Here is a 137859-nt window from a genome sequence, read left to right on the forward strand (position 1 = left end):
AATTCCAAGGTAAGCTATATATATAAACGATAGATTGCAACATATTTGTCTCTGGCTGTGGCATGTTTATAGCTTATACCCCTCTGAAACATTTCATTGTCGAACAAAAAAAAAAAAATGAAAGGATGAGAACATCACCACCATATACACTCATAGATCACTTTCCCACACTGAAATCTGAATATTTCAAACGGTAATAAGAACATTATGTAATGTGAAGTGCAAGGCCGTTTTCAAGGACTAATATGCTACTCAAAAGTGTCAAAATTTTTTGTATGCAGGGTATTAAATTGAGATTTCTAAATGTAGTAACACTAGATGTTTCTATATCCGACCAATGGCTCTGTTTAGAAGGTGAGTTTTTTGAGTGTACGTATAAAACTTTACTGTAGATCACTGTAGAAGTTGTAGAAAAATTTTTGTGAGATGAAAAAACTTTTTTTCCTTTTCCTTTTTTTTCTTTTCTTTTCCTTCCTCCCTTCCCGCTTCTTCTCCATTCCCCTTCCCTCTCCCCTGTTCGGCTGTTCCCCCTCCAACGTTCTGCCAATGAAGAAAGAACTTTTTTTTTTTTTTGCTTTTTTTCTCTCCCCCTCGCCTGCCCGCCACCCCTATCCTCCCATCTCCCCCGCCACCCCGGCGTCACGTGGCATTTGAACTTGCTCCTTCCAATGGACCCAACAGGGCTCGTTTTCAAGTTATCGGAAAGAATCCCGTTTGGCGGCGAACACAGTAAAGTCAGCACCTTTAGGACTCGTGAGCGCGGTGAAATGGAAATTGGGGACAAGTTTTGCGTTTCTACCAAGACTCCCGGTGGATGTGGTGGTTGGCGATGGAGGATCTGGTGGGTTGGGTGAGGGAGGAAAAAGAAGAAAAGTTGAAGGGAAATTTTTTGTGTATTAGAAAAGTTGAAGGGAAAATTTTTTTAAGTGTGTAGGTTAAAAACTTTGATAAATTTTTTGAGATTCCTGTAGCAAAAGTTATTAAAAAACTAGTAGCATACAGACTTGTAAAAAACTTGGGGTTCCAAACAGGCCCATTATAGTTCCCTTAGACACTTTATTGTACCTGAATATCATCCACCTCTAATTCAATAATTTATCTTAAATTTTGATTACAAAAACAATTACTTTAGTGCTGGTTTTTTTATCCAAATAAAAATCCCCTAATAGAGCTCTAAAGGTTAAACTCTCCAAAAGGCCGAAACTTTTTCTTTTTCCATTTTTTTTTTTTTGTATCTCTTTTGGTCCTATACCTGTCAGCCTACATGTCCAACCACAATCTCCTCATTAAACTACTTAAACCACCCCAACGAACACAAACTTCCGACCCGGATTATGAGGACCCGACAAATTCCTCTGCACGCAAGAATTACGTTTCTTGCTGACATGTGTCGACACCTCATTGGCCTCCACTCCCGCCTTCAAGACCTTTTATTCATTTATTTATTTTAATTCATCCCCTACAAAGTCTCCCTCCCATTCCTTCCTCCTCTTCATTCTCCAATCTCCATTGCCTCTATCCCTTGTCTAGTCTCTCATCAGTTTTCCCTTCCCTTTGATCATTTTCATATCTGGCCTTCTCTCCCGATTTTTGTTAAACCATTCGTCATTTTTTTTGGTTTAGTTTTCATGGTTGAAATACACAACATCTTTTTTGAATGATATAAGAAAAGGAAGGAGGAAGGCCAAGAATGTTTTCTGACACCTCAAGTTTGCCTCCAAAAATAGGCAACATGACCCATTCGGACCCCAACATTTGCTCCGCAGCCACAGATGATGAAATGGCCGCCCGGCACAGCAGCTTCTCAGGCTATGATGTTAGCCGGTTGAGCGGCGAGATGTCCCCCATGACGATGTCTCCCTGGAACCAAAATTCACCTTTTACCCAGTCCCCATGGTCCAAATTTGATGAAAATGTGCCACAAAATGTCCCTCAGAATGGCCTCATCGGTTCGCTTGTTCGCGAAGAAGGCCACATATATTCATTGGCCGCGAAAGAGGACCTTCTTTACACGGGTTCGGACAGCAAGAACATCCGTGTTTGGAAGAATATGAAGGAATTTACAGCATTCAAATCCAACAGCGGCCTTGTTAAAGCCATTATCATCTCCGGGGACAAGATCTTTACGGGTCATCAGGATGGAAAGGTCCGTGTGTGGAAGATTAATCCTAAGAACCCGAGTGTCCACAAGCGTTCAGGGACATTACCAACTTTCTTTGATATCTTCAAAGCCTCAATGAAACCTAGTAACTATATCGAGGTCAAACGTAAACGGACTGCCCTCTGGATCAAGCATGTTGATGCCATTTCTTGCTTGAGCATGAACCAAGAACAAGGGCTTCTTTATTCTGCCTCGTGGGACAGGACGTTTAAGGTTTGGAGGGTCGAAAACTCGAAGTGCCTGGAATCTGTTAAAGCCCATGATGATGCGGTTAATTCCGTTGTGGCCAGTGTGGAAGGATTGGTGTATACAGGATCCGCCGATGGGACTGTTAAGGTTTGGAGAAGAGAATCCAGTGGTAAAACAGTAAAGCATCATTTTATTCAAACCCTCTTGACTCAAGAATGTGCAGTGACTGCTTTAGCTGTGAATAAATCAGGATCGGTGGTTTATTGCGGCTCATCAGATGGGCTAGTCAACTTTTGGGAACGTGAGAAGGAATTGACCCATGGTGGTGTCTTAAAGGGTCACAAATTGGCCGTCCTCTGCCTGACTGCAGCAGGGAACTTGGTTTTCAGTGGATCGGCAGACAAAACCATATGCGTCTGGAGGAGGGAAGGAAATGTTCATACCTGTCTCTCTGTCTTGACTGGTCATACTGGACCAGTCAAGTGCCTGGCGGCTGAGGAGGACAAAGACTCCTCCACCGGTGATCAGCGGTGGGTGGTTTATAGTGGAAGTCTTGATAAATCAGTTAAGGTCTGGAGCGTTTCTGAGACAGCACCAGATTTGCGCCATATGGGTAACATGCAACCAGGCCAGGGTGATTCTCCTTGGGACTCGATACCTTCAGCAAAGTATTGATTACAACAGACCTGGAGGAGTCAGTCATTCATCAAAGTTTGGTCGACGATCCCGGTAATTAATTGCTAATCCATGATATTGCGATAGTCTTTTGTTGGATAAAATCGTGAAACAGGTGCGAGAGAGATCTTGATTCTGGACTTGGAAGTACCAATGCTAATGTGATATTCATGAGCGGATGGATGATTATGGACGACTGAAACAGTGTGTGGAGAGTTTACAATTCGCGAATAAAACTTGCTTGTAATTTAAGAACTACTTTAGCCTAGGATCCTTTATTTATAGAAAGTTCTTGATACATATTTATCTGTTATCTCCATGTTTAAGCTGTGTTTGGTGGTTCCACTAACAATGGATCGATAAGACGAAATTTGAAATCTTATTTTTTGAGTTTCCTGCACTGGTTGTCCTGAAGCTGGAAGAGTGACGATCAAAAGGTTGGCCGAATCTGTCCAGCCAAAAAGACTGGGGAGCCAACCCCCCCCCAAAAAAAACCCATTGCTAAATTATTCAGATCTTAAGTTTGACCCATTCCAACAATAATAATGATCATCCAGCAAGCATTTGGTAAAAGCACGGATCCCGTATTGATGTGTATGATTGGATTAGTACCTGCAAGCATGTTTACCGAATCCTCTACCACTCGTACCCCTCCTAAAGTTTGTTTCTCTCTAAATTGGAAATTCTTGTTTCTTCTTTCCAAGAATGGACTTTTAGGAACAAATTGAACGGACATTTGCTCGAGAGAGGGTGACCATAATATTTCTTCCCAGCAATATTATTTTCTATGATTGAGTTCAGACACTCCAATTTTATTGCTCACTATAACACTAGAGAAATCAAATTATGAGAAGTACCACAAAACACGACCAGAATGGCTACCCAGTTAATTGCAATTTTAATGCTTGGACCTCAATTATTAAATCAGCATCCTCACTTCTTAGTTGTTCTTAGCATTAACTACATGCAGAGGAGTAGGAAATATAATGGATATGTTAGTCCGTAAGACAGCAACTTTCTAGAGTATACTAGATTATTGACGGATCTTCAAGATTTTCCAGTTGTAAGGTCAAATTAACTATCCATTGTTGAAAGATAATCTGGGATTAGTTGCGGACAAGTTGCTGCCATTCCTTTGGACTTGACGTTTTATAATTACGAATTCCTGGAAAAACGATGGCTTTAATCCTTGGATATTCATTACCCAACATGACAAACAAGAGGGACAGAAATTGTAATTCAGATTCTTCGTAAAATGCTCTTTGGAGTGTGTTTGATATATCAACTACACCACGTAAATCAGGGGAAAAGTCCAGAAGATACAATTAGAGAACACAACCCATCAAATTTAGACAGGTTGATAATGTTCTGCTTGTGATCTGTACCTCCAACATCTCAGCCTCTTGTAATTGAGAAATTTAGAGGGCACTGCTGTTTTTCCAAGGAAAGAGAGAAATTTCCAAGTAAAACAGAAGTAGAGTCAAATTTACAAGGAAACACCAGAGCCTCATTCAGCTTTTCTGAGTGCCAAAATATTAATTTTTCTTTTCTTTGGGGTGCCCAAAGGTTTATATACTTCCCTTGCCCTTTCACATTACAAATCAAATAGGTTTCGTTTCTAAAAGGGCATAGAATCTTTTCCTCATTATTCACCTGACCGTCTATGATAAGTGCTGAGAAACTTGATGATGAAATGAAACTGAACACGAAGCATATTGGATTGCCATCTATTTGAACATTTTGAAGCAACTGATCCTGTGCTATAGAGTTCAAGTCTTGGGCAAGAGAACAAAGTGTCACTTTCACTGATCAACGCTACAGGTTACTTTTTCACTGAAAGGTTGATGACCAAGGTCTAAAGGACAAAATGATGAAGAAAATTGAAACTAACTCGTGTTTTTCTTTATAGCCATGAAATTTGGCTCTAGAAGTGAGCAAGAAGCATATACAGACAATGTTACACAGAAGTACACTCGTAACCGTAAGAATTTACTACACACTCACCAGTCAAAGATAAGGGACTACTCTAGGTGGACTTCTTAGTGAGAAAGCCTCCGAGAATGCTTTCTTCTTGATGTAGTACTTATACCTGGATTCAATCCATTGATGTGCCCGCTTCTACTACCGATTGAGTTTGAATCCAATACCAGAGGAACAACTTTACCCCCTCCTTCTAGTATTCTGAGAACCTAATATAATTTGAAAAAGTTATCAGTGCATAAATTTCCACCTTTCTTAAACGAATTAGAAAAAATAGCTAGACAGAAAGGCAAGACTAGTTCTGTCAACATTAGTGCAGAGGAGAGAATGCTACGGGTGATAACCATATTAAATTAACACAGGGAGGGGAAACCTTTGACATTGGGGGCCGTAGATCAGGATCTTTCTGTAGGCACAAGGATGCAGCATGGCTCATTGCCCGTAGTTCATATGGGAAACTTTGGAGCTCATAACTAACCAAGCAGGGATCCAGAAACCTCTGTTTATCTGCTAAAGAATGGCTTTCTTCCAGAGTACCCAAAGGGTGAAAGTTCTTGAACAGAAATTGCTGTCCACTGTAATTTGGCAAGGCGCCAGTTTTTTCACCCGTAATTAGCTCTAATAACACTAGGCCAAAAGCATATATGTCAACTTTCTCTGTAACTTTGGCATCAGTGAAGTACTCTGGTGCAAGATACCTACAGATATCAAAGCAGTTCAGCCAAATTAAGTTTGATTCACAAAACAAGTTCAGAAACATGTCAAGATATATAACTGAGGAAAATTCAACACACGGATTAAAATGAACGCTTCTACTACATTATTCTTTTAGAATTTAAGGTAGTCATAAATGAATAATATATAGTGACAAAACAAAGTATTAAATTACCCATATGTCCCAATAACTTGCTCCTCATCACAAAGTTCCCATTCACGATGTAGTCTAGCAAGACCAAAATCTGCAACCTGAAAAGAATGCACTATATAATTGGGATGAAAATGATTATTTGACAGAGAAAATACACAAACTGTCAATAAAAAGCCAGAGTTGAGAGGTGGGTGCATGCTATTCAAAGATCTCAAATGGAATAGATTTTACTAATTCAGAAAATACTTGTAAACAGATTACTCCGATTTAATCACAGTTGCATGCTAAATTATGCAAACTAAATGCTTCTAGCAACCATTTACCAGAGGTTCAAAATCATGGGTCAGGAGGATGTTGTGAGGCCTCAAATCTCTATGTATTATACATCCCACCCTGCAATCTTCATGGAGATATCGTAAGCCTCTTGCTGTTCCAATAGCTATTTTGAGTCGCATGTCCCAATCAAGAATTGTATCCAAGTTTCCTATCAATTTTAAAAACATCATCCAAGTCAGAGTGCCGCAGTTTGCTATAGTTGAGTAACTGAAATGGGGACTCCACTCTTTTATGTATCAACATGAAAGGGAACAGAAAATACCATGTAAGTGTAGATCCAAGGAGCTGTTGCATATGTACTCATATACTAATAATCTCCTCTTCTGCTCAACGCAAAATCCAATCAATAGCACAACATTTCTATGTTGCGCACAGCTTAAAACTCGCACTTCCCTACAGAAATCAGCGTCCCTTTGAGATCCAGAAAACTTCAGCTGTTTAATTGCGACAACTAGTCCATCCCTCAAAATACCTCTGTAAACCAAACCAAACCCTCCTTCAGCTAGGAAATTCATATCTGAGAAACCGTCTGTAGCCTCCTCTAGCTCTTCATAAAGGAATTGCCTAGGGGGCTTTCCAAAAGCTGGTGCCTTCTGTTGACATTGTGAACATAAAGGAGGGGGTGTTGACAAAGTTCTGCACAAAGAAACTGCATCTCTGATGTTCGAGTTAAATTCAACATCTTTACCATAGGTTAGATTGTGTTTATGCCCTTCTGTCAACATACATGGCACAAGGTGGTGATGGTCATCTCTCATAGGTAGTGCTGTCTTTTGCAATCCATTTTGGCAGTCTCCAATTTCTTGGGCTTTCTCGCTTATCTTGTGGTTCTGAGGAATCCAAAAGATTCTTTTATCATCCAAATTTAAATTTTCTGAGCTCATAGAAAGGGTTACAGTCCTTTCCTCAACTGAATCTGGCAAAGCAAGTGGATGACCAAAGCCATTAGGTTTATGGCTAGGAGTGTGCTTGCCCGTAGTTAGTTTTTCATAAAGGGGATTTTGTTGATACACAAGGAATTTAGAAGTGGCAGTGTCAGGACTGGATAATGAAGTTTCTCCGGAGGTTTTTGTGTAGGATGTGCTTGGCTCCTCAGGGCTACTCACAGGAGTCGAATGCTTCACCCTCTGTCCATGCAACTTCTGCACATCCAAAACAGGTGAAGCAGCAGCAGAATAAAAAGGGGTTTGAATTTCGTCTGAGCATTCAAGATTGAGCCTAAGGACTTTTGGCTGTGAACCCTTCATAACTACAATGTTGCAGTGAAGCTGATCCGTGCAATGCCGAAGTTCTAGCTTCAGTTTTCTGGCTAAGGAGAACAAAACTTTTGAGTGAGTGTTGTATTTCTGAGCAGACAGTCACATGAACTAGGTGATTAAATGTTATTTTCCATTAAGGTGATGAGAGAACAAGATGGCTAAGAAATAAAATTTGATTAACAACCCTTAGAAACTCATGTAACAGCTTAGGCAGACATGCAAGGTTGAAGGTTGATAGCAACATAAAAATACATGTAATTCAAATAAAAAAATAACTAATGGTATCCATCTTGATGACAATATGAGCAAGCATTGATCAAGTCATGTCCGACAAATGCAACTCCAAAACAATGGCTCCGATGCTTCTAGTCAGGTCTAAGTGACATAAGTGGTCTAAAATGCAGGTAGTTAGCCAAACAAGGTTAACAACTAAAGAAATCTGCCACAGCAGAACTCTGAATTGCATTGAAGGGAAAGACATTAAGATAATGACTCGAACAGACCAGCAAGTAAACTAGAACCAACTCAACCAATTATTAACACACAGGAGATCCTTGATTAGAATTTATTCAGATTCTAGTCTAAAGTAAAATCAACTTTAATTCTCTTCACGAATAAAGACCAACGAAATGGAGTGATGATCCATAAACATCGTTGACGTGTTTAGAACTCATCGTTTCAGGGAATACTTTATAGATATTGCATTCCAATTATTATAAGCAGCAATTTGCTTATAATTATTGGGATTTGGAGCAGGACCAGTAATTGGTTTAAGGTATTAACACTTAGGATTGGATATAGCACCAATTCTTTGATATATTTGAAGTGTTAGTGAAGTTTAACTACTTACTGATCCAAATTACTATTAAGCATATAACAAATCGAGAACTACAACCCTTTCCAGACCTTTATATGCACAACTAAATCGCTGGATGAGTTTTCTCACATGCCCTTCAATCAGAAGAGATATAGAGGCAAAAGCTATCATATCTTGGGGAACAGTTTATTAGAAGCTAACAAGACCAAGAAAAGAAGACATCGTAAACACAGAAAACCAAGACTTAGAAAATAAGAAATAATACATTTATGTTAAATTACTTGTCCAATACGACCCATTTGGCTGCATTATCCTTTGCTTCAGCTGCCACAGTGCCAGCAGGTGTAGCAGAAACGACTTTGATACGCACTCTGACCTACAAACAACACCAAGCATAACTCCGATTTGTTTCTCATTTTTAGTCAAATGTCTTGCTCTCATAAGCAAACAACAAATTATGTCTGATAACATTCGATTTTAAGCAATATAGCAAACTACCGTAGTCATTAATAACACTTCCCTCAGTAAACATATCAGGAATTGACTCCTTATCCCTACATTCACCGCTATTGGCATCACAGCCCATTGTCCTCCAAACCCCAACTCCAATTCAAAAAGACCCATCATAATTCTTCTAAAACTCAAAAGTAGTGCGACAAAAGGGATCTTTCATCTATTTAATACAAGTAATGATTTTTGTTTCCTTCGTTAATGCTCTAAACTTTAGATTTTACCACGTGTGACAAAAACAACACTATCAAAATTACCTAATTACCCATAAAAGTAAAAAAAAAATAAAGTTTAAAAGGTCTTGAAAGATGAAATCAGCATGGAATCTAGGAGAAGACAAAGAGGCCAATCATCATCCCTTGAAAGTTACACTACAAAGTAAAAAGTAGAAATGCAGCAAAATTTTACTACTAGTCACTAAAACGTACATCAATTCGATCTTGAAATTGAAGAACCATTTGAGAACACGACTCAGAGATCTGGCCAATCCGGTCAGGCAACTTGTTCGTCGACGTAAGGTCAGCACCGCCAGCAGCAGCACGGCAGTCTCCTTTCAACCTCGGAAATCCCCAAAATCTCCTCCTCCCTGCATATATTACACGCACTAATCACACCTTCCCAAAAAAAAAAAGTCGAAGTACTACTAGCAGTAGCTTGAGAATTACGGATATGCTTAAGAGTGCAGAAATTCTAACCGGTTTTCTCCTCGGGAAACACGGCGAGCAAGGTAATGCAGTCGCCGGGATGGACGACGTGAGTCAATGCCCAAGCCATTGCCGTCTTCGTGATCACCTTCTCTGCCTTCACGGCCACGATGACTTGCTCCGACGACATTTTTCCGGCAGCACTCCTAGGTGTCAAAGTCGCGTTGCTAATTTGCATTTAACAGCTCCGGTGATCGTAAAATTTAGTGCCGGAGAAAAAGATTTTTGGTGAGAGAGAAGAATATGAAGCTGGTTAGCTGTGTAGGCTTCCCCCCAGCTTTTTTTTTCCCCAAGTGCTCCAGTCGAGTTTGTAATGCACTAGTTGCAATGCTTGTTTCAGTAGGCCAACGACTCCTTTGGTAAACAAACGTGACCTGTTAAGAAATTTTTTTTTTTTTTTTTTGACGATTTTTTAATTCCTCAATTTGGGATTTTACATAAAGAGTAACATATAGTAATTCTTGATCCCAAAAAAAAAATTTCTGAACACATTTAGATATTGGCAAAAAATTAGATACTTAATGCTATTTTCTAGAAAATTATTCCTGGCTTCTAAATTTCAAAATTCATTACGACCGACACTGACCATCGACACGGCAAAAAAAAAAGGAAATACAAAGATATGTAAGAAAAAGGAGAAAATAAAAGTTGATTATGGACAATAACTATCTTTCAATTGAACTTTGGTTTAGTTTTATGCTGAAAATGAACAGATTAATTGGTTTCAACAAAATAATTAAAGACACCTGATTAATCAATTGTGCCATGCAAAAGGGTCGGTACAACTTTTAGATATTGTTCAAAATATTTATTACATATATCTACAAAAACATTTATGTAACGTAGGTTCCGTAATAGCATTACATATATATATATATATATATATATATATATATATATATATATATATATATATATATATATATTTTGGTCTTCTTAACAATATAAACAATGTCGATTTGCATATAAATGAAAAAAGCTCAAAATCCAGTCAAGGCCATTGAATAATGACAGAAGGAATGAATGGACAACTTGAGATTACAGGTTGGAGTAGCTACCAGTTCATTTTCTTTAGAAGAAGAGAAAGGTTGAGAAAATTCAACACAACTAACGTATGCATGTCATGTATACAGCAAACAATGATAAGCGTTGTTTCTATCACTTTACTTGAATCGGGCCTAGAGTTGGGAGTCTTGCTGGCACCCGATTTCCCACAATTATAATATGAGTTTTGACCCACAAATAATAATAATAATGATTATTCTCATTAACTGAACCGGATTTCAGCTCATGTTATCTGGGAAGGTCGCTGTTGCCTGTTGGCTTAAGAAATTAGACCTCCATTATTGATTTGTATTTTTCTTTTTTTTGCCCTTTTACGTGTCTCTTATGCCAACCCGGTTGGACATTTGCCTAATCTGCTCAAGTTGCGTATTTCTGGTTTGGTTTTACGATGAGGACCACATTGGGGTCTGTCCAATTGAATTTAAATTCTTGGTTGAGACCTTGAAGTTTGAGCAGTGGAAAGAAAAGAATGGTACTAATAATTTAAGGTGGCGTGACCATCTTGAGTTGGGGAGAGCTGCAATGATGGATCTTCATCATCATAGGCAGCCACCCAGACACGGTCATGGAATTAATACAAAGGTCGTGAAAGTGATTTGAGGGGGATGAATGGACGGTTGCCATTTCAAGACGATGAGAACTGTTGATTGAGAAATGAAAAATGTGTATGTAGATAGTGCAGAAGGCGCTTGCGACAGCGCCTCTCATCAGTGAATCTTGAGGTCACAAGTTCGAGTCTCCATTCCACTGGATTCCTCCGTGCACTTAACGTGTTCGGGCCGGGTTGGGGCTCCGGGTCCAGGCCGCAAGGGATTAGTCGGGCCTGATAAGGATTGATCCGGACACCTCTGTGAACGCATCTCTCCGAAATTATAGATCGCATGCAAGAATTTTTATATGGATCAAAATATGTTTCCGAGATTTTATAGATTATTCGTCCATCAATATAGCTCTCGCACCACAAACAAAAACAAGATTCGAACACACGATTTATGTTGTCGCAGAGGATGACCTTAAAAAAGGGAGAGTGGAAAACGGATGGGCATGTTGTTGTCAAGGAGGGATCAGGGCAGCCCACACAAGAACCGAATCATGTGATTACAATTATGATGCAATTAATGCAACCAAATCATTAGTTCTCATCATTCAAAGAATAAGCGCAGTTTGTGAGATACTTGGCCAATTATTCAGCTAAGTGGGCCTTTATTTGTCTGCAAATCGTGATTGTCTTGCGATATTTCTTGCTGGAGTTGAAAACGCATTATCATCCTTTGTCCTCTTATTAACACAGTCCTCGTTTATGAGTGATTAAAAAAAAAAGAAAAAAAAGGAAAAATGAACTTCTTCTCAAATATCGCAATCTATCAGCACACTATTGTTAATTTCGGTTTGGCAAACTTAAAACTCTCCCCTTACCCTTTTTTGCCTTGTGGCTATGATCTCAACTGCAAAGCTCCTCAAACGCACAGTTGTATTTTCAACCTTTTCGAATGGTCATTCCAACTTTGTTAGTGAGAATGTACACTCAAACCACAAATATATTATGCCTTGTTCTCAAACCGTACAAGGGGATAGCACACTTCGTCGTCAAAATAATGCAAAAGTAAAATAAATTATTATCTCTTTGTTGTCTAATCTGAGGCCGTTCATTTGGATGGAAGTAATCGATGAGCAAAGAAATGATTCAGAAACATATTATTTGGAATAATTATTATAACAATTTTATAATGTGATGTATATGAGATCAAAAAAATTATTAAAAAATATATATATATTAAAAAATATATTTATGATACAAACAAATAATTTTTGTGCAAATAATGTCTATTCAAACACGCCTTAAACTTATTATTTTTCTCCATTTGAAAGTTTAAGCCGGGAAGAAAAGTAACGAAATAGAATAAACATAATATGTCTCGCTAAATCTTTTTTTTTTTTGGTAATGTCATTTTTACCAGTTAAACAAACATCTAGTTATTTGATTAAATGGACATATTTCTAAGTTCAACATGTTACTTATCTTGTCTCTTGTTTTCTCTCCTAAGGCCCCAAACTACAGAAAATATATAGTCGTAATATTTTGTTCTCTTTCTTTTCTTCTCTCATCTAAACTCTCAAACTAGGCATAAATCTTGCACGGGGATGAAAAAGCGAAAATGGCTTGAGCGCCAATCCTTTGTTATATGCTTCTCAACTGGACTGGGATTCGGCTTTTATTTATTGATTTATTTGGGTTCTGAGCACCAGCGGAGGTGGCGGTCAGGTTGTTGATCATTTGCCTAGGATGTTCATGAAAGTAGAGGTCCGGGAGGACAGAGTACTCGGCCCAACCTATCATGGCTTGGGTCCTCACTTTACGGACAGCCTGGCCACACAAAAATGTTGGCGTACGATTGGTAAAACAAACCATAACACGAACCATCTTGAGTCTACAAACCATTACACAAACCATTATCCCCAAATAAATGGATTTTGTGGATCAATTTTAAAAAATTCCGTAAGCTCTTGAAATCCTAAAGAGCTAGTCTGATACCGTAGGAATTTGACCTGGCCATTAGCTAATTACTAGTAATTTGGAAGCAAGGCAAAGAGCAATGGTACTTTTAGAATTTGATTACTAGCAATTTTAGAATTTGATTAGCAAATCCGACCCCCGGCCACATATTAATTGATTGCCTATTTCTGATCCCATGACTTGTTTAGTACTTTTTTTTTTTTTTTTTTGTCATTCATTACTTAACGACTTTACTTCTACTTTTATTCCTACTCTAACATAATCTAGGAGGAGAGGAGGATTGAACCGCCGTTAGACCAAATGAGTATAATATGCATCCGCATGGATTTAAGAAAATCACATAATGTAACAAATCTTTGGCGGTGACCAACAGGGCAAAAGGCTGTTGGTTCCATGACCCGTTTAGTACTATTTTTTTTTTTTTGTCAACAACGATATATTATATAACCTACTCTATCCTAATGTAGGGAGAGGGAGAGCTTAAGGAGGCTTGTGTATTAGGGGCTAGTGGGTATACAGACCCGTTTAGTACTTCCAATGTGATTTACTAACTCATTTTGCAACTTCCTCAAAACCGGGGGACTGGGACTGCAAGGCTCTTAAAAGAGGCAGTAGCATTTTGGCTGAGGAGTTAGATAGATTTTTTTTTCCTTTTGACTTAACTCCATTTTGCAATCTCAAACTTGCAGCACTTTTTTACTTTACATTCTAAATTTTAATTTTGAACGCTTTACAATCTAAACTCTCAATTTTGGACACTTTGCATCCTTAATTCTCAAATTTATTCGATTTAAATCTAATAAACGACAAAATTAGCAAAATTAACGAGATAAAGAGTGATGTGAATTAATGAGAATGTATAGTTTTGTTCTAATTGCAATTGACAAAAAGTCTTTTGTTGATTGATGTGGATCACGACTTTCGTGGTTACGATTAATTATGTGATAATTGACAAAAAAATCTTTCCTTGATTGATTTGGATCACGACTTTCGTGATTACCATTAATTACCGAGAGAAGTTTTGGATCAACAAGTCGCACCCGAGTACACGGTGACAATTGACAACCCTTATTAATTTGGTGCTCACGATCAATTATTGAGAGAGACTACGATAGTCTAGAGAAGTTTTGGATCAACAATCATTATCCCCCAGCGTTGTCATTTCTAGCTTTATTTGTCATTTCCAACCTTTTTATTAGTCTTTTTTTAGCCCTTTTATCACTACTCAATTTGAGCATATATCATTGATGTATTGAACAGGCACCTGATGATACTATTGATTGACAGTGTTGAATTTGGTTCGCAGTTCAGTTGAGGCTTCCTGAACTTTTTTTGTCTCCCGGCTAATTACTCTTTTCATGTTCTGCAAGTGCATATAATCCTGTGGTCCGACGGATAAGGCCCTAGTAAATATATTTGCAACTTAAAGTCTTGGTAAGGTTTGTGCATGAAATGAAGCATAAACTACTACATATTTAAAACGCAACATATACTCCTGAAAAATAGGTATAGATGCTACATATTCTTCACACCATCCTTGGATGAGGCATCTTCAAATACAATATACATAGATTATTTGGATAAGACTTAGATTTATTAATAAAGATTAGGAGACAGGCGGGGTGCAATTAGCACATCAAGAGGCGTGGCTTTGGCATTTGTCAATCCAGCGCTCTCAGTCATATCAACCGGTTCATCGCTCGGCTTTGAGATGTCAAATGCATGAAGCAAATCTGCTAAAACCAGGTGTATCATTTGAATGCCAAAATGCAATCCAGGGCAAATTCTTCTGCCTGCGCCAAAGGGGACCAGTTCGAATTGCTTTCCATTGATTTCAACATCTTTATGAGTCGAAAGGAACCTCTCAGGCCTATATTCGGATGGATCATCAGGCCATATGTTTGGATCCCGCTGGAGTTTCCACAGGTTAAATATCAGCCTCGTGCCTTTGGGGACATGATAATTACCACCACCGAAAGTGCAGTCTTCATTGAAGTCCCTAGTAACGCCCAGTGGAGAAGCTGGGTACAGCCGAAATGTCTCTTTGACAATGGCTTGAAGGTAGACCAGATTGTTGATGTCTGATTCTGTTACTCGTCTATCCTTGCCAATGTGGAGATCTAGTTCTTCTCGAGCCTTTCTCAGGACTTGAGGATTGTTCAACAAGAGAGATAGTGCCCATGTTAGCATAACTGCTGTGGTGTCACTCCCACCAGACATCAAATTCTGTTAAGTCCGAATAAGTCAGTATAGCATTAGTAGAAACAATAGTATTAACTATTTTCTTTGCCACATAAATAAAGGGAAAAGGGGAGAAAAAGAAGAAGAAGAAAAGTCTCGTGCTACCAGTAGGATTATAAACTCCAATTTTCATGGAAGTCTATTTCATGTTATATTCTTTAAGAAAAGCCTAGGATGGTTTGAGCTAGCGGAGCAAATCATATGTACATTGCTAGGGATGGCAACGGGACGGGGTTGGGGCGGGGGACCCCTCCCCCGTCCCCCGCCCCGTTGCCTATTAGTTCCCCCCGTCCCCCATCCCGTCCCCCACCTCCCGCTCCCCCGCCCCGCCTTGTCCCCGCCCTGCCTTGCCCCGCTTCCCCCGCGGGGTTAATAAAATTTTATTATACAATTTTATTATAATTAAATTTTAATAAATAATCAAGTATTAAAATATCAACACATCATCAAATTATTATTCATTGTAATTTTACAATTGAAACTCATAAAAATAATCAAACAGAAGTTATTTGAATACAATCCAATATGATGAAATAAATATAACTAAAATAGTCAAATTTTCACTTTTTGTACAAATGCAATCACTAATTTTTCATTGTGTTTGTGCTTTTTTTTTAGAAAAAAGTGTTATTCTATTAAGTGTAATTAGAAATTTAGTATAAATGTATTAGTAAATTTAGTATAACTATTTAATAAATTCTATTAGTAGACATGTATAATTATTCATATAATTGATAATATCAATTATATTACATAAACTAATATACATTATATAATACATCTAACTAATAATATCATTATCATAAGTTTATAACTAATTAACTTACATATAATATATAGTCATTTATATATATATATTTATATATATATATATTTTTTGCGGGTGGCGGGGCGAGGGTATACTCCCCCGCCCCCAGTCCCATTTCTAAGCGGGGGGAAATTCCCCCCGCCCCAACCCCCACCCCATGAGCCCCCGCGCGGGCACCCGCCTCCATTGCCATCCCTATACATTGCAGAGCAGTAGATGAAAGAAAATGTAAGCCAAAAGGAAAAAAAAAAAAAAAACGACGATATTTCGCTTAAAATAGTGCATACTAGGCACGTGGCCTTGACAATGGTGTCAGCATCATAGCCTCCAGCAAGGTTCATTATTTCTCCTTGGCCACCTTGGGTGACCGAGAGCATTACGTCCATGAAGTCTTGTTGGCCATCACCCTTGCCGGACTCTTTTCTTCGTTTATGCTCCTTCAGCCATCCCTCAACAATCTGATCCATTTCTTTAGCAGTTTCCTTCAGTTTCTTCTCGTGTCCTTCTAAGTCTAACCAACCCAAGAAAGGAACGAAGTCGGCCACCACATATATCCCAACTAAATGAAAGAAATCCCTCGCCGCCTTCTGGCACTGCCTGGCTTCTTTCTCCTCACTGACATCTATTGCTCCCCCAAAGTATCTTTTTCCGGCAATCATTCTTATAATCACGTTTAAAGTCAAGTCCCCAAACCACCGCTTCATATCAACCAAAGCACGACCCTTTGATGACTCCCTGTAAAGCTCTTTCACGGAAATCCCAGTTTCAGAAACTCTCACATGCTTGAGGAGCTCGAGCCGGCGAGCAGAGAGCAATTTTTGGGAAATTATTTTGCGGATCTCGCTCCAAAATGGGCCGTAAGGAACGAAGCCAAACATGGCATAGTTGTAGCCGAGGAGTTTAGCTGCTAAACTAGTTGGTCGTTGTGATACAACCGTATCCTGGGAGGTGAAAAGCTCCTTCGCCATTTCCAGGCTACTGACTACCACGGCCCTGTGAACTCCGAGTCTTAGGGTGAAGGATGGCCCGTATTTGTCAGCCATGCCTCCCAATATTATGTGGGCGAGCTGTGAGCCTCCAGCTAAGAGGTGGAGGTGACCAATTATGGGCCATGCGCCGCCTGCTTCAACCGGTAAACGGCTTTTGATTGGTCTAACTTCAGCCTGCTTAGAGTTAGCAGTCCTCCAAAGTAAAAAGGAGAGAACAAAAGCCAATACAAGTAGCCCAACAGCTGCAGCCCTAGGGTATAAGAGAAGCAATTCCATAGCTAAGTTTTGGGTAGAAACACGGTGGTATGCATATGCCACTCTTATCTTATTGTTATCTCTACCTTGTATATAAAAGAAAGAGAGGTTATGTGCCAGCCGCTCCTAGGCAGTTCAATTGGTTATGGCACCCTCCGTAGGAGCTGTTGTCCAGCCCCGTCAGGATTCGAGTCTCATGATTATCATGTTTGGGGATGAATCTCTCCTTCTAGATCGATGGAGAATTAATCGGGTTCGATTTATCGGATAGTCCGAATATTTCCTCCTTCAGAAAAAAAAAAGAAAAAGTATAGTCTCTTATTTTGATAAGTGTTAGTTTCTACCTGTAGTTGAATTTTTACTTCATTATTTTTTTTGATTAGTCAAAAGTCATAAATATCTCTCCTCTAAATTCTTTTTTCTTTCTCTTTTTGCTTCTGCTTTTAACTTTCATCTCTCTTTTTTTTCTTCATCTTTCTTTTTCCCCTTCAAATTTTTTATTTATAATTAATTATACTAAGATTATTTTTTTACTATTTTTTTAGATGATTATTGTTGACCATGGAGAGGTATCGTAATAATCAACTGATTTAAACTGTCACTTCCTATTCCATCAATTTTAACTCTTTAATCCAGTATTTTGCTTTTTTTTTTCTTTGTTCCTTCATCTCAATTTTTTTCTGCCTTTCTTCATTTTGCTCAGTCAATCCATTTTTTTTCCTTTTTCCTCTATAATTAATTGAATGTATGCTTTTCTTGCACGGGAATGGATATTTCTTTTATTCCATTGTTCAAAAATCATGATTCATGAATCATGATATCTTTTTTTTAGGAGAAACATTAATAATAGATTTTTTACCTCCATTACTCCTACTGTCCGGTATATTCCATTTTCTTTTTATTCCTATTCTTCCCTTGTTTCACGTTGCCAAATATGGATTTAACTTTTTTTAACAGTATTTTTTTAACTTTTTTATATTAACTGTATTTTTTTAGCCTTTATCATTTTTCTTTTTTTGCCTCTTTGTTCTGTTACCTCAGTGTATTTATTTATTTATTTATTTTGGCTTGATCTCTTTGATTTCATTAAGTTCTCTATTATTTTGGTTCTGCAAATCGATTTTCCTTTCGTGCGATTTGTCTTAAATCGATTTTCCATTCGTGCGGTTTGAAAAGCCTTCCATTCAACTTTTTTGAAAGTTTTATTATGAATTTGTAGGATAGAAGTTTTTACATGATGATGTCTTGTTTGAAAAAGAAACAGTGGTGAAATTTTATGCATTTGTAATTATAATAACATGATATTTGAATTTTATGAAGCATATATCATTTATGTTAATATTGAACTGGTTTTGCATTTCTCATGTGTTTAGTTTTTGAATCTGTGCTATTGTTTGTCCATACAATACAGTATATATCTCTATTAAATCACAATAAATAAGTTGTAGCAAACTTTTGAAACATTCCACTAAAGATAAACTTTTATAGGCTCATTTTTTGATAATTATAATTTCTTTTTATTTGAAAGCAAATTATAGTGTCATGAATTTTAGCAATAATTTTATAGATAGGTCTACACTGTGCTTGCACGGTCTGTTTCCTTATAGTGCCTATTATATATATATATATATAATAGTCGTATCATCATTCTTATCCTTTCATGTTTTTTCTTTCTTACGTGGCTTAACGAGACGGTAAGTAGTTTCCTACGTGACTTGCTCCTATTTTGTTTAGATATATATCAATTATTATTTCCTATAAGAATTCTTAATATTATATGATTCTTATTTCCTACTCAAAAAGGAACTGGAAAGTAATGCGATATAAATAAAAAAGACATAAATATCTCTATTAGATATATCTCCAAATTCATGTCAATAATTTGTGTACTGCATAGCGAACCGAAGTAAATAAAAATTGTTATCATTGCAAGAAATAGAAAAGTAATCAATTTAAAAAAGAATCATTAGTAACAGAAGTCAATATGTGATGTTGGAAACATGATTCTTAATAAATTTTATTAGTAAGTGCGAGATCAAGTTTTTAAAGTGGGGGGAAAAAGCAAACATGTGAGCCTAAACGTTTTGCCTCGAGAGACAATGATACAGCCTTGACACAGCCTTGATCCTCGAGAGACGGTAATACATGTGTTGTTACCTTTGCAGCCTTGTCTCCATGTTGATAACATCTCAATGAATTTTCTTAACTTGGGTGGCACCGTATATTTGTCCCTGGTGACAAGTCACATGAAGATCTGTTCAGCCATATGTCAAGAATCAGATGTGAAGATCTAGAAGAAAACTTAAACTACCAGGACTTTGATGGATATCACCTCTTATTTGATGTACGATGTACCTTATCTAGACAATTAGAGGTTGCTGAGTATTTTTTTTCATAGATTAGAAGATGAAGTTGGCAGTCAGCCGTGTCCTTCAGGACCAAACTGATGGATCAAGGCTGTGTCAGGAAATGCATGGGAATTGAGGCGAGTGGTGGGCAGCTGTGGCCTGTGAGAGGACCCCTTTCTTCTGCCATAGTTTTGGTACTAATACTAGAGGACTAACCTTCACAAAAAGAACCGTTTAAAAATACTGGCGCTGCTGTTTACTTTGACTGTCATCTTTTTTCACTAATCTAAAACAACTCAAGAAATGGATCAAAATGATGTAGTTTTGATTCATACTATATCACTGTTAAGCATGTATATTCTGTTTTAAGTACTCTTCCCTGCCATTTAGGACAAGTAAGAAATATCTCAATGCAAAACATCTCATAGACAGAATATATTTTGTTGCAATTCATTTGTATTATTCAGGTCCTCAATAAACATTTCTACGATTGCTTTTGCTATTAAATACTAGATCCTTTCCAAACTGAGTTACGAGTAAAGGTGAGGAGGCAGGCGTGGAGCAACAAGGAGTTGGAGCGGAGTGGCTTTGATGTTTGTCAATCCGGCGCTCTCAGTCATATCAACCGGTTCATTAGAAGGAGTTGAGAGGTCAAAAGCATGGAGCAAATTGGCCAAGACTAGGTGTAACATCTGAAGCCCCAAATTAATCCCAGGGCAAATTCTTCTACCAGCCCCAAATGGGATCAATTCGAAATGATAACCTTTCACATCAATATGCTTATGTGTGGTGAGGAACCTCTCCGGCCTGAACTCCAACGGACCATCATGCCATACGTTAGGATCCCTCTGGATTTTCCACATGTTCAGGATTACTCTTGTGCCTTTTGGAATATGATAGCCACCTATAATACAGTCTTCACTCAATTCTCTGGTGCCCCCCAGTGGCCCGGGTGGATATAGTCGTAGCGTTTCTTTGATGATCGCTTGGAGGTAGACCAAATTACTAATATCTGATTCTGTAACCCGCCTCTCCTTGCCGACGTGCAGGTCTAGTTCTTCTTGAGCCTTCTTCAAGACTCGAGGGTTGTTCATTATCAAAGACAGCGTCCATGTTAGCATCACTACAGTGGTATCACTCCCACCAGAAATCAAACCCTGTCAAGTCCAAAAGACAGCAAAATTTTGAACTTACTTGCAGTTTTCTTTAAACTAACGTATTCTAGATATTGATCAGCTGTAAAGAAACAAATTGAGAATAAGAAAAATTAAAAGTATATATACTGGACTTACTACGCAAGTAGCTTTGGTGATAGTATCAGCATCGTAACCAGCAGAAAAATCTGCACCTTCTGTGAGTGAGAGCATGACGTCCATGAAGTCCTGATGATCACTAGTGGCCTCGCCCGAATGTTTCTTTCGACGATGTTCTTTCAACCATCCGTCGGCTAGTCGGTCCACCTCTTGAGCATTTACTTTCATTTTCCTCTCGTACCCTCCCCAGTCCAACCATCTTAGATAAGGAACAGAGTCCGCCAGTACAAACAGCCCAGTTAAATAAAAGAATTCCCTCATCACCTTTTGGCACACCTTTGCTTCTTTCTCCTCGCTAACGTCTGCTGCCCCAAAGAACCTTTTCCCCACAACCATCCTAAGGATCACGTTTAGAGTCAAGTCCGCAAACCACTGCTTCATTTCCACCAGAACAGGGCCTGAAGAAGAATTCCAGAGATTGTAAAGATCTTTGGTGGAAAGGTCAGTCTCAGAAATCCTGACGTGCTTGAGGAGCTCAAGGCGTTTAGTGGAGAGTAGTTCGATGGAGATTACCTTACGCATCTCACGCCAATAATCACCGTAAGGAGCGAATCCAAAACTGGCATAGTCATAACTTAGGAGTTCGCTTGCCAAAGAATTCGGACGTGATGCTGTAGCCAAGTCATGGGTGGTGAATATCTCCTTTGCTAGTTCCCAGCTGCTTACAACCAGGTTTTTATGCACTCCTAGCCTGATAGTGAAGGCTGGTCCATATTTCTCGGCCAGGGCTGCCAAGGTTATGTGGGGAAGCCTTTCTGGACCTCTTCCTAAGAGGTGAAGGTGGCCAATAATAGGCCATGCACCGCCTGCTTCTGGTGGCACTGAACCATGTTTTTTGGCATCTTTGTTGAAGAAAAAGTAGACAAGGAAGAAGGAGAAAGCAAGCAGTCCAACTGCAGCAGCATTGAGGTGCTGGAAAGACCATTCCATCATGCCTCCTAGCACAAGATTCAGAAACAGCTTTCTGGGGACGTAGGATTAATTTGTTGGGCCGATTAGGCGCTTAATTCATTTATAAATGTTGAATTAGCAGAGTGTATGGAAAGATTTCTTTTATCAAGACAATTCCCACGTTGTCCCTTTACTGTGATGTAGTATTTTATAGTGGAGTCATTTCGTCAAAAGTTTAAGGAATTTAGTCTGAGCAGAGTTAGCCTGGGAGAGTGATGAGATGTCACGAGGCACTTATTTATTTATTCATTTATCTTGGGTAACAATTTATCTGTTGGAATCAAAAGGCAGTGGAAAATAGATAATATTATTGAAAACCAAGTGTAAGATTGCATGCTGCTAGCTAGTAGTCAAGGTTGGAATTCGGATGCATCTGTATTTGGTCTAATCTTGTCTTGCGGCTTTAATTATGCCTCAATTTTTACAACCTTGACGGGAAGCAAATTACTACTGCCTCTGTCCCAACACTGACAGTTTTGATTTTTTTTTTTTCAAATAATTTAAAAAAGATTAGTTAGCTTTATTGAGAACATAAAGCTAGATTACTGGAGTGGAACATGACTAATTAATTTTACATTAAATAAATTAAATTATACCCTATAATAATTTATATGAAATAAGAAATTTTTGAAAAATTACAAGCTAATTATAATTTTTAATTAAAAAATAGACTATAATTTGAAATAAATAAAAACAACTCTATTAAAGCGGGACAAAGGGAATAGTTTAGAGCTAAGAGGCCATAATTACTCATCATCATAAAAATCGCGCGTAGAGTCCTTAAACCTTCTCGTATTTTCGTTTCTTGATTAATCAATTACAAGGCAGGCCCATCGCCATACTTGATGACAGCTAAAAATCCTCGTATTTTCTTTGAATTAATTTTTTCTACATTGACAATGTATACACTATCAATATTGGATGACATGTAATTATGTAAAATTTAAATTTAAAATTCAAGTTCTGCATACATATCATGAATCTAACGATGATAGTGTATACGGCGTCAGAGTTTACGTTCTTTAACAGGTAAAGAAGGGTTTAACAAATCGGGATGCTCTCAATAAGTAGAACTTTTTTCCCCTTGTTTTTTCAACGCAAAACAAGACAGAACTTGCAGAGGCATCATCATTGACTCGCTGTCACTCTTGATTTTGGTCTACAATTTACAAACGAAACGAAACCAGACCATAATGCCTGATTAGTTAATTGTAACTTTTACACGGGTCATCTATCTAGTAGGTGGAATTCGGAGTAACCCCAAATCGGTGCTAATGGTGGTGTTTCACTTCCCCTCATTTTCAGCTGGCCATGGAATTGATATTCAAAACTGATGGCTTGACTTCTGAGTTCGGACTTGCAATCAGCAACAGAGTATGTGTGGACTGCTGAGTTCTCTTGTGTCGTGTAGTAGCAGCAGCAGCATCGTGTCAAGAGAGCCCTCACAATCTTAGACTAGGACTACTTGATGCTACTGTCGTATTACGGTCATAGGATAGCCCCATGGCGAAGTCCAGAAGTACATGGGAGGTTGTGTCATTGTGTGTGGAATTTTGTCACGGAATGGGCCAAACTACGCTTTTAAGGAACCTTGAGACCGCAAAAACTGGGCTTTCTTCTGTCAACTTAACAAGTTTGAAGGGATGACAAAGTCAAGAGCCTAGCATGGGAATATGAACTGCTACAGAAAGATTATAGTGAAAATTGTAAGCCTGGAGCTTATCCAGAGAACCCAGCACCAGCAGAGAGCTCTCATTGTCACCTCGTTTGGGCAAATTAGGAAGAAACAGTGGGATTCCAAGCTGCAACACCAGCGCAGGGAAGGAAGTCCGTGCGCCGACCGCCACCTAGCGAAGATGAGTGTTCACCAACAGTTGGGGGAGACTGGTCTTCTTAGGTTATAGCGGTCAAAGATTACATTGGAAAAAAATTTGTCCGAAGGGTCAAATATAATTTCACCATGGACTAAAGTTCGGAGCCCAAAATTATGCAAATAATGTACCAAATCTGCAGCACCATGGACTTACAAAAACTCTATCCAAAACTATACTATCCCTTCCAAACAATGTCATTCATTCTTTCTTTTTTAAGCGCTATGCATCTTTATTGTTGTTCATTTCATAATAATATAATTCGACTTGAATTCAACTTCATATGAGTCAATTCAATCGTGGAACGCGAAGTTTATAGTACATTTTAATAACCTCAAAAACCGAAAACTTTTGTAGGCAGATTTTGGAAATATATTTTTTTGAACACATTTTTTAATCACTTTTTTTTATTCCATATATATTGAATCGCTGAACTTTTCATTTCTATCTAGACTTTAGAACTTCTATTTCTATCTCTGAACTTTTATTTCTGAAGGAAAGTTGACACTATCTGTTGACCATTTTATTTTACTTGATGAAAATGTAGAAGAAATATGTTAGGTCAAATGCGATGAGGCTACTGTTTTCCGGATCAATGTAACAAGGTTTACGCTCACTAATGCAATTGTAGCATCACACTCTTCCTTCACCTTTGGGTCTGAAAAAAACCAAAATTAAAAATCCTGTTATGCACCTTAAACTTTCAAATTAAGAAATTTAGGCAAGTGGGCAAGGAAATTTCGACCGTAAATTCCCAAGGGCATGGAATTTATTTTGTGGTGGTGGGAGAAATTTTTCCAACATAAGAGATAAACTACCTATATATTTGTCTATCTGATCAATACTGCAAAAAACGTTCATCTACTAGTTTTCTCATTGCTTTTTTTTTGCCCCCTAGGAATTACCTGTTGCTTCCAGACAAAATCGAAAGATCGGCACATAAAAATGCCTTTCGTCCTAGAAGATATTGATGATGATACTTCCAGATTAATAAATGTTTCCAGTTGTAGCTTTCAGGTTTCAACATTTGAGATTAATGGTCAAGTCAGTAGTATTATTTGCGTCGTGGTCCAGTTGCCAGCTTGACCTCCCGAGGGTGAACTCAAGATTGAGCAGCATGTCGGAAGATGCCAACATTGACCTATTTGTACTATTACTATCTAACTTCTTCTCCATCTTCCCGGACATATGGTGGAGTGAATCAATTCCGGCACCCTAAGACAAGTCCAATCAAAGAGGAGGAACAATGTGTTAGAATTAATACTACTTATATAACTCTTAAAGAATTAGAAAAAAAAAATATGTGAGCCTAAACTTTTTGCCTCGAGAGACGGTAATGCATGTGTAGTTACCTTTGTGTCCTTGTCTCCATGTTGATAACATCTCAATGAATTTTCTTGACTTGGGTGGCACCATATATTTGTCCTTGGTGGTAACTCACATGAAGGTCTGTTCAGCCATATGTCAAGAATCAGATGTGAAGATCTTGAAGAAAACTTAAAATAGCAGGAATTTGATGGATGGTTGAACACAACTCATGATCTTTTACCACTAGGCATGTCCATTTTCCAATATCGGACAACAGTAGAAATAAAACTTTTAGGATAACTTTTTTATATTCTATCCTGTCATACTATCAGTGTACATTTTTTTTTATAGACGTAGATTTAGATCATGTCACATAATATAAATTTAAATTTGAAATTCAAATCATGCACATATGTTATATATCCAAAACTGTTTAGTGGAAAAAAAAAAATTCACTACACTGTCATTATATAAAAAGTTAATCCAAACTTTTAATCCATGTAAAATGCTATTTTCTTCATTTCTGCAGTACAATTCTTTGCTGGCAAATTTCCTGATAGTAAATAATTACTTTGAATGATCATATCTGCGATTCTTTCATAATTAGTCTGTATGAAAGAGTCCAACTAATCAAGTCGAGCCAATAGCGAAAGACTTCAACACTAGAAGCTAATAAGTAAACTAGTTTGCTAATGACTCGATTTCAAACTTCCTGCCGCATGCACGGTACGCTAATTGGCACCGGAGTCTTGAACTGAAATGTTGTATTTTGGAATCCTTTTCCTACACAAATAGCATCGAGGTTTGAACCGACTACCTGACCTTTTAGAGTGCCTTGAAATCCGTACGTGGACCATCTAAATCCTTAAAGTCTAAAGGTACGGTACAATACAATTGTAGTAGCATCAGATAATAATGCAACGGAGGATTCCAATATCCTGTAGGATATGGCTAGCATAATAACTCAGAACCCTGCTCCATTTGTTTGTTTATTGAATTTTCTCTTTTGGAAAGGACCGATGAATTGCTACCTTGCTCATTTGAAACTATTATTCCTACCAAAAAGAGAAGAAAAAAAAGTTGATTCCTTGCATTGCTAAATACAGCATCAGAAGAAACAAACACAGGAGTATGTTGGACCCGAAAAAGCCCCAAAGGCAAGGCATCTGTTTTAGTGTGTGACTCTGTGTAAAAGAGTGCCTGCATTCTAGCCCTGATGATTAGATTCCTTTCATGTGTGACCAAAAATCTTTCAAATGTTAATCATTTGTTTGAGGAATATGCTTTATGTAGCTTGTCAATTGAAAAAGTTGGAGGAGTACTATAAAAAACAAAAATGGAAAGACAGAATTGCTGCAGATTCTTCAGATGCACTAACTCACTGCTCACTCACCTCTGAGCATTGTGTAGTGTTGTTGGTAGTGATGGTGATGATGATGGTAGTGAAATATTGATTGAATTTGCAGAAGGGTTGGAACCGGCCTTCTCACAAGACAGTTCCACGCCTGCTTCAAGGCTCTCAACTTCAGCCATCCCTGTCCTTTGGCTCAAAACCACGTCTGTCTGCCCTGCAAAACACACAATCATAGAGCCATTGCGTTAGCTTTATCAGACAAATAGCAAATAATTCACATGTACTCCAACTCTATTAATTGGTCCATACCAAACTAGACTCATATTGTATTCTAAGTTTAAAAAATAAAAAGAAAAATCCTCAAGTTCGATCAAAAACAAAAATCAAGATGGAAATGAAGAAAAACTGGGGTCCTTGAGGCAAAAAATCCAATTACCTATTGGTCCTGCTGCGCCTTTGTCAGTGCTCTTTACTGTTCTATACATCTGCATGAACATCCACAGAAAAAAAGATAAAAAAAAAAGAAAAAGAAAATCACATTGGTAAGATTACTCTCGATTCTCAAGATGCTTTTTTGTCCTAACCGTGTGTACTAGTCCACCACAACCCACTCACACACATTCATATCGCTAATACTAAGACATCAGAAGAGTACAGAAGCAAACAATAAAATCAAAAGGAAGAATAAATGTTCCTCTTGCTTTCAAACAATACAAGATTGAGCACAGTAATCCCACCTGCAAATGACTCTTGACATGAGCTAGGGTTAGATCCTTGACGTTCATCAACTCCAGCACTGATTTTGGTGTAGCTCCTGGCGAAAAAATTATTGTCAGTACATCTAATTAGAACAAAAAAAAGAAAAAAACTTCTCTTGAACACAGAGGTTATTGCAAATCAACGGCCTTTAATTCTCGTATTAGCATGAGAGGTCGATCAGTACTGTTACTATTTGTCTCGCGACTTCTTCCTTCCTAGCCTTCCTCTTTAAGAAAATTTAAACTAAAGCAAAAGGGCAGTAGCAAGAAATCTGTCAGTATAGTATTTTGTTGCAAAACGTACTTTCATGGCCACCGAGGAGCTGAACTGCGTGAACAAAATGAGCATGAAGAGTTGAAGTCCATCGCATTCGAGGAGCTCTAACGCTTCTTTTAAGCCCATTTATCATTCTTGAATTTCTCTTGAAGTCACGTCCGTATATTTGAGGTTGATAATGGTGGTACGCTTGGAAATTTCTCGGAGGTTGGAGGGGAAGAGGATTGGAAACAGCCATGTCGAACCCTAGACTCAAAGTTGGATCGACAGAAGGATAACTTAAACTCCTTTCTGGATCAAACCCACCATTTTCATGGCTTAAATCGCTTCCGCAGCTTCCGGAATCAGTGGTCGAGCTACGGTCACTAGGATAAGAACTTTTCACCATCAATCCAATCTCGTATCCTACTTCTTTGATATCATAATTCCTCAAGGATGGTGGACTGATTTGTAAAGAAAGATCAGGGAAACTAGAGCCTGTATTCCTCATGGAGTCCGTGCTAGTAAGCAGATTTGAAGTGTAAAAATTAAGAAGACGATGGGGCAGGACAAGCTTGGAACTTGGAGAAAGATCAAAAAGCAGGCGAATGAGAGTTGTGATTATATCATGATGAGTGGCTCATGATTATCTTGACTGTCTAGGGAGTCGAAGGAAAGGAGAAAGGAGAAACTACTCAAACTAGCTAGGCTTTTTTAGGAAGTGACTTAAGAGTGTTCGATACTTGTGAATAATAAAAGAAAATGCGTAGAGAATTGAAGGGATTGCTAGGACTACTGTCTATCTACTACCTCTAGACTCTAGTCAGAAAATTGGGATCTTTTTATGTATTTCGGGAGCATGTGTGGATGAAAGGAAGGTACCAAGGAAAAGTTGTTGGAAAGGGTAAGAATGTGCATTTAAGGATGCAGTGGCACCGGATAAACCTCAAGGGACGGGTAGCTTTTACCTTATCACTTGCTAACGAGGATGGGAAAAGGGGTTACCGAGAAATGTAATTATAACGGTGGGTTCAGGGTTCTGAACAGGGAATGCTTGGAAGTCGAGAAAACAAAAGGGCTGGTCAGTTGGGAGAAGGAAATGGAGGGCTTAAGGAGAATGGGGTGGAGGATTGGACTGTCCAATGGAATATTAGAACGGGATTGAATACCCGCCTGTCTCACTGATGATGGATTGTGACTCATTTAATTCCAATCTCTTTTTGTTTTTTTATGGGACTATGCTGTTTTGTTTTAGGGTTCTTACGTTTTCCCCTGACCTTAGAATATTCCTAATCCTAAGTGTTTTTTCACGAAAGAGGCTTCCGGGGGAGCAGCAGGGCGAAATATCCATATTTAAAGCTTCTTTTTACTTTCCACTCCTACACTTATTAATTAGTCCCCAGTCCTGACGCCCCTCCATAATGCATATATATCTTGCACTCCTGTCGGCTAGCTTCACTTGTGTAGCCTCAAACATGGTGTTTTACATGTTCATCTAACCTTTATTTTTTGCCTAGCCATAGTCCAAAAAATTGTTGCCAGCCTAGCTATTTGTTGACCATATTGGTAGTTGTGGAAACCCTTGGGTCATTTCATTGAAATCGTATAGATCAAGTTAACACTATTCTGGTTTTGTCTCTCTATTTCTTTGGATAGGAAAAAAGTTTCGATGGATTTGTTCTCAATCAATAATGCATGCTTTCAGGGTCACAGGTTACTTAAAGGAGTTTTTTCCGATCCTATATCAAATACAGTCCTCATATCAACAATAAAATTCGAACAAACGACCCTTTTATTCTTTGGAGACATTTTACTTTTCTTTTAATCAGAGAGATACATAATTAGCTAGTTATGAGGGTTGGAGTACTATTTTAATCTTGGAGCCGGAGATTTTGGATCCGTTCACTTAGACATAAGTTGCAAAAACTCCAAAGACCAATTATTTCCATGGCAATATTATGGACGTGGAAATCTAGAATCACCAAAAGTGTACCACCTTTTTGGCTTTCTCTCGCGCATATTATCTCCTTTTTTAAGGTCAAAAGGCTCCGCTTAACATATATACTATTTCAATCTCAGAGACAATATCAGCTCCAAAATTCAACCTTTTGGCCTTTGGGATTTTGCTCTCTTTCCAAAAGAAAACTGTTGAAAATGTACAAGTACAGATTAAAGAGTCTAGACAATAGATGAGATGAGAATGGATCGATGTCAGAGAGCATGGCTTGAACCTTCGGCGACACGAGGCCACAGACTCACATGTTGCTGAATCTGGCCCAGCTCCTTCAAGTTCCAGACCACCATGCAGCGCGCTAGCTGGCTTCTTAATTTCCTGTTCTATTCCTAATGCAATTTATGACACTTTTTTTAGTTGCATGTATTTGATCCACAGTTTGTTATACGGATAATGGATTAATCTAATGCAGCACACTAGCAACAAGCAGATCGTTTCGAACCCTAGATACAGTGATATAGTGACGGAGCCACACGCAATTGCATGCCTCTCAACCTTTGACGAGAGAAAAAAAAAAAAAAAAAATCAGTCGATCCCTAAGCTCGGAAAGTTTAGCAATTTCTAACGTCAACAACTAAAAAATTGATAATCATTGCCAGAATTTTAGGTTGACTACTTAAAGTTAATTCTGGAAGACATTTCAAAAATAAATTCTTTAGATATTTCTATTTCACGCACATTAGTATCAACTTGAAAGCACATTAGACTTAGAAAAGAGGCATGATTAACGTAGACATTCTTTGGTTAATTTTAACTATGCTATATATCACTACATTTTTGTATGTTGTCGGATGATTGATCCCTTTAACTCTCGAGTTTTGGCTCCGCTGCTAAATATACTCCCAGCAATCTATATATTTCTGGTGTGTAAACCAGATATTTTCATTGGTCAAAGTGCAATCATAAATCTAATGCCGTGGGGTGGACCAGTGGCAAACATCAAGCTTATTAGTAATTCTTTAAGAGGACTATAATTTAAGTTCTTCATTTTTTTTTTCTTCGAATCCTACAATCTCAAATGAACTAAAAGAATGTGTTTATAACCATGATCACAAAAAATGAACAAATGATCTAATTCCCAAGCCAAAATTAGCTAGTTTGCATAAATATACAAGTCGATGTGGTCAAATTTAGTGCATATGTATAGTTCTTTTTGTCTGCCAAAAGGGAAAAAAATGGTGATATAAACAAGCTTTTTTATTCACTATTCATGTCTATCTACTATTAACTTGAAGTACATAAATTGATCACCCGGTAGCATAGTATTAAATAACAGGCTCAAACAAAGAAAAAGAAAAGGTACTAGTAACTAGCAAGTAAGTGGGAGATTCTCGAAGATTGAAGGAGTGGAGTGGGAGTAGTTGTGATTTTTGGTCCACGCTCAGAAAGAGAAAATACTCTAAAACCAACTGCTAGTATTTGTCTATTCCAGCAATTTGTCCCAACACCAATATTCCCGCTCCGTGTCCAAATATTCCCGGGTCAGGTCCACCTCCACCACCCTGTCGAGCCCGGGCCAAATTCCTCGGCGTCAACATGGTTCCTGTCACGTGAGCGACCTTGTCCAGGCGATCGATATAGGTTCATTCTTTATCCTCTTCGCTTGTTATATTATTTTTTACCATGTTCCTACATACATTCATTAATTCACCACTAAATTAATTAATACTAGTACTAATTCTTGCATCTAATCTACTCTTAGCACCTCCCTATTTAATAATTTTTCATTCCCTAGATGGGTATTTAATAATTTTTTGTTAATACTTTCCAAAGCCACGGTCAGCGCCAGATCCGCTCTAGATTCTCCGGGAAGTGCAAAATATTCAGCCTCATTCTACTTCAAAATTTAATTCGTTATATAATAATAAATAAATAAATATCCACTTTGCTCTTTAATTTCCTCTTTTGCGATCGTGTGTGTGTGTGTGTGTGTTGGATTGTGGAATGTTAAGATCTCGATCGGCTGACGATGATGATAATAATAATCACAGTATCTGGTCAACATGTCTCTCCATGCATGGCTGGCTTTTCGCTGTTTTCAAATGTTTGTGATGTGCTTTTGCTTAATATTCCATCTATGTGATATTCCTTGTGCTTGTCCTTATCGTCCCATCTCAATTCTCATCTCCCCTGACCGTCCAACCATTTCCCTTTATTTTATGGTAAATATGCCCGTCCACAACTTTTGTTTTATTCTTGGTTCTGCTCCTTTAGGACAACAAGTTGTTGTCAAAATTTTTAACGAGGTCAATCGGTTAGTACGATTGAATTTGAAACATGGAACTTGAGCAAGCTCCAGTCAATGTAAAAATTGACAGTAAAAAATGGTCAAAACTGGGTCATGAAGAATGAGCAAGAATCGACCGAATTCCAGATGAACGAAATATGTTTTCCTTCTCTCCTTTTCTTTTGATTTGGAGAAAGTTGCAACCTGCATCGATCATCTTTTGTTGCATTTCCTTTCCTTTTGTTAATTGTATGCCTTTTCCATCAATGCATTAGCTTCTCCAATATACGTTTTTGAGTTGGTATTGATATGAAAATATCCATTATCTAATGGTGGTAAATAAACCGAATTTCTCAAAGAAGTTGCTAATCATGGTCATAGCTACATGTCTCTAGTCTACCAATGTATTACACCTGGCCTTTATGTTGCTCTACTCAATTGAGAATCGAGGAAACCAATTTCAAATTCAAATAATGGTGTGAATTCTTCATACAATTTCTTCATCTTTGGACACTTTTTTCGTGGCAACTGTTGACAGTTTTCAAGAATTAATGCGAAAGATGTAACGATTACAAAAAAAAGCGTAAATTAATTTTTAACCGGATGATTAGTTAATGTAGAGAGATGATGGTTAATTTTTGTTGTCATGGTTGAAGAAGTAAAGTCTATATGTGTGTGTGTGTGTGTGTGTGTGTGTGTACAAGTAAAATCTATGGACGTTCGATTTACTCTCCAGTTGACTGGATTTAGTGTTGGTTCGAAGCGTTGACATCATGGCTCAAAGATGAAACAGCTAACAAATGACTACAAGAAGATGAAGATGATTTCATGCATGCTGGAACTCTTTTTGAAGAACTGCATCTTGTATTATTGCTTAACGTTTCTGGGTGATCAAACCTTTGTTAGACATGCCAAAAAGAAAGTTACTATATATATATATATAGACTAGTTTTTCAATGTAGTATTCACTTCCAAGATTACATTTGTTTATTTTAGCCTCACTGGCTACTCTCCATCTAGTGCTAAGACGGTTATGGGGTTCAAGTAGTACTCCAGGGACCGGATCCAGCCATGCATTAGTCTTCTTCGGCAGTGGCCAGAGCGGATAAGCATTGACAAAAAAAAAACTGCCAAATTAAGGAAATTGAGAAGAAGTTAAACCGTGGAGTCGTTCAAATTTGTTCTTGTTTTCTTTTTAAATAACAGTAATATATGGAACCCAATTTTTTATAGCTCGTGAACGGAAGCATTTTTGTGTGCATATGGGAACTAACAGAATTTTTTTTTTTTTAAAAATTACTCCTATACATATTTTTTTGACAAAAATTGTGAAAGGGCAAAACTTTTTGTTTTTTTTTTTTTCCTTTTTGTGAGCTTTGTTTGAATTGCAATTTTTGGATTTTTTTGTAGAAAAATTACTGTAGCGATTTGATATATATGAGATAAAAAGATGATTGAAAAATATGTTCACGAAGAAAAACGTAGCAATTTCTCAATCGCGCAATTTTTAAAATACCTCACAAGGAGTAAAAGCAACTTTCTTTCAATCTTGAAGGTGCTCTCATACATGATAGTACCTAATTTTCTTGGCCGTCATTTCCTAGTTTACAAGAATCAATCTACCACCTACCTCCTCCTAGGTGCTTTGTATATTTCTTTCTTTAAGCTTAAGCAAGACTTCAAAATGAAGAGATTTTTACAGCCTAACCATGATCTATCACTAATGAAAGTAGCAGTGAATTAATAAAGGTGGACTTCACAACTAGCGGGACGGTCATAAGTCGATGATGCATTAACGGATTTAATACTCAAATCTTGCCTTAGACAGGTGTGCAATTACAGCTATAATGGTCAGAAGAATATTAGTTTGTTCTTAGGAATTCGCAATAGGAAGGATACAGACATATATGTTGCTTTGAAGTTTGAATTAATGTAAGCTTCTTCTTTCTTCTCCTTGAGTACGGTACACAAGAGAATTGAAGACAAAAAAGAAAGAAAGGAATCACCGGAATCAACGCCGTTTCGACTGACGAGAGCCATGAGCCGCGACATTACATCACACATTTACATGGGAGACTAAACAAATTACTATTAGGGCTGGGCGCGGGCGCGGGCGCGACGTCGTTCTTCCCATGCAGCATTCTGGGTACTAATCTTTCAGTCTTATCTTCTTAATTAGCCCCAACACTGCCGTTTGTCTTTACATATATGTTTCCAAGTGCAACTAAACCCCCGGCTGAAAATAATATACTATGATTCTTGGGTGCAAAAACATGGTGGTCAAAAACACATTGTAAGTAACATGGTAAAATGCTTTCATTGCAATAATTGAGAACCTAAAATTGGGGGGACTTCATTGATATCGATGGGAGACATCGTGATAGCTGCATCTTCCCACTAACTAAAGCCAGCCAGGGCTAGCTAACTTCTTCATCTTAAAAACTTGGAAGAGTCTCAATACTATTGACTATTCAAAAGTTAATTAATGTTACCATTTTTCTCCAACCTCATGAATCAATAAATTTAGATCCATGTAGCTTAATGATCATCTCAATATTTTGATCCATTATCTAACACCAAGTTTTTCTTTTTGGGTTATTATTCGGACAAATGTCATTTAATTTGGCCGATTAGCTGAACAAAGCCCTCGACTTGATCTTTACCTTACCCTTTTGTCGTGTTTTTGTATAAGAAAATGTCTAAAGTTCTTTAAAATAAAGCGAAACTCAAAATCCCACTCCTATATATCCTGTTAGAGAAATTTTTTTTTTTTAAAAAAAAAAAAAAGGAGAGAGAAGGTGTAATTCAAAGAAAAGAAAAAAAAGAGCAACGAGCTTGACCATTAGACTACTTCCAATTTCTGAGAAAAATAATTTTAACCCTTTAACTAATCTTCTTGTCGGTCGGGGAAAGAGTACAATATGATATTTTCTCTCTGATTCTGATTGGACTAACCGGAACTGTAAAACATGAATATTTCATCGCTCGGCTGTAAGTGCTAAACAACACCGGCTCAATGGCCAAATTGTTAAGACTAGTACAGAATTGAGATGCTGGGGAACAGATCTAGAACATTGTCATTTTCAGCGACTAGAGCTGTGGTTTTCCAATTAGAAGCATCGTACGTGTTAAAAATCTCATCCAAACAACCGAAATGCGAAAAGTGGTGTCTAAGTTATCCTGGTTTTGGTGCAAAGAAGTTGCGATATATATCACCCATCATTCCAGATAAACCCGGCATCCTGTGGCCTGCGCTAATGACAAGAGAAGCAGAAGAAACCATATATAGGGATTCTTGTAGGGCTGCAAACGAATCGGACCGCTCGCGAACGGCTCGAGTCGAGCTCAAAATATTAAGCTCGTTAGCTCGCAAGCCGAGTATATATATATAATATTTTTTATTTTTTTTATTTTAAGTCTATATATATTTTTATTTTAAGTCTATATATATTTTAATAGTAAAATTACATATATATTCTTAATATTTTATTATTTATTAAGAAAAAAATTATTTTATTTATTTTTTTAAAAATAAAATAATTATTTTTTATTTTTTTCAAGCTCGAGTTCGAACTTGGTAAAATTTAATCGAGACTCGGCTCGATTAGTCTAAATCTCGACTCGTTTGCAGCCCTAGATTCTTGGCAGGTTTAGTTGTCACTTATCTCATTTTCTAGAAGTCGAAGAAACAACAGTAATCCTCGTGTGCTACGCAAGATTTGAAGCCATACTTGTCCATAAACCCCACCAACCAGCCCATCAAATCAAGAGGAAAACACAAAGGAATGTCGAGTTAGCACTCGAAGTCCAAATCACAGAAATAATGATGCACTCGTTGAAAGCGGAAATTTGTGGCTAAGGAATAATATTTGATGCTTGGTGTAGGATTTGCCTGTCTTCCACCTGTGCCATATTGTCCTGACATCCAAGTAACTCGAACTGAAGGTGGACTATATCTATATGGTTGAGCTTGATCTCGAGAAGGAAAAAGAAAAAAGAGAGAATAAAGTAGGGGACCTCCGTATCTCCAACATGGTTTCCCTGTGCGTAAACCTATCTACAAATATAAACGATATATTCTCATAATGATGAGAGATGGTATTATTTTTTAATCCTAATAAGAACTCTTATTTTCTCATCAATCGCCTGAGTGCTTTTTTGAAAATTACGTACTATTTTTAATAATTAATTACTTTTCTAAATCTATTGTACGTTGTTATTCTATCTCCCCCTGTTCCTGAAATCTCCATATTCCTACATTTTTGGTATCTCCACCCATTTTGCTCGGAGAAAAAAAATAAAGCTTTCGAACCAAACAAAATAGTCAGTCTACTGTAGTACTTTCTTATCTCAGTTAATAAAATAAATATTTGGTCTGAAGAAACAAATAGTCTGCTACTTTCGACCTCCCAATCTCTGCCGCGCCATAAGTGCGTGTGATCTTCTTGAAAGTAAACAAACCGTGGAAGGTTCTTTATTCTTTTCTTTTTTCAAGTACTGAAGTCTAAAAGTCGAATCAGGTACAACGTAGACAAGATAAGAAGGGTGGAAGGTGCCTTTTGCTGCAGCAGCGCATTAGTTTCCCTTGCATGCCCTGCCCTGCCATGCTAGTATATATATATATACATATGAGCTAGCTCAATCAATAGGGAGTTCTTTGACGTAGATTGACACTCATGACTAACAACCTCACCAAAAGGTTGGGACCAACTCCTGCACATTTTAATGCACACCATGTGCTTCAATAGTTTCTGTTGAACTGGAAATTACTAGTAGATTCAAGTAAGGTCATACGTACTAAAACAGAAATTGCCAGAACTATTTACTGAAAAACTTCTTGACGACCACATTTTAACCAACCAAATTACTGCATCAGTATTTTTTTTTGGATTTGTTCTCTTTTCACTGCTATTCCTAATTGTTAAGTATGTATGACCTTTCGTCTCTTTCTATTTAATTTTTGGACCGTCTCAGTCCTAAGGACCAACCAACCAACCAAAAAAAAAACCCCCCCCTCCCATTAATTAATATGCATGATCAGTTTTTTTAGTCGGTCACAAAAGATTATCTGCTAAAATTGTACAAGAGTAAAAGGTTAATTAAGCAGGAATAATTGTGCGCTAGGGCAGCAGGAGGAGACCAGAAGAGAACTCGGGATTATCTGAAACAGAAGATTCTTGGGCGGAATGTCGTCCAATTCTACTTGTAATATATTCCACTGAAGTCATTTTCTAAATCAATATATAGCGTGGTATGGTCATGTGTTGATGGACATTTTATGCCTTCTGCCGCACCAAAAACCTATTGTACTCTTTGTGTCTTTTTATCTTTGTCATCATTACTCATAGAAAAATCAAGAATCCTACCATCTAAATATCCATGACTGTTCAACATCCTATCTGCTATAGGATGTATGAAATCTATTTGTGTCACTTTCTTCGCCCACTAAACTTGGAATATATGATGCTAGACATCCAAATCTATTTTAAGCCTGATATAATCATTGAAATGGTAATTATTGGAATTAATTATATTACTCATCACTATCCATAAAGTTGAATTTTGAACCGGTTAGCGCTTCTTTCTCCCTGTTCTTTTTTTTTGGGCGTTTAGTTTTCGACATCCTTGTCGCTCTGGCAATGAGTTGGTTTTTCAAATGAAATGTTCCATTTTCTCCCGCGTAAAGTAAGCCAAATTCAAGGATTTGGATAAAAACATGCATGCAAAATGCGAATGTCTTAAATTTTAGCCTTGAGGGAGACAAGAGTTTTAGCTTATCCTAATTACTTTGACAGATATTAATTAGTCAACAATTAAGTCAATCCGAGCAGAATATTGTTCAAGTGGCATTTCTTTTATCGACCATAAAGAACAAAAATGCATCTACTAAGACAATAATATCTATATAAATATATGATGCCACTTTCAAGAAAACAAAGGCAATGAAAACAGTAATATAAGCTTAATTATGGCATCCAAGCGTTGCTTGGGAATGAAAGAATAACTAATCTTAAAAGCACGTAAAACCATCAGGAAGATGTAAATCATTAGCGATAAACTGGTTCCTAAGATAATTTAATTTTGAGGTAAACACCTGAGATTCAGAGTTAGTAATTTAATTCTGATTTCTTCGTTGAAAGATAAACTGGTTCCTAAGTCCAGCATATGCTATGGATAGGGTAACTGGTTTAGGAATCTTTAAGTTGCCAAACGTATGTAAGATGGTCCTTAATTTCCCTTTCAATTATTTATCAAAACCTTTTTTTTTTCCTTTCAAACAATGACAAAACATTCTTCAAAAAAAAAAAAGTAAGAAAAATACCATTGACACATCAGCTCCGACTATATCTATTAACCGAAAAACTATTCTCTCTAGGAGTTAATAATCATATCCCCGTAATTTCTTTTATTATTATTCCATTTCCTAATGGTCAAGTTTGAGGAGGATAAAGGATCTAACCTCCTTTTACGTAAAAGGTCAAATTAAGAATGATCAGTCGTCTGCGAAATAAATGCGTCTTTCATTATTTCTGACATCTTGTCTTCCCCCACATTTCCGTGCAGGTAAGTAATTCCAACAGAGAAGAAGTTGACTTCAACTCCTTGTCAAACGATCTAGAGATAATACATTATTCCCTATTATTCCTAACTTAGTGGTAATACTTCTCCAAATTTTACATGATTGAAGTTAATAAAATTTCAGGATCCAAAACGGCCACGTATTTCATCCTCCAGCGGTAAATTTAACTTGAGAATATGATACTCAAAGGCTTAAAACTTTACAAACTTTATAACTATCGTCACCTTTTTTATTAATAATTTAATGTTAGTCTCTTTGTTACCGACAAATTTTTTTTTTTTTTTAAATATTTTTTCGAAAATCTCCCGTCCATTATGCATGGACTCGATTAGCCCATTATCTCAAGTTAGGTTCGCCTAGGAATTAAAGTAGAAGCATGATGGGCTTGGAGGCTTCCTCTGTCAAATCTACAAGTATCAAAACTTACAACAATCCAGAAGCCGAGTTGTAGCCTGTTGGACTTGAAACACCAGACAGTCCAATCTTGAAACAATACCCAACCCAAAAGGACTGCAAGAAACAACAATCACCGTTAGTCTGAACTTCCAACCTCCGATCACCAAAACAGCAAAACGAAATTCCAAAGCACCGTCTCGATTCCAACTCCACTCTTATCTGGTTTTCTTGAGGGAACATGACGGTGTTTCACTTCTTCAATTGTGCAATTTTAACGTTCGGCCCTCACGCCGTTTACTACTCCGCTACTCCCTTGTGAGTTTTCTTCTCCAATCTCCCTTTACTGTTATCACAATTTCCCTGTTGTTTAGAGTATCCCTTTGATCTGTTTTAACGAACCCATGTTTTATATTTTCAATTAAAATGTTGTATTAATTGTACAACATAGCTGTTATTAGCTTAAATTGTCATTATGCATCTGGGATTTTTTTTTATAAAAAATTAGAGGTTGTGATTTAGTTTGATTATTAGTTCAAGTGGGATACGTGTACTCAACGAGACATCCATAATTGTGTAGCTTACAGTAATTAGTTGGAGTCTATAATTATATCAATAATCGGGCTTTTTTTTTTTAATTTGACATTAATTGTGTTTGAACCAGGGGAATGAGAATAGGTTAGTGCCATAGCATTGAAGGAAACCTAGTCTTTAGATGCAATTTGTTCTATATTTTACCTTTTTGCTATGCTTAGTTGCTGTATGAGTAATATCTTTTGTTTAAGCCAACAATCCAAATTAAATGACTCGTTGTTCAATTGTATTTGGCCAGATGAATTTTCTTTGTATATCTAGTTGCTTAGCAGTATGGGAAAAAGTTGGAGGAGTTATAAAATGATGAGTCAGTACTAGTATGTGGATTTTGGATTCTACCCCAAGGACTTGCAAGTTTTTTGATAGGACATGCGAGATGTGGATACTTATTCGAGATTTATGGTTTTATGTGTTTTCTTAAGCTTTTTGTGTTAAGGCCCATTAGGGATATTGTATATGTAGCAAATTGAAACACTCTCCTGTAAAATGGTGAAGGTCCGAGTATGATACGCTTGGGACTTCCATCAAAGCTGCTGTCGTTTATCTTGGAACAACTCTCGTAAAGGTCAGTACTTGTGCACTCGTATCCTTAACGTGAATTTGAAGTTCCACCTGTCAAATAAATGTGAACTTTGAAGATAACATTTCATTCTTTTCCAACATTTTCTTCGCAGCTTGTTTGTCTGGCTACATTTCTTAAAGTATCGGAGAGTGATAGTTTTGATCCATATCAGGTAGTTTTCGCCGCATTTCTCTTCCTTTTTGTCTTATATGCTATCATATATTCTCTTATTGGTGGAGCTTAGGTTGTGGATGGAGGATCATTTGATGATTGTGTCTTTGTTTGGATTATCTTTTGCCAAATTCATTGTATTCTTTCATAACGTTTGGCGATTTACTGTGTTAAGAACTGGTTGACATTCTGTTTTAATGCATACTGCAGGATCTTGTAGCTTAATTTTACAGATTACAAGCTCTAAAACGCAGGCGGATAATTTTTCTTCCATTTTTGGTGAAAAAACCCCTAAGTTCATTTTTAGCTGATTCAGAATAAGTCTCATATGTATACTAATTACGTGCAAAACTGAGTGTATTTTATGCCTCATTACTTTTTGTCTGATTCACGTACTATATATGTCAAAGGATGACTTGTATGATGACATATGTAATTCTTGGTTCATATTCCCATTCTGATGCTTTTTACATGTGTTTCATCTGTACTGTATTCTGAAAGTGAAAACGATATTAATGTGTTTTATCTATTTTTTTAAATAAAAGGGGGATAGACCATTTGTATTCCTTCTTAGGAACATTCATTGCTGTAACAAATCGCATCCTTGCTCTTATACTGATTATTCTAAAAAAAATTGACGGACAGTTTTTTGTTTATTCTAACAACAATGAATTTCTTTTGGACCAGGAATTATTGAAAGCTTTAATCGGGTTTATAGATGTTGCTGGGCTTTATTTTGCCTTGACGCAACTGACCCACAGGAACATATCTCAAAATCACAAGTTTCAGGCTGTTGGACTGGGTGAGTAACTTTAATTTCTCCATGTGAGAAGCTCTTATCTTCTCTCTTTCTTCTTCTCACCTAGGAAATTGGACTTACAAGACACTGATGTATTTGCTCTATCACTGGATATGTTAACTCAAGTTGAAAAGAGTGGTAGTGCTTTTACAATTCATCCTGGACCAATTTGATTGAGCATTGGGTTTGATGTTGGCCATGACTGGATTGTTATTGATCTTGCTTTTCTTCAATAGTATATGTTGTTACATATTCCAAATAGTCACAAAATTCTCTCTGTTCCAAACTCAATAGATTACCATAACACAATGGGAAAAAAAAGGAAATTCTTAAGGTTCACTATGATAGGCTGAGAACAAGCTAGCTTGTCTAAAATGGGTGTGATGATTGTACACTTAGTATAACTTCCTTATGAATAAAGAGATTTAGATTTTTATAATCCAGTGTTTACAAACTACCATAATCCTAATTTATGTAGCATTAGCATTTGAGCATCTTTGTCGTTAGAAATCATGATATCATAGAAGGATATATTACTCCATGTTTAGACTGATTATTTATCGGACACTCATGTACCCCTTGATATGTTTATTAGGATCACTTCCTCAGTTACCTACAATATCTGTATATTATGCGCTTTTGCAGCTGTTTGTTCTTGATGAAAGCAACCATGTTTAAGCATGTCTTCTTTTTCTTCCAAACTTTAAACATGACTCATGAAATAGGATGAAATCTAGTGGTGGATAGATGACCCTGATTTTGTGCTAAATAGTTCATTGTATTTCTGGATAAATGTTCTTGATTTTGCACTAATAGTTCATTTTTTGCATGTCTTAATACGATAAACAATTTATATGGTGTGCAAAATTATTTGTGTCAGTCTTGGGATTGGTATGTGTAAATGTCATGTATGGCATATTTTAGTTTATGTATTGTATTAATTCTTGTAATTGCATATGATGACTTAGCTGAAGAAAGTAAAGCTGCTAATCTTGCTACACGTTTTCTTAACATCGAGGTTTATTTTTCTGTTGACAGGGTGGGCTTTTGCTGATTCTGTTCTTCATAGGTTGGCACCCCTTTGGGTAGGTGCTAGAGGTTTAGAGTTCACATGGGACTACATTTTGCAAGGACTAGAAGCAAATGCAAATTTGGTAATCAGTTTCTGTACTTGATAATTTAATTGTTAAAAGTTCAGTCGCGATATAGGATTACATGTTGGAGTGCATGATATTTTGCAGACAATGAAAAGTTGTGTACTTGAGACTTTTCTAGTCCTTGAACTAAATCCTTTTCCTGCCGTGTTGTTCTCTGTTTATTCAGGTTTTGAGTATATCACTTGCAGCTTTGGGGTCTTTGATGTGGCTTCGGAAGAACAAGCCCAAGACATTGATCCCTATCATATACACGTGTGCAGGGATTGTTGCGACAATGCCATCAATAACGAGGTTCGCTTTTTCCTCACTTATTTCCTCCTCCACTTTTAAATCAATGGATGTTAATTTTTCAGTGTTGGTGGGCGTGAATTGAATTCCCACATTGACATGGTTCTACATAACAAATGCGAGTGCATGAATGAATATTTAAACTACTCTTCAATCCCCAAGTGAAGATAAGTCCTAGAGAATTGCAGTAGTACAATTCCGTAAAGATTGGGCTTTCTTCTGCATCATCTGTTGCATAATTTAATTTTGAAGTTGGCCTCATGGAACTATGTTATTGCTGCAGCTACTTGAGGCGAGGTTTGGGATGGCAGTTACCGAAAGTAGTAGGCTTTGAACTTTTCACCTCTTTGGTGATGGCTTTTATCAGCTGGCAGCTCTTTGCTGCATGTCAGAGGCCATCCAGCTAAGCAACAGCGAATTTACAGATGAGGAAATGGGCTAGTTCTCTGTGGTACAAGCATTCTTAATGATTGCCTTTTTCTTTCGAGGCTGGTTTAGGAATATAAAGGCGTTGTATCTTTCTCTCGTGGAATTTCATGTCCCAAGGGATTTTGGATTATGCATTTGCAAAATTTTGCAGCGATATGCAGTTTAGGGGGTCCTTTTCCAACAATCACTTCGCAGTTTACATGTGCGGTTGATGGATCTTTCATTCCAAAATGACTTGAATGCTCCATCGCTTTTTTAGGCACTTGAAAAAAGGTTGTTGTTACCTCATATCTCTTTCACTCAATCCACAAAACCATGAAACTAAAACCTACTCCTCGTCTTAAAACCCACTTAACAAACATAGATAAGAGTGCATATTCTGAAGGTGAAAAAAGAAACAAGAAAACTTGGCGAGCTGATCAGCGTCCCCAAATCTGACTGACAATATAGTGCTAATGTCGCCATTTACTGTCACCCATAAAATGTAGAACTAATGGAGAATTAACCTGGGAGTCCATTTGATCCAACCATACAAGCTGCTAGGAAAGGATAAGAAAAGGATGACTACACGCATGAAGAGTAAAGTTCTAGAGAATATACAGCATATTTTGTTTCAAAATGGATTAAAAAGCACACACAAGAAAAAGGATGGAAGAGTTTTACCCTCTCTCTTACAGAAGTCACTGCAAAAGCAAAAACCATTAAACGGATCTGAAAATACTTCAAAATAAAGGCCTGCATTACATCCAGGTGCATTAAACACATCTAAGCATAGCCAAACCCAACTTCCAAGCTCAAAACGTTAATGCCCTTCTTAATTCTTGCCCTCATATCTTCATGGGCTTCCTACCCTTCAGATTGATCGGAGGCAGCCGAGTAACCGGAATCACACCCTCTACCACTTTGAAGATGCTGACGTCCATTACTATGTCATCTGTTGCTGCTCCGGTCACAAGGTTGAACAGACACACATCGAATTCTTCAAGGAAATTTTCATGTACAAATCTTTTCCAACCGCCCGCCAGTCCACCTGTACGATAATCCCTCTTATAGAACCTCACCTTCCAAGTTTTGTCTTTCACTTGGAGTGTAAGATCTTGGCTTCTGTTCGGCATATATTTCGTTGCCCATTCAGAAGGAATTTGCTGCCATTACAATATAAACAATTAAAATCTTCAATTCTAATCATATTTCAAAGATAGGAATACACAAACACGTACATTCAAAAGAAAGTATATAACCAGAAAGAAAGGTTATCAGCAAAAGTTTACCAGATAAAATCCCCTGTAAACATGTGTCGGCCGCATGACAACTATAAAGGAGTTTTCAGATGCTGATGCACATGCCATCTTTAGGGCCTCATCTTTATCTTCCTCAGTCACTTGCCTCCTGTGCGACGCCGGGCCAGAAAAAACACTCCGATTGATGGAACCTTTTTTTTTTTTTTTTTTTGAAGTCAGAGTAAGTCAAAAAGCATCACATTGAAATGTTGGATTCTTCCCAACAACTGAGTGAAGAGTTTTTTACTGCATTTGACATTATAACAATCTAAAACCAACGATGTGCTACAGGAATTGAAACCATTATAGACTTTTTCTTTTAAGCTATGTATCCGGCACCACAAGGCTCTTAACTAAATTTGGATTTCTCTTAAGATACTTACTACATGTTCCCCGTTGCCGTCCTCGAGACCTTGGCGGCAAAGCACCATGCTTTCTAGGTCTTTTTGATGGGGTAGACTCAGAAACGTCGTGTGAAGCTTCATTAGTAACCTCAATAGTTTCTGTAGGATTATCCTTTCTTTTGCATCCACCATCGGTCCCTCCATTCTCGCATCTTTTTATGAAATAAGAACTCTCTTTCTCGCATAAGCTTTGATAGTCAAACATCAAAACATCAAATCGCGAAGCCCCAACGTACTTAAAAATTAAGACATCATTTTCCTTCAGAGAGTGATCTACAACAAACTTTTTCCATCCTTCTTTCAAATACAGTGTATCATCAATCATTGTTAATCCAGCCTTCCATTCAAGGCCACTAGGACCTTTGAGTGAAACGGCTCCTACTAGCTTCTCTTTCAAATTGTTGGCAAATTTTTGGGGAATAGCCTGCATGTTTGGTTCAAATCACAAATTTTAGAGCACTGAATTTGATTGTGGGAGAGTGAATCAGATGAACAGAAATAAATAAATAAACATATGTGTGTGTGTATCTTGTTTTCGTTCCTGCTAATGGTGACGGTTCACAAGTACAACTTTCTTGAGAACAGATAATACTACCTATGTAGTGTATTTAAATTGAAAATTTTCTCTCATGTTGTTCTCAAGTTTATTTTCTTCTCCATTGTTCATCCCAACTGGTATGTGAATATACTGCTTCCTTTTTCCAATGTACTGCTAAAATGTACAAACGGGTGAGGATTTAAAGCCTATTTTTTGTAGATGAACAACCAAAAATTTTTTTTTTTAAATAATTACAATGATAAATTGAAAAAAAAAATTAAAATCATTACAAGTCAATTTCTATCTTGGATGATGAAAACGGGTTAAATTATCCAAATCCGGAGGTGCCAGCAGTCCCCTCCTTATGCATGGCAAGTAGCAGCAGGCATCTTTTTTCTATGTTTCTTTAGCCCTTGAAAGAATGCAGCTAAACTACGCAGGGGGAGGGGTGGGGGCGACTAAAAACTTACAAGTTGGTTTCGATAATTACGGCCAGAGAGAGTTTGAAAGAACTGAGCTGACTGAAAATGGGACCAGTAAATTTCTTCCTCCCACTTCCTACAGGCCCTGCCATCATCTCCCATTTTTCTTCCACTAATCAGCTTTATTCTTCCTCCTGAAATCGAACCAGACAAAAACAAGAAAAACCCTCAACCAGAAGCCAAAAATACAAAAAAAAAAAAAATGGAAGATCATTACAGATAGAATTGAGATGACGAGAAGGTAGAAACAGATGAGAGAAAATCTCAACCATAAAGCCAGAAGGTTACCTTGCCTAACTATTTACTTACTGGTTAAAGTACGATCACTTACCATCCGATGACTTATTAAGTAAAATGATCGTCCAACTTGTAGACGTGGGACTGTGGGAGCGGAATTCTCAACTGATGGGGACACATGGCGGGTTGTCGTACTCTCTCTTTAACACATTATTGCATTTGCAATTTTGCTTTTTTGCCTGCACCGAGGCCCAAGCGTAACCCCCGATGCACCCATCATTCAATGGTCATTTTTGTTCCTCCCTCCATTAATTTGCACTCTTCCGTTACATTGCAACATCAGCATAGTGTGAGACCGAGGGCACTTTCATCTCGTACGCTTGGTACTCTTACACCAGTTTAGCAGCCACTTGTTAACACACAAAAATTGAAGAGATGTTTCTTGAGAGGCAACATGAAATTTTCCTCTATTCTCTAAGTTTGTAATGTGAATAGGACATTGGAGTAATCAGTAGTATAACTTCGACAGTGCATCTTCAAGCAATCACAATTAATTAATGAGAAACAAAAAATGTCCATTTGCAATGTGCCACTTGATTCCCAATTTTTTTTCCCGACTGCTAAATTGACTTCTTGATTTCTGGGGAGCCTGGATTGGAAGAGTTCGACATATAATCAGACGAAATTGAAGGTGCATTACACTATTTATCTGAGGGGTTGCATGGAACTGGAACAGTCTCTATAGCTCCCCACCGGCCATGTAACATTTCACTCTGGACTGGAGCCGTGTCCTGCAGAGGCCGGAAAGGAATGAAGCAAATTCCCGGAGAAGGGTTTTTTCTCTTTACAGCACCTTGACCCCAAGATCCAACCCGGCTAACAGAGGCATCATCCAACTCAGAGTAGAGTTATTACTTACTCGCCATGCAATAAAGAGGACTCTCAAGCTCTACCAATTTTCCTTCCTTTCCAATCTACCTTGAACGCCTTTCTTTTACCCCTTGGATAATCATCCGACTAACTTAAAATCGTAAAAAGATGATGTTAATAAAATCATGGTTAGTCGCTACATCTATAACTACCACCATTTCCCAACCAGTATATTAGGAAATATGTACAAATTTAGACCCAATCTCCGGAATTCTTCTCGTGTTCTATATACAAAAACATCGTGTCAGGAGCACAAGTTATCACCAAACTAGTGTTGCTCACATGTCCGAGAAAATTTAACAGAATTAACTACACTGCTGATAGAAGAAACTGCATTTTCAGTCAAAACACAAAGATAGAGGGCACATCCACCTTCCATGAAAACATTAGTTTTTGCCACTCTGATTCTATTAGCATCCCAGAATGCCAGTGCATAACAATATGTTCTGGGACTAGCACTTCCAATTAGACCATAAAGCAACCTCTCATCTGCATAAACGTCTCATTACAATGTATCTACATTTTCTGATCTCACAACAAGATTGTCAGCAATTTAAGCAGATTGCAGGATATCTACAATTTACAGCAGCAACGGAATATCCACACGTGAGGAGCAATTTCTTGAGCCTGATACAAGAATCAATCATAGTTCGCAAATTCCTGGGGTGCGCAAATTCCTGGGGTACATGGGCAAGAAAAACCCCAAAAGGATACAGGTGCATGTAAAACCAGATTGAGGTTCCAGCATATTTCCCTCAGCTACTAAAACAAAAATTATGCACAGAAACTCCTGCTATCTCACTGAGCAGTCAGCATGAAAATTGGCAAATATTGCCTTCTCTACGTGAACCTGGTCCTTAGCCTGCAGACAAGAATCACAAATCACACCATAAATTCAACTGCAAAGAGGTGTAGATGCCAATGCAGACTGGGTGGGGAGGCCAAAGACCAACATTAGTTATATATTAAACATCATCTTAGTACAAATCCTCGATCATATGTTCAATGCTCATTATTCATAAATATTCTGAACAACAGGCACCAAACAATCCACTTGACTACTAAACCACAACCTAATATATTTGGTCCTCTGTTTGCATATCTTATAAAGGTACACTAAAAATAAGCACTTAAACTGAAGAACAACCTTTCTTGAAAATCCACCCCTCTTCAATAAAAGATACAAACATGAAGCCAGCCAGTATTCTTAGACCCATTTGCACTGGATACTGGGAAAGTTTAACACGTCACCCCAAAAAATGTTCTACAAAATGACACCCACACCACAATTGAATTTAGAAGATTATTACACAGCACATACCAGAATACTGGAGGAAAAAGTTTCTCATTCCTTGAACCAGCAAACGGTTACTTGTCAAGGAACAACAGCATTTGACCCTACTCCGCCACTTTGATAGTCAGACCCCTGTTGACCAACTCCAGATATGTGCACGCGCAATTCATTCTTGCCTATTAGCTCAAAGATACAGATATCTCCCATTTGAATGTCATTATCACGAACAAAGGCCATCCAACCACCACAGAAAGTATGCAAAGTTTGCACCTTAATAGTTGGGATAGAATTTACAGTCCAGCATTTGCCTTTCAAATTACGTAAAATTACCTCAGTTCTGCAGCTTGGTAGGTGTTGCATTGAGAACTGATACGGGATTTTCTGCAAGGATGGCAGTCAATTAGTCGATATTGATGACTGAGTATCAAATTTTTGAGCTGCAAGTGGATGTTTGAATAAGGAAAATACAGCTAATTACTCCTCAAGTTTCTCAAAGATTATCCGAAATTCTTGAAATTGAACTATATACCATATTTCTCAACTATCACGCGCCAATGACGAATAATACAGGCAAAGGAATAATGAATGGATTGCTTTATTCATAAGCAGTTTGCTAAATTATTAGCTAAGCATAAAAAACACCAATATACCGAAAGCAACAGAGAAAATGCACCCACCAGAGTGTATGATCCACTGACGTTGAACTTTTTCATTACTCTGACAAAATGAGGAAAACTGGAAAGAAATGATTCTGCTGCTAATTTTTCTTCAGGTGCAGACTTCATTGATATGCAACCCTTTGTATGAGAACTCGATCTGCCTTGTGAGCTCGTTTCATAGATCACTGTTAAACTTTCAACTGAATAAACTTCACCAGAAAAGAATGCAGTTTGCTCAAGAGAAAAAGCAAAAATCATGAACCTGGTTTCAGCTATAGCAGAAAATTAATAAATTACCTAATTCGCCACTTATGGACTCATTGCCACATTTCACTTTGATTGGATCATGTCCCTTCTTATCAAATTTTTTTAACTGCTGTAAAGATAGATTACAAGGCTTTGTACTAATTTTCATTGCCTTGCGTCTCGAAATTTTCAATGGCGTGGCACAAGAGCTGTTAACGATCATTTTATGAGCTTCATTCTCACTACGATCATTGACACCCTCCCTTCTGACCCGTACGATGTGTACTCGCAGCTCACACTTGTGCACAAGTTCAAAGATACATATGTCTCCCTCATTTATATTGTTATCACGAACAAAGCCCAACCACCCTCCACAGAAAGTATGTGATGTTTGCACTCTTGTCGTGGGGATCGAATTAATAGTCCAACTCTCTCCTTTTAGATTGTGAAGCACAATCTTGACTTTGCATTTGGGAAGGTGTGCCATGGCAAACTGATATGGAACATTCTGCAAGATGAAACCAATTAGCAACTAAACTTTGATACTTTCTAAAAGTTGAAGGAAAATAGAGGGGAAGAAAGGATGCTTGGCATTATAGCTGCATCACTTCTTTCAGATGAAGGTAAGTTATGCACATGAAATGAATGAAGTTCCACATGGAAGAGACACGACATAATAACCTAGGCATGTACTGCTGACCCCCTTAGTAAAGGCTTGGAAAGTCATTGAAGACATATATACTGCTTTATCATGTTCAAACTAGACATTCAAGTACTACTGTATGTCCTCACTCATAGATACCACAACTAGGAAAGATGCAAACTGTCATCAATGCAGGTCTATCAATTAAATGGCAAAGAAAGGAATGGATAACTGGTAATACAACTCAAATGATACAACTTTTTCCCTTTTACAAACTCATAATTGCGGAATGATTTTATCCTTTCACAAAGACACGCTACACACAATAACAAAGCCACAGTCATTTCACAGACACAAGCATTGAGAGAGAGAGAGAGGGAGATAGAGAACCACTCACCAGAGTATATGAACCACTTATATTGAATCTTTTCATGACTTTCATGAAACAAGGTAAAGATGAAGTAAATGCTCGGGCCACTCTCTCAGCTTCTGCTGCTGACAACAGCAAATCTTCCTTGCCTGTCCTCTCACCTGTTGTTGCTTCTGTTACAAATGCGTCATGGATTAAAGGAACTTAACATTAACCTTTGTTATGAATTATGGAAAGAACAGTAACAAGGTGATGATCAATTGAACTTTTCTTTTTTGAGTGTACTGACTGAGACTCAAGGTTTTTTTATTTTCTTTTCTTTTTTTTTTAGCCCCTATCTCAAGAAACAACCATAGCTTTGTTGCTCCGATGCAAGCGTATTACTCAGCATAGGTGATGATAAATTGGTATCCTACACAACTAATAGGTTGACTGTGTTATGAAGCAAACAGCTACAGCAAAATCTCATGCAACAGTTAGAAGTACCTGAATTTCTTACAGATGGCACAGCAATGGTGACAGAGTTCTTTAAAGTGCAGCTACCATTCTCTATTTGATTGAGAAAGTTTGGCTCTTGACACCTTTCACTAAAGTAACCGGCCTCTTCTTCTGAGCATTCGTTCTTATCAGTTAAATCTCTATTAAGTTCGTGAATTGTGGTTATGCATTGAGTATTAACTTGAGATGTCCTCACTCTCTTTGGAATCCCTTCAATAATGCAATCTAATAAAGCTGAATTCTCTCTGTCTCTTTTCTTCATTAAACGGCAATTATAGTTGCTTGGAGATTGACTGCATTCACAACTGAAGGTGCTTTCTTTCTCACATGAACTTTTGTCAAAAACTTGCACAGTGAAGTGCAAATTGCCATCATATCTGAATACCAAAGAGTCACCAGATTCCAAGGAGTGATCCCTAACAAATGCTACCCATCCATCTTGGAGGAATAAATCATCGTTTTGCTGGGTTAAGTTAGCATACCAGGTATTCCCACTAGGACCCAATAAGAATGCTGTTCCTGGTGTTGTTCCATCAATGTGCTTTTTGAATTTAAATGGAAGTTTCTGCAACAGAGATAAACCAGAAACTTTCACTTGCGCACTACCAATTACAAGGGGGAACAAAGTCTCAACTCATCTAAAAGATAGCCAAGACGAAGTATAATGAAAATTCTCTTATTTAAAGCATTTCCTCTCCATGTCTACAGGAGTCTGCTTTTCAGCAAACCTTTTTAATTGTTCATACAAAGGTCTTAAGAAAACTATCAAAGCATCTAAGAGTATCAGTAGAGACTCATCAACCTCTAAAGATCGAATTGATAGAAACCTAATACAAAGGTTTGAGAATGCTTGGATCAGCATGAGAGCCATTTTCTAGCAAATCGCTGTTGAAACAACTGTATTATGAAATTCTTGCCTTTAAAATCATGCTGTCCCAAATAACCAGCCAAACTTTTTCTTAAATCAAAATAAACAAAGGTATTGGGCACGTTTATATCATTAGTCTGACACATGACAAATATTCATGCAGTATCATTACTGCATTTAAAAAAGCGAACCAAAAAGTCATATACTTCTTTTCGTCTTCTTTTCTAAAAGAAGTAATGAAATGCATAAAACAACTTCAGCAAGCCAAAATCCCATCAAATTTAACTCCACAAACACTCAACACAATTCAATGGTTTTGCTTTAACTTTATCAATCGTCTAATCTGCTTTTGGTTTGCACTTTATTTACACCTTATATACACACACTGACTTACTTACATTGTCAACAAATTTTTCAATTATCTTTTTATCTTACATACATCACATCAAAAAAATGCTGTAGCATTTTTTTAAAAAAATTATCCCAAATAATCTCCTATCCAAACACACTTCACTCTGGACCTCCAATTGAGCAACCAAATGGCAAACCCAAGTTTTGTTTATTCTTGGTCCTTACCACATTGAGCTGTAGAAGTCATTAAACACTCGGACTAACAGATAGCAAGGCAAATTACAAATGAAAGCACCTCAAAAACCAACTATAGAAACCAATTATAACAATGAAAAATCTCTAAGCCAGTTCCATTTTCAAATCTCAAATTAAAAACTATTATTTACCACATTATGGACAACCAGAAAGCTTTTGTACATAGAGACAACGGTTATATAACATGCAGTTCCCATTTTTGCATTAGCAATGTAACAACCAAAAAAAAAAAGGAAAATAAAGAACAAAGAAATGAGAGAAATTTTTCGTACCAGTGCTTCAGAACTGGAAGAAGGATTGAAGCCCACAAGAAAGTGAGGTTTCTTATCATCCCACATCTTCTCCACAATTTCCTCTATCCAATTTCAAACGGGTTTTAAATGCAAATAAAACCCTATGGGGAAAGCCAAGAACTTGGTCTTTTTTCCCAGTGCAATTCTGTTACGGATCACTCTTAAAGATTTGGGTGTTTCCCAAATCACAATTTATGATTATTGATAGCAGCACTACATTTAAGTGCAAAAATATTTCTGTACAAAAGGTCGGGGAGAGAGAGAGAGAGAGAGAGGTAGAGATAGTACTGTGTTGTAAGAGAGATAGAGAGAGAGAGAGAGAGAGAGAGGTAGAGATAGTACAGTGTTGTCAGAGAGAGAGAGAGAGAGCGCGCGCGCGTGGGGAGAGAATTGCTGATAATGTAAAAAAACTCACATATCAAATGTTTTACCCATATAATAGAGGGGGGCATCAAAGTCCTTTCGACCAAATTCGCTCCGAAAAATAAAAATCTTTGTACTAGAGATTAGTTACAAATTCTAAGGTAAATTCCAGTTTTTAATCAGTCCATTCTGCCTGCGGCTGCAATGTAAATATGCAATTGCTGAAGTTTCTGCTATGCCTTCCCTGAAGCACTTGGATTTTACCTTTACTCTCTTCAAGATTTTCTACTCTGATCTGTGATGTTGTTAATCAATGATAATCTTGCACAGTTGGGTAAACTTGTAATCTTGGCGGTTGGAACCTCAAATCTTGCATCGCATTCTTACCTAAAAATCACATTAGCATATTTTGCTGCCTTGCTAGTTCTAACACTCTCTTGCTTTAGGGGAACATTCTTCACTTTATCAGCCATCTTCGGCATTGGTTAATTCTGTTAATTAGCTATGTGCATTTTCTCGAACTCCATATTTATGGTTTGACAAATTATGTAGTGATGATCCACAGCAAGACTGTTCATCTGGAACCGGGCAAAAACATGTGAAAAAATATATATATATATATATATTCAAGAATAGAAACCAAATTCAACAAGAAGAAAAACTTCCTTTGCTTGGATTAGATTAGAATCATTTTGTGTCTAGTAGAATTCCAGTACCGACGCGAATGTCTAAATATACATTCCAATGTTTGATTACAGAATTGAGGGAATGCCACGTCCAAAAAGTCAGGAAGTGGATGGAATATTGTTTGACAGGACTCGAACATTCATGACGGCATTACTGGGACTTCCAAGAGTAGTGGAACGATCAAGTTCAAATAAACAAACATCGTCTATCTTGAGCTGATTCGACATATGAAAGTCGCCCCAGCCTTTTGCCATGACAACTTGTGTATAAGCAGCTTTATAGCCAGTTCTATAAGCTGTAAGTTTCACTTGCCATTCACCTCCCGAAGCATTCCTGAGGGTCACGCTAGTTTTCTGATTCAGATACTTGGAGTTCACAAATTCTGAAGGGATGGTCTATTATTCATCAAAGAAATTAATCAACACAGACTAGGATGATGGAGAAAATGATAAATTCCAAGATGATAAATCAATCAAGAACAAATTGTGCTCACCAAGATGTTGCAGCGGAGATTACGTCGATTTATTGTTATACGGAAGTGGGGATTGTCAGGGTAATAAGACCCTACTGCTTCCTCCGCTTCCTCCTCTGCATCTGAATAACCACATTTTACATCAGCTATCACAGTGGAAATTCTTTTAACCCCAAACATTCTATTGTTGTTTACGTGAAGAGTATTAGTAGAGAGTGTAATATAATTTAACTCACCCTTGATGCCTGCTACATTTGGAAGGGTACGAGGTTGAGCACAAGGTACTTTGTTTGTTGTCAAGTTCTCAGAACCCGCAGAAGAGTAGTCCTTCTCACAAGCACTAGGGTCAAATACGTATGTTTTGAACACCATCCCACCAGTATGTTCAAAAACCATAAAATCTCCAAATTTTAGTTCATGATCATGGATGAAACTCTTCCAACCCTTTCCACCGAGGGTTAGTAGCCCGTCGCTGCGTTTGCCTATCGTAACTTCCCAAAACCCTTTGCGGCTTCCTAGAAACGCCTGCTCTGGAATCTTTTCAGACAGCTTCCTACAGAAACGTGGAGGAAGCCTCTGTATACCATGGAAAATGATGAGAGGATGTAATGAAGCATAAATTAAATTTAAGATTCTAGACAAGTTGATTGGTGAATACACACCAGTTCTGCTTCAAAGTCAGGTGCTATGAATTTGAAGAAGCGACTGACAACCCGAGATTCTCCCTGATGTAGTTATTTTAAACTGTGTAAGTGGAACATTTCGTGTCTAGAAATAATGGATCTAGCTGTTTTTAACTATAGATGTCTATCATCTTGTAACATTAAACCAAATTAAATTGTGCTGTTGACTGTACCTGCTGATTATTTGTTGCGCAACCACTTCTCATTTTTCCGCCGGAGACACCTGTGTGGTCTCTGCCTCTGCACTCAATTGAAGGGTCTTGCAGCGTCAAGCCAGTGATAGCTATCCTCCCACCTTTTCTTGCATCTTTCTCCTGGACTGTTGTATCCTTCTTGCTTCTCGAAAGATGATTTCGCATGCTGTTTGATGATTCTACGTGGTAGGTATTGGTATTGCACTTTAGAAGCAGGGCTCTCTTTTCCTTTACAGCTTTATCCTTCCTTTTGGCCCTGCCAGTTTCCTAGCAAGGTAAGAAAAACCTTCCTTTTGGCCCTGCCAGGTCTCCACAAGGGAAGAAAAACCTTTATCTAATATTTCCTAGCAAAAAAATGGCGAAGTCAAACTGTAATTGGTTCTGTGAATTCTAAACAGTTTCTCTGGTTTTTCTATACTTGCTGTGCTTTTCAATGTCCTACAAATGAAACAAGTACCTGTGGCACCCCTATTAACTCATCCCACAAAAATAAATGGCCATCAAATGCTCTTAAGGTTGCTTTCTGATGGACGCAGACGTAGTAAACAAAATGTAAAACTAACCATACAAACCAAAAGAAAAATATGCTCACATGAAATATGCGCCTAGTGTTGCAGACTTGTAGTGGAGTTGAAAGTTAACCTCCGCTTGCGGTGTTAGTAATGTCTCACTTCTTCCGATCTCCCCTTTGCTGAATCTGAAGAATACTTCTAACTTTGTTTCGCCTTAGCTCTTGGGGTATATTGCTGGCTGAGTATCCTTTGTGGTGTTTTCTGTCTTGAGAAGAGAACCAAAAGCTTTCAAACTTCAGAGTTGTCAAATACTACATTGGGTTTCTTAATCCTTAATGCATTCCTCTGGGTTGTCCACCTCTCATTGGTTGCTTAGTTCCCTCTTTAACATTTGGAGAAGTACAATTTCCATCTTTTTGTTTGGTCAGAAAAGCAAGCCCCGCCAGCTGCTTCTGTAGTTAGTCGTCCTGATTTACACCGAAAGCCAGAGATGTCGGATCAGCTCACCTTAAAATGAAAGTTGAAAGAGTGATGCAGCAATGCTATTACTCTTTTAAGCAGAGTCATTAACTGCACAGGCCTGTTTCCCAGTACTCAAAGCTTTCCATATATATGCAATGGAAGCAGGGTTTCAACTTTCAAGGCAGCAGAATGGAAGAGAATGCTGAATGCTTTCCAGGGATGCATCAGCTAAGATGGGATTTAAAGTTGATTCTCCGTCTCCTGTTTTTAGTTCTAATTTCTAAACCCTCCGGATATTTGTGTGCTCTTCCAGTTTTCCTTCCTAAACCAGAGACATTAGCGAGCTCTAAGGAGAGCTTGAGGTGAATTTATCTGCCCGAATTTGTACGTGAACTAACTACTAATGCTATTTTCTATTGCTTACCAACCAAAACAAAACAAAAAAGGGGTTGCTACAGAAATAGGCTTCCAAGTGTATCAGGTCCTTAATTGCATAATTGGGCTTTTCCTTCAGTGCAAATGTACAATTAATTGCCAATGAGACCGTAATTGTTGGGTTGGTACTTTACCAGGTTTATCTGTTAATTAAGCTCTTTTAATTCAAAAGAAAGTGAAAAATTCCGTGTGTTCGAGACCTCTCACTCACACTAAAAAATAAATGCTCGTTGTACCGTCAAAATGAACTTTTAAGAACGTATGGTCCATTCCTGATGGCTGATCAGGAAAAGAGGTATGCGAAGAATGCGAAGGAAGCATGCGAAGGAGATCCCAAGTTAGATGCATGAAAGGTCATCCATTTGAAACTGAAAGAAATCTTTCATTGAGAGGAGCAAGCAGCAACAATAATAATAGTCAATATAGCACGCAGGTTGAAAAATAAATACCTTCCCCACATTTACCAAAAGAGAGAGAGAGAGAGAGCAAAAAGAAAGAAGTTTCAACAATGGATTGCATACCCAGTTGGAAAAACAGGGCCTTCAGCCGGCCCTTGTTGATACTTGACGCGTGCATACAGCTCCGGGAAAGAAACTGTCAATCGGTAAGTATGAAATTAATCGGTAAAATATTTAATTACAAGTATGAAATTCGATAGTTTAATCGGTAATTGAGAATTTGGATATGTATTTCCACACTGTTTTACCAAATTTTAAAATTAGATCTTACTCGATTTTCCTGAAATCCGTTTTACCGATTTCCGATCTAAATTGAATCAGCTGATTGTTTGATTTCTCCTGAAGTGCGTAGACTTGATTGCCGCTTCTGCTCTGAATAAACCTTCGTAATGTAATGCTTCCTCATGGTATGGCTGGATGAATACATGTACAAGTATTAATTAGCACGATTCCCCCAGATTAAAAAGCGATAATGTTCAAAGACACATATGCTAGCATTTTCCAAGGCTGGGCAGCGCCGCGCCATTGAGTTGCCTTCAGGTAATTATGTAGTTCTACTTTTACGGTCAAAAGTTTCCTCAACTGGTACGTTTACAAAGCAAAATCTATACCCCTAAGCTACAAATCGAATTTAAAGAATAGAGAATTGAAGCAAACAAGAAGAATCAACAAATCCATTTGCTCGCAGGCTTAGGGCCTGGAGCAAGAGGATATGCAACAGGCTACGAGCTTTGTTCCGCACCTTCCATAATCCCCGAGAAATTAAACATCAACTTGGGCAAGAATGAGCATACAAGCATGCTCTGACATTGAAATTTCATTTTCTTGCCAGCTAACCAAAAAGGAAAAATGCAAAGTCTCAGTTTAATGCCTCTTCCAAATCCTCATGCACTGTGGATAATCTGTCTTCTTCAACAAAAGATGGATCCAAAAACTTAGCCAAAAATGCCCACACTCTGTAGACATCTTCAAAGTTGGTCAAGAAACCGAGTGACACCGTAACAGCCTCAATCCGAAGGAGCGCATTTTCGTTGCGGCAATGGCTGTTGGACATTGGCTTACAAAAGGCTGCATCTTCAATCCATAATGCCCCATTCTGCTGCTTTGCACCGTTCGCTAAGCGTATGTGGCTAAGGATACCAACGCCAAGAGATATCCCGTGTCTGTCGGCCAATTTTTGAACAACTTCAGGATGAATAATCCCTCCTTTGCTGCTTGCTCTAACATTAAAAGCTATACTTGCGCCTCTTTCATACTTTATCTTGGGACCGTATATTTGCACGAGGGATGTTTTAACACCTTTGTCAAAACTGGGAAACTGAAGCTGAAGTAACGAGATAACCAACCAGTTAACCAGATACCTCAGTCTGAGAGTTGTTCTGTTAAGACCTAACATGTTAACATGGTCAAGATGGCGGCAGAAAATCTCAGGCTCCCTTCCATTCCATTGCTCATCACCATATTCACCTTCATGGATGGATTCAGCATCAACCAAACTGTTCACAGAAGGTTCCCCTGGTTCAAAAGAGGACTTTGGATTTACAATCTGGCTATCATCCAAGCTAAACGATACCCTACTGCCCATGCCAGCAACTCTGTCACCATCTTCCAGTCCGAAAAATCTGCCTCCAGTGTATCCATTCCTTTCTCTCCTCCCCAAAAGCCTAAATTCACCCTCTGTCTCTCTTCTTATGGCACTTTCTTTTCTTTCTGGGCAAAGCTCAGATGTGGACGAAATCTCAAGTTTGCTATGCTGTAAGCCTGAATTTCTGTGCTTTGACCCAAATCCATTTGAAGCACAGCTCCATCTAGAACATGCTATCCTCGATTCCAGAGAACTTTCATTTTCTTCCTGAATCTCTCTGATATTTGTGCCATTGGCATAGTTTCCAAGCTTTTTCAAATTTGGCTCTGTTTCTGAAAGGGATTCTTCTTCAGGGATTCCCTTAACATGGTCCAGGTCCTGTGATACCGACTTCACAGCAGCATCAAAAGATAAGACATGATCTTCGTGCTTTCTGAAACTTAACCTCTTGTCATCATGTATCGGACTTTCCGTATATTTAGACGTAGCCTTCAGAGAAAGTTGCTCATTGTTTCTCCTGGCAGGAAACAATGAGGGCCGCAGAGGTGAGTCTGATTTCTGTTTGGTTAATTGACTAGATTTATCAGACCCAATTGGACTTTGACCTAAATCAATCCAATACGAGTTCTCAGATGACTCGTCTTCACTGAAAATTGGACTCCTCATAACTTCCCCAACTGAAATGATATCGGCTTCCTCAAATGCTGTGCTTGCCCCATCCCTGTCTGAACTGTTATCTTGATCAATCTCTGTCTCAAAAACATCCCTGACCTGTGAGGCCGTATAAACACCAGAAAATGCTGGCAATTGCGGCCCTCCAGGCTTTTCTGGTTCAGTGTTTTCATTTTTGTCGTCTGCCTTTTCTTCCAAGCCCATTAATCCATCAAAGCCATCCAGAGAGTCACTAAGGTACTGAGGAAAATCAGGGACAATTCTCACAATCCCAGACCCCGTACGACCAGCTTGGTTTTGAAGGGTTGCCATCACAGATTTTTTTATCAAAAGGCATCCAAACCCTGTTGGATCATAACCAAATACCTTGTAGAATGATGTAATAATAAAATCTGGCCGGAAAAGGGACAAACCAAGTGAATCCATATCTTTAGGACCTAGTGAACCAGCATCCAGCAATACATGCCAGTTGTTTTGCTGTGCCATTGCCATCCACTGGTATGTATACTTGGAACCTGTAACTCTTGACTGAACAGGGAAAACAAAAAGCCCAACTGCAGAATCTTTCCTCCTTTTCTTCTTGTTTGAAATTTGTTTTCTCAACTCTCTAGAGCAGAGTTTCAAGGATGGCCATTTAAACCAGGCCCTGTACACCTTTGCACCCTTCTCTTTAGCACATTGAGCCATCCAACTCACAGACTGGCTCTCATGGTCAAACATAGTCAACAGCCTCTTGTTCGAATGGAAAGGATAAGATTCAGCCAGCAATTTAAATGCAGATCCTCGACTAACAGTAAAAACAAGTACATACTCATTCTCAGGAATGTTCAAGTAATCCATAATTTTGGTTTTAATATCATGCTCCACAGTACCTTCCTCTGCACCCCCATGAAGTGCATGATTGCTCAAATTTGCAGTAATTTCCTTTAAGCTAAATGCAGATGAATCCCAATACTGTAGCGTTTGAAAATAAGAAAACAACCCGTAACCACAGTAATCAAGGCATACCTTTGCACCTGGATCACATAGGTGACTGTACTCATCTGATCTCAATTGGTCAATTCTTTCTGAACATTGGAACTTTGGGTACAAAGTCAAGAACTTATTGAAGGCTTCATTAAAGTCAGGAATGGATTCTTCAGTGCAAAATGTCCTATCAGCCAAAAGAGCAGTTGCCCTCAAGAATTCCTTCTGGGCATTAAGCCTTGCAAGAGATCTTGACCTTCCCAAGTAGCCATCTTGATTCAAAGACTCAGAATCAATTTCATGTGATTTTGCCAATGACCCATCTTCAGAAGCCTCCTCAAGAGCCTCCCTTAGTTTGTTCTCCGGCAAATTCTTGAGAGTTGATGGCTTTGCCTTACCCCACTCCTCCTCCTCCTCCTCCACCCAAGAACCTTTTCGTCTCCTGCTCTTCTTGTCCATCATCAAGGCTGCACAGAATGATATAGGTTTCCATAGTGAAAGATGCATTAACACGAATCTTTCTTGGTTTCTCCAAAACCAATCTGACGACTTTCCACAACGCAGAACAAATTCAAGAAATGAAAATGTTTTTCTTTTTTTTTTTTCCCAATATCAGTAATTTATTCTTTGGCCGAAATTCTGCTCTGGAAACCTGAAATATTCAAGAACAAGAATAGAATAATCTATATGAGTTTAGACTTGGTCTAAAAGAGGAGAAAGGGCAAAAGAAAAGAAAGGCAAAGAGAAGAAGCATGTTTATGGGATCAAACCTTTTAACTGCATTAAAGGAAGGAAAAACCCTAGCTTTAGCATCCTCCAACAAGAGCAGTTTTGTGTTCAAAATATTCAACACCTACCCATTTTTAAGCATTAGTAGTAGTTCAACAACAGAAACCAGGTGCTAACCCCACCAAAGATTCCACGCCCAGATTCAAAGCCATCCCAATTGAATTACCCAGCTAAATCATTGTTTGTAACTGCTACATATGCCCAACTCAGAAATGTAAAAGAAACAACAGGACCAAAAATCAAGCGCTGCCCAGAGACAAAAATGGAATTCCAACTGAAAGAGGTGGACAAAAACAAAAACTAGTAAAATCTATGGGAGGGAGCAATAGCAGTTAGAACAACCACTGTAATCCTAGTTATTGCTAGTAAGAAGGTGCTAATAAAGAAAAACTACTACTACAAGTAGGAGTAGATCAATTCCCACCAACTTCTTTCCTCCCTGTCCCTCTCGGTCGTTGGAAGAGCTTGGCCGTATAGCCTGTAAGAGCAGTGGTAGAAACTGTGAAGGAGGCACGCGAAAGGGAATCCCAATTCAATGCAACCCCATTTGCATTAAATTCCTCTCATTTACTGCACTGGTCTATTCATACGTGTCTGCGTTGAATGCTTCTCCGTCCCCATTTTTGCTTTGTTTTTCTTTTTTTCGTTTCGGTGAATTACGGCTGGTCCATACATTACTTTGGTTGAACAAATTGTAGGAGGAGAGGGGCAAAGAAAGTTACTTGTTAGCTTTAAGCCCATTTTGAACTCGTTTTTCCCCCTTTTTGCCAGTTTTTTTTTTTTTTTATTCTTTTCGTGAAGTATGGCTGATACATTTATCTTGGTGAAACAAGTAAATTTTAGGAGAAGAGTAGTAACAAAAGTTAAGATTTAGTCTTAACGGTAAATTTTTTTACTAGTTTATAGACCATGTGTAAATTATATTAGTGTAAACCAACACATTATTTCGCTTAAAAATAAATTTCAGGAGAAGAGTAGTAACAAAAGCTAGTAGTTATTTTTAAAGATTAATTCTTGGTGGTTTGTAGACTATATATAGAATTTCAAACTCAAATCCAAATTGATATGAAAACATCTTGCATTTAAACACGTTGATATATATTGAAACGATGTGGGATCTGCTCATACACGTTGGTGTATAAATTAGAATTAATAATTATCAGTGTATCAAAGATTAATGCTAATTTTAATTCCTTTTTGGACGAAAAATTTTGTGCTCATTTTTACTCGTTGCCTTGTTACATTTGGGCAGAGAGGCAAAAACACGGGAATATAAGCCTTGGCTTAGATAGTCAATCATACTTACTGGCAGTCTGGTACAGCCCCGGTACAGCTCGGTGGGGACATAGATGATAGGAGCTGCACCACTAGCATATGGACAAAGCAGCAAAACTGGGTCCCAGAATCCTTGAGGTCAAATTTTTCTGGTTTTACTTTTGCAGGATAGTTTTAGAATTTCTTGACGCTGATGGGTCAGGCAGATTTTGCATTTTGGACTTTGGTGCGCTAATAGCGCCTCGCTTCAATTTTATCTTTAGTTTTCGAGACTTCCGGTTACGTGAGCAAAATGAATTACAAAACCCTTTTGACTTCAGACTTTTCTTAATCTTATCCTTCTTAGTGGGTTGGCCTTGAATTTCTAATACACCATATATATAATGTATCTTCAAGGAAATAAAAAAAAATCCGTTGATTTGACCCTTAGTAAATCCGATGATTGTTGTTTGATACGACTATATATTCATATGAGTTTAATATTTTTAAGGTCGAGTTCGACTTGATTAGTTCGAACTCGAGTCGAGTTCGATACTGACCGACCTCGAATCGAACTCATATTCGAGCCGTTTGTAGCCCTAGTCTCGTTTGGATAGATTCCATGTTTAAAGATCTAGTAGCTCAAATCGTACTACACCATCTCGTTAAAATGACGTGGTAAAATCTAATCAATTAAATTTTTTAAAAATCATGCCTATCCAAATTTTGATCCATATTCACAAAGAGTATCATCACAAGTTAAAAGCGTGGTTCGCATAGGATTAATGAAAATCACCATAAACCGCCTATTATACAGGTGCCATATTTCAAGCTTTTATCTTCTTCTTCTTCTTCTTTATTTAAAAGCAAGAGGGAAAAAAAGACGGTTGATTTGAGATAAAGCAGTAGCAGTAAAGCAAAAGGAAGCAGAGGGGACGATTATAAGTGAAGTGACGGAGAGTGGAAATGGCGGACGAGTGCGGTGGCCTCGTGCATGTCTGCCTCCGCTGAGCTGTGTCGCCAATATTTCTTCAAAGCGGGTCAAGTCAACCCCACCACGTACTTCTTTTGAATACTTAATTATTTTTTTATAAAATAAAGTCAATATTATTATTACATAAGTTAGTTTAAAATCGTTTCAACACAAATTTGCTTGATAAAGAAATCTATACTAAGATTACACCGTAAATCACAAATCAACGATCTAACCAATTATACAAGTTGTTTCAAATTTAAGCAATCATACCGTAAATCACAGACTATCAAATTTAAGCAATTGTACAAGTTATCTTCACAAATATTTGTGCATGTATGTTATCTCAAATCCGACCTTTTCATGAGTACTTAATTACTCGTACTAATATTTATTTATTTAATTGTGTTACGATTACGTGAAGAGCAATGGACCGTTCATAAATGTCGTCTAATTTTTTTTAAAGTACTATTACGACTTCATTACTATAAAAACACTTAAAGACTTCTCCCTCATGTGATTGACCTGACCTTTTGATTGCTTAAATTACAAATGCCGTTCCCTGCTCGATCGACGTTGACCTAACTCATGAATAGAGGTATAAAAATAGGTGATTTGGATGGGTTAAAATGGGTAATAAATATAAGTGAGTCAACTCATTTATACTCATTTAATTAGATGGATATAAATGAGTAAGTCAAAAAAAAAGTTGGATAACCCAATTATCCATTTACAACCCATTTATTCCAACCCTTTACAAACTTGTCTAAATTTATTTTGTAAACTAAATTATATATTTAGATCTCCCATTGCAGTTTGCACCCATCATTAGTTTTAAATATTTACTTGTAATGCTCAAAAGTCTAATTATCGTTTTCCCCATTTGTGTTTTATGTCATAAAATTATATACTATTTAATAATTGAACAATAAGAATATTTTTGTTGTGTAATATGGAAAGGATTTGGAACCATGAAAAAGAGAGATTAAATAGTGATTGACCAGCTTATGAACTTGGAACTGGATACCAAGAAAATACAAATGAAAATAGGACAGAAAAATTTCCAAGTGTATAGTTATTCTTTAACTTTAAATTAAAAAAACTGGCCAACAGATTCTCCCATCTTTCGGTTAGGTCATCCCCTTTTTTATGCTAACTTTGGTCAAAGGTGATGAAGAAATCAGGACACTATTGCTAAAGATAATTCTAAATGGATGTAATTGCAAAGACAATTCTAAATGGATTTGATGGATTATCCACTTTTTAATTGAAAAATGCAGTTATCTTTTAATTTCTCTAAAATACCCTTATTCAATGTAAGTTGTTATTACTATAAATTACAATATTTAATATAGATTGTTATTGAATAGAACTTGCCTCATTTAATGTAAAATGGGGATTGACTCTTTCTTATCTATCAATTCAAATTTCTATAAAAACCATCAATTCAAGTTTTCATGAATAATTAATGTAGAGTTGTATTCTATTTAATGTAAGGATATTTTAGAAAAATAGCAATCTAAATTTATTTTTCCAACAAAATTAATTATTTTTTCTTAAATTGTGTGAAAAAAAAAACTAAAACTATCAAAATGGGAGAGAGAGAGAGAGAGAGAGAGTAATTAATGGTTTCTTTGTCTGTAAAGTCTTTGTTTCAATGGGTTAGGTTGCTGTAACGTTCTGTCCACTTAAACAATGGAAGCCACTAGCAATTTTTTGCCGGTTAAGCTGGCTTTTAAAAAGCAAATTTGGCCCATTTGGCACTTCCTCCAAAAGTATGTTTAATTAGGCCATATACGGCTGCTCAATTAATATACTTCTTGCTCGAAGGGGATGCACTAAGTATTGTTCAAAGGATTAATATCAAGGAACCCGACTTGTCTTTGATAGGCAACTTAATTCATGGCATCAGGTCCATGCTGCATTCTTTTGATTTCGTTAAGATTAGTCATGTGAGGAGGACCAATAATTTCCCCGCCCACATTATGTCCAAGTCATCGTTATCCTTTGAGGTCCCAAGCCAGCTACTGATGCTGCTCTTGTTGATTTGCAATGAATGGGATTTCCATTATCAAAAAAAAAAAAAAAAAAAAATTATTAATATGCTAAGCCCGTCGTATCCAGTACTCTAGTCTAGCTACCTACGTACAAAAAAGATTCGACCACCGTTTAGAATGTCATGTTATAATAACAACCAGACTCTTTAAGGAAATCGAGCCATTTCATGCTTAGTCTCAATAATCTGTCATCGGTCGATTCTGCCCAATAATTCTTTATAATGGCCATTTCGTGGATGGTGTCTCATCCCATCCTTTCTTTTACAACACAATGTTGGCTTCTCGCTGCACATTATTATGGCTTCAAAGTGCGATTTGAAGCATAAAAGGAGAGTTATACTTATAGAGAGAGTGTTTCATGCACGGCCTACGAGATTGTAGAGTTCATGCATGATTAACAATAATGCAATCTCCTTTAAAGGTTGCTTTTGGGGTGGTCATATTTTTTTTTATAGAATATATTTGTCAATTTCACCTACCAAAAAGTAGCATTGTAATGATGTAAAATTCATCCATTTGACTAATCTTTCTCTTGCCTCTATGTTAACCATTTCGTTATGTATGCCATTTCGTTAACCATGGCTTTCTTGAAGGTAATGAAACGAAATATACATCAACCCCTGAAAAGATTTCCTATGCATGAACTTGAAACTGAGCGCTTTTATGCTCCACACCACCTCACAGATTACTGCCCAGGCCCCTTTATCTCTTTTATCTCTTTATGTCCATGGAGATGGAACTCTCAAAAAGGCCACTCTTTGTCCTTTTCTTAAGGACTCTGTCGCTCTTTTTTTTTTTTATTGTTAATTAATTTTATTTTTCAGTTCTATCCGACCCAGAAAATAGTGGGCCGGGTTGGCCAGTTAACAGAGTCCACCACAACATGCAGGCGGGTTAAGGGCTACTTCATCTGACATTGGAAGCCCAAGTTACGCAACAAATCCAACGGCCTTTTACTGCGTAGGCTGTCTCTGGCGGTTATTCTGCGTCCAAGTTCTCTCTTTTTTCGCGGTCTTCTTTGAACGCAAGCTGTTTTTCGATCAACTAAATAATCACCTGCCAACTTCCATTACAAAAAATTTTCCTCAAATTAGATACCTTACCAACTTCTCCCCCAATACATGCGCAAATGCCTAGCTTGTCGGAACCAATATCAGATTCAAGTTCTCATGACGAAATTTGTGCGGTCAAAATCTAATATATATCCTAGACAATACTGCAGAGCCTCTCAGATGATGGTTTAGTCTCGAATCATTTTCTAACCTCACATTGTAACACCCTGAATTCATCTTCTATAGAGACTCTTGGGGGCTACCCCTGGCAGCTTGGCATTGCGTTCTCATAAAAAATGCAGGGTTCCAGCTGCTTCATCCTTTCTCTCCTCCTATTTTCTCCCATAGTATCTTCACTTTCTTCTGCACTTTCGGACGAAGAAGCATCAGTAATTGCTGAGGGCCAATTCTCAACCCTTCCTGAAAATGGCGACTTACCTGATGATTTTGAGTTTAAGGTAGACGTTCAAGTTGAATGTCCAAATCCAAGGCTTCGACGTGCCTACATTGCGCTCCAAGCTTGGAAAAATTCCATACATTCTGATCCTTCAAATTTTACAGGCAATTGGGAAGGACCTGATGTTTGCAGCTACAATGGTGTATTTTGCGCAACTGCCCTTGATGATCCAAATACAACAGTTGTAGCCGGCGTCGATCTCAACCATGCTGATATTGCAGGCTACCTTCCTGTTGAATTGGGATTGTTGAAAGATGCAGCTCTTCTTCATCTGAATTCCAATCGTTTTTGTGGGATTGTTCCCAAAAGTCTGTCCAAGCTCGCATTATTGCATGAGTTGGACATAAGCAACAACAGATTTGTCGGCCCTTTCCCTAAATCAGTCCTTTCGATGCCTAGGCTTAAGTACCTCGACATCAGGTTCAACAATTTTGAGGGAGAGTTGCCTCCTCGACTTTTTGACAAAGATCTTGATGCATTATTCCTGAATAATAATTGGTTCAATTCATATATTCCCGAGAATCTCGGGAAATCTCCAGTTTCTGTGGTGGTATTTGCAAATAACAAGTTCAAAGGCTGCATTCCGTCTAGCGTTGGTAACATGACAAACACCTTGGATGAAATTATATTCTTGAAGAATGAACTTTCAGGGTGTTTGCCAACAGAAATCGGACAGCTGAGGAATACAACTGTCGTCGATGTTTCATTCAATTCATTCTCTGGCATCCTGCCGAGGACATTCAGTGGCCTTGAAAGGGTCGAGTTCTTGGATCTTTCTCACAATATGTTGACAGGCTTTGTTTCTGATGCCGTTTGCCAGTTGCCAAGTTTGTCAAACTTCTCATTTGCATACAACTACTTCAACGGAGAGGGAAAAGCCTGCGTCCCAAATTCTAGGAAAGATATTGCAGTGGCTGATACAAGCAACTGTTTGCCAGACAGACCGAAACAAAAGTCCCAGAAAGAATGCAATCCTGTGGTGAGCAAGCCGGTAGATTGTAGCAAGGCCAAATGTGGTGCGTCAAAGCCTTCGCATAAAGAAAGCCCTGCTGGGAGGTCTAAGCCGCCAAAACCACAGCCTAAACCATCACCAAATCCACCAAAATCGCCTCAACCAAAGCCTAATCCTCCGCCAGTTGTAAAGCCACAACCTCCAAAATCAGCCCCTCATCCTCCACCGGTTGCAAAACCACAGCCTCCAAAATTATCCCCTCATCCTCCACCAGTTGCAAAGCCACAACCTCCAAATACTCCGCCAGTTACAATGCCATCACCCGTCGTCCATTCTCCTCCACCACCAGTAGTAGTCCACTCCCCACCTCCTCCAATCTATTCCCCGCCACCACCCGTCTTACATTCCCCACCCCTGGTAGTCCACTCCCCACCACCTGTGGTCCACTCTTTACCCCCTCCAACTTATTTCCCACCACAACCCGTTGTTCACTCTCCTCCCCCACCACCTCGTGACTACTCTCCACCACTACCCGTTTCCTCTCCTCCTCCTCCGCCACCTCCATATCAAGATGTCGTACTTCCGCCAACTATTGGTGCGGTCTATGCATCACCACCTCCACCAATATTTCCGGGATATTAGCTGATACTAATAAACTGATGGGTTTTACTTAAATTACCAGTAACACCACCAGTTTTGCTAACCAATAGCACTAGTAGTTATTAGAAGAAACAGAGGGATTAATTTTACCAATTCAAAGTGGTATTTTGGTCGCGTTCCTATGATTCAGGATACGAAATGTAAATTGTATACTACCTATTACAACTGTAAATAGACAAATCAATTAAACCCAGGATGGCCTGGTGTTGTGGTATGAACCAGATGATTCACTACTGTTTCACGGAGTCAACAGATTTGCTTACTTTTAGATTATCATATTTTGTCTTATAACTAGTTAAAGAATGTCAGTTATCCACTTATCCTGCCCAGAATGTCCGGTTGTATTGCATCTATCAGGTTTTGGCAGTTCTCTAAAAACGGTGCAAACAAATGCAGAGCATTTTGGAAGTGGAAGACTGATTGATTCTTTCTTGTATTGTTGTTTTGGGACAGTGATACAGTGCCTATAGTTATGATAACGATATTAGAGAAACTGTTATTATAGATTTCTATTACCTTTAGTGACAGATCAAATCTTTTAGTGACTTTTTAAATATTATATTAAAATAATTAATATTAACTTTAGTAAGTTTTTAATTAAAACTAGTAAGTATATGCCTGAAAGATAAGATTTAGTCAGAAATAGAAATTTACACTTTGAGTAATTTAATTTACTTATTATTTGACAAAATTTACTTATGTTTAAATTAAACTTACCAATACTAAAAGTAAAAAATGTACATATTTAAGTAAAAAAAACAGTTTTGGATTCCTGAAAACGGTTTTGGGTACCACATTTCTCTTTAAAGTTATCTACCTTTTTCTTATTCAGTTCTTAGTTCCAATGATACGATTGAATTCCCAGGCAAAGGTTTCCACTTTGATCCACACTTTCCCTTTGTTATAATTGAATAAATCTTCTCACTTCAAAATTTTCATCTTTAGTTCACACTTTGCTTCTATCCTTTCTCATCGTTCGGTTGGGTTTGAGTGCTGCCATATGCAAACACAACAAAAGGGTTAGCGACGGTGGTAGCCAGCCAAAGAGCATATGAAAAATAGCAGTGACGAGGTTAGATCATCATGTTCTCTTGAAATCGTTTGATTATCTTGCTGTAATTTATTTATATTTCATTTGTTTTGTTTGTCAAGGTTTTATTGGGAAATCAAGGCTGAGAATTTGAAGATTTTATTGCAATTTTGGGGCCGAAAATGTCTGTTGAAACATCTAGGAAATGGTTGTAGTTTTAATTGTCTACGGGTAAAATATGTTTAATAGCCATGTGAAACATTTAGGAAAGGACTTGAGACCAGGCGTTTAAGTTAAATGTGATTAATTTGTAAATGCATATAAGATGTTTGGTGAAATGTCAAAGAGAAATTTGTATGTTGTGATTGCTACTTTGTGCGGGTGAGAATTACTAATATATTAGTAACTCAACATGAGCTTTATAACTTGAATTCTTCAGGCAAGAGAGGTTTCTCCCGTTTTGGAATTCTAAGTTGATACGCTTGATGGAGCAGATGTTATTGAACTGAACTGATCTAGAATCATTGTTGCGAATCTGTTGTTTCTATGAAAATTTATTATCAGCCTCTTGAATTTTTTAGTCCATGTTAACGCCTGCAATGCCACGGAAATTTGGTCATCTATGGAAATTTATTATCAGTGTCTTGAATTTTTTACTCCATTGTAACGTCTACAATGCCACGAAAATTTGGCCATTATTACTCTTGTAAATCTGTGTTGCAGAAGCAATTCTTATTACCATCCTATGATACATGTAGATTTTGTAGAATCACATCTTCCCTCTTCTTCAGTCAGGAAAGGAGAGAAAATTCATAGAACAGTTTCCGACCATCAATCAATTATGGTGTTATACATACTTCATATTTTTGCATTTTTTTTGTTTATTTTTCTTTTGAGTGGTGTTGCATGGGGCAAACCTGCGGAATCCAGTGGTCTTTGAGCAAAGGATTGTCAAATGCTGGTTGTTGATACGTATAGACACAATCAATTATATCACCGTCTTTGCTCTGTCATGAGAAAAAATTTTGAATTTCATTGTAAAGAGCCAAAGGCATTCAACATAATCTAATCTACCTACCCGCAAATTTGTGACTTTCATTGAACTAAGGATTAGATTATGCTGGTTGTTTCGATATTTTGGACATGTGAATAACTCATCTTCCTCCTAAAAAATTACTAATACGTAAACCCTTATCGGGAGAGTCAAAATAGCTTGTTAATGCCATTGCTATATCATAACGATTAGACTGGAATATAAATCTGTTGAATGGGTTGATTGGAACAAAATTCAGATGAATGGTTTATATGAGAATTGAGGTTTTCAATTAGTTTGATGATGGTTTGTAATATAGGGGGAATGGAGTTCTAATCATAAAATACCTAGAAAAGAAACGGGTTACCAAGTCGAGAAGATAAGTAAGTTCTTAATTAAAACTAGTAAGTATATGCCTGAAAGATAAGTTTTAGTCAGAAATAGAAATTTACACTTTGAGTAATTTAATTTACTTATTATTTGACAAAATTTACTTATGTTTAAACTAAACTTACTAATACTAAAAGTAAAAAATGTACATATTTAAGTGAAAAAATCACTGGGTTTCTGAAAATGATTTTGGGTTGCTGAAAACGGTTTTGGGTTCCTGAAACACTTTCGGGTATCACCTATCTCTTTAAAGTCATCTGTCTTCTTCTTATTTAGTTCTCAATTCCAACGATACGATTGAATTCCCAGGCAAAGGTTTCCGCTTTGGTCCATGTTTTCTATTGGTCCAATTGTTGTTGCTACAAAGGGACAAAAGGCAAAATAGTCCACTCACAAGCGAAAACGAAGACGATGCAAAAATTGCAAGTAATCACATACTCTTAAAATTGACTTATTCTACGGTTAGAATAGCTTTGCAAAACCAGATATGAATGAGCAATGCTAAATTTCATCCACTCATTGGCTTTATGTTAGAAGGCCAAAAATGTTAGTTATACATGTACACTTCATATACGCCTTTATAAATTCAATCTTTTTGTTTATGGATTGTGCTTGGCAATTTTTTTCCCGCAGGTCATTTGGACATGATAGACGAAAATGTACTAAGGTGTGCACAGATGCATATGAAACTCACAATTATGATCATGTTGGGGCACCCAATTATGTTGAGAATGTAAATTTGAATCTGATAGGATCATCCGATGGCCTATTGCAATCAGATTCACAGCATGGATGCAATAAGGAATTAATGGATAGTAATTGGTTTCAGATCATTCCTCCTGGTCAAGTAATGTATAGCTTGCTTTTATTTATTTTTGTGTGAAGGCGTGAAATATAATGGTGCTCTATTTGCATTTGTATAGGCATTAATGTGGGCATGCAATCCTTCATTAATCCAAAGTCATGTACAAAACACTAGCTTGTCAGGAGACGAAATGTATTCAGGTACATTTTTCCTTCTTCACGCCTAAGTTTTATGTTATTTATTTGCTATGATTATGTGTTGTTGTGGCCTTTTTTTAATACAAATCTTGTGATGGTTTTGTAGTGAATGAACCAGATTTCAGCCAAGACCATTAAGGAATTTTATTCTTGAGAGAGTACAAATGTTTTTGCACGTCTTTGCTCAAAGCTTTTAGGATGATTTAAGTTTCTTCGAAGGTAGTTTAATGCGTTTTGATTGTAAATCTGAACATAATCTCCTTAGTTTGCAATTTCTGGTGTTTACTTGTTTTAATGTGAATAATTTCAGCTTGCTTGGAAAAAAATTTGGTGATCAAATTTCAGATATTGTTAGCATCCAAGTGCTCTTGGGTTTGTAAACCAGAAATGTCAATCCAAACTGAAGCTTTTGATAGTGATATCAGAGCCCTTGATGCTGGTGATCAAATTCTCAAATCAAGTTACTAGCCTTTTGATTGCTTCAGATTTCTGAAGCCAAAGTCTTTGTGCTCTAAATTCAGTTCTTGGCCATGTAATATTGTCATGCTTAGATAGCTATATCTAGTGTCCTACCAGCTTAATTTTGATGCGTAAGTATCAATTATTAAAAGTTAGATTCATTCTGATGCTCAAAATGAGCCGTTTTCTCCTATTTTGAAATACCAATTTCATATCAAATGTCTTATGCATGTAGATTTTGTTGTTTACTTCAAATTGGACTGGCTTACTTGATGAGCAGAACTCGAAAAGCAACTCAAATACTCATATTATACAATACTCAGCACACGGTTTTTTAGGCTTTAAAACGTCATTAATGAAAGTTACCCATTCGGTTGTTTAGGAATGTTAGGAGATTCGTCAAATTCAAATGACGATGCCTGAAACTTGTACTTATCCCCAAATTTGTGTTGTAGTACAGTATCAAGATCTTGCACCTATTCCATTCACCTATAAAAATTATTATTATCATAAAATGACATTTTATAATAATTTACATACTATTTGCCAATTAAAAGCAAGTTTCATAAAAAATATGCATGTAAATCCATATTGTGAATGATACGAAATATATTTGAAACTCACGAAACTTAATATATGGGTAAATTTACTATAATTTTAAAAGATTACGCTACGTTAGATACGATCACTTTACCTTTTATACTTGTGACCTAGAAAATAAATTTATTAAAACACATAACATTTATAAATGATGCATACTGACAGGTCGTCAGCCTGTGCAATAATAAAATTAAACCTAATTGCCAGTTAAAATGACCAAAATCCAATTTCAAGTACTGGAGCAGGGACTCTAGGTGTGCAATGGGTTACTTGATTCACCCTGTTCCCGAAGAGTTTGCTTGATCCGATATACCCGAATGGAATGGTTATTCCTTTTCACAAATGATTAGGAATTTGTAGACATGGCAAGTAGGGTCGTATCCACAGAGATTGGGTATATTTGTTTCTTAAGAAATCCAAAGTAACACAGGGGGTGATTTTGTAGGAATGACGATAATTAAATAAATTCAAATGAGAAAGTAAAAATAAATAATTAACTAGAAATTAAACCACAATTTACTGAACTCAGGATAACAATAATTAAAGGCCTAAATTAATTAAAATAAGGAAACAATCAAAAATAAAATAAAGTAGGCAATTAAAAGTCAAATGACAATCCACTACAATCAAGGAAATATTAACTAAAGATCTAGCCAAGAAATAACTTCAGCAATGGTTCACCTAATCGATCATTGATGCAAAGCAATCCCAATTATTTACCAATAAATAGGTTATAACTGCCAAACAAGCGATGACAGTCAACCCCTCCTTACTGTGTCGGTGATCAAGGTACGCCCGTTAATCACTACTCTAATTGAGAAATAATCCTAGGTACGCCCGTAGAATTTAATTCCCCAATTGCCTTACGTATTAGAGGAGCCCTATTCTAACCAAATAACACACTACCAGGGTTATTTTAGATTAGCCCGCGTATCCCCCTGACACGAATCTAATCATGCCAGTTGTCACTATTTTGAAACAATTAAACAATTACGGATTTAACGTCCCAATTGACAATAGATTATCAAATTAACTAATTATCCGGATCCAAGACAATCAATTAATTAAACAATCATAAGCACTGCAACCAAGGAATATGCGAATACCAATAAATAAGAGAAAAAGATAAAATTAAAGCGATCTCACAATTTTAGGCGATCCAAAGCATCCGTTGTCTCTTGACTAGAGTGAGGAAATTAGTTCATAGTTGATGAACAAAATCTACGCAGAAGTGAAACAAGAGCTGCGGCCATCAAGCGGAAAATAGGCAAACTCAATTCGTTCAAAGGAATAAAGAAAAGCACATCTACAGAAGGTAATTCAATGTCCTCTTAAATGTTCCTGCCATCCAAGGAGCAAAGAAGTACTAAAAGACAAAAACAAGAAAAGTCAAAGAAAGCAATTCCAAATTGCTCCTGACAAGCACCGCAGGAGTCTTCCTAAAAGCATTCCAAACCAAATATCAAAACCTAAGCTATTGCTCCTATTCTAATGGCTACTGTGCGGCGTCCGCCGCCCAGCCGAGCGAGAGCAAAGAAGACTTCGGCCTCCCCTTTTTAATGTTGTCTTCGGGCCAATTCCCAAGAAGGGTTGTGGTTTGATATTCCAAAAATGTCCCTAGATGCTTGCTACTTGAACTCTTTCTTGATAACTGTCAAATCGGCACTTATTATGGTATTTTCGTTCTACTCCCTGAAATATGTGCAAAATACTAAAAGTGAGTAGAATCTAACAATTAATCCAGATTGGGTCAGGTAATAGGAGAAATTAATAATAAAATAAATGATAAAATCGCAACCTATCACATACATTTATTAAAATGCTTAAAACGCAAAACATTTATGAATGAAACATACAATCATTATTATACATTTATGTTGCCAACAACTACTAACTATAATATTAAGTTTCAACCATTAATAAAAAAATCTTAGCACTAGTTTAAATAAACTTCTTAATACTTGTTTCATATAAGTTTCTTTAAGTAATATAGTAAATTTATGCCACAAACTAGTAAGTTTTGATGATTAACCAAATTATTATTCTTTCAACAAGATTTACTATTAATTTATAAAAACTTACTATTACTTGAACTAAACTTACTCCCCACAAACTAAACTTACTCCCCACAAAACTAAGTTTTGAATGTAGAGTAGTAATTTAATTTTTAAAAAAAGTAACTTTCATTTTTATTTCGATTTACTTTTTGAAACATGAATAGGATAACACTTATATGACCATTTTCGATTTATTTTTTATTTATTTTTAGCGGCCATTTGATTATTTGATAGGCCTATCCACCTAAATAGGATAACACTTAAAAATAAAAAAGTAAGTTTTCCATCTAAAATAGTAAGTTAACAGTAATAAATTAGTAACTTTTATACTTCAAAATGTAATTTGAAATAAATATTAAACTTACTTTTTAAATAAATAAATTACTACTTTATATCCCAAACTTACTTTTTATAGTGTAAGTTTAATTCATGTAATAGTAAGTTTTAATACATAAATAGTAATTCTTACTGATAACATGGTAAAATTGAGTAATAATCAAAATTTACTGATTTATGAGACACATGTAATATTTTACTTTAAAACATATTTCAAACTAGTGTTAGGGAATTTATTTGAAATAATGATAAGATGTTTTATTAATGATTAATTTTTAGTACCTTAGTTAGTAAGTACTCATAATATACCTGTATAATACAAGATTATAGTTATCATTTAAAAAAATTTATTTACATATTTTAAAATACTATGGAAAAAAGTTTGACTTTTCACATAATCTTGTAAAATATGTAATAAAATTTTGTCGTATTATAAGTTTTTAGTTATTTTCAATTTTTGAAAAGTTTGAAAGTTTGGATAATAATAACAACAAATCTTCCTAGTTATATATAGAATATTACTTGTTTATATATCAAAATTTTTATAAATTTACATCTAAGATGATAAAGTTTTAATAAATTTACATCTGAGACACAAGAAATAATAAGAGTAAAAGCCTAAACAAAATGAGAAATAATATAATAACAAAAATTATAAATTTAGTATAACAATTAATATAAGAAAATTAAATTAAATTTAGAAAGTAAATTAAATAACAACGATGTCAAGGTTAGAGGTCATGGTAAATGTTACAAATTTTAGGAGAAATTATGTATTGTAAAAATGGTTTAATAATTTTCTATTAAGCATAACTATTGCATACAAAAGGAAAAGATATTTGATTTTATTTTGATTTGATTAGAAGAACTTGTACTAGTAATAAAAGAAATTTCAATTCAACAATCAACGTGTACATGATTACAGTAATTTTTTAGTCATTTAGACTAATATATGTGCCATAAAGTAGTCAGATTTAGTCGTTTGTGAATTCATAATTTTAACAGTTTACATAAAATTCATCTATTAAAAATTATGATTATTATAAAATGCCCTTTTAAAATAATTTACTTACCATTTGCCAATAAAAAAAGAGTTTGATAGAAAACATATGGATACAAATCCATAATGTAAATGATACAAAGTATGTTTGAAAGTCACAAAACTTAACATATGGGTGATTTTACTATAATTTTCAAAGATTATGCTATGTTAATACAACTTTAATTTTTATACTTGTGACCCAGAAAATAAATTTATTAAGATTTTACCATTTTATTAAATTCATAGGCATTAATATATGAAAATTGCGTACCATTTTATTATATTCATCAGTGTCCATATATGGAAATTGTGATGTATAGATAAGTGCAATTCTATATATAACTCGAAAGAATTTTTTTTACTGTCATCCAAACTTTTTAACCTTTCACAAATTCAAAAATAATTCAAAAGTTATAATATGACAAATTATTCTTACATATATTTATAAGGTCATATGCAAAAAAAAAGTTTTCATAGTTTATTTAAAATGCTTAAAACATATAACATTTATAAATGATACGTACAATTGTGTATCATACATTTATATTACGAGTAATTACTAACTATAATACTAAGTTTCAATTATTAATAAAAAAATCTTAGCATTATTTCAAATAAACTTCCTAATACTTGTTCCATATAAGTTTCTTTAAGTAAAATAGTAAATTTATGCCATAAACTAGTAAGTTTTGATGATTAACCCAAATTTACTATTCTATCAACAATATTTACTATTAGTCTATAAAAACTTACTATTATTTGAACTAAACTTACTCTCCAAAAAGTAAGTTTTAGATATAGAGTAGTTATGTACTTCAAAAAAAAAGTAAGTTCCATATTTCTTCAAATTTACTTTTTGAGACATAGAAGTTAATAATTTCTTGAGTTAACTTACTATTTTTAATGTAAAACTTACTAACCATATTTTTAGGTACTATTTTATTTAGATGACCAGTATAACAGGTAATCAAATGGTCGTTAAAAGTGTTTTTACCTGTTATATCAGGTAAAAACAATTTCGTTATCATAACGCTCGTTACTTCAGACTTTTCCTGTTGTTTTGGTGGTCCAGTTTATTGTCTGCAGTTCAGAACTGGGCATAATGTAGACATAAGTACATGACAATAAGACTTTGATACTTCAACTTCAACAAACCGGGCAAAAGGATCCTCAATAATTCCATTTTTTGCAAAAGGAAGTAAATGGAGCGAGCTGCCAGTAACGAGGGGTTGGGCCCAACAAAATGAAGACTGAAAGCAAAAGCATGTCAGTCCTAGGCCCCAAATGACTTGAACTAGAGAAGGCGCAATTAATTAAAATGAACTCATTTAAAGCGCAAAACTTTAATGTAATAACTGGATTAAAAGCTAATGAGTGGTAAAATTAACTTTAGACGTGCAATTCATTTTAACTTGAGAAGTGCAAAACTTATTCTAACAAGCAGATTAGAAGCTCCTGCAGTATATTCTATGGACCGTATGAGTAATGTTGCTAAATCTGGTTATAATTGATACATTGGTTAATTTAGTAATATTGTTAGAAGCACAATATTTATTCATGATAAATTGCCTTTTGCGCCTTTTGTGTTTATCTGAAAGTAAATACATGTTTTTTTTAGCATTCGGTGTTTAATAATTTACCTGTTGATATTTTGTATGCAAAGCAATATTTGATGAATTTAATTATGTACTTATATCATAACCCATTGATAAGCAAAATCTTTCAACGTTTTAAAATACAAATAACTTTCTTGCAAAGTAATACATATAAATAGTACTATTATTGAGATTTCTTTATTGAATTATTTAATACTAGCAAACACACCGTTTCACAACTAGAAACCATAAAGCAAACCAAGAGATGCAATTCCAGATTGAAGAGATGACTGACCTACAATCTATATCTATATAAATTTGATAAGGGATTTTCAGCAACAAGCCTCCACACATTTTTCCACTCCCAATTCTATGTTTCTAGTATTTCACATTTAATTTAATTTATAAGATATATTTCTCATAACTTCCACATGTACTCTTCACATTTGAAATTGTTAGTTGTGTTTTTAAAATGATTTCATTTCAAATTGTTAGTTAATGTGCATGTACATGTTGTCATATTTGAACTTCAACTCATCTCATTTCCTAATTGCTATGTGTTATTTACGATTATACTCCAACTAAGACTTCTATAAGACCATAATAGGAGATAACAAATATAACATCTTTTCATGCCTTTTTAATTTAAATAAGTAAGGGAGAATGTTATTTACACTCCCATTTTTGTTATTCACACTCCCATAATCATTTTGATCATATATTTTTCATTAATTAGACTATATGATAAAAAAAATGGTGAGCATGCAAAGAATAAAAAAAGAAGTGCAAGTAACATTTTCCTAAGTAAGAAGTGTCTTTCATACCTTTTTAATTTAAATAAATAAGAAGTAATTCCACTTATATAAGAATTTGGTTTGAAATTTATTAATGGGAGGGTAACTAAAGAGAAAATATTGCCAAACTTAGTAAAAATAAAAAAAAAAGTAAATGACAATATTTTATCTTTTAACTTAGTAATCATAAGTAAAAGGGCAAAATTAAATAGAAAACAAAAAGAAAATAATATTCAGTACTTGTGGTTTTGAAAATTCAAGGATTATACTATTCGTGAAATCTAAATTATGAAATCATTAAATAAAAAAACAAAGTACTACTGGTCTTTTAACGTAGAAATTTTTATTTGAAATATTCATTTTTGATAAAAATAATGATAATAACAACACCAATTCTACCAAAAATTTAAAAACAAAATTAATATTACATTTTAAGAGAAAGCCATAGAACATTCGACCCTAAAATACTACTTAATTTGTATATACTTGATCCATATTTGACTGTGATTAAATTTGGATAAGAGTGCAAAATCCAAACACTAACGATAATTTTGGATATCATTAATTATTTTATGTATTCTTATTGCTATCTTCATATGTAAATATATAGTTGCTATGATATATATATATATATATGTTATATGTATATATTGATTGTAGTAGTTGAGGGTATTATAGATAGTATCAGTTTTTCATTTACATTTTTAGATGTTAATAATTGCAACCATTGTAATCAATTATCAATTTTACATTTTCAATATGGTAGGTAAAATAAAATATTGGGTAGTATGGATATGAATCTAGAGGTTGGGGGAGGGGGAGAAGGGAATGTTGAGGAGTTGATGAGTGGCGGAAAAAGTTGAAAAAGAAATGTGAGTTACAAGCGGAGAAATGCAAGAAGAAGAAAGGGGATTGTAAGGATATAATAGAGATGACAAAAACAATAATAGATAGAGTGGCACCATGATATGAGGTATAAAAGTGGTAGGAGGCAGCTGATGGCCAGCTGGCGGATAAGAGATGAGGGAAAGGATATTGATTTTTAATAATTTTGAGAACTCCGAAAACACGTATTATAGAGATTTTTTTAAATCTACGTTAAAGTTTATGAAAAATACTAATCTACATGCAGTCAACAATTTTAGGGGCACAAGATAAGAGAAAATTTTTTTTTCTAAAAATCGAATATGGGTATAACATAATATTTTTTATCGAATATTGATAAATTGATTTTTTTCTTTTAGAAAATTGTTCTCGTGTTACTACCTAACCTAACCCTCTCCTTAAATGCGTTAACAATTCCTCTATCATGTAAATCATTATAAATTAGATTTTTTTAACATGTTAAGCATACACTTCTTTAAAATTTTTAATCTTTTTATATATATAATTCTATACCACACTCTATAAATATATATAATATTTTTTAATTTGAAATATAAGTCTGTGCAGAGCACGGGTTAAAATGCTAGTAAAAGGAAAATGGAACTCGTAATTCCATTCTGTAAGACGAACTAAAGAGACGTTTCTAAGCAGCCAAGGCAAGAAGAGTCCTAATAGTCTCCATATTGGAAAAAGTCTAAAAAATAGAGTCAATACGAAGTTGTTGGTTTTAACCTTTAGGCTTTAGCAACGAGGCGTGGTTTTTAACGATCAAAACTACCGTCAACTTTCAACTTCACATAGTCTACCCTACCCACTGGCTGCAAATCAGCTGTTGGTGGCAGACGAAGAAGGAAGGTCCCATGTATGCATTATTTTAATAAAATGTGTTGAATATTTCAAACAATTATTATTATTCCTGTACACACCAAATACCAGATTCCACGCTATGGTCCTTTGATTTAAGTCGTTAAAAAAATGTTATCCGTCGAGTCCAACCCTGCGTTGGTCTTTCCCATACCATTATTACAAGTCGCAGGGCAAAATGAAAAAGAAACGGTTTTGGTCATTTTGTGCTATTTTTATTTTATTTTAGTTTATTTATACTCCTTGAAAACACCTGAAGAAGTTTTTGAATTTTGATTCGACGAATCTTATGCGGGTCTTACACGTGAACTGGCCCCGCGCAAAATGACAAGGAAACGATTCCGGTCGTTTTCTGCTATTTTAAATTTCTTTACACGACTTCAACTCCGCTCATGTTTTGACGTCAAAGTCCTCTAACGTCTAATCCATTCGGTCTAATACACCGTTTGAGTGGTAGAAACTGGAAACCAAACCACCATCACATTTTGAATCGGCTTTTTCTTTCTTTTGTCTCATTAAAATTGTGATATTTTTTATTTTAATATATTTATTTTATTAAAAACATTAAATTTCTGTTTAAACCCTTCTTCTAGTATGAGGATAAAATAAAAAAAAAATACAATCATCACCATTTTTAAAATATTGAATCTATGAAATATGGTTGCGTCTACGGTGAAAAGTTCACCTTTCTGTCCATAGTAGGCAGAAGCAATGCAAGGAGGCCAGCTGTGCTATGTGGGGACGCACAAAGAAGGACATCCGAGCACCACTGGAGAAAGCCGGTTTGGCTTGGATGAAAAACGTTATATATTTTAAAATTATAATAAAAGTCCTCTTAAAAATTTATTCATCATCTAATGCCCAATACTTATATTTGATAAATTAAAATAGTTAATTAAATATTCTATTATAATATAAACAACTATATGTCATTGAGTTGATTGAATGATATTGTCTTTTTTTTTTTGTATTTCAATTAGTTGTCAATTAAGTTTCAATTGAAATAAATATTTTATAATTATTTAAATTATCAATTTAAGATGAGCATAAATATAAATACATTAAATTGTATTATTGAAATATTTGATTTAATATAAAAGAAAGACAAGAAGAAATACAATAACTTGGGGTTACCGGCACCGGAGAAAGCCGGTTGTGCTTGGATGAAATAATGCAATACATTTTAAAATTATAATAAAAACCCTCTTAAAAATTTGTTCACCATCTAATACCCCATTACTTATAAAATATTTTGTGAACACTCCAATCGAGATGCAGGTTCCAATAAAAAGTGAAGAGCGAAGAAGTGAATGTCAAAAAAACGTAAAAAATAAAGGTACTAAAAGGTAGACGAAATTGTTGTAATAGAAAATAGGTGAAATTTTTAATATTATTTAGTAAATTTTGTACATGTCAAAACAAATATTGTGTTAGTTTTTATATTTTGATTGAGTTTAATATTTAAAATAATTGAAGCGCAAATATAAAAGAAAGAGTTGGGATATCAAACATGATTAAAATGAGGAAGATGTGCAATTTTGGTCCCCCAATATTTGGTCTATGAGTTTAAACTAGACTCTGATATTTTGATCAAAACAAATATGGTCTCAAATTTTTTTCTCGGCAAATTTAGGACAACTAATAGAAAACAATAATATCTAACAGTCAAAGTCAAGTTAAAATTAGTCAAAAATTTGACTTTATATTTTTTGGTCTCTAATATTTGAAAATTTGTTCAATATGGCCCCTTATATTTTAAATAATTATATTTCAAATAAAAAAAATGTGAATTACATTAAATGCATAAAAAATGTGTTCTAAATCTCATTAAAATCCTTAAAAGTAATCCACATTGTCAAAACCTATCATTTAACCTAAAGAGCATCTTTTCATTAAATTAATTACAAATCACTGATAACACATAAATCATATATAAAAGAAATTTTAGTGGAAAAAAGAGAATTTTAATTTGAGTGTATAGTAACTTTAATTGTAAACATTATAACGCAAATTGTTGTATGACTTGTGTATATGAGTTTCAATTGGTTATGGTTAGGCATTGTAATTATAATAACAAGTAAATGTGATTACTAATATAAAGGACTCGCGTGAATTTTTAAAAAATTTCTTGTATTTCTTCTTGTCTTTCTTTTATATTAAATCAAATATTTCAATAATACAATTTAATGTATTTATATTTATGCTCATCTTAAATTGATAATTTAAATAATTATAAAATATTTATTTCAATTGAAACTTAATTGACAACTAATTGAAATACAAAAAAAAAGAGAAAATATCATTCAATCAACTCAATGACATATAATTGTTTATATTATAATAGAATATTTAATTAAATATTTTAATTTATCAAATATAAGTATTGGGCATTAGATGATGAATAAATTTTTAAGAAGACTTTTATTGTAATTTTAAAATATATAACGTTTTTCATCCAAGCCAAACCGGCTTTCTCCAGTGGTGCTCGGATGTCCTTCTTTGTGCGTCCCCACATAGCACAGCTAGCCTCCTTGCAATGCTTCTGCCTACTATGGGCAGAAAGGTGAACTTTCCACCGTAGACGTAACCTATGAAATATGATAGTAAAATAATTAGGAGGGAGAAAATATTATTATAATATCCACGACAGTCAGCGAAGATTCTGCGAAGCAAAGGGACGCCACCACGAAGACACTTGCGGACGTCAAAAAGCGTTATGGGAGAGGCACGTAAACATTGACTGATAGGGAGAGAGAGAGAGAGAGAGTTGAACGGGCGAACGTGGTCAGAGCTGTTCCAGGACCAAAAACAAAAATGCAACGCAGCAGCGATTGAATTAATTAACGAGGAGAATCTATATCTATATGTATTCAGGAAGGGGTTTTTAGCATAAATCCTACTTCTAAATTTCTCATTCTTTTTTTATAGATTTTTGTATTTATTTTAATACATAAAATGTAGTTGGTTATAACCCACCTTATCACCCATCAATATTCCCACTATCTCACTCCTACTATCCCACTATTTTAACTCATCCTACAACCACTCCTACAAATTCTCTATTCTCACTATCCCACTATCTCATTCTCACACTCTCTCAGTTTCTTATTTGTTTTTGGTTCTCTATTTATTTTGTAAATATATTGATTTTGTTTCTTTTATGAGCAGTAGTGGAAGATATTATGTGCAGAGACTTCAGCAAAACTCAACCTTCTTGCGGATAATTGGAAGTATATTCTTGTCAACTTAATTTTTCAGGTCGGTCCCCTCTGCTTTTTAAGTATGTTTTGCTTTTGTTTTGCTTTTTGTCATGAATGATATTGCATTAATTTTCTGATCATCCATTATTTCTGAAAATTTTTTACAAAATCCTAAGAACGATTGTTTGTTTATTGTTACACTGTAAAGCAAAGATAGTCAATAGTGGGATAAAGTATAAACACAAAATCACAATCACATTTCTAACATAAGGTATTGCTTGCTTATATAATTGCGGATGGTATAGGTTCATGATTGAGGGTTTTACTATTTCTAACATAAATTGTATATTATAAAAATTTATTTGTTTGTATTATTGAAATTTTTTAATTATTTTTTATTGCACATTTATCACATAAAAAAGGTGTTACGATAGTTATTTTCATAATTTTATTTCAAAAATGATCGTGCATGAAATAAAAAAAATATTTTTTTGATAATAAAAATAGTTTATAATTGGAGAAAAACAATTCCGATACTACTAATAACTAAGGCACTATACGCCCATTATTAAAATTAGATTAATTTTTAATTTCGTCAGAAATCTTTTTGGCAAAATTGCATTCTAGCCTTTATTTTCTTTATCATTTTCTCTCTGCATTGACTGCAATAATTTTCACTTCACTTTTAATGGGTGGACTTTCAAAATTGGTAGAAAGAGAGTTTATTAGTATTCAAATAATTGTTCTGTGTTGCATCTTTTTGAGATGCTAAAGAAGGCATGAAATTTCTTGAAGGATGATATCATACTTTTTAGAGTTTGAATTACAATATTACCTTCATTTTTTGTATTTTTTGTATTTTTGCATCCACTGGATTAGAAAAAAACGCGTCCTTCTAAGTTTGGATTATGTTCAGCAGTGATGCCAAAAACCTAACGATATCTATATGATAAAAAAACCCAAGGGACATAATTATATATCATACCAAATATCAGGAAACTAACTGTATAAAAGAAATAATCCGGACTCATATTTCGGCACTCTACCTGATTCAAGACGGTGATTTTTAAAAAAAAATTTGATTTCTCTTGGTATTTGAAAAATTCTGAATTCTAACTGAATTTAAACCAAAAGAATAAATTAAAAATTATAGAGGCTGCCAAATTAAAAGACAATATTGAATTGGATATTAAAAGATGGTTTAAACATAGTAGGGACTACGAACCAAAATCTTTGAAAAACAATTCTATATCCAAAAAATAAAAAAAAACTACAAGAACAAGCTCATTTTCCCAAAAAAAAAAAAAAAGCCTATAAGAACATACGCCCTTTTTCAAATTTAATAATTTATCTACATTATGAACATATTATAAACTAATACATTCCTTTTTATTTAATATTAAAAATTGATTTTAAATATACAAGTGATAGCAGATGGAATGAAGTAGTTAGCGACATGTGAAAAAATTGAAAAGGACAAAAGCAATTAGAGGGATAATTTCGCACAAAATTTGTGGGTTAAAGTGCAATTTGAGGTATAGATGGGAGGCATTTTAGTGCATTTATTGGTTTGTTTTCAATAAGTGGTGGTTAGTTTTGCCCGGGGGGGTCTACATGTACCAAAATATATTTATATAGGGATTACTTCATTAACTATGAGTGCTAATAATAATTCTATTGGTGCGTAATTTTCGTTTGATTACAACACAATTGTATTAAATTCTATTGATGCTACTTTTATATTAACTATTGTATTTTTTTGTTAACAATTTTCATACAATGTATCACTTACTACACATAAAATAAATACAAAAACTATTTATTTTTTATTTAATATATAAATATATATTTTATAGATCAAAGAAATGAAAATATTGTCTCTCTTCAAGTTCGACAGCCATCCGCATCACCAATATTTTTGCGTGATCATGGTAAATATGCAATTTTTTATATCGTCAAAGATCGTGCATTTTCATTTGTAGTACACACTCCACAAAATTCAACATAGTTAATTAAATCATCAATTTTGGCCTTCGTACTAAAAGTGATTCAAGAAAGATTATCAAATCGAATGCTTAGTATTCGTAAGTATTTCACTTTAACAACATTCAATTACATTCATTTGTAGAAATATATCATTCCTTTTTTTAATATAAATTTTAATTTTTTTTTCAGGATCCATCTTTTGAAAAAAAACAGTTCTTGAATGATATACACATTCTATTATATTTCAAACTATTGTTAAACAGATATTACATTTAAATTTTGTTGATTCAATTTTTTCACTTTTATTTGTTCACCATTTTATTTTTTTTAATAATGTTAGCACCGTGCTATTCACACTAGTTGAAATGTACGACTAATGACACCAACCATGGATAGAGGATCAGAAAAATGTGACCCGCCAAATAATGGGTCAACATCAAGTAGTGCTGAAAGGAAAAGCACAAGAAATGGGTAGGTAGAAAAGTAATACTTAGTCCTTTTATATACAATAATTAGAACTAAGATAATAAACGCAAATATTAAATATTTAAAGCATACGCTAAAGTACATGCATAATGTGTGGATTTATATTAACTAATCACTAATTTTGTTTGAACATATAGACAACTAAGACAATACATATGAATTGCACGTCAATATATTACTGTATTATCTTTTGCTATTGATAAGAACAATGCATGTAAGATTTGGATCACGTGCGTGTTTGGATTGTCATTTTCAAAGAAAAATTGTTACGCTTTTTATGAACACATTTTTCAATCATCTCTTTACTTTTCATATATCAAATCGCTATAATAATATTTTTATAAATTTTTTTTTTAAAAATACAGTCCAAACAAAGGCGATAGGTACATCATTTTTTACATCATTCATAAAAATTTGTTTTATATTTACTTTACGATCAAAATGAATTACTGATCTTGAAGAAATAAAAGGATACTCCATACACCTTGCGTGGCTCCAAATCCGTTTCACGTGGCGGGCGCAGGCACACAGTATAGCCTCCAGAATAGGAAAATGTATCTGAAAATTGAATGGCATATTCGAACAAAAACCTCCAGTTCTGTAAAGGACAAAAGACCTTTTCGTCTTCTTTCCCATCAGCATCTCTAGACATAAATATTGGGTCTCAGAGTATCTTTCCTATCATTGATCATAAAGTTTGAAATACTGGGTCGGGGTCAATAGCCAGGAAGAGTCCGCGCATTTGGTCAGAGTTTTAAGCCTCCCCCTCCACCTCCCTAATCCTTTTTTCACCTGCTTCTTTTGCTAAAACGATTCAGAGAGTGCAATGCGCTTGTCTGTCTGATTTAAGTGGGTTCACTTCCCCTTGTCTGCTTGGCCTGTCTAAGTGCAGACAAGTAAGAGTAGGAGCAGGTTTTTTGGACTTCCTCTATAGAGAAGAATAAAGAGGGGGTTAATTAGCTACATAAGAGTAAGAGTAAATTAGCTAATTACCGTTGAAGACAAACACACACAAAAAAAAAAAAAAAAAAGAATTTTTGTGCTGTTTGTATAATTCACCGACAGTCAATTCTATCCCTATAAGCTGATTGCAATTGTTGGTATTTCTTTGAATCCGCTATTGAGTCGATGCTGCGGGGTTGGTGGGCGATTCTAAGACCGAGGCCAAATCCACCCAAATATTAAAACAAAGGCAGCTGCCTGTCCTCCTCACTTTCTACATACCCCCTCCGTCAAAATTTGCAAGTGGCAGACAACACTTCTCTATTGATTCTTTTGCTTTGATTCACAGTACCATGGCTCCTAATGTTCAAGTACTTCCATGGGGAACAGCGGTTGCCGTGGGCGGTCCTGCTGTTGCATTAGGTGGGCTTTCCTTATTGTTTCTGAAAGCATATGCTGATGATCAGAGGAGGAAGTCGTCTTCCAACCTTCCGCTGGTCCCTGGTAACTTCTATATGGTCACTCTTTCTTGATATTTCTATGATTCTGCTGAGTTACCAATCCCATATAGTTTCGGACACAGCTTATTGGTTAAAGGGTCTCCGGTCCTCGTCTTAGAAATTAGAATGGTTATTCCTTTTCTACAACCCGCGATCCCTCCTTCCCTTGTTTGTTCTTCCCCTTTAAAAGTTCTCATTAAGGCTTTGCGTGTCTTGAATAGTAGTGATATCTGCAGATTGAAACCGAACCCGGGTGAAAGTTTAATTTATAATGTACTTTTATTACTGGCGTAGAGGTACCGGGGCTACCGTTGATTGGGAATTTGCTGCAGCTGAAGGAGAAAAAGCCCCACAGGACTTTTGCTAGATGGGCTGAGACTTACGGACCCATTTATTCTATCCAAACTGGTGCCAACAAAATTGTTGTCCTCAACTCTAATGATGTTGCTAAGGAGGTATGCATATTCTCTCTTTCGCTTACAACCATTCAACAGCAAACAATACTGGTTACTCCTGGATAATGACCTTTTGACTGCTGCTACTGTTTCAATAATGAAAAGGTAAGAGATACAAAATGTGACAATTTAAAGCTTCAGAGTAAGTGGCCTTGGTTTTAGGAACACTGCTACTCAATTTGAACATTAGATGAGAGGGGAATTTATGGATTATTATGCAGGACGATGAATTGGAATGCTCCCAATTTAGGGGAATTGCCACTAACAGTATAGCCTCAAAAAGTTTCTGAAAAAAAAAAGTTGAAAAATGTTCGCCTGTCATCTTTGTGTTAAGATAAGTGCAGAAATTTGAGTGACTAGCACTATGGTTTGCTCTTTTTCCGACTTTTTCCGTAATTATTGCTTCCCGTTAGAGAAAAATCACATGCAAATTTGATTCCACTATTCTTAATGAAAGTTGATATACATGGAATGATTGGTTGTAAGAGCTAATTTTTAAAGCAGAATGGTGTTGTCTGAGTTGGCCAACCATGAATCTGGTATTTCAAGAAGTGGAAAATGTTGTAGACCTACTCTAATAAATGCCACTCCCATGACCTAATGGACTGCCTTTTTTTTTTTTGACATTTGGACAATGGGGCTAAGAAGATTGGTCTACCTAGCATATCACTTTCCCCTTAATATTTGTTTACATGACATACAAGATGAGTAGCATCCTGTCCGTGATAGTTTTTTGTCATGGAATGAGTAGTATTTTGTCGCTTGTGATTTAGAATTTTCAGCTTTCTCTACCTGTCTGGATTACAATTTCTTCCACCAAGACTAAGGGCCCGTTTGGATGGTGAGTTTTTTGAGTGTTCATATAAAATTTTTTGAGTTGTGTATTTTAAAAACTTAGGAGACTTTTTTGAGGCTATTATAGCTAAAGTTATTTAAAAACTTGAAGGGTAAAAAATCACCAAAAAACCCATGTGCCAAGTAGGCCCTAAGATTTGTCAAGGTTGTTGAGAGAGACACACATCCTATTTGCTTGACTGAAATCGTTTTGGCTTCAGCGTCCCTCTTCTGACCTGGTTTCTGTTCTGGAAATATAGCATAGTTTTGAGGAAGTTCTATTTCACACAATAAGTCCACAGAATAATTTTCAAATGCATTCTAAACTGTCCATTATCACAATGATGATATAGTAACCTTCTCATGCGTTATGTTCCTATGTGGATGTGCATCTTACACTGGCATGTCGAAAATCACATGAACCACAGAGCAGGCTTGTTAATATTGGTGTAGTCGTTTTGCCCATTTTAACATTATGAGAACATACATTGTTGCATAAATGTCTCAAATGTGTTTGTTTGGTTTAGGCTATGGTGACTAGATACTCATCCATCTCAACAAGGAAACTATCAAAGGCACTCACTATTCTCACTGCTGGTAAAAATATTATTGCAATGAGTGATTATGATGAGTTCTACAAGACGGCAAAGAAGCATATACTCATCAGTACTTTGGGAACACATGCACAGGTTTGTACTGTGTACTATTGCCGGGTTGCACAACTTATTCACAGAATTGTCTATATTTGTGATTAATGGCTTTGCTGATTCAAACTTCTTGTATTTCAGAGACGACATCGTGCCCACAGAGACGCACTGACAGAGAATATTTGTAATCAATTGCACGCTTCTCTGAATGAAAATCCCCTTGAAGCTGTAAATTTCAGGGACATATACCTGCCTGAACTTTTCCGCTTAGGACTAAAAGAAGTGAGTTTATCTTTTATTGCTCGAAAGGACTCCTCATATTTGGACTGGCTATCAGTATTCAAGTACTTGAAATCCTTGTTTTGGATTTGCAGGTTCTGGGAGAGGATGTTGAGTCCATTTACGTGGAGGAATTTGGAACTACATTCTCAAAGGAAGAGCTGCTTAAGGTCTTAGTGCATGACCTGATGGTGGGGGCAATTGAGGTGGACTGGAGAGATTTCTTCCCTTATCTGAGCTGGATTCCTAATAAAAGTTTTGAAGACAAAATCCATCAAATGGATCTCCGCAGGGGAGCAGCCACGAAAGCCCTTATTAAGCAGCAGAGGAAACACTTCAAACCAGGACAGGTAATCCTGCTCTTCCTTGCACAACTTGATTTTGGATTTCTATGGTTAATCTATGAATATGTAATGGCTTACTATTCATGATTAGTTAATTTGATTCCCTTTCAGGAAATAAACTGTTACCTAGACAGCTTATTGTCCGATGAAAAGGCATTTACTGAGGAACAAATAATGATGTTAATCTGGGAGGGAATAATTGAAACATCAGACACTACTTTGGTAACTGCAGAATGGGCAATGTATGAACTTGCAAAGGATCCAGCAAAACAGGTTGTCACACTCGATCCTTTCTGTAATTCCATAATGCATAGTCTCCTATATGATTTTAGCTGCTCTGATTTCACCATAATCCACAGGACCGTCTGTTTCGCGAAATCAAAAATGTTTGTGGACCCAACAAGGTTACCGAGGAGAACATGTGTAAGCTCCCTTATTTGTCTGCCATATTTCATGAAACTTTGAGGAGACACAGTCCTGTGCCCGTAGTTCCTCTGAGATATGTGCATGAAGATACAGTGATAGGAGGATATCATATTCCTGCTGGAACTGAGGTGAATGCCTAACCGTGAGCTGTTTCATGTTTGCTATCCTTGCTAGACATTGCTGTTTCATGTTTCCACCTCATATTATACCCGCTTAACTGTCTCTTACAATGTGTAGATTGCTATCAACCTTTACGGGTGTAACATGGACAAAGAAAGGTGGGAGAACCCTGAACAGTGGATTCCTGAGAGATTTCTTGGTGGGATGCATGATTACATGGAATTGCACAAGACGACTGCCTTTGGAGGTGGAAAGAGGGTATGTGCAGGTGCTCTTCAGGCTATGTTGATCGCGTGCATTACAATTGCTAGGTTAGTGCAGGAGTTTGAATGGAGACTTGCGGATGGAGAAGAAGACAACGTGGATATTGTCGGGCTTACCAACCTAAAACTTCAGCCCCTGCGAGCAATCATAAAGCCAAGAACTTGATTGGAAAGCCTCAACCATCTTGGTTCGTGCCTAGAGTTGGTAACGTCAGACACAATATGTAATCCTTATTCTAATGCATCTCCGTCATTTTTGAGTCATTAAGAATGGGGAATTTTATGTTCCAGCTTCTGGAGCTCCATATCTTCTGTATGGTACATAAAACCGGGGCTGAAAAATGTTGCTGTTGTTTAATGGCCTATATTAGGAAGTCTTGAGTGATGACTGGAGAGGTGGAGTAGCTTGTATGAAACAAAAAAATCATGCTGATTGCAACTTGGTTTCGAATAAATGGTTTTTTCTAAATTACAGTACCAGGGCACTCCGTTAAGAATTGACAGACTTGCTGTAGAAAGTAGTGCGTTTAGCTTTCGTGTGTGAGAGATGAGTTTCACTCTCTCTTTCTTTTGCTGCCTATTGCTTGAATTGTTCTCCTACCATTACCAATGTTGCAGAATTACGGTTTACCTCAGTCGAATTAAGGTTTAACACTACCTGCTCCATAATAAGCCTTTTGATTTGGTGGGAGCAGTAAGACACGCATTCTTTTGCCAGGAACAAGAAAAGAAAAGCCCACCCGCTTGAAAGTAATACAGCATATGAAATTAATGTATAAGTTGTTCATTATTCACGATTTCTTGTAGTACACTTACATCTTGACATTGGGATGTAGTAACTCAAAAGACGCACAGAAATTCTTAATTAATGACAGACATTGGAAAATAAGCACAGCACTGTTTTGTTACATGTGGGATCATTCTCAGCTGGACAATTTTGTCGCAAACGGTGCTCTGGCGGAAAGATGCGGTGGCGACCATTTCCCTTCACCGACCCACAAAAGACAATACTGATTGATGCCATTTATTATTCATTCAGTTGGATGTGACGGCTCTGATTGATGCTACTCACTCACTAGGAGTGGACTCTTTGGAGAATAATCAATCATGATTTGCACGAAAATAAATATTTTTAACACACTTTTCTTACATCAAATGGATTACATCATAAAAAAATGTTAATTTTTAATATATTTTATTTATATTAATTTATTTCATATCCATCACATCACAAAAAATATTATGATAATTTTATTTAGCCCACAATTGTCCCGTCAATCTTTAAATCTGCATTAGGGCTGTCAACGGGCCGGAATTCATTATTCCGGACCCGAACCCGAATTGCTATGCCGGACCCGGATCCGACCCGTTTATCCGACGGGTCTTTTATTCTATGTTCCGGATCCAGATCCGGCGGGTTCGGCGGGTCTCGGATCCGGATCCGGGTCTACCCGAACAAATTTAGCAAAATTTATAATTTCTAATAAAAATGAAAAAAAAATATATTTGTAAACTAATTTTTAACTAATGCAAAGAAAAAACCAAATAAGAAAAGAAATCAAATTAACTTTATTAAAATACATCACTCTAATCAAATTATATTGATAAATATATATTTTTAAAATTATTAATTCATTTATATCCGGATCCGGGTCTAATACGGGTCGGAATACTATATTCCGTATCCGTTCCGTTTTTTTGTTTGACAAAACGGATCCGGATCCGAAAAACGGAATTAAATCCCTACCCATACCCGTAATAATTTCACGGATCCGGTCCGGATCCGGGTCTAAACCCGACCCGTTGACAGGCCTAATCTGCATCCACCGGTCCGCCCTTGGAGAAGGAAAAGATCCATGATGTCTAACCCTTTGCGTGGTGGACTGATGGCTGAAGATTCTTCTAAACTCGTATTGAATGAGGCGAGAGCTCGTCGAGCTCAATTGAACCTCATATATATATATATATATATATATATATATATATATATATATATATATATATATATATATATATATTATTTATTAGCATAAAATATTTATTTGATTCCTTATTTAAAATTATATAAAATATATTCATATTTCTTAAACTCGATTGATTTTGAAATAAGCTCGATTTGTCTTGAAGAGCACGAGCTTGAGATGAGATAGAATAATGCATAACAAAATCCAATTGAGTTAGAGTTCGAATCCAAGTTTTCTAACGAGTTATGGGGAAGAGACTTGCTTAAATCTGGATTGAAATGGAGGATAATGATAGGGACTTCGGTGAGCATAACTGACGAATGGATTCCTTATTACAGGAAACCCCCTTTGCGGTTTAGCCAATATCTTATGTGTTGTTTAGCCAATATCTTACACTCAAGGTTTCGGATTTAATTGACCAGAATAAGAAGTGGAGAGAATCCGTCGTTCGGGCCATATTTCCTGAGCCAGCATTGCCGAGGAGAGAACATCTCTCATCTTTTCGACTTTTTTAGAATGTGAGACGCTTTTCCAGAGAGTTTGGCATGTTTCATGGTTAGGACTCTCCTTCAATATTGGTCAACCTAGTTCGTTTACATGATGGTTTACTGGTTGGCTCTGTTTTGGTCCTTCTGATAATAAAGATCATGTTGTCGGCAAACATCTCATGGCAAATTTGGGTAGAGAGGAACCATTTCTCATGGGAGGACCGACCAACCATTTGATCCTATACAAATTTTGCATGCAGTATGCAGTTCAACCCGCTTGAGACACACACACACAAACACTCCCCCAAGAAAAAAAAGCATTGAGATTGTCAATTCAAGTGAGAGTATAATTGGAGGAATATGGTCATCGTTCTTCAAGAACCTAAGAATATGAAGGAGTATATGTAGGGCTGCAAACGAGCCGAGCCGAGTCGAGCTTTGAGCTAATCGAGCCGAGCCTTAGCTAAATTTTATCAAGCTCGAGTTCGAGCTCGAGCTCGACGAGCTGGCAATTTTCGAGCTCGAGTTCGAAAAAAATAAAAAAAATTATTTTATTTTTTAAAAAAATAAATAAAATAATATTTTTTCTGAATAAATAATAAAATATTAAGAATATATCCGTAATTTCACTATGAAAATAAAAAATAAAAAATATATATATAATATACGTAATTTTATTATTAAATAAAAATAAAAATAAAAAAAAATATATATATTCAAGCTCGCGAGCCGGCTCGCGAGCTAACGAGCTTAATATTTTGAGCTCGAGTTCGAGCTCGAATTTGACTCGAGCTGGCTCGAGCTCGACTCGAGCTCGATTAATGTCGAGCTCGACTCGAGCTTGACTCGAGCCGCTCGCGAGCGGCTCGATTCGTTTGCAGCCCCAAGTATATGCACGCATGCAATGGGGTTATCACGTTTGATGGATCTTTCTCTATTCAACAGAACTCAGCAGGCATTGGTTGGGCGTTTCAAGATCCGGAGTACAATATTATACATCAATTGAGCAGGTCAAGACTGATTGCCTTTTGCTGCTAAAGTATCTCTTTGATCCATCCAATTCAGATGTTTACGTCAGGGCCATTTTGCAAGATATATTTTATTTTGTATTCCTCAATCCTTTGCTAAGGTTTTTTTTTTTTTCGTCAAAGTTAGCAGATCATCTGTACGCCTATCTTTCATGTTATGATAGGGACATCATAAAAAGATCTTCTTGTTAAAAGTTAAACACCTTCCCCCCCCCCCCGGGGGGGCAGTGGTCCCCCCTCCAAAAAAAAGACAGACCAAAAAAGATATCAACCGTTCATGCCCGGCCTCATTTCAAGTTTTTTGGTGCTCTTTTTTTTTTTATTATTTAAAAAAAGGATAATTGCAGAAACCTCCACTGAGGTTTCTTACACTAGCACCCACCTCCCTTATTGTTTCTAAAATTGCACTAACCTCCCCTAGGAAGAAATTGGACCTATTACTAACAATAAATTGTATGATTTTACTTTTATACCCTAACTAATTGCAAAAACTTAATGAACAAATTTTAGAAAAGAAAATTTATTTTTTGTCAACAAATTGAGTGACTAATTAAACTAGATTACCTGTGAGTTTTAGCATCATTAGCCATTGTAAGCAAAACTAAAGAATGGTGCCAATTGAGGAGAGAAAATAGCATACATATTTCCATACTATGTTTTTCAAATCAATCAATTTAAGTCTAATTTTATACAACTTCACAGAGGAAGGCCAATAAGCAATTTTTGAGGTTCTACTAAAGTAAGTATAAAGAGAACTTCCATAAATATATCTACTCAAATCATTTCTATTTCAAAATCTCCTCTAATTCAGCCTACTACCACCTTTCAAATTGCTACATCTTTTTCCATTAACACAGTTATAATTCTGTAATTTGAAAATATCATCAGCAGCAGTAGCAGTTTTAGTACGTGGTTTTAATGCACTTACTGTAGTTTTCATTTATTAAAGACAACTTTATCTTATTATTATACACTTCTAATTATTTGTAACTAAACTTATCCCATGCTCAGTAACTTTTAGTGATGTTTAAGTTTGCTCTTAATTAGCTGATGTTCAGTGATTTTTTTTTTTTTTTTTGTATATGATTGATGTTGATAATATAAATAGTTGTGTTACCCCTCCCCCAACAAATAGTTATTCACATTACTAATAAAGAGTTTTAAAAGTGACATGTATTCTTTATAAACTTTGCTGCAAGAACCTGGATATATATAGTCATTTAACTAGCCGTTAGTAATATCCCTTAAATTTTACTAATTCTTAATAACTTTTCATATTCCTCTATTAATACAACTTGACAAGCAGTATGAAGGGCAAATCTGAGATAAATTTCTCATCTCACTGCTTAAAAAAAATTTGTAATGGTAACTTTTCTGGCATGGACTGTGAATTTGCAACACAATTCTTAAGTTTGAGGGTGGTAAGTGTTATTTTCTAAACCATAAGGAAGGTAAGTGTTAATATTAGAAACCTCAAAGGAGGTTTATGCAATTTTCGCAAAAGAAAAAAGCCACTTTAGTTAGCTCCAGCGCCAATGTATTTTATATTACGAAAAATGAAACGTCACGTTGCCTGCTACAAAGAGAAAAGGGTGATTTCGAGGAGGTTGGGGGTTGGGGGGGGGGGGGGGTGACCGGACAGCCATGCCATTTTACTTGTCATCTATTTTCTAGGAAACAGCATCACCTACGAATAATCAAATTGTAATTAAAAATTAGCATCGCCCCCGTGATACACATACAAGCGATTATTATTATTATTATTATTATTGACTCCATCTGAAGCCGGGGTTGTTAGATGCAATTTCATCTTATTCATGGCAATAACAATAATAATAATAAGTCTCATCCTAGGTACAGAAAAGAATCATGAAGATGTCCAGTTGAACCCACAAACCAAAATTAGTAATTGTGTTTGGATTGTATTTTTTAGAATTTTTTTGTTAAAAAAATTACGGTAACGATTTGATGTATATGAAAAAAAAAGATAATAAAAAAATATGATCACAAAAAATGACATAATTTTTCGATGAAAAATGACTGCTCAAACAAAGCCTTACTTGTCTTAAAAAAAAAAAAATCATTAGCTAGCTTTTACTACAGCCATCCAAGATAGTCATCCATTTGAACCTTTCTTTTTATTTTTCACAATATTTCTCTTGAATTATGTGAGGATTGACCTGACTGGATTGTGTCCGGTCTAATATTATTAATTGATTGATTAGCCGATAGACAATATAGTAAATAAGTGTGAATCTCGAACACAATAATATCTTTGTGTTTTATATCTTTCTCCTTTGGTTGCCGTCCTTTATAGAAGTCCATTTAAGCTCCTACTCAAAGCACAATCTTCAAGGGAGTGGTTGGTATTTATTATTTAATAAAAAAAAAATCAAATACTGTAATGGATTCACTCACTCTACCCACTTTCATCAGTGTCACGTGCAGAATAGGAAAAATTGCAGATTTTTGTACCATTAGTGACTAAAAGATTGACATTATTGACACCTGACACCTACAGTTTCACGGCATTTGAGATATTATCATTTACCATTGACAAGCACACAGGTTTCACTAGCCTCCAGAACAGGAAAAGTTGTGGCCACCAGACCAGAAAAAATCGCATATTCCACCCCTGCTTCGACTTCACTATAAGACGAGAGCTTATTGTCTTCTTTCTCACCAACTTCTTGGGGTATCATTAACCATGAAGTTCGATTCTTTTGCATAGAGAACTCTTCTTGTTCTGTTTATATAATCCAGCGTCAATTCCGTCCTCATCCCCTGTCTTTGTACACCCTCTCAGGCAAAATTTGCTAGTAAAAACAGACTTTTTCTATTGTCCATTTTGCTTTCATTCGTAGCGCTGGTACAATACTATGGCTCTGATGGAGGGAATTCTTGATGTTCAAGTAGTTCCTTTGGGGACTGCGGTTGCCGTGGCTGTTGTTTTAGGTGGGCTTTCCTTACTGGTCCTGAAAGCATTTGTTAATGCTCAGAGGAGGAAATCGTCTTCCAACCTTCCACTCGTCCCTGGTAACTTCTATATGGTCGCTCTTTCTTGATATTTCTATGATTCTGCTGAGTTACTAGTCCCAAATAGTATCGGATACAGCTTATTGGTTAAAGGGTCTCCGATCCTCGTCTTACAATTGTTATTCTTTTTTCAAAACCCCAATCCGTGCTTCCCTTATTTGTTCTTGCCCTTTAAAAATTCTCAAAGGAGAGTTTCTTTTTTTTTTTTGGGGGGGGGGGGGGGTTTGCTTATCTTGAACAGTGATATCTGCAGATCGAAACCGAACCCGGGTGAAAGTTCAATTTTTAATGTACTTTAATTACTGTTGCAGAGGTACCAGGGCTACCGTTGCTTGGGAATTTGCTGCAGCTGAAGGAGAAAAAGCCCCACAGGACTTTTGCTAGATTTGCTGAGACTTATGGACCCATTTATTCTATCAAAACTGGTGCCAACAAAATAGTTGTCCTCAACTCTAACGATGTTGCTAAGGAGGTATATATATATATTCTCTCTTTCGCTCACAACCATTCAACAGCAAACAATAGATGGATTATTATGCAGGACGATGAATCGGAATGCTCCCAATTTAGGGGAAATGTCACTAACAGTAGTGTAACCTCAAAGTTTTGACAAAAAGTTGAAAAATGTTCGCTAGTCATCTTTGGGTTAAGATAAGTAGGAGCAAAACTTTGAGCGACTAGCACTATGGTTTGCTCTTTTTTCCAACTTTTTCCGTAATTATTACTTCTTGTTAAGAGAAAAAATCACATGCAAATTTGATTTGCACTATTCTTAATGAAAGTTATTATACATGGAGTAATTGGTTGTAATAGCTAATTTCTAAAGCAGAGCGGTGTTGTCTGAGTTAGCCAACTATGAATCTGGTATTTCAAGAAGTGGAGAATGTTGTAGACCTAGTTTACTAAATTTCACTCCCATAACCTAATGGACTGCCCTTTTTTTTTTTTCCAACATTTGGACAACGGGGTTAAGAACATTGGTCTACCGGTATATCACTTTACCCTAAATATTTATTTACATGGAAGATTGGATCGAGTTGTATTTTGTCGCTTGTGATTTAAAATTTTCAGCTTCTCTACCTATCTGGATTACAAAATTCTTCCACCAAGACTATAATTTGTCAAGATTGTTGAAAGAGAGACATCCTATTTGCTTTGACTGAAATCGTTGTACCCCTTCAGCCTCCCTTTGCTGACCTAGGTTCTGTTCTGTAAATATAGTATACTTTCTCGGAAGTTCTATTTCACACAATAAGTCCATGGAATAATTTTCAAAATGCATTCTAAACTTTCCAATACACAAATACCACATAGCAATTTTCTCACTGTGTCATGTTCTTTTGTGGATGTGTGCATCTTAAACCGGTGTCGAAAATCACGTGAACCAGGGCGCGGGCATGTTGATATTGGTGTAGTCGTTCGTGCTGCATAAATGTTTGAATTTTGTTTGTTTGGTTTAGGCTATGGTGACCAGATACTCATCCATCTCATCAAGGAAGCTATCAAAGGCACTCACTATTCTCACTGCTGGTAAAAGTATTATTGCAATGAGTGATTATGATGAGTACTACAAGATGGCAAAGAAGCATATACTCAACAGTACTTTAGGAACAAATGCACAGGTTTGTACTGTGTACTATTGCCTGGTTGCACAACTTTGTCCACAGAATTGTCTATATTTGCTATTAGTGGCTTTGCTGGTGAACTTGCTGATTCAAACTTCTTGTTTCAGAAACGACATCGTGCCCACAGAGACGCACTGACAGAGAATATTTGTAATAAATTGCATACTTCTCTGAATGAAAATCCCCTTGAAGCTGTAAATTTCAGGAACATATACCTGTTTGAACTTTTCAGCTTAGCACTAAAAGAAGTGAGTTTATCTTTTATTACTCAAAAGGGCTCCTCGTATTTGAACTGGCTATCAGTATTCAAGTACTTGAAATCCTTGTTTTGGATTTGCAGGTTCTAGGAGAGGATGTCGAGTCCACTTTTGTGGAGGAATTCGGAACAACATTATCAAAGGAAGAGCTACTTAAGGTCTTAGTGCATGACCCGATGGAGGGGGCGCTTGAGGTGGACTGGAGGGATTTCTTCCCTTTTCTGAGGTGGATTCCTAATAAAAGTTTTGAAGACAAAATCCATCAAATGGATCTCCGCAGGGGAGCAGTCACAAAAGCCCTTATTAAGAAGCAGAAGAAACGCTTTGAATCAGGACAGGTATTCCTGCTCTTCCTTGCATAACTTGATTTTGGATTTCTATGGTTAATCTATGAATTTGTAATGGCTTGCTATTCATGATTAGTTAATTTGATTCCCTTTCAGGAAATTTACTGTTACCTAGACAGCATATTGTCCGATGAAAAGTCATTTACTGAGAAACAAATAATGATGTTGATCTGGGAGGCAATTATTGAAACATCAGACACCACTTTGGTAACTGCAGAATGGGCCATGTACGAACTTGCAAAAGATCCAGTAAAGCAGGTTGTCACACTTGATCCTTTCTGTAATTCCATAATGCATAGTCTCCTGTATGATTTTAGTTGCTCTGATTTCACCATAATCCACAGGACCGTCTGTTTCGGGATATCAAAAATGTTTGTGGACCGAACAAGGTTACCGAGGAGAACCTGGGTCAACTTCCTTATTTGTCTGCCATATTTCATGAAACGTTGAGGAGACACAGTCCTGTGCCCGTAGTTCCTCTGAGATATGTGCACGAAGATACAGAGTTGGGAGGATATCATATTCCTGCTGGAACTGAGGTGAATGCCTAACCGTGAGCTGTTGCATGTTTGCTATCCTTGCCAAGACATTTCTTCTTTATATTATACTTGCATAACTGTCTCTTACAACGTGTAGATTGCTATCAACCTTTACGGGTGTAACATGGACAAAAAAACTTGGGAGAACCCTGAACAGTGGATTCCTGAGAGATTTGTTGATGGCTTGCATGATTACATGGAATTGCACAAGACGATTGCCTTTGGAGGTGGAAAGAGGGTATGTGCGGGTGCTCTTCAGGCTATGTTGATCGCGTGCATTACAATTGCTAGGTTAGTACAGGAGTTTGAATGGAGAGTTGTAGATGGAGAAAAAGATAATGTGGATACTCTCGGGCTTACCAACCAAAAACTTCACCCCCTGCGAGCAATCATAAAGCGAAGAACTTGATTGGAAAGCCTCGACCACATCTTTGTTAATGTTCCAGCTTATCCTTATCTTCAGACACATTATGTAATCCTTATCTTCCTCTTTATCTCCGGAGTGATTGGAAGTAGGGAATTTTATGTTCCAGCTTCTTGAACCGAGCCCCATATCGTGTGTATGGTACTTGAAACAAGGGCTGAAAGATGTTGCCGTTGTTTAATGTCCTGTATTAGGAAGTCTTGAGTAATCACTAGAGAGTAGCAGCAGCTTGTATGAATGAAACAAATAAATCATGCTGTGGCGCTATTTGGTTTTCAATAAACGGTTTTTCTAAATTACAGGACCAGGGTGCACCGTAAAATATTGGCGTAGTCAAGAATTTACAGGGTTGCTATAGGGAGTGGGACGTTTAAAATATTTGCTTGAATTGTTCTCCTGCCAATGCTGCAAAATTACGGTTAACTCGTCACATTGACAAGCAAATTTTTGTAAAACCTCGAGATAGCAAGTTTATATTGCTGTCGGAGTTGCGAAACAATGGCGCAAGTTTCGGAAGAACATAAAATCACTGCCGTTTCAGAAAATCATACCTTTTGGGCTGGCGGGAGCAGTACGACAGGCACTCTTCGGCTAGGAATAAAAAAAGGAAGAAGAAGAATATCAAGGACTGAAAGCCCAACCACTTGAATTAATGAGCATGAAATTAATGTGCGAGTCCATTACTCACAATGTCTTCTTGTAGTTTATATATGTCCTAAAGTTGATGCTGCTATTTTTCCCTCTCTTGGATGTACCAAGTCTGCACCTTGAACTGGAGACTGGATGGATATTACAGGAAAGTGGAAGGTCTCACGTCGCTAACAATTGGGTTTTTTTTTTTTTTTTGGGTTGATTATTTTAACTAATTATAGATTTTAATTTTAGTTAACTAGTTTTGTTGACGTTCTAGATTGATTATTTTAATTGATTATAGATTCTATGTTTGATTAATTAGTTATTTTATAAATGTTTTCGGTTATTTTTTGTATTCCGATTATAAAATCTTTGGTCACTAAAAAAGTAAAAGTATATAATCATTCAACAACTTTTGCTGATTTTGATTATTTTCAATAATCAGTTTTTATAATCAAATTATGCAAAATCTGAAGCAACCGAAAGGAAGGCCTTAATATGATTCATATGAATGAATGGGATACATCATCATGGTCCATGCTACAGAAGCTGCAACCGAAAACAAGGCCTTAACATTTTAATTTGAATGGATGGCATATATCACAGTCCATGCTACAGACGCGTATCAGCTTCAGCCCACGCCCAAACGGCAGCTACCAACCCAAACCCAAAGCCTCCCTCCCCGCGGGCCTCGTCAAATCTCTCTGCAGCTTCTCTGGCCGACGCCTGCCTCCTCCTGCGCCTGGTATTGTTCTTCCCATTACTCATATTCATTGAAAACCAACACTAAAGTATATGACAGTTAATTTTGAACCAAAATATCAAGTTTATCTGAACAATGTACCGCCAATTGATGCATAAGATGTATGCTAGAACCAAAAAATTTATGGCGGCTTTGTTTGGATTACATTTTTCTTGATTTTTTTTGTAGAAAAATTATTATAACGATTTGATATAGGTGAGGTAAACAAAAATGCTAAAGTTAATAGTTCAGGAGGCAAAGTACAACTCGTAATTATTGAACGGAGCATATTGCAATTAACCATCTTCATAATGATCAAGATGAATGCAGAGTTCAACCAAGAAAAAACAGAATGCCTTTTGTATACATTCATTGTACAGAAGAAAAATACAACAAATGTGTTACAGCCTGCGTTTGATTGCCTTCTTTTCTTTCTTTTTCCTATAATCTTTTTCGTCATCATAAGTTAATGAAAATTTGGCTGCCAATTTGACTACTATTAAGCAAATTAAACAATTAATTACAAGCTGTAAAGTACACGGGTATTCTGTTAGGTTACCGCTTGATTGCAGCTTATCAATTTAATTTTTCCCAAACCAAAAAAATCTGGGCGCCCGAATATTTATTCCTTATAATAAGGTGAGTTTAGTGGGTAATTAAATAACAAGGAAGCAAAGATATTTGACAAAACAACCACAAGAAAAACTCATCCAGCAATAAAAATATATTTTTTAAAAAAATGGAAAAGGGCCGAAAAGGTTTTAGCATTGTTAAGCAGTGGTGTTTATTGCTAAGGTGGTAATTAAGGACTAATTGGGAATTATTGATTACGTACTGCATTTGCATGCAAAGTACCAAAAAGGCGTGTACGTAATGTAGGGCCGTCTTTGGCGTCTTCTTCTCTTATCTTAACTTACAGAAGAAACCACTCGCATACAATACAACCACTGCTTTAGTAGGAGTACTGCCGTCTTGGGTTTGCACTGTTGCTAAAAGGACGACTTAAATTAAAGAGGGGGAGAGAATCAGGAGTTGCAGAGGCCGAAAAATCCGGCAGCAAGTGATGATCAGAGCCTCCAAAGTCCAACAACGCATACGAGTGGGTGGAAATAGGCAGAGAGCAAGAATGGGATTCGGGAGATGTTGATGATGATGGCCGCCTGATCGGGGATGATGAAGGAAACTGAAGAGTGGGGAAAGAGGGGACGACCCAATAATTGCTCCCCACGCTCTCCCGACACTAATCATGCTGTCTGCTGTCTAATCCCAAAATTTCCCCCTCCAAACCCTCCCTCTCTCTCGCTCTCTCTCCTGCCTGTTTCTTGTTTCTATGCTGATGGCTTCTCTTTTCTCGAGTCTTGGCTGTTGTTTCAAATGCCAAATGCTCATGAGTCATGACACGAACCCCAACTTTGAGAACTTCATTACTCGTCTTTTTCTTCTTCCTCTTCTTCTTCTTCTCTCACGGGGCTGCTGCAGTATGAATTGTTGTTTTTTTTGAAGTTTTTTGTAAAAAATTATTGTAGTAAAAATTTATTCACAAAAAATCAAAAAAATTTTCAGGAAATCATCATATTAACACTCCTCGAAAAATCCCTAAGGAATGTCTCAGTTTTTTTTTTTTTTTTTAAATAAGGTCTCATTCGAATTGTTAATTTTGGGAGTTTTTGTAAAAAAAAAAAAATTATACTGTAGCCGAAATTTACTCACAAAAAAATTTTTAGGAAATGATATTGGCACTTCTCTAATGTTAGTGTTTGGATAGAGTATTATTTGAAATAATTACCGTAACACTTTTTATGATGTGATATATGTAACATAAAAAATGTGGTTGAAAAAAGTGTTTGGATAGAGTATTATTTGAAATAATTACTATAACACTTTTTGTGATATGATGTATATGAGATAAAAAAGTAGTTGGGAATATAAAAAAAAAGTAGATTGAAAAATGTGTTTATGATATAAGCAAAATATTATTTAAAAAGATTCAACAATCCAAACACACTAATCAATCAATGAATTGGAGGATATGTTTACAATGCAAACCAAATATTACTATTATTTGGCAAAATTGAGATATCCAAACACAGTCTATAATCCGAACACCACTTGACCCTTTGCTTGTACACGGTGAGATTTTTCTTTCCCTTTTCGTTATTGAGATGAAGAACAAATTAAGTAGTACTACTCTTGCATGTATAGGGAATGCACTGAAATTGGGAAGAATGCTCAACTTTAGTTTTATCTTATGATACAACTTTCTTTTTTCCGAGGGATTATGATGACTTCCATTCTCAAAATGGAAAAAGAAAAAGGAATTTCCTGTACAGAAGTGGGTGCTAAGCAAACTGCCAAAGCTTGGGTGAGAGTAACAGTTACTAAATGATTTGCTTAGTTCTGATCACTGTAACTTCCCCTCCCTGCTTACTGTTACTTCCAACTGCTTCTGTCTGTGGAGGTGTAACCAATTAATCCCGAAAAAGAAAAAAAAAATCTAAATTAGTTAGCTCAAGGACACATGATCGACAAGGATTCCACGGCGTTTGATTATTTGACTTGAAAAGATAGCAAAATATTTGTAACTGGTTATGCAGATCTACAACATTGTTGTGGATGCTTAGTAGTATCAAAGCACAAGATTTCTTTATTTTGTTTATTTATATGTTGAGAAACATCCTAGGATAAGGAGTTTGGCAGATCTCATGATGATTGGTAGGTCTAATTACTTCTAAATGAAAGTTAGGACAATCTCTTTCCAAGATATATAAAATAAACAGCAAAAAAGGTAAAAACATGTTACACTCTCGAGGCGAAAACCATCACTAACACCGTATGTTTGGATTGGAAATTATTTGAAATAAATTATTTTGAAAAAATTATTTGGATTACACATCATTATTTTCACCTTATTTACACACATTGACTCTTTTGCATCATCAACACATTTTTCAATCACCTTTTTATTTCACATATATCACATAAAAAAAATGTTACAGTAGTATTTTTTCACAAAATTATCTCAAATAATTTACTATCCAACTGTATTACTTATATATATAAGGAAAAATGACTAATGAAAAAATTTAAAAATTATTGAAAAACGTGTTTATGGTACAATTAAAAAATATTTTACAAATAAAACTCAATCCAAACACGTTATCGAATGTCTATAATTTAAAAGTGAGATTCTTTGAAGTTTCATATTGCATTTTTGCATGTAAGCGTACATCAAGGACTATAGACAAAGACAATAAACAAAATGTTGAGGCATGAAGATTCAAGATCATCAACAGTCTAAATTCGCTTTGCACACCAGACCACTAAAAACCGTAATAATCGGAGGCACCGCATGTTTTCAAGTGTCAAAGTCCGCACTTAATTCAGATATCAGATTAAAAGGTGTAATCATTTCCCTTAATCCGTTAATCTTGGATTCTCCTGGACTTAGTTCAACCCATAACCTTAGGTCAAAATCATATATAGATTTCGGTCTGTTTTTTTAATCTGATCGTTGTTGTATAGAATAGACTATTGAGTCTTCTTAACTGCCTCCAATTTTTTTTTTTTGGGGGGGGGGGGGGGGGGGGTGTGGCGGGGGAGTTGAAATTTTCACCTTAGCACTCATTGCTTGCTTAGAATTTTTCTCACGCGGCTAGCCTCTGCAAACAAACACAGCCCGTGGAAGTTTGTCTGGACTTTGGAGCTGCTGCCCATTCATTGAACACGTTTCGATCCCTCTTACTTGACCGCCAAGTTTCGAGTGCTTTTTCTTGCAAACAGATCTAATTGGAGCAGCTCAAGTGATTTTTTCTATGATTAGGAGTCTATTAAATTTCATGTAGTTTATGCAAAATCAGTGCTCACATGTGTATAGGTAGGGGGAAAAGGTGATTTGCGGATTACGACCTCACCGATTGATTTTTATCCAATTCAAATTGATTCGTGTAACTTTTACAATTTCTAGTAACATAAGTTTGAATTTATCAACTCATGCAGTTAAATTGGTAATTACAGTGCTAAAATTAAAAATGTCCGAGTTTACACCCAATATAATAAGAATTACACGATCCGATTTGAATTGAACAAAACTAGACTAAGTGAAGACATAATACTCAATAATACTTGCTATGATAGTAACAAGTAAATAATAGTACTTTTTATAATGTGATATATATAAAATAAAAAATGATTTTAAAATTTTGAAAAACGTATTAATGATATAATAAAAAAAATTTTTGCAAACAACTATTAATACGAAAGCAACTTGGCGATGTTTATTCTTTAAAGGTATCTCGTGCTATTAAAAAAATAGAAAAGAATTAAACAAATACTCCCTCCGTCCCGTTTTATTAGTCTTGGTTTTTTTTTCACACAGATTAAGAAAGTGTAATTAATTTGGTTGGAAACATAAATTTAGATTAATAATTTCCTAAAATACCCTTATGCTAATCACGAAGAGTGCATTGGAAAAACTCAATGTATTCAATGTAGTGAGTTAGTATTTAATAACAATGTATTAATAACAAGATATTTAATAAGGGTATTTTAGATAATTTGAAAGATTATTACATTCCTTAATGGGGAAGTGGACTACAATTTGGGACGGACGAAAAAGGAAAATAAGACTATCAAAGTGGGACGGAGGGAGTATATATATATATAAAGAGAGAGAGAAACAATTAGCCTGCCTGCTTGGTGCTTACTACTACTACTTTTTTACTCTATTCTGTGTCAGGCTCTCACTGAATATAAAATTGATTCCTCTCTTCCAGAACAAACCCCTTTTTCAGTTCTCACTCTCCAGCCTCTACCCTTTCTTTTACCCCCCACCCTCCCAACAAATATTTTTTGTCTCTTTCCTAATATCCCCACCCTCCGAAGTCTCCTCAGCACCTGCTAAATCCAAGTACCAATATTCCACCCATACTACCAGACAAGGCCAACTCAAAATGTCCTCGGAAACCGGTGACCCACGGCCGGCGAGGCTGTCAACCATGGCAACGAGGCCATCGGAGCCTGAGCACCTCCCATGCCCCCGCTGCGACTCCACCAACACCAAGTTCTGTTACTACAACAACTACAACCTCTCTCAGCCCCGCCACTTCTGCAAATCTTGCCGCCGTTACTGGACTCGCGGCGGAACCCTCCGCAACGTCCCCGTCGGCGGTGGCTCCCGCAAGTCTTCTTCCTCATCCTCCTCCTCTAGCTCCTCTTCCAACAAACGTCCCCGCACCGCATCCGGCACTAACAGCCCAACCGCCACCACTCCCACTGCGTCGTCTTCTTCTGATAGTATGGCCCAGGCCCACCATCATGAGCCGCCCCTGCATGCGAACCCGGTAGCCATGCTTCCCCAAATGGGTTCCGGGTCAGGCCCCACGGCGGGTCACTTAATGGGCTGCGAGGTGAACCTGAATGAGGCCGTCCCAGAAGCTTCCAGCTTCAGTACTTTGCTGACCACCACGCCGGGCAACATGTTCCCATTCGGAGGCGGATACGGGCTCGGGCTCGGGCCGGGCCTGCATGGTTTGGGATTCGGGCTTGGGGGGATGGACTGGCCCATGGAGTCAGTCGTAGCGGGTCAAGGGAATGGCGGCGGCGTGGGCGGAGCTGGAGTTGGAGTGGGAGGAGGGGATGGGATGAGTGATGGTTCGGGCGCAGGGGGTTCTTCTTCGTCAGGGTGTAACAACACGTGGCAGATGGGCAGTGGGGTTGAAGGCGGTTTAGCCGAGGGTGATTGCTTTGGTTGGCCGGACCTGGCAATATCAATGCCAGGCAAGGGTCTCAAGTGAAAAGAAAACCACTTACTTTTTTTAGTCTTTCGAGAGAATGGACAAAAGATAGGCTTTTTGTTGTATTTTGTTTTTTTTTGGGCCTTGAGGATCGAGTGGACTTACTTTTTGTTACTTGGCTTGTCGGTTCTTCTCCTCTCTCTCTCTCAGTGTCTTAGGTATGGCCTTTTCGTTTGCGCCTTTGCGGTAGCTTATGTAGTCTAGGAATACACGTACTGATTACTTAGTACTCCGGTAGTTAAATATGTACTATTAGTATATGATCTGCCTATATGGATTTGATGATGATCAGCATTTTGGCATTCGGCAAGCCACACATTTCTGTCTTGGGCTTTGCTTTGTTTGATATATTAACAAAAGGGTTTCTTGTATACGTATTGGGGTTGCATTCTTTGGACGACATGTAAGGAAACAAAACAAAGTAGTAGTAGTAGTAGAAGATTTTCCGGGCCAGCCTTCTCGTTCTCTGATTTTGAGTTGTTTTACTTTTTGTAGTTGCATTTTTTTAGTATCTGTTCATTTGCACTTGTTCTTCCGGACTAGCTTAGATTAGATAGGGTCGAATCTTTGACAGCCTCCGCAGGCGATGGGTGTGAGTTAGGCTCCTTTTCGGTTGGGTCGGGTGTGATGATGGTAGCTAGTAGTATTAGATGTTCATTAATTCAATCAGGTGCATCCTCTTTTGTCTTTCACTGGTGTGCATTTTGAAACTGAAATCATGTAACGAGGAGGGAATAGGTAAAGGCTTGCCATCTGCTGCCATACTGTTAATAACTGTCTACTACGACTGAACTCGATCATGAAAAAGGCTGATAGGTTTGCAGCAATGTGGAATAGTGAGCCTAGTATTGTCCGGGTGACTATACATATATACATGGCTGAATTGGTTCCGAAGCCTGAAAGCCTCAGCGGGGGATAAAAAGAGTCTGTAAGTTAAATGGAGAAGTCGAGGTTGATGTAGTATGTGTCTACGTGTTTTCTTCCTCTTCCATTAAGTGAAAGGGATCATGGACGACAGACCACCGACCTTGGGGCCCATTTTGGTGGAACATGGGAAAGGAGTGTTTTAATAGTCTATGGTTTCTGATACGGTGATTCTGCAAGTTTGTCCTTTTCGGACTTTCCATTTTATTCTCTGCGCTCTGTGCCTGGCCCGAAACTCCCCAGCAAAGCCAAGCGAAGGGGCTTCCAACTGACTCGTTAGTTCGGAGCCTTGAGAGAGGCAATACATCGCTTTACCCCACCGGAGCAGCGGTGATTAGTACAGTCATCCTTGTTTGGATTGCATTTTTTGTGGATAGTTTTTTTTTAAAAAAAATTACTGTTGTAATAATTTGATATATCTGAGATAAAATGGTGATTGTAAAATGTCGATTTCTTGCTGTTCGTTTTTAATATGGATCTTAATTTGTATGCTTGGTTAGCCAGTCTCGGAAATTTGGATCTTGAAGAGCCTCTTGTGAGTTCAACTTTCGACCGTCATCAAGTGATTTAGTACCAAGTCGTTGGACAGGTGGCTTATTTTCCTATTGCAAATATTTTGGACTTCAAAGAATTTATATTAATGTCTTTCGAGGTGATTCATACCACCAATGTATTGTTCAGCCAACATACCTCCGTTTGGATTGGTCATTTTCTCAAAAATAAGTTTTTCAAATACAATACTACAATAATACATAATAACTCAAAAAACATCTTATTCATACAATATATCAAATATTTAAAAAAAATTATAGTAAAAATTTTTCATATATACTGTGTTACAGTAAAATTTTTCAAAAATACCTCAAAAAATAACTAATTCAAACAGAATATACTATTTTGTGGACGAAAATGGACTTCAAATATGTTAAATCTGGGTGGGGCAAAAGGAAAGGAAAATTCTAAAAATATGGTACTTGAATAGTCCTTTTTTTTTTGAACGTAATAAATGCAAAGGATCAGAAAAACCAAAAGCTGTTTCATCCACCAACATTTGCTCGCTGCAACTACAACAATTCCGTTGCGGCCTAGCCGACAGCCACACTCATCTACAATTCCGTCGCGGGTTTGTTTGGATTGAGCATTATTTTCTCAATTTTATTTGCTTACATCATCATTATAATTTTTAATACATTTTTTTATTTTTCCAATTACCTTTTTATCTCACATACATCACGTCACGAAAAGGACCACAGTAAAAATATCCCAAATAACTTTCAATCCAAACAAACTATAAAAATATCTCAAAACATCCAGCAACCACCAATATAACCCAAAATCAATTTAATCTTCCTGATTTTGAACTCCTTTCATTCAAACTACAGATCCCAAGTTTCAACCCAGATTAATAAATTCTCCACCCACCAAACCATGATAAATTGGCATCCAAGAAATCTCATGTCAATCATTTCACTTTAGCAGTAGTGAGTTTAAAAATAAACAACAGACGGATTTTCAAGTGCGCTCTGAAGGCGGATCGATCACGAGTAGGAATGAAGCCAAGCTTCTGTGAATGGCTTGCCTTTTTTGCCCCTTGAATTACCTAAGTTGTTTTCTTGATTCGTTTATTTATTTATGTGTCAATTTTTTTAAGGGTGTTCAATAAATTTTAGAAGTTCTGAAAAAGAACATTGATAGGAAAAAAATGAAATATTTAGGAGACGATTCCCCGGTTTCCTAGTTAATAAAAATTAAGATTGTGTTTGGATTGCATTTTCCGTCATTTTTCATGAAAAAATTACTGTAGCGATTTGATATATGTGAGAGAAAAAGATGATAGGAAAATGTGATCACGAAAAATGACAATATTTTCCGATGAAAACAAGCAATCCAAGCAAGGCTTAAACTAGTGGTGATTATTTGTTCATAACACTACTATGGCAAGTACGGACTGTCGCCATCATATTTTCTTAATAAAGTAGCAAAAGTTGAGATTTTAAGGATTAAAGACCTTCAATGAAATCACCTTTCCCCGTCTCTTGCTATCCCACCCTTTTTATGCTAAAAAAAATGAATAAATAAACCATTGATAATGCTGTAATATAAATCAATCTTTTAGCCTAATACTAGCATTATCCTAACGTTTATATATATCTACCTTTGAAGAATGTATATTCTCTCCATTTTTTTTTTAAATATCAGACATTTACATTGTGTCTATGAAATCACAACTTCTGTCACGCAACTACTGTACAAAGAGAAAAGGGAAAAAATTTAGTGTGAAAATAACTAACAAGATGTGGTTTCTGTGGTTCTTTTGACAACTTTTCCATGGGAGCCAGCTTATAAGGGAAATTCATTCTCAATTCAATAGATGAAGTTTAGTTTTGTTGGTTACTGTTTTTTCACTTAATTGTGTACGATTTACTACTATAAATTCTTGTAAATAAATTAAAAAAAAACACTAATATAGCATGGTCCGAGCTTAGTGTGACTTGAGCTCGAGAGAGTTGACATTAAAGCCTTAGGCTTAGGCTCAGAGGTTTAGCCCAACTGGAAGTCCTACTTATAAGATTACTCTGCTCTTCAAGTTGTTGGAGTGCCCGGATCAATACCGATCGGGTACATATTGCATTATGTGGCATGATTTTAAGATTCAATTCTACAGTATCTCTTTTCTTTGCTGGGAATATGTTTTGGGATCATGACCAAAAAATTTTTTTTTTTATTTTCTAGATCTTCATCTCTCTAACAAGATTTGATTGGATATGGGTCTCTAACAGGCCTCACTACTCAATACTCGAATTGAATTCAATTTAATAAGAGTTTGTTCGAATTTGATTAACTAACTAATCAAATTAAGGTTAAATAGCATTTTGTGTTTAAAACTTTCAAGTTCGACTCAAACTCAACTCGATTATTATAAAAGTGAAATTTTACACCTAAAGTATTCAAACTACTCAAATTCAACTTGAGCTCGATAAGAGTTTGTTTGAATTTGATTCGAGAAGTAAACTATTCAAATTCGAACATAACTTCAAAATGTGAAAACAATCAAACAGGTATTGAATACAAGAGCGTTCAGTCCCTCCTGGACAGCTTGGTTGGTCACGGAAAGCCTCCTAAGATCCTGTTGTCCATTTTCCCCTACCAGGGATCGAGTCCCAGTGATTTCTGGTTCGAGGGGATGGGGCCTCTCCTCTCGGGTCTCAAAAAAATTAGTCGGGTCTGGCATACCGAAGCCAGGATCTTCCTGAGTAGAAGGAAAAAAAAAAAAGACGAAGAAGAATACGTTAGCGTTCAACTTGGTTTACACCCCTAAAATTCTCTAGATCCGGACAAAAGCATATGGTGATCCGTATGGTTTTTGGTTTGATCCGCTTACTGTAGCCGCTGTAGGTCTTAGCAGGAGCCCAGATCGGTCAACACTGCAAATTCACAAAATGCGTGATTGAACAAGATGCGAGTTGTGACGCCCAACGGATCAATTCCTTTGGAATTTGAATCGGTGGCACCGAGAGTGGGAAATAATCATGATGCAAGCCTAGTGTTTGTGTTTGTGTTTGTGTTGCTGTTGGTGGTCACAATTTTGATTTCCCACCAACTTGAACGAAACTTCATTCAACGGGCGGTGCGCGGCCAGAGATGCAGACAAGATGGGAAGGATTGCTTTGGCATCTGCTCCCTTGAAAATCTTACCAATGATAGCCATCCCCTTGAATGTGCTCTAGCTTTAGTGCTTCGAAACAACCAAAGCATGAAACGCTACTCCCAAGAGGAACCAACTTTGGCTAACAAAGACACGCTCAACATCAAGTGGTAAAAAGATTTATACGACTTTTTTGGTTTTGCCACTTTGCCTATTACAACACATAATTAGATAAGACAGACCATAATCGGATAACGATCTGATTTCCATGTGGAGGAACATAAAGGGCAAAAAAAAAAGGAAAAATGACTTCGACGCAGGCACACTTGCTTTGTCTACATATATATATATACTAACTAGTTGGGCTTAAAGAATTTCAGCTTAAGGCCACTGTTGACAATACTCCAAATGCCTCCAATAGAGAAGGCGAGGCTGAATGCAACGCCCAACCAACCGAGAGTCCAGTGAAAGTACCAATTGAAGCTGTATTTTGTTGGCCTTTTTATGAGAACCCACATGAAGCAAGGGTAAGCAAATGTGACTGGTAGAGTGAGCCCTCCGAGCAAACCAGCAAGGCTGGACAGGAAAGGCAGTGCCACCCCTATAAAGAAGGAGACAAATCCGAAGAAGACTCGGAAACCTGAGCGAACCCAAATCGAGCATGGACGGTTTGTACGACTCGTGTAGCCTGCTTCAAAACTGTCAAAAGCGGGCATTGAGTATATCTGGAAACTGCTCAGGCAGTTGAACACGACAAGAAGAAATGTCATTGCCAGGAGTCCCCTGGGAATGTCATGACTGTGAAATGCATACAATGCGTTGAGAATTCCTCCTGAGGGCATCTGAAAAGCATAGCATAGAACTCCAAAATTTAAGTGAAGAAGCATACAACGTTGTTGCACAGGATGTGAAAAAATATCTCCCTTTCCTGAAGAAAGCCTGTGAATATTGAATGGTGGAAAACAGAAGATTGAGAAGCAGTATGCTTACCAGGTTTCCATATGCCCAGAAACCTCCAATAGCGACGGGGAACAGGCACATGGCAATGAAGCAATAGGCAAACTTGGCTCCCTTCCACATCGGCACATGAGCTGGGTGCTTGAAGGTTGATGGCATTGTTGCCTACAAAACACCGTTGACGTTTATAACAGCAGATAATTGCAGTGACTTAAGAATGTACATCACGATGGTCTTTAACAGCACTAAACATGATATACATTTCAACCCACTCAGAGCATACCTGAATTTCTAGGACCAAATTGTGGCCTCTAAATGCAAATGCAATGATACCAAGTGCATTTAGGAAAGAAGAGAGTGTAGCGGAAGGTGAAGGCAATGAGATGGGCTGGTAAGAGATCAAGGGTGGTCTCTGTTGGCTTACAGAGAGTATCCAAGCCATGGTGGAGTAGATTATGGCAGTAACTGCTCCTACCAATGAGAGTCCAGCAATTGAGTTAAGGTTTGGGAGCTGGGATAACACGATGCACAAGGATGTGAACACCAGATACCACTCAACAGTTGTCAGAGGATTTGAAGAACACAGGGGGCCGCATACAATTTGAAAGAACAGTTTCATGGTCTCCCCTCCAATGAGAATCAAAGCTGTCGCTGTTCCTGCTGACAGATACACCGTAGGGAAAAGCGCGAGCCATACACCTAATCTATCCCCTGAGAATTCAAGTAGTAAACGCAAAATCAGTTTCATGCAAAGGAAATGATAATGCAAGAATCTCTCGTTATCAGTAGGACCACTGTGTTTAACTGTAATATTTTCTATTAATTTATCTCCCCGTGTAGGAATCTGTGACAAAATTCTATATTGTGAGAAGGTTTAGTGAATCAGGACTTGCAGCTGTCCCTGTATCTTCGAATGTGCAAGAGGTAATAAGAACTAGCATTTCTTGAGGACAATTGCATTATTAATAATCTATAGGAGAAAGAAATAAATGAATTGTTTGCTACTGTCCTTTTAAATTATGTTTCAGAAGCTATCTCACCAAATGCTGCTTGTGCAAGTTCTACATATCTGTTGTATCTCTTCCCAGGAACTGCTTCATGTAACTGAACGAGAATCCACAAAGTGTAAAGTTGCCAGAAGTAAGCTATCGTCAAGGAAATTATGCCCCAACTCCTGCATATTGTTGCAAGAACTATGAACTAGATAACTAACTAAAAAAGCTTACAGAATTGGCCTGACATAATTTTGGAATTTATGCGAAATGACTTTCTTAAATTAGAGAGAAAATCTACAACATAATCAGCACATGGATCACTAAAGTACAAAGATAAAAGTCTAAGGCAGATATCCAGATTAGTGAAAGCTTAACTGATGATTAATTGGAATCAGTATAAAAGTATTGACGCTGTAGTGCTGGGGAGGGGAAAAAAACCATTCTGGTGTAGAGAACATCATGTAATAATTTAGCATCAAAAGGGATTGAATTGCGAGATAAAGCTCTGCCATGCCAATTATACCAATCAAGCATAAAGCAGAGCCAACTGTCTTCATCCTCAAAAGGCAAAATACAGAATCATGAAAGGAACCATTCTATGCAGCGTTCTATGAAAAAGTAAAAGGCTGAAAAAAGAAAAGAAGGATATGACTTGCCTCGAGGATCTTTCTTACTTCTATTCAAATCAAATGAAAATGATGAACCTTGGAAAAAGCAACAAAAGAAATCAAAAGATAAAGAAGATACGATCACCTGGTAGACCCACAAGTCCATCACATACTCGGATTCAATCAACTTCAAAGAAAAACTACTTAATAAGTATCAGTCCAGAGAGAGGAAAAAATGAGTTATGAGCTATAAAAGGAAAAAGAAATCTGTCGAAGAAGTTAACAATAGGGAAAAAAGGGAATTACGGCACTATTCAAATTTCAAAGTGACAAAACACGAAGCCAAGAATAATTTGAATACAGAAAGACAGAGTACCTAGCTTATTTCTACCCTTCAAACTTCAAAGCTAGAATTTTTATGCCATTAATTCTTCCAAAAATTGAAGCTTCATGACATGCCAAATTTTCATTATAATTTCAGGATGGAAAAAGCACACTACAAGGACCACTACTCCACACTAGCATACTAGTAGTTGAAAAATGGATAAAAGGAAGCCAGCTTTAAACACAGAGTGTAGATCTTTTACCCTCGTTAACCTAATGCACTGCATATATGCTTCCAAAAGCAGTTAAAACCTCCTATCACTGACAAAAGGACCACAAGTTAAGCACAAATCCCTCGACGTAACATTCAAGAGCTACAAAGCACAAAGGACACAGTCAAAGCCAAAGCTAACTGAGGATTGAATCTAGCCAATAGTCTTTGCTGATTTGTACATAGCAAACCAATTAGTTAAGCTTAAGCAACTATGCAAGCATCAAAGTTGATAGGACTACACACCAGCCAAGAAAAGAGAATGCAACAGGCAAGACCAGAGCTTGGAACCCAAAACCAGCATTGAGGTTATGAAAAGCAGCATAATGAGCATTCCCATTGCGAGACTCGGTAATGGGAAGCCAAGCATCTTGCGGGTTCAGCTTTGTCAAGTGTCCCACCTCCTCTAAATATCCCTTCATGTTAACCAACACCCTCTTCATAGGCGTCCCAATGGGGCTCAAGAACCTCGGAGATATAAACGAAGTCGGGGTCCATGACTTAGCCTCTTTTGATGCCGGCCCAGTTGAGGCCAACCCCCTGGGAGACCTCTGGCCGGACGGCGTGAGTATTTCCGGCGTCGACGCACGTGGGGTTGCCGGAATCGAAATTAGCTCTGTCTCTGGCCTCTCCTCCATTGATGATTAGCAGTTTGTTAGTGCTCTGCGTTTTTCTGGGTTCTGCTGCTCTGTTCCCTCTGTTGCTGAGAGTGAAAATGAGTGAGAAATGGAGAAGAATATATATAAGACTGGTGAGTGAGAGTCTGGGAGACTGAGCATGCAGGGGGAGTTGGGCTAGGAGAGTAGGAGTACAGTGGGACCGGATGCTGATAGTAAAGGATATTAGGGGTGTGAGAGTTTGTAAAGGTTTGATCTTGACCGTTGGTGTGGTGTTGATTGCACGAACCTCGATAGTTTTGATTCTCACCGATGAAAGCGTAAAGTCTGGAAGTTATTAATGTATGAAATGAGAACCTTGGAGCTTTCAAAAAAAAGGAACCTTGGAGCTTTAATTTCAGGTTGATTGATGGTGGAGGTGTGGATCGTATATGACAATAAGGGTACAGTAGCTTTATGGCGCAGGTCAGGACCGGTTGTAGGCATATGTTAGGGATTGGCCTATAATTCATACTAGCTCGGTCGGTCTAGACTTTTACAATAACGGATGTGCAAAAATAAATAAGACATCCACCACAAATAGAGAGATTGTTGTAAGTTCTAGTTGTTTGCAGGTTGGTGGTATATGCGTTCAAGGGATTTGATATTACAAATTCTTTTTTGGGGTAAACTGCAATTTTGACTCCAAGTTTAGTAATTTTTCATTTAACCTTTTTTATAGTTTAAATTGTCAAGGCGATTAAAACTTGTCCACTGTTATAGAGCCAACTTAAATGTCAAAGAACATTCCAAGATCAAGGCGTAAATTGAATTACTCTATTTATTACCCATAGGGGATTATGCATAGATTTCAAAAAACTTCAAGATAATTATGTTGAAAAGTTTTAAATTAGGGACGAATGAGTAATCAGTTCTAGATTTATATATCTTGAAGTGCGTTTGGATTGCAAAATTATTTCAAATATTATTTTGCTTCTATCACAAATACAATTTTTAAGCAATTTTTTTTTATCTTTCTAATAATTTTTTTTATCTTACATGCATAATATCATAAAAACTATTACAGTGATTATTCCAAACGAGAGTGATCTTAACAATTTTGTTGGTTCCATTACACAGGATGGTTTCGGTCGTTTTGGTACTATAGTATAAATTATGAGGGATCACGTATAACTTTTAAAACCACAATCTTATTATGTGCAAAAGTATTTAATGGTCAAGGGTGAGCTGTTCATTTTATCATTGATACTCTTTTTTTGAACTTAAAATCATGTAATAAATAAAAATTATAAGCAAATGTTTTTTTTTTGTAGATTAAGCAAAGGATTTTATATGCACATGCATGCAATGTACTAAGATTATTTTGTCTCTGTCATCAAATTAGTGTACACTATGCACCAAAAAAAAAGGTACCATTTGGTTTTCTGATACTCTAATAATTGCAATTGCTACAAACAGGTTACCTGAACGCACTGAAAATGCAGTAGCAAATACATCAACAGGGGCTCTGCAAAGAGTAACGGACGGTTTTAACTAGGGCTGTAAAACGAGTCGAATCGAATCGAGTTTTGGTCTAACCGAACTGAGTCTTGATTTTATTTTATTGAACTCGAACTCGAGCTTGACTTGATTCGAGCCGAGCTCGAGCTCGAAAAAAATAAAAATAATGATTTTTTTTTTAAAAAAATAAATAAAATAATATTTTTTCTTAATAAATAATAAAATATTAAAAATATATATATAATTTTACTATTAAAATAAAAAATTTAAAAATATATATACTTAAAATAAACAAATAAAAAATATATATATATACTTAAAATAAACAAATAAAATATATATATACTTAAAATAAACAAATAAAATATATATATACTTAAAATAAACAAATAAAATATATATATATATATATATATATTCGAACTCGTGTGCCGACTCACGAACTAACGAACTTAATATTTTGATCTCGAATTCGAATTTGATTTCGATTCGAACCGCTCGAGCGATTTGATTCGTTTGCGACCATAGTTTTAACTTTTAAAAGCTTCCCGGTGGGTTTTTTCTTTTCGAAGTGTACTGTACTCTCTCACTATCTCAGTAGAGAGGCAGGAGTGTCAAGTGTGGGTCCGTTTAAAATCCTATTGAGTGTCATTTATAGTCAAAGATCTTTAGTGAAAGCACACAAGCGAAGTGGCGAACTAGATTGAATTGTTGTGGATCTGATGTTTACGAACAAGGGACATGAGGGGTAAATGGGCCAAGTTAAATCGACTAGCTGGCAAGGTTTTTATTTTTAATTTTTTTTATCAAAATTTGAGTTCGAGCACAGATGTCCATGTGTGTGCGCGCACATACATATATATATATATATATTAAAATTATTATTATAAAATGTCTATTTTATCTCTTGTTTAAAATTGTATAAATGCAATTTTATATTATTTAAACTTTGATTGGGCGTGATCAAGCTTGATTGAAATCAATTGGGCTTGATTTGAGTCAAGCTCGAATAAAATAAATTAAAATCGAACTTGAATTTGAACTCAATTTTCTAAAGTTTGATAAACTAAAACTCAAGTTTGTTAACCCTAGTTGAGTTCTAATAGTGTACTATTGAAATGCGACTCAACTCGATTTAGGGTCTGTTTGATAACATACAAAAGTGCTGAAACTAAATCTTTTCAGACATTCAGATGTTTTGAGTGTTTGATAAATGAAAATCCATCTGCTGAATTTGTTAAGCAGTGTTGAACTTGTGTGTATTTTTTTCAGCACAAAAATCCTAACTGAATGCTTAATTCTGATAAGAATCAATATAATTACTTCAACTACTTTATCTTATTTACCATATCTACCATTATTTGTTAACTATGTTCAAAATTCTTATCTAATTAAACAATCTGATATTCTCTATCTAACGATTTTTAGTTTTAATTTTCTTCCTTTTTAATGCCTTTCACATTTTTCCATACTCCTCACATAATATATTTCATCTTTTATATTAATTTGATTTAAAAATAAATATTGTCATTTTAATACCTAATAATTTTAAGTTAATTAAATCATAGGTTCTATTTATTTTTTGAATGAAAAGATATAAGGGCTAAATTGTCAAATTAAACTTATTAAGCATTCAATTATAAATATTTATCAAACAGTATAAATAAGTTTAGCATTAAAATTCAAACATTCATATATTTCTTTTCAGTACTTAAAATTCAGCAAATTAATTATTTCAATATTCATATTTTAGAATTCAGACTTCAGAATTCAGATTCAGTTTTATCAAACAGAACCTTAGTCACACGTTTAGGTACTACAGTTTCAACGAGAAAATTAATAATAAGCTATCATGATAAATTAGAGTCCGTATTTCATCTTTAACTGGGATCTTTCTTCTGTGCGCCCTGTGCCACCATGGTTAAGAAAAGCAGAAAACTCTCCACCTGTAGTTCTAGGTTGCAAATGAATCGAATTTGATAAAAAATTCAGTCTGTCAGACTAGATTGATTTATAATTTGAAGTTCAAATTCAAGCTTGACGTTGTAAGAAACTAAAATTTAAACTCGAGTTTGATTTGATTTAGCATTTTGATAGATTCTAATTCGACTCAAAAGCTCGAAATATTATTTAATTTTTTGTATCTTGGAGCCTTATCAAATTTATTTTTCTTTTTGATGAAACATCATACTTTCATTTCATCTTCACTAGTGATAAAAATTACGTTGAGCGTACATAGATGTAACATATTTGAAAAACACACAATACTATGCTATAATCAATAAAAACTGCACCATAAAATTCTAACAGCATTAAAAATTATTTTTTTCTAATAAGTTTTAATATGCAAAGGTTTGAATTCGACTCAATACTTTAATTCAAACTTCAATTATTTTAAAATCAAACTCGAATAATCAAGGCCTTAGCGAATCGAGATCCAACCAACGATTGCCCGTGGAGGTGATTTGTTTGTAGCCTGTGTGCCGCGACAGTGCGACCCCGTCGAAATGGCGGTTGCGCGTGGAGTGATTGGGATGAAGGTCAAGAGTCTATCTGCAAAATAGAATGGTCCCATCATGATACCACGGGGTTGCAGCAAACGAAGCAAATGACTGTTGAATTTGACCAAGAAATGGGTGGGGAATTGGCCGACAGAAGCCCCATGTGGAATAGCAGCGCATAATCGGAAAACCTCAGGCGTGGCCATTTTTAATCAAAACAGTCCCACCAATGCGATTATTACTTCATTACACGCCAAGCTCTGCCTCTCTTCATTCACGTCGCCATGCGGCCACGGATCATTTGCTGTATCTTCTCTTCTAAACAACAACAACAGCTAAAATACAATTGATGCCTCTCCTCACGCTGTTGAAGGTGGGGGCACCTTCACCTTCACCTTCACCAACAAGCGTGAAGAAGATCCTTAGGTAATCCCATCACACAAAATTAGAGAGCAGCTGCTCCAGGATTTCCATGATAAAAGTAACATTAATGTATTTTTTGAGAACTGCAATTGTCACCCTACCGTTCCTCATAAGTTACCATTATTCACATGAACGATTTTAATAGGTGCCCACTAAACATATTTACTTCATATCAACTTATTATTTGAATGTATACGCTCAAATCTGTTGCACCTTTGTGTTTTTGACATTTTTTCCAAATCAACTTCATTCTTTTTACACTTGTTTTTCTTTTTAAAAAATCAATGCCTTAAATCGAATCGGCCCACGCGTGTACATATACGTATTTATGTATGTACATGCGCACGCACGCGCTGACCACATAAATGTGAGAGTAAATCTTTGGCTACTTTTTTAGCTGCAGAAAGTGAGAGCCCGCAATTTCTTTTGTGTTTAGTTCACGCCTAAAAAGGGCAAAAAGAACAAAAATGGCCTTTTCTAACTGGTTTGAAAAGAGTAGCTGACAAAGAATATGGCACGACAAAGGAGTTTAGATGTAGTTCATGGATTAAGATTCTTTAGTGTGAGGCGAGGGTGTGTGCTGCTTAGCAAACTGACAAATGCTGGGCTGGGGTCCCGAATAAGTGCGGCTTCCTATGTAAAGCCTACCCAAGACCCATCCATATTTTGATTTGGCCCGGGCATTTTTGAATGAGCATCGGCATCCTGAAGATGATTTCTCCATCCAAAGGATTTTCAGAATCCAGTTTGCTTTCTTCTTGTTGGAACCCAGACAACGAAACACCTATTTGAGATCCTATTTTCATTTCATTTCTCAATTCATAGATTCAAAGTGGGCTTATATACTTGGACTGCCCTTGGGCTGCTACGCCTGGATTCATTTAGCTTGGGACAGTCCAGCTAGGGATGGCAACGGGACGGGGTTGGGGCGGGGGACTCCTTCCCCATCTCCCGCCCCGCTACCTACAAACTCCCCCACCCCCGCCTAGTCCCCCGCCCCGCCCCTCCCGCGGGGTTAATAAATTTTTTTCCGTTAGGTTAATAAAATTTTATTATAGTTAAATTTTAATAAATAATCAAGCACTAAAATATCAACGCATCATCAAGTTATTATTCATTTTAATTTTACAATTGAAACTCATAAAAACAATCAAACAAAAATTATTTGAATACAATCCAACATGATGAAATAAATACAACTAAAATAGTTAAATTTTCACTTTTGGTACAAATACAATCACTAATTCATTATTGTGTTTGTGTTTTTTTTTTTAGAAAAAGTGTTATTCTATTAAGTATAATTATAAATTTTGTATAAATGTATTAGTAAATTTAGTATAACTAATTAATAAATTATATTAGTAGACATGTCTAATTATTCGTATAATTGATAATATTAATTATATTACATACACTAATATACATTATATAATACATCTAACTAATAATATCATTATCATAAGTTTATAACTAATTAAATTAAATATTATATATAATTATATATATATTTTTTTTTTGCGGGTGGCAGGGCGGGGGTATACTCCCCCACCCCGTTTCTAAACGGGGGGAAAAAATTCCCCCTCCCCGCCCCCGCCCCAACCCCCGCCTCGAGAGCCCCCCGCGGGGCGATTGCTCGCGGGCACCCGCCCTCATTGTCATCCCTAATTCTAGCGCCACTGATGAAAAATCACTGTTGTCGATGGACATTTTATTATTTTAAGTGTGTATGACGATCCCTTCAACAATTCTCACAACTTTTCCAATCTGTTAAGAGATGATTGGTTTTGTTTGGCAGATAAGTTTTTTGTCAAGTTTATCTGCTACAAGTTTTTTTAAAAACTTTAGTTACAGTAACCTTAAAAAATTTCTCAAAGTTTTTAAACTATACATTTCAAAATATTAAAAAAAAACACACTCCAAAATTTTTTTTAAAAAACTTCTACAGTACGCTACAGTAAAATTTTAGATAAACATCCGAAAAACTCACTTGCCAAACAGGGTCGACATTTGGACTACAGTTGAGTTAATTTCAAAGTTAGAGGATGAGACGATTAGTTTCGGTCTTGAGATGGCAACATTTTCAAAAATTTGAAATGTAAACAACTATATCATCGTCCACAATATAAGTTCAGGGAACGCCTCCTAAAAGGAACTGTAGAATTTTCCTAAAGTAATATCTAAAATTACTTCTACGACTTGTCACACATTCTTGTGCTAAAGATGAATCTTTCTCCCGATCTCACCAAGTACGGTTAAATCGTTGTTAATTGAAGATTTAATGAGGATAACCATCTCTATGTAAACTTGGTTAAGGCCTCCCACTGGCCCACCAAAAAATACCGGGCGGAAAGAAAAAATAAAATAGAAAAGTTAAGATTAATGTAAATTCATGACCTGTACCTAAATTCGTGAACGAATTCCCCAGTCATATTCAATCAATAACTGATAACGTGTCAAATAAATTGGAAGCGTAGGCCATAAAAATGATCTGGCTACTGATGTAAGAAAGTTTTAGGGCACTCAAAAAAAATTTTTTTTTTTGTCAACATAGGAAGTATTCTTTTGGACTAATCTTCTTGCGCTTGTGCACCGCCCCTCAAGATACATAAGACGGTAGAAGGAATTGAACCTTGACCACATGGTGCCGAAACCTAATGACACAACCCCAGCACCAGTTGAGCCGACCCGTGGGACTAGTGCACTCAATTAAGGGGCAGTTCTCTAGCTTATTTTTTTTTCAACAATCGAAATTATTGGGAATCACACAACAAAGTTAGATTAACGCTCAGAGGTAATCGAAATCCTGATGCAAAGCACAATCTAAAGTAGAGTCCACAGACCAACACCATCCAGCCAATTAATAACAGAAAGTGCGGCTCAGGATCTTAAACTCAGGGTAACTGCCCCACAAACCAACACCCAGGGACAGTTCTCTAGCTTATTGATCAACAGAAGGGAAAACTATTTTTCTGTAAGAAGAATGTTTAACTAGGCATCTGAAATTGCTGACTTCAGTGACGGTGATGTTTTATAAAACTAATACTAAATAAAAGGGAAAAATCAGACGGACGTTTCTTAGTTGCCAGTCAAACCAGCGACCTTTCACTCACTAAATCATGGAGGGTCCATCCAATTACTCGCCACACCACTGATGTATGCGCCTTCGTCACCCGGAAAAGAAAAGAAAAGAAAGGGCCAGGATTCGCGTTATCAGTTTTGACAACCAAGCTCAGCCGTTTAAAAAAGAGAATGAAATTTTCGATTCAAACTCTTTCATCTATATAAAAAAATATATATATATATATAATGATTCATTAAAAAGCTTTTGTGATAGGTGTGATTATAGACATGAACGTCATTCATCCAATAGAATGTGCTTAATGATTAAGCTTTTATTATCTTCCAAATACATGTATAAAGGTACTGTTCCTCTCGGATCTATCTTGACCAAACAAATCGAGATTTTAACTTTAGTGATGGGTGTTAGCAGCTTAATGGACTTCTTCAACGGTGTGCACATGTGACGTTGACTTAGGACCTCGTCAAAAGATAAAGGAAAATTTGTAAAATTGGTTCCTAACATTTGTCAAAAAAATATTTTTTAGTCTCTAACATTTAAAATCAATTAGAATTGTCCATAATATTTAAATTATGATTCATTTTGATCATAATACTCGTATTTGCTCATTTCTCCGATTGAAAATAGCACGCCTATAATCCGGGCACTTTTGTTTTCAAAGTGAAATGAAGTATGTTTTCTAATTTTATCCTTGAAAATATATCCACGTGAGAGAAACGTGCTATTTTTAGTCGAAAAAAATGAGCAAATACGAGCATTAATTTAAATGTTATGGACGATTTTGGCTGATTTTAAATGTTAAGGACTAAAAAATTTTGTTCACAAATGTTAGGGACCAATTTGATAAATTTTCCAAAGATAAAAAATAAAGGAAGAGTGCGGTGACGGGAATTGTTACTGCAGCCACTGCTAGTTATGCCTCGACAAAACATTTTCCAAGTATAGGTTATTATATAAACATTTTCTTTTGTTTACTAGGTAAGAAAGAAAGAAAGAAAGAAAAAATTTCTACACAGCATATAATTGTAAGAACTAAACTAGTAATATGTTATCCTAGGACTGTGCGTGTGTTTTCTATTCATTTCTTTCTTTCTTTTTTATTTAAATGAACATTTTTGTAAAGAAACTTCAACAATTAACATTAACTAAATTCTTGAAGGCGCAGCAGAGTTCAAATCTGTGCCACTGACCAAAGTTCAAAGTTTTGCATATTAACCAAAGTTCAAAAACTAAGACCAATGCATAAACAATAGCAAATCAACACGTTAGATTGAACTTAAATTCTTGTAGATTCAGAGTTCGAACCTATGTCGCTGACCAAAGTTTAAAATTTTACATCCTAACTAAAATTCGAAAAGCACATCCACACGCTAGGGTGAGCTTAAATTTGGGTGGAGCCATTGAACCTGCGCAACAACAATAGAGAAAAAGAAGAAAAGAAGGCGACAAGCCACATGTAACGGCAGCAGCCTACAGTAACTTTACTCTTTACCTGCTCAGCAACGGCGGCCAGCCATTTGGATATCTGAAATTTCCAAAAGTTTGGGCACCCAAGGGGTAAAAAGGTGGAAAGTTGCCACTTGCCAGGAAGCAACCCCAACCGAATTGGCGTAAAGAAATTAAGGAAAACAACAAAATAATAATAAGGGGTTCCTGTTTGCTTCGACTGGTCAAAGTAAAAAAAATTTAAAACATAAAAGGACTTAAAAGACACAGATACCCTCTATTTTGTTCATACTTACAATTTTAGTCAATGGAGACTGTATACTGACCAGCGAGTGCCAAGCACTGCTACTCACAACCGGAGCATTTAATGTAGAGCATTTATTTAGGCAAAGCAGAGTTTTTTTTTTTTCTTTTTCTTTTCTTGACAACGAATTTCCTGATTATCTGTATCTATTTTCCTTTATTTTCTTTGTTTTTTGGGTGTTTGGTAGTGAAGCATGGCCCTTGCCACTTCTCGCTTTAAATAGAAAACATATTTTCTCCCAAATTACCAAAGGATGAATTGAAATCGAATAATGAATTATCTCATAGTAAATTTCCATGTATTATGCGAGAATTTAAAGTCTTTGCAATTCTTTAGTACACACAGAAAGCAATTTGATAAATTTCAATGTATGTAAACTTATATTTGATTAAAAAAAGAAATATGATATGTTCTATATAATAGTGTATTACTCTTCCACTCTTTTTTCCTTCTTCACTTTTTAAATAAAATTATCACATAGTCACAATTTGCATGATGAATTTTTTATATTATAAGTTGCAAAAATATAATCATAGATGATAAAGATAGTTAAACTAAACTCACAACTATGAGACTTGATTAAACAACTTGTTGCCATGTTAAATTTGTACTAATTAGTAATAATAAAAAATTAAGAGCATATTTGGATTGCTATTTTTTATGAAATTTCATATTTTCAAAATTTTTACCTTACGCGGACGCGCACACACACACATATATATGTGAATACAATATATTTTTCTACAAAATTTTTAAAAATTCACAATCCAAATAAGCCCTAGCCAATCCCACACTGCAAAAACTTCGTATAATTTGGTGTAGAAGTTTAGGGTGCCTGGCAGCAATGCACTCTAATTCTTTCGAAATAGCATCCAGAATTATGTACGTTACCATGCTAAAGAAATTGAATCCTCTCAATCATTCAAGTATTTTGGTCTTTACAGAATAATTGAAGAAGTTTTCTTTAAAAAGAAATACAAATTAGTCTACTCTTGGGAGTTTATACTCTGTTAATATAAATAAAAAAGGAGATTTTACATAATTATGGTGTTTGCGTTCCTTAAGTTTGGGACTTGTACTTAAAACCTTTAAATTTATTAGTCTTTAGTAGAAAATAAATAAACCATAAAAAGGGAAGAATGCAAAATCATTGCATATGCAGTTATGCACGCTGATAGAAAAAGAAAAATGAAAAAAAAAGAAACAGAAAAGCAAAAATATATGCGCGGCAGATAAGTGAATGGCTCCGTTTGATAACACTGAATCTAAAATCTGAATTCTGAAATCTGAATTCTGAATACTGAAATAATTAATTTGCTGAATTTTAAGCACTAAAAAGAGATATATGAATGTCTGAATCTTAATGCTGAATCTATTTATACTGTTTGATAAATATTCATAACTTAATGCTTAATAAGCTAAATTGTATAATTTTGTCCTTCTATCTTTTAATCCAAAAAGGAAATAGAAACTATGATTTAATTAACTTAAAATTGTTAGGTATGAAAATGACAATGATTGTGAAGAGCAATGCATACAATGACAATGTTTCTTTGTGTGGGAAAAGGGTATGGTTTCATTGTTTTGAGAATGGGAAAACGAGCTTTTAATACTCCAAAAGCACGTTCAATTACATTTCTCAATCTTGCATGTGCTTGGTTAAAGCGTTCTTCTTTCGATCTTGGACGAGAAGCATTCCAAAAATCAGACAACCAATATCTAATATTTCGATATGGTGTCATAAAGTCACGTGTGTGTGGATAAGCTACATCTCATAAATAATATTTATCTGCAAAAAAAAAAATATCAAAATATAAATATTTGTGGATGAAAATTACTTCAAAAAAAATACTATTGTTAAAAAATTTTTTTGAATAGAGAATATTAGGTTGTTTTGTTTAATTAGATAAGGATTTTGAATAGAAAATATTGAGTTTGTTTGGATAGAGAGAATTTGGAAAAAAAAATTTTGCCTCACAAATCTCAATCACCTTTTTATCTTCCCAATCACCTTTTTATCTCACACACATCACATCACAAAAAATACTACAGTAAATATCTCAAATAAATCATCCAAATAAACTTTATCCAAACAAACTCATTAGGTTGTTAATCAGATAAGGATTTTGAATGTAATTGACAAACATGGATATATTTGGTAGATAAGATAAAATAGTTGAAATAAATCGCTTGATTCTTATCAAATTAAGCATTCAGCTACGATTCTTGTGCTGAAAAAAATACATACAAATTCAGCACTAGTTAATAAGTTCAGCAGGTGAATTTTTATTTATCAAACACTCACAACATCTGAATGTCTGAATGAATTCAGTTCCAGCACTTTTTTATGTTATCAAACAGGCACTTAGTCAAAAAGGCGTTTCCGTAATTAGAACCAACTGTAAGGGCCTTTGCACACTCCGTCCTACTACTTGCAGCCAATTCTTTAATCCCCTTAAAACCTCCCTTCTTTCCCCGTTCCCATTTTGTTTTCTTGGCGTCCCCATAACCAAAAGTCGTTGAATTCGACTTCCTCCCCCTCTTCCCTTACCTGAGCTCCCTCTCTACCGGAGGTCATAGCTCAGCAGCTCCGATTTTGAACCCCCCCGACCACCCCCAAAATTTTCACCGATTTCTGTACTAAGCCGTCCTTCTGTAGTCAAACTTTTCAATTCAATCTTTCTGGTTCCGATCAATCTCTGATCGCTTCCATTTCGATGGCATTTCTTGGTTTGTTCTAGGCCTTTTGATACCCCCTCCGTCACTCTCCGACCCCACTATTTTCCACATATTATTCCGTTTATTGCAATTCGTACTTATGGCGATCCGCTTCACCGTCACCTACTCCGGCTACTTGGCCCAAAATCTGGCCGCCTGTGCCACCTCCAAGGCCTCTACCGCTAACTGCCGCTTCTTACATGAATGCGCCGCGTCCCGGTCCCTCTTCAAAACCGAACGCAATTACCCCTCCGATTTCCGGCCACGGCCGCCCAAGCCCAAGACCACCGCCTGCTCCTCCTCCGCCTATTCAATGTATTCAACTCTCGCTGCTGAAATCTTCGGAGGAAAATCTCAAAGCCCTTTGGTAGTCGCCTTAATTTCGCTCATGAATCCAACCTCCTCTTCGTCTTCCTCATCGTCGACCGTTTCTTCTTCTACGGGTGTTTTTGGGATTTCGCCGGTTAAGCCGGCGTCCATCATCCCCTTCTTACAGGCGTCTAAGTGGTTGCCCTGTAGCCAGCCCAGTATTGGGAAGGCGGGGAGTCTGGTAGATAAAGGGGGAACTGCTGCTACGGCGGACAAGTCTAGTAACACCAAGAAGCAAGGGCCTGTTGTGGAGAAGAGTACTGTTGCTGCTGTGGCGGCTGCTTCATCAGAGGCTATGTCCGAGGATTTAAAGCTTTCTAGAAGCAGTTGGTTGTCGAAATTGTTAAATGTCTGTTCCGATGATGCTAAGGCTGCTTTTACTGCTTTGAGCGTTAGCATTCTGTTCAGATCATCTTTAGCTGAGCCAAGATCAATTCCCTCGACTTCTATGTACCCCACTCTTGACGTAGGCGACCGCATTCTTGCTGAGAAGGTATATTTTTGATGACTTTTGCTACTTATTTCCCTAATTCAGTTTTTAGGGGATATATTTTTTTAATATGTTGGGTTGCTTTATTTATGTCTGAATTGAAGTCCACTGGATCATGTAATGCAATTTTTGGACATCTAAGCATTTCGTACCAGTTTATTAACTTGTTCTGTTGAACTGATGGTTTTTGTGTTGTCAAGCAAATGAAGAGATGACATGGAAGTTTCATATATTGTTTGGAAGTTTCATATATTGTTTCTTATTTCTCACTTATGCTAACATTTTTTTGGTAAATAAAGAGTTGTTTAATTGTTTAACTTTATTTGTTATTAGGAAGCCTAATTTTAGTTAGGATCACAGACAAAAGTTTCGAGGGAATGGAGGAATTCTTATGGGTGCAATGAGTGGGCAGACTTTCCGTTTTTGCTATTGTCATACTTTTGATTCTTCAAACCTCTAAAATATTACATGTTCAGACGACAATTTTTTTGCATTGTCAGACAACGATGTAGAAAGGAATATGCTGTATTGCTGATCAAGATCCTTGTGCTGAGAAATCAAAATCAATTTGCTGTCATTGATGTGAGATTACTTGTGTTGCGATTTGTTAAATTTGGTTTGTCGGCTCTGTTGTGACTCAGTTGCTTCCTTTTTGAGTCTAGTTTATTCAATTCTCATTTCTTTCCTTTGACAATAGTATAGGCAATCTTCTTGAAATCATCTGGGATAATAATTGTGTAGTGTGTGTATATATGTATGCATATCTTCTTCTTTCTCCAGCTGGTCGCTTCTTTAATTATGTACTTTGGTTGTCATGATAAATTGAATCAATTGTTGTTTAGTTGAAGAGCATATTTCTTAAAGCTTTGTCTTCTTAAATGTGTCTTGAGTGCTGATACTCTGTCTTCCACCATATTGTTTTGCAGGTTTCGTATGTTTTTAGGAAGCCTGAAGTTTCAGATATTGTGATTTTTAAAGCACCTCCAATTCTTCAAGTATGTGATGCACCGTTTGGCTTCTTTCTTGTCTTAACTCTCAGTGTCTGATTTTTGATGACTCAAGGACTAAAGTTGCGCTCTTATTCAGGAAATTGGTTATAGTTCTGGTGATGTCTTCATTAAGAGAGTTGTCGCTAAGGCTGGAGACTATGTGGAGGTATGTGATTCTTTTCCATATAATCTAGCGACGTTTTTTCTTTAATGGCATTGAGGTTATGGTTTTTAATTTACAATGTTCTCTTAACATTAGGTTCGTGATGGCAAATTGCTGGTAAATGGGGTAGCTCAAGATGAGGATTTCATCTTAGAACCAGTGGCATATGAGATGGATCCGGTGGTATGTCAACCTGTCCCTTGGATTGTTTTTTCATGATATGAATATAATTTCTTGTTTTGAATTTCAAACCCATTTTCCATTGATTTGTAAATGCGCTGCCCTGTGTTTTCTGTAGCTTGTCCCTGAGGGGTATGTCTTTGTCATGGGGGATAACCGCAACAACAGTTTCGACTCGCACAACTGGTAATGATTGATCTGCAGCTTTTTTATACATGGAGAAGGACATCTCCTAGTATCTGGAATTGGTTGTGTTTCATTTTTGAGTAGATTTCTACTAGAATCCTCGTTTAGAACAACACATACTTAGTTTGCACTACAATCATCATCATCGCAGGTAAAGGAAGAAGCATAGGGGCATTTTTGATTGATTATTTTTTCACTCTTATTGATGAATGTGTTAATTTATCTTTCCCTGTGTTGGTAACTATGTTTATACATAGGTTAATTTGAATTTAGCCTTTTCATCTTGAATATTCCATTTTTCCTGAAAAATTGGCTTGCGATTTATTTCCTGACTTCTATCTTCTCATTTCATCATTTGCAGGGGCCCCCTTCCAATTCAAAACATTGTTGGTAGATCAGTGTTTCGATATTGGCCTCCGTCCAAAGTTTCTGACACTCTATGTGACTCGTCTCTGACTACGACTGCTGTTGCATTTTCTTGACTGGTTTATCCGGAAAGACTTGCTGTACAGACTCCCACAGTAGGAAGATTGCTGTTACAGTTTTATGACTCCAGCACTTCGATTCAGAGACAGGGTCCCAAGACTTGTTTCTTCCTTTGATCTTCTTTTACCAATCATTCATTCATCCTTTGGGGTGTTTTCCGGTTGCTGTGAATACTTAATCTCCCTGGTGTTATGGCTTTGAACATACGAAACTGTTGTGTGGATGGATAATCTCATCCATCCTATGATCATTATTGCTGTTATACTATACATTATTGACTGGGTTCTTAGTTCCATTTAAAGGGGAAGGGCAAAAAAAAAAAAAAAAACAAAAAAAGTTAACCAAAAAGAGGTTGTGCCCCGCCAAAAAAAATAAAAAAAAAATTGGACCCCATCTGTAAGCTTTCAATTTTTAATGTAGTGTGTTTTTTTTTTTTTTGGGTACCAAGTGTTATTCTCTTATTCGAGTGTCGTTAGTTTTGACTTGTAGCAAAAAGGTGAAAAACAAACGAGGCTATGAATTATGATCTAGTTGATTTCCTTTGTGAAGTAGCATTGGAAGTTTTTTTTTCCATTCAAAGCAAATACTCCACAATCTTGAATTGCTCCTTTATGACCAACCAAAATGGAAATGACTAATCCTTGAAATCAAAGAAACTGGTCAAGGGCTGATATGATGCTGCTGAACGCTTAAACTAGCGGGGCCGAATTGAAGAGTTTTTTGCCAAAATAATACCTCTTACTAAAAAATATTTTCAATGTGATTCACTTTCAAATTTTATTACCATAATGATATTATTATTTTTATCTAATTATCCTGATTGCCATGTAGAATAACAAGAAAGGGAAGTTCTAATCCAGATTATAGTAGTTTCTAACATTAACTAAAGTTTAAATTTTTTTTATTATAGAGGCACAAGAAGATTGCATAACTTTTATAATTTCCTTATAATTATCTGAAATAAATTTTACTATTATTGACCTTACTATTATTGGTCTCCGAATTTTTTTAAATGTATCAAACCTATTGCATATATATTTTTTCAAAAAATAATTTTAAAAATACAAAAATTGCAACGAAAATTGTAATCAATTACAAAAATTTTAAGGTTATCATATTTGTTTATGTTATCCTTCCTACTCTTTGAAAAGACGAAAATAATCTTCATCTACCTTAAGATTATTGACTTGCGAAACATATTTTTTAGATGCTATTAATATAAAGATTGGCTTCTTAGATTATACAAGGGAAAGATAACGAAAGAAAAAAATGTGGGAAGCTTTATAGAAAAAATTGAAGAAAATATTAGATGAGAAAGAGAAATAGAGGACGTTTTTATCTCTATCCTGACACATATGCAGCCTAAGTGGCAAAAAAGGATCACAAAGGTAATAAGTTTTAAAATTAAGTGGCAAAAAAGGATCACAAACGTAATAAGTTTTAAAATTAAGTTACTTTGAGTATATATTCTAGAAAAAGAGTTATTTTGGCAATAAACTCCCGAATTGAAGATCAAGCATCCAATAATAGTAATTGGATATATCATCAAGTTAATATCCTATAAAAAAAGACGGCCGGAAGGAAAAAGTTGATCAATTGTAGGTGTGATGTATATCTGGTGCGGACTCGTTGCATTTCTGATATAAACTGGGGTGGAGTAACGTAATTGTAAATTTTTTATTTTTGAGGCTAACGTAATTGTAAATTAAACTGAGCGAAACTGTGCAATTTCTCCAAAATATATATTCTCTCCAGACTCCACCCGGAGAGCTTGCCGACCAAAGCCCCGTCGTTTCAAGCCCTTCCCGGTCAGTTTCCATCACCGAACCTTCAAAGCCCCATTCCAAGGCCCCTCACGGATTCATCCAGTCCTGCTCATCATCCATCAAAGAAAACAATAATGTCCATAAATTCCCAATCCCAATCCCATCCACCTCTCTTCTCAAATCTCCATTTTATGACAGTTGTATTAGTATTACTGCTACTATTAACTTCACTAACTCCCTCAGCTGGTTCTCCATCGATACCACCATCCTTCAACCTCTCCCATTATTTTCTTTTTCCCACCTCTAACGACGTCGTTAACAACCGCCAACACCATCACCGCTCCCACTCCCAACCCAATTCTTCCCCCTTCTTAAAGGTACTACTGCCTGAGAAAAAGTTCAATAAACTGTATTCAGTTTACTCTATATAATATGTTTAATTGCTGTTTTGTGCTTTATTTAATTAGGATGTGTTGACGGAAATTGGAGCGAGGGAGAAGTGGGATTTGCAAGAATTTAGCGTTTCAAAGTTGGATGTGAAGAAAGCAAAGCTCGGGGACTTGCAACGGTACGAGTTTCGGGTACGATTTGGTAAAAGCGAATTTGTGTTCAAGCTGTTGGATCAAGTTTCCCGGTGGAAGAGATTTGAACAACTGGAAAACGAATTGGGTTTTGAAGATTTGGTTAGTAAAATTACCTCCAAGGCTGCTGTGCTCGGTACTCTCAAAATTCAAGGCCCTTTTCACTTGCGTCTCGCCGGAGATCATCACCTCAAACTCTTTTTGCCGGTAAATAGTTCGTGTCTCTCTGTGTGTGTTTTTAAGATTGAAGTAGTGGGAGAACTGACGTGCAAAACAGGATTATTTTGTTGGTACTTTTAAGTGGCTAAGCAACATCCTGGATTTTGTTTGCTGTCATTAAATTTCGGCCTTAGTTTTAACTATCCTTGGTTAGTGTTTAATTGCGTTTGTTTGCGAAATTTAGGAGGGCAACGCTGTAAAAGTAGAAAATATTGATGTTTGGCTGCGTAGTGCATAGATGATGCTCCGTGTATGAGTTGTGTGTTTTGTTTCATGGCTCCAATTCCGCTGAACACTTGCCATTGACTGTACTAAAACGTAGTGTTAAGCCAATTTATAATCTGGTTTCCATGATTGTCATTTGTCCAACTCGTTTTTTAAGCTAAAGACAATTCATGTGGGCAGCCGTTCTATCTCAGTACATTTTCCATTCTTCCAAACGTGGTTGTTTACCTTGCCCTGTTCAACTTTCATTCTGATCTCTGGAGGTAAATTGGGAATACCTCAACCCAAAATTTTTACTGTTGGGCAAATTTTCCTGTTAACTGTTTGGGTGTCTAGATCTTGCTGCCATTCCTGGTCCAGTAAAACAAGTCCCCGACGCTGGGTGTACTACTACATAATTTTCATATTAGGCATTATTCATATGCAGTTATAATTTCATTACATTTCTGCTTCTTGATTTTTTGTTTCGATTGAAAGCCCATCCTCACTGTTTGTATCTCTTGGTGTCTTGATCAGCTCAAGAACTCGTTTTCTGGTCTGAAAGACATTCTCGTCGGTGAAGGCATTACTGTGGAAATCACAGGTGCTGAAGAAGTCTCTCTCTTTCACCCAACAAGTGCTTCAAGTAGTTTAGGGAGAACTGACTCTCGATACTTCTGGCCTTCATTATGCATGGCATGGCCTCCTATACGTGTGGTAGGTTCTGCTACAGTTGTAGCTTACAGGAATGGAAACCGTGAGGCATTCATCAAAACTGTTCTCTTGTCTAACAGAACTGTTGAGCTGTTGCCAGAGAAGTGTTATGAACGGCGCATGTTCCAAATGTGGGACAGAGATTCTCACATCAGTTCTCTTAGCACGAGGATTGCTTTGCTAGAAAGAGTTCTGCAGACTTTTCTTGTACATAAAACCAATAAAAATGTGAGCGTAGGTTTTGCAAAAGTAAAAATTACTGCATCATCAGTATTCCGCTTCCAGCTGGAATTGGAAAGAGTTATTCAAAGCAACGATCCTTACTGGAGTACATTGGCTGAGTGGCGTACCAAGCCTACTGTTGAACGTGCATGGTTTGAGGTGGTGGGGAGGCTCGACAGAGAGGTTCTGAAGCCCTTAACTGTTAAGAAGATCAGACCATTTATTGATGCAGACTCAAAGGCTTGGAGTAATTTGATGTCAAATGTTTCGTTCACGAAGTTCCCATCCATCCTGGTACCTCAAGAGGCTCTCACCTTGGATGTGAAATGGTAGGGAAAATGGATTTTTGTTTCTTTGCAACATTCACTACTCAAAATTTGATGTCACGTGGGATATCATTCTCCTATGACCCTATTTTCAGTTTAACACATTACAAGATTTGTACAGATTGACACATGATATAGTTTTGTAAAGTGATATGAATGAGAGAAAGCTTGCTGAAGATGTGGTACACTTTTTTTCTTTTTTTTGAGGATGTGGTAGAAAAATCCTCCAGCATCAAGCACGGTATGGTATCTTAAATGTTTCCACTGATGAATTCTAGGTTTAAGAACTCCAGGATCAATAATGACCCTGAATGAAATATTAACTGATGCCCAGTTAATAAGTTGCATTATTGATCGAAAGAAATATCTATTGCGCTGATTCGCGTTGCATGTATTACGGGATTAGCAATTCTGCCTTCGATGTATTTACTGATTTCGTTTTGCAGATGGATCATTGGAATAAACGAGTCCTTTACTTTGACTAGAACTTGTTTTTTGACCTTTCCTTCGTTAGAAATGAATGGCTTAGTACCCTGCTATTTGGAATATCATGGTGTTTTGTTTTATGTCGAATTGAACCTAGTTTTTTCTAGTTGCTTGGCAATGCTCTTTGTTAGGTCAGGCGAAAGAATAGTTTTGAACTTTTCCTGGCATTGTTTAGTCTGGGGAAAATTCTTTAAGAATTATGATGAGAAGCTGAATCTTTGCTTCAATCTGCCCGTCGTTTTCTTTTTATGCTTTTCGAGTTGATAACACTACTGATTATCAGCTATAATAAGCTACTGTCGTTGCAACTTGGCAATGCATATGGTGAGTCATTCGGTGGCTTCATTTATTATTCGCTTGAGCATCTCTTTGCTTAGTTATTGGTACTCAAAATACAACAAAAAAATTTGTTCTCAATGTCAAAATTTATTTGCAAACTGGACAAGTGGATGCATAGCAGTATGAACTATACTGTTACAATTATGACAAAAAACAACTACTAGGCTACATCTCTAGATTGTGCTGTTCCTACATCTGCTTGCTTAAACTTTTTCCTCTGGATCTACCTTAGAATCAGCGTCTACCTGCTTCATGTCTATCTTTTTGTACTTGTACCAGGATGAACACATCAAATAAACTCCGAAGTTGGCTACACTTAAACCTGCTAGCAACCAATAGAAATAGTTCAGGTTATCTCTGTTAAGATTGTTACTAGCCAGCCACCCGCCACTCACCTTGTTCACCACATTCACTACTACCGTACTCGTGTAGTAACCAAATGCCAAGGAACACCAGGAGATGGCTGTGCTCAATGACTTCATGCCTGATGAGCTCTCTGCATAGAAGAAATCCAGCAGTCCCACCAATGTGAACATGTCAGCCATGCCGAATATAGCATATTGGATGCCCAGCCAGAACACACTTATAGGCAAAGGTTCGAGTGAGTCAACCATGTTGTGCTCAACAGCAACCGATTTCCTGCGGGTTTCAATAACTCCAGCGACTGCCATGGATATTGCAGAAAGTACAAGCCCAACGCCAACTCGCTGCAGTTGGCGTATTCCGGTTGGTATTCCTGTGAACTTCCGTGCTATAGGGACGAAAACGTGCTCATACACTGGGATTAGGACGAACATAAAGAACAGGGGAATAAATGGAATCGAGGCTGCGGGCACTTGAAAGCCTCTGATGCTTCTATCCATTGTTGTGCCTTGCTGAATGGAGAAAGTTTGAAGCTGAGCCAAACATGTATTCATAAAGACAGTGCTTAATATAACTGGGAGCATGCGAATTAGAATCTTAGTTTCTTCAACTTGTGTGACGGTACAGAGTCTCCAGGGTCCAGGAACAATGACTGTGGTTGAATCTTCTGTACTCCTAACAATTGCAGCCCGATCCAAAATTCTGAAAGACGTGGTTAATGTGGTTATTCACTAGAAATTACATCACAAGGAAACACTTAAAAAAAAACTGATGAAAGATGTCAACGTACTTGAACTGATCAGTTCTATCAAGAATCTCAATCTCATTTCCTTTCCTGGCTTCTTTGTCACGTATCTGGTGTAAATCATCTGCCATTTCTGGGATCGGAAGATTTCTGTTTCTAATGGCAGCAACAAAAACCTGAATCAAGAGCGCCAAATACTTGGCTTAGCGTTGATTAAACTATTACAGTAGTAGTTTATACGCAGCAGTTGCTAAAACGGTGCATACCTGTGCAATACGAACAAATGGACTTCCCTTGGGGACATTATTTCGGTAGATTGATCTTCCCATGCTCAAGAACAGAAGTCCCATTGTTACAGCAATGGTACAAACACCAAATGACCAATCCCATCCCTGATTTGCACTTATCCATACTAAAAATGTGACCCCAAGCATAGCTCCAATAGTGATGGAGAATAACAACCAGTTGAAGAAGCTGGCAAGTTTAGGTGCCTCCAGGGGGCTCCTTTCATCAAATTGGTCGGCTCCCAGGGATGGCAATGCTGCTTTTACTCCGCTGTTTCCAAACGCGAACAAATAGAGACCTGCAAATAAGAGGGCTTCTGGGCTTCTGGTTATTGTCTCACATTGAGTCGACTTCAGCGTGGCTGCATCCTTGCAGAGAATTGGTCTTAGTTGTGGAAAGTGTGCTTGCACTGTCAGGACAGCAAGTCCCTGAAAAAGTCATAATAATAGGCTCAGCCAACATCTTTCAAGAAAAATAAAACATTTTGCCTACTCGAATTCCATGCATAGCCCATTTTTAAGTACCTTAAGTAAAGAAATATATTGCTAAATAGTTAGTTGTAGTACCTAAAACAACTCCTAGCATAAAACAGCTTTGGAATCATCTTACTCTACGGGAAAAATTAAGACGAAAAAGGATACGTCTTTGTCAGCATACTTTCAAGTGAAATGGCAATTGATGATTCTTAGCATACTATACTATTAGTCTGTTGTTACAGCACGAATGCTTCCTCTGCGCACGTATCATATATCATTCATCGAAGTTTTCATTGTCTGTAGGATGGGAGAGCGTGGACTGTGGAAGTGTTTGGGTGTTACACCATGATTAGGAAATAACATGCATGGTTCATTTATTTGCTGTTTATTGAGAAACAACCAGATTAATATCTTCTCATTTCTGCTTAATATATTACAACTTGACCCTTGTCTTATGACAGAAGGAAAGCTATTCAGCAACCAGAAGTTATGTCTGTACGAGGATGTTGGCATTGGACGACTCACTAGTACTCCATTCCTAAATGAATTTAGTTGAGAAGGTGCTTGAAATGGTTCAAATTACAAGTTACACTTTGTTAGATGATATTTCTGCGATTAGGAATTGATGAATTTAACAAGAGACAAGGGGAATTTCTAAAGATTAAGAAGAAAAGCTACAGACCACAAATATAAATATGCTTATGGTACAAGCACAAAAGAGAACAGATATATGCATT

General features: G+C 36.4%; 18 protein-coding genes and 1 long non-coding RNA gene across 28 annotated transcripts in view; 9 read left to right on the forward strand and 10 right to left on the reverse strand.

Moving 5' to 3' along the window:
• The first annotated feature begins 1453 nt into the window (after positions 1-1453).
• Positions 1454-3325, forward strand: LOC113712145 (protein JINGUBANG-like). Its single transcript, XM_027235436.2, has one exon. It carries the CDS (start codon positions 1691-1693, stop codon positions 3023-3025), a length of 1335 nt encoding a protein of 444 aa, XP_027091237.1. The 5' UTR covers positions 1454-1690; the 3' UTR covers positions 3026-3325.
• A 1394-nt stretch (positions 3326-4719) lies between these two features.
• LOC113712385 (probable serine/threonine-protein kinase PBL21) lies at positions 4720-10319 on the reverse strand. Of its 2 annotated transcripts, XM_027235783.2 has the most exons (8): positions 9491-10319; positions 9224-9381; positions 8567-8661; positions 6472-7514; positions 6197-6357; positions 5895-5971; positions 5379-5703; positions 4720-5214 (listed from the first exon to the last, which is right to left on the reverse strand). In XM_027235783.2, the coding sequence occupies exons 1-8, from the start codon at positions 9675-9677 to the stop codon at positions 5065-5067; spliced, it is 2196 nt and encodes a 731-aa protein (XP_027091584.1). In that variant the 5' UTR covers positions 9678-10319; the 3' UTR covers positions 4720-5064. The 2 variants fall into 2 exon arrangements, with proteins under 2 accessions (XP_027091584.1, XP_027091585.1); XM_027235784.2 differs by lacking the exon at positions 9491-10319 and having other exon boundaries at positions 6472-7518; positions 9224-9364.
• Positions 10320-14569: 4250 nt separating this feature from the next.
• Positions 14570-17757, reverse strand: LOC113711873 (strychnine-10-hydroxylase). Its single transcript, XM_027235103.2, has 2 exons — positions 16416-17757; positions 14570-15305 (listed from the first exon to the last, which is right to left on the reverse strand). Exons 1-2 carry the CDS (start codon positions 17391-17393, stop codon positions 14676-14678), a joined length of 1608 nt encoding a protein of 535 aa, XP_027090904.2. The 5' UTR covers positions 17394-17757; the 3' UTR covers positions 14570-14675.
• Positions 17758-20145: 2388 nt separating this feature from the next.
• LOC113712365 (strychnine-10-hydroxylase-like) lies at positions 20146-22204 on the reverse strand. Its single transcript, XM_027235759.2, has 2 exons — positions 21013-22204; positions 20146-20877 (listed from the first exon to the last, which is right to left on the reverse strand). The coding sequence occupies exons 1-2, from the start codon at positions 21964-21966 to the stop codon at positions 20251-20253; spliced, it is 1581 nt and encodes a 526-aa protein (XP_027091560.1). The 5' UTR covers positions 21967-22204; the 3' UTR covers positions 20146-20250.
• Positions 22205-24776: 2572 nt separating this feature from the next.
• LOC113712366 (probable transcription factor KAN4) lies at positions 24777-28649 on the reverse strand. Its single transcript, XM_027235760.2, has 6 exons — positions 27580-28649; positions 27255-27331; positions 26954-27002; positions 26557-26731; positions 25208-25304; positions 24777-25070 (listed from the first exon to the last, which is right to left on the reverse strand). Exons 1-6 carry the CDS (start codon positions 28040-28042, stop codon positions 24876-24878), a joined length of 1056 nt encoding a protein of 351 aa, XP_027091561.1. The 5' UTR covers positions 28043-28649; the 3' UTR covers positions 24777-24875.
• Positions 28650-38799: 10150 nt separating this feature from the next.
• On the forward strand, positions 38800-42929 carry LOC113712368 (uncharacterized). The gene is made up of 7 exons (XM_027235762.2): positions 38800-39063; positions 39835-39904; positions 40014-40073; positions 40760-40874; positions 41910-42025; positions 42195-42319; positions 42600-42929. Exons 1-7 carry the CDS (start codon positions 38987-38989, stop codon positions 42721-42723), a joined length of 687 nt encoding a protein of 228 aa, XP_027091563.1. The 5' UTR covers positions 38800-38986; the 3' UTR covers positions 42724-42929.
• Positions 42930-43320: 391 nt separating this feature from the next.
• On the reverse strand, positions 43321-45934 carry LOC113712137 (B3 domain-containing protein REM16-like). 3 transcript variants are annotated; one of them, XM_072067613.1, is made up of 5 exons: positions 45781-45934; positions 45438-45583; positions 44409-44853; positions 44017-44177; positions 43321-43890 (listed from the first exon to the last, which is right to left on the reverse strand). In XM_072067613.1, exons 2-5 carry the CDS (start codon positions 45549-45551, stop codon positions 43573-43575), a joined length of 1038 nt encoding a protein of 345 aa, XP_071923714.1. In that variant the 5' UTR covers positions 45552-45583; positions 45781-45934; the 3' UTR covers positions 43321-43572. The 3 variants fall into 3 exon arrangements, with proteins under 3 accessions (XP_071923714.1, XP_071923715.1, XP_071923713.1); XM_072067614.1 differs by having other exon boundaries at positions 45759-45835; XM_072067612.1 differs by having other exon boundaries at positions 45738-45835.
• Positions 45935-46820: 886 nt separating this feature from the next.
• Positions 46821-52483, reverse strand: LOC113712856 (B3 domain-containing protein Os01g0723500). Of its 2 annotated transcripts, none has more exons than XM_027236458.2 (7): positions 52073-52483; positions 50315-50891; positions 49856-50001; positions 48867-49323; positions 48588-48754; positions 47938-48291; positions 46821-47478 (listed from the first exon to the last, which is right to left on the reverse strand). In XM_027236458.2, the coding sequence occupies exons 1-6, from the start codon at positions 52136-52138 to the stop codon at positions 47992-47994; spliced, it is 1713 nt and encodes a 570-aa protein (XP_027092259.2). In that variant the 5' UTR covers positions 52139-52483; the 3' UTR covers positions 46821-47478; positions 47938-47991. The 2 variants fall into 2 exon arrangements, with proteins under 2 accessions (XP_027092259.2, XP_027092257.2); XM_027236456.2 differs by having other exon boundaries at positions 48588-48778.
• A 635-nt stretch (positions 52484-53118) lies between these two features.
• On the reverse strand, positions 53119-56769 carry LOC113712457 (B3 domain-containing protein Os03g0212300). Its single transcript, XM_027235893.2, has 8 exons — positions 56631-56769; positions 56423-56495; positions 55085-55471; positions 54472-54748; positions 54278-54340; positions 53852-54191; positions 53637-53737; positions 53119-53538 (listed from the first exon to the last, which is right to left on the reverse strand). Coding segments are annotated over exons 3-8 (1080 nt in total). The 5' UTR covers positions 55087-55471; positions 56423-56495; positions 56631-56769; the 3' UTR covers positions 53119-53241.
• A 120-nt stretch (positions 56770-56889) lies between these two features.
• LOC113712456 (uncharacterized) lies at positions 56890-61074 on the reverse strand. 2 transcript variants are annotated; one of them, XM_072067309.1, is made up of 3 exons: positions 60796-61074; positions 60353-60435; positions 56890-60234 (listed from the first exon to the last, which is right to left on the reverse strand). In XM_072067309.1, the coding sequence occupies exon 3, from the start codon at positions 60087-60089 to the stop codon at positions 57219-57221; it is 2871 nt and encodes a 956-aa protein (XP_071923410.1). In that variant the 5' UTR covers positions 60090-60234; positions 60353-60435; positions 60796-61074; the 3' UTR covers positions 56890-57218. The 2 variants fall into 2 exon arrangements, with proteins under 2 accessions (XP_071923410.1, XP_027091692.2); XM_027235891.2 differs by having other exon boundaries at positions 60353-61074.
• Positions 61075-65827: 4753 nt separating this feature from the next.
• LOC113712568 (pollen-specific leucine-rich repeat extensin-like protein 3) lies at positions 65828-67990 on the forward strand. Its single transcript, XM_027236053.2, has one exon. It carries the CDS (start codon positions 66004-66006, stop codon positions 67756-67758), a length of 1755 nt encoding a protein of 584 aa, XP_027091854.2. The 5' UTR covers positions 65828-66003; the 3' UTR covers positions 67759-67990.
• A 3250-nt stretch (positions 67991-71240) lies between these two features.
• LOC140015432 (uncharacterized) lies at positions 71241-71909 on the forward strand. The gene is made up of 2 exons (XR_011822087.1): positions 71241-71450; positions 71542-71909. It is a non-coding gene; the product is annotated as an uncharacterized lncRNA (long non-coding RNA).
• Positions 71910-86566: 14657 nt separating this feature from the next.
• Positions 86567-90814, forward strand: LOC113712458 (ent-kaurene oxidase). Of its 2 annotated transcripts, XM_072067366.1 has the most exons (9): positions 86588-86727; positions 86827-86981; positions 87272-87432; positions 88794-88955; positions 89055-89195; positions 89288-89542; positions 89648-89809; positions 89896-90090; positions 90200-90814. In XM_072067366.1, the coding sequence occupies exons 2-9, from the start codon at positions 86831-86833 to the stop codon at positions 90509-90511; spliced, it is 1539 nt and encodes a 512-aa protein (XP_071923467.1). In that variant the 5' UTR covers positions 86588-86727; positions 86827-86830; the 3' UTR covers positions 90512-90814. The 2 variants fall into 2 exon arrangements, with proteins under 2 accessions (XP_027091695.1, XP_071923467.1); XM_027235894.2 differs by having other exon boundaries at positions 86567-86981.
• A 5600-nt stretch (positions 90815-96414) lies between these two features.
• LOC113712033 (ent-kaurene oxidase) lies at positions 96415-100349 on the forward strand. The gene is made up of 8 exons (XM_027235308.2): positions 96415-96861; positions 97173-97333; positions 98322-98483; positions 98594-98734; positions 98827-99081; positions 99187-99348; positions 99435-99629; positions 99727-100349. Exons 1-8 carry the CDS (start codon positions 96705-96707, stop codon positions 100036-100038), a joined length of 1545 nt encoding a protein of 514 aa, XP_027091109.1. The 5' UTR covers positions 96415-96704; the 3' UTR covers positions 100039-100349.
• A 5797-nt stretch (positions 100350-106146) lies between these two features.
• Positions 106147-107591, forward strand: LOC113711999 (uncharacterized). Its single transcript, XM_027235268.2, has one exon. It carries the CDS (start codon positions 106378-106380, stop codon positions 107218-107220), a length of 843 nt encoding a protein of 280 aa, XP_027091069.1. The 5' UTR covers positions 106147-106377; the 3' UTR covers positions 107221-107591.
• Positions 107592-111953: 4362 nt separating this feature from the next.
• LOC113710875 (lysine histidine transporter-like 8) lies at positions 111954-115705 on the reverse strand. 2 transcript variants are annotated; one of them, XM_027233935.2, is made up of 5 exons: positions 115192-115705; positions 113788-113921; positions 113031-113458; positions 112781-112912; positions 111954-112632 (listed from the first exon to the last, which is right to left on the reverse strand). In XM_027233935.2, the coding sequence occupies exons 1-5, from the start codon at positions 115581-115583 to the stop codon at positions 112147-112149; spliced, it is 1572 nt and encodes a 523-aa protein (XP_027089736.1). In that variant the 5' UTR covers positions 115584-115705; the 3' UTR covers positions 111954-112146. The 2 variants fall into 2 exon arrangements, with proteins under 2 accessions (XP_027089736.1, XP_027089737.1); XM_027233936.2 differs by lacking the exon at positions 115192-115705 and adding an exon at positions 114118-115166.
• An 11585-nt stretch (positions 115706-127290) lies between these two features.
• On the forward strand, positions 127291-130944 carry LOC113712569 (thylakoidal processing peptidase 1, chloroplastic). Its single transcript, XM_027236054.2, has 6 exons — positions 127291-128395; positions 129319-129387; positions 129479-129547; positions 129641-129727; positions 129843-129910; positions 130272-130944. Exons 1-6 carry the CDS (start codon positions 127634-127636, stop codon positions 130390-130392), a joined length of 1176 nt encoding a protein of 391 aa, XP_027091855.2. The 5' UTR covers positions 127291-127633; the 3' UTR covers positions 130393-130944.
• A 1101-nt stretch (positions 130945-132045) lies between these two features.
• On the forward strand, positions 132046-134604 carry LOC140014938 (protein TUNICAMYCIN INDUCED 1-like). The gene is made up of 3 exons (XM_072066628.1): positions 132046-132539; positions 132630-132950; positions 133704-134604. Exons 1-3 carry the CDS (start codon positions 132297-132299, stop codon positions 134433-134435), a joined length of 1296 nt encoding a protein of 431 aa, XP_071922729.1. The 5' UTR covers positions 132046-132296; the 3' UTR covers positions 134436-134604.
• A 716-nt stretch (positions 134605-135320) lies between these two features.
• LOC113711820 (protein NRT1/ PTR FAMILY 4.6-like) overlaps positions 135321-137859 on the reverse strand; it is a 3413-nt gene continuing 874 nt past the window's right edge. For all 3 annotated transcript variants that reach the window (XM_027235035.2, XM_027235037.2, XM_027235036.2), the window contains exons 4-6: positions 136628-137074; positions 136407-136537; positions 135321-136318 (exon numbers count right to left, since the gene is read on the reverse strand). In XM_027235035.2, coding sequence (XP_027090836.1) covers positions 135457-136318; positions 136407-136537; positions 136628-137074 — 1440 coding nt within the window. In that variant the 3' untranslated portion in view covers positions 135321-135456. The remainder of the gene's footprint in view (positions 136319-136406; positions 136538-136627; positions 137075-137859) is intronic.

The sequence above is a fragment of the Coffea arabica genome, chromosome 10e, assembly GCF_036785885.1.
Source record: "Coffea arabica cultivar ET-39 chromosome 10e, Coffea Arabica ET-39 HiFi, whole genome shotgun sequence".
NCBI classification, from domain to species: domain Eukaryota; kingdom Viridiplantae; phylum Streptophyta; class Magnoliopsida; order Gentianales; family Rubiaceae; genus Coffea; species Coffea arabica.

What these genes read in the sequence shown, in the direction of transcription:
- LOC113712145 (XM_027235436.2), top strand. Translation starts at nt 1,691, where the DNA reads ATGTTTTCTGACACCTCAAGTTTGCCTCCAAAAATAGGCAACATGACC.
- LOC113712385 (XM_027235783.2), bottom strand. Translation starts at nt 9,677, where the DNA reads ATGCAAATTAGCAACGCGACTTTGACACCTAGGAGTGCTGCCGGAAAA. An exon ending in GTTTCCCGAGGAGAAAACCG is followed by an intron (nt 9,382 to 9,490) that starts GTTAGAATTTCT and finishes TAATATATGCAG; the next exon opens with GGAGGAGGAGATTTTGGGGA. An exon ending in AAATGGGTCGTATTGGACAA is followed by an intron (nt 7,515 to 8,566) that starts GTAATTTAACAT and finishes CTCCTTAGCCAG; the next exon opens with AAAACTGAAGCTAGAACTTC.
- LOC113711873 (XM_027235103.2), bottom strand. Translation starts at nt 17,393, where the DNA reads ATGGAATTGCTTCTCTTATACCCTAGGGCTGCAGCTGTTGGGCTACTT. An exon ending in TTGTCAAGGCCACGTGCCTA is followed by an intron (nt 15,306 to 16,415) that starts GTATGCACTATT and finishes CGGACTTAACAG; the next exon opens with AATTTGATGTCTGGTGGGAG.
- LOC113712365 (XM_027235759.2), bottom strand. Translation starts at nt 21,966, where the DNA reads ATGATGGAATGGTCTTTCCAGCACCTCAATGCTGCTGCAGTTGGACTG. An exon ending in TCACCAAAGCTACTTGCGTA is followed by an intron (nt 20,878 to 21,012) that starts GTAAGTCCAGTA and finishes TGGACTTGACAG; the next exon opens with GGTTTGATTTCTGGTGGGAG.
- LOC113712366 (XM_027235760.2), bottom strand. Translation starts at nt 28,042, where the DNA reads ATGAGGAATACAGGCTCTAGTTTCCCTGATCTTTCTTTACAAATCAGT. An exon ending in GCTCCTCGGTGGCCATGAAA is followed by an intron (nt 27,332 to 27,579) that starts GTACGTTTTGCA and finishes TTTTTTCGCCAG; the next exon opens with GAGCTACACCAAAATCAGTG. An exon ending in AGGCGCAGCAGGACCAATAG is followed by an intron (nt 26,732 to 26,953) that starts GTAATTGGATTT and finishes TGTGTTTTGCAG; the next exon opens with GGCAGACAGACGTGGTTTTG.
- LOC113712368 (XM_027235762.2), top strand. Translation starts at nt 38,987, where the DNA reads ATGACGGTGTTTCACTTCTTCAATTGTGCAATTTTAACGTTCGGCCCT. An exon ending in GTTTCAGGCTGTTGGACTGG is followed by an intron (nt 40,875 to 41,909) that starts GTGAGTAACTTT and finishes TTCTGTTGACAG; the next exon opens with GGTGGGCTTTTGCTGATTCT. An exon ending in TAGAAGCAAATGCAAATTTG is followed by an intron (nt 42,026 to 42,194) that starts GTAATCAGTTTC and finishes CTGTTTATTCAG; the next exon opens with GTTTTGAGTATATCACTTGC.
- LOC113712137 (XM_072067614.1), bottom strand. Translation starts at nt 45,783, where the DNA reads ATGGTAAGTGATCGTACTTTAACCA. An exon ending in ACGGCAACGGGGAACATGTA is followed by an intron (nt 44,178 to 44,408) that starts GTAAGTATCTTA and finishes AAAAAAAAAAAG; the next exon opens with GTTCCATCAATCGGAGTGTT. An exon ending in TTTACAGGGGATTTTATCTG is followed by an intron (nt 43,891 to 44,016) that starts GTAAACTTTTGC and finishes TTGTAATGGCAG; the next exon opens with CAAATTCCTTCTGAATGGGC.
- LOC113712856 (XM_027236456.2), bottom strand. Translation starts at nt 52,138, where the DNA reads ATGTGGGATGATAAGAAACCTCACTTTCTTGTGGGCTTCAATCCTTCT. An exon ending in CTTCCAGTTCTGAAGCACTG is followed by an intron (nt 50,892 to 52,072) that starts GTACGAAAAATT and finishes TCTCTGTTGCAG; the next exon opens with AAACTTCCATTTAAATTCAA. An exon ending in GTCCATAAGTGGCGAATTAG is followed by an intron (nt 48,779 to 48,866) that starts GTAATTTATTAA and finishes TTTCTGGTGAAG; the next exon opens with TTTATTCAGTTGAAAGTTTA.
- LOC113712457 (XM_027235893.2), bottom strand. An exon ending in GCGCAACAAATAATCAGCAG is followed by an intron (nt 54,341 to 54,471) that starts GTACAGTCAACA and finishes TAACTACATCAG; the next exon opens with GGAGAATCTCGGGTTGTCAG. An exon ending in CTGACTTTGAAGCAGAACTG is followed by an intron (nt 54,192 to 54,277) that starts GTGTGTATTCAC and finishes CATGGTATACAG; the next exon opens with AGGCTTCCTCCACGTTTCTG.
- LOC113712456 (XM_072067309.1), bottom strand. Translation starts at nt 60,089, where the DNA reads ATGCATCTTTCACTATGGAAACCTATATCATTCTGTGCAGCCTTGATG.
- LOC113712568 (XM_027236053.2), top strand. Translation starts at nt 66,004, where the DNA reads ATGCAGGGTTCCAGCTGCTTCATCCTTTCTCTCCTCCTATTTTCTCCC.
- LOC113712458 (XM_027235894.2), top strand. Translation starts at nt 86,831, where the DNA reads ATGGCTCCTAATGTTCAAGTACTTCCATGGGGAACAGCGGTTGCCGTG. An exon ending in CTAATGATGTTGCTAAGGAG is followed by an intron (nt 87,433 to 88,793) that starts GTATGCATATTC and finishes TGTTTGGTTTAG; the next exon opens with GCTATGGTGACTAGATACTC. An exon ending in CAAAGGATCCAGCAAAACAG is followed by an intron (nt 89,810 to 89,895) that starts GTTGTCACACTC and finishes CATAATCCACAG; the next exon opens with GACCGTCTGTTTCGCGAAAT.
- LOC113712033 (XM_027235308.2), top strand. Translation starts at nt 96,705, where the DNA reads ATGGCTCTGATGGAGGGAATTCTTGATGTTCAAGTAGTTCCTTTGGGG. An exon ending in AACGCTTTGAATCAGGACAG is followed by an intron (nt 99,082 to 99,186) that starts GTATTCCTGCTC and finishes ATTCCCTTTCAG; the next exon opens with GAAATTTACTGTTACCTAGA. An exon ending in ATATTCCTGCTGGAACTGAG is followed by an intron (nt 99,630 to 99,726) that starts GTGAATGCCTAA and finishes TACAACGTGTAG; the next exon opens with ATTGCTATCAACCTTTACGG.
- LOC113711999 (XM_027235268.2), top strand. Translation starts at nt 106,378, where the DNA reads ATGTCCTCGGAAACCGGTGACCCACGGCCGGCGAGGCTGTCAACCATG.
- LOC113710875 (XM_027233935.2), bottom strand. Translation starts at nt 115,583, where the DNA reads ATGGAGGAGAGGCCAGAGACAGAGCTAATTTCGATTCCGGCAACCCCA. An exon ending in GCATTCTCTTTTCTTGGCTG is followed by an intron (nt 113,922 to 115,191) that starts GTGTGTAGTCCT and finishes AACAATATGCAG; the next exon opens with GAGTTGGGGCATAATTTCCT. An exon ending in TCTGGGCATATGGAAACCTG is followed by an intron (nt 112,633 to 112,780) that starts GTAAGCATACTG and finishes TATGCTTTTCAG; the next exon opens with ATGCCCTCAGGAGGAATTCT.
- LOC113712569 (XM_027236054.2), top strand. Translation starts at nt 127,634, where the DNA reads ATGGCGATCCGCTTCACCGTCACCTACTCCGGCTACTTGGCCCAAAAT. An exon ending in AAGCACCTCCAATTCTTCAA is followed by an intron (nt 129,388 to 129,478) that starts GTATGTGATGCA and finishes GCTCTTATTCAG; the next exon opens with GAAATTGGTTATAGTTCTGG. An exon ending in AGGCTGGAGACTATGTGGAG is followed by an intron (nt 129,548 to 129,640) that starts GTATGTGATTCT and finishes TCTTAACATTAG; the next exon opens with GTTCGTGATGGCAAATTGCT.
- LOC140014938 (XM_072066628.1), top strand. Translation starts at nt 132,297, where the DNA reads ATGTCCATAAATTCCCAATCCCAATCCCATCCACCTCTCTTCTCAAAT. An exon ending in ATTCTTCCCCCTTCTTAAAG is followed by an intron (nt 132,540 to 132,629) that starts GTACTACTGCCT and finishes TTATTTAATTAG; the next exon opens with GATGTGTTGACGGAAATTGG. An exon ending in ACCTCAAACTCTTTTTGCCG is followed by an intron (nt 132,951 to 133,703) that starts GTAAATAGTTCG and finishes TGTCTTGATCAG; the next exon opens with CTCAAGAACTCGTTTTCTGG.